This window comes from Pseudophryne corroboree, chromosome 7, assembly GCF_028390025.1.
Source record: "Pseudophryne corroboree isolate aPseCor3 chromosome 7, aPseCor3.hap2, whole genome shotgun sequence".
NCBI classification, from domain to species: domain Eukaryota; kingdom Metazoa; phylum Chordata; class Amphibia; order Anura; family Myobatrachidae; genus Pseudophryne; species Pseudophryne corroboree.
In genome coordinates, this window is record NC_086450.1 from 235,271,214 (window position 1) to 235,415,392 (window position 144,179).

Consider the following 144,179-nt stretch of genomic DNA (forward strand, 5'->3'; position numbering starts at 1 on the left):
TCAAGGTAGTTTCCTGCTTGCGGTCAGCAGGATCCCTGAGGGTAGCGGTATCTTGAGACGGTAGCGCCACCTTCTTGGAAAGGCGGGTCAACGCTTTATTCACCCTTGGGGAGGATTCCCACCGTATTCTGTCCTTGATTGGGAAAGGATACGCCATAAGAATCCTCTTGGGAATCTGCAGTTTCTTATCTGGAGTTTCCCAAGCACTTTCAAATAATTAATTTAATTCAAAGGAGGGTGGAAAAGTAACCTCAGGTTTCTTTTCTTTAAACATGTGGATTTTAGGATTAGGCACCGCGGGGTCATCAATAATATGCAGTACATCCTTTATAGCAATAATCATATAATGGATACTTTTTTCCAATTTTGGCTTTAACCTCGCATCATCATAATCGACACTAGAGTCAGAATCTGTGTCGGTATCTGTGTCAACCACCTGAGAAAGCGGGCGCTTTTGAGACCCAGAAGGCCCCTGTGCCACAGGGAAAGGCAGGGACTGACTCCCTGAACTGTCCCTGGACTCTGCCTTGTCCAAACGTTTGTGTAATAAATTCACATTTGCATTTAGAATATTCCACATATCCATCATGTGTCGGCGTTGCCGACGGCGACACCACACTCATGCGCTCCACCTCATCCCTAGGAGAGCCTTCCGCTTCAGACATGCCGACACGCACGTACTGACACACCACACACTCAGGGAAAGCTCTATCTGGTGACAGTTTCCCCGCAAGGCCCTTTGGAGAGACAGAGAGAGAGTATGCCAGCACACACCCAGCGCCAATACCCTGGAGAATTTTTTTCCCCAGATATAGCGCTTGTAATATGTATTCACTGCGCCAAATTATGTGCCCCCCCCCTTCTTTAAAACCCTCTGTCACCGGTGATCAGCAGGGGAGAGTCCGGGGAGCCAGTTTCTCAGCAGTGCTGTGGAGAAAATGGCGCCGGTGAGTGCTGAGGAAGAAGCCCCGCCCACTCAGTGGCGGACTTCGGTCCCGCTCTTTTTTTAAAACCTGGTGGGGGATACTCATAAGTAAATACAATACAGTGTAAATACCCATATAGCCAGCCCCCCCCCCCCCCCGCGCCCTGCACCCAACAGTGTGCGCTGTGTGTGTCTCTGTGTGGGAGCAATGGCGCGCAGCGTTAACGCTGCGCATTACCTCACTGAATATCTGAAGTCTTCTGCCACCTCTGAAGTCTTCTGCCTTCCTATACTCACCCGGCTTCTATCTTCCGGCTCTGCGAGGAGGACGGCGGCGCGGCTCCGGGACGAACCGCTAGGGGAGACCTGCGTTCTGACTCCCTCTGGAGCTAATGGTGTCCAGTAGCCTAAGAAGCAGAGCCTTGAAACTCACAGAAGTAGGACTGCTTCTCTCTCCTCAGTCCCATGATGCAGGGAGCCTGTTGCCAGCAGGTCTCCCTGAAAATAAAAAAACCTAACAAAATACTTTATTCAGGAAGCTCAGGAGAGCTCCCTGTAGTGCACCCAGTCTCCTCTGGGCACAGTATTAAACTGAGGTCTGGAGGAGGGGCATAGAGGGAGGAGCCAGTGCACACCCATACCTAAAGTTCTTTTTAGTGCCCATGTCACCTGTGGAGCCCGTCTATTCCCCATGGTCCTTACGAAGTCCCCAGCATCCTCTAGGACGTAATAGAAAAATACTTACCAAGCCCCGCTCCCGCGTCCGACCGCTGTGATCCTCCTGGTGTCCTCTCCCCGGCACTATAAGAGAGACGTCATGACATCTCTTCCATAGTGCGCACTGACAGAGCCGGAAGCCGGAGCTCAGTAGTGAGCTCCTGCCGCCTGCTTCCGCTGTAAAGAGAGGGCCGGGCGCCTGCTGATTTTTATTCAGACTAATGCATGACTCTTGCACGATATAATGTCTCTTCTATAAAACAATCTCATAGAACTCTCTTTTTCTCAAACAATCCTTTTTCTTTTCTTTTCTCCTATTTTCTTCTCTCATTTTTCACCCTCTTTATTCTTCTATTCTGGTCACTCCAAACACAGTATTTTCATTACACTACTCGGTTTTATTCTCGTTTTCTACTCTTTTCTCTTTCTTTCAGGGACTTGGCTCTGTTTCTTTTTTCTTTTCCCACTATGTTTGAGCTGCGCTGTCTCACTCGACTATTATCTTTCCTCATAGGGTTGAGATACACTCTGATACAGTTGCACCAATTTTTCATTTTCTTCTCTCTATTTTTTCTATACACACATCCTTATAGGTGAAGCACAGTATATACCCTTCATATGAACATTCCAAATAATAGCAGTGCTACAAAGGGCCAAATTCAGACCTGATCACTGTTGTGCGAATTTGCAAGGCGGGCGATTATCGATCGACTGTGCATGCGTACTGATCATAGTGCAATTTTTTTTTCCAGTCTGTGCCTACTCCTACAGTGTGATAGAATCAGGCTGATCGGTGCCAGAGCTGACGTCACACACCCTCCCTGAGCACGCCTGCGTTTTTCCTGACACTCCCAGAAAATGGCCAGTTACCACCCCAAACCCTGACTTCCTGTCAATGAACTTGCATATGCCTAGCAATGAAAAAAGACGCTGGATTTTTTTCGCAGCTTGGCTATCGCACTGTAGGAGTAGGTCCTGGCCTGTGCACAGACTGGAAAAATCATTCGATGGTGAGTTGCGAATGGATTTGCTGCTGATCAGCGTTCGCAGAGATTTTTGCAAGACTTGCACGGGGCGGGCATTTACTCTCCCTGGATGGCGACAATCTGATCGTATACCTCTGCAAATTCGCAGAGGAGCGATCAGGTCTGAATTAGCCCAATATTTCTACTCAGTATGAGCACTCTTTGAGATACTGTCTGCACTATGGGCCTAATTCAGACCTGATCGCAGCAGCAAACTTTTTCTCTAATGGGCAAAACCATGTACACTGCAGGGGGAGGGGGTTGGGCTAGATATAACATATGCAGAGAAATTTAGATTTGGGTGGGTTATATTGTTTCTGTGCACGGTAAATACTGATTGCTTTATTTTTACATTTCAGTTTGAACACACCCCACCCAAATTTAAATCTCTCTGCACACGTTATATCTGCCCCACCTGCAGTGCACACGGTTCTGCCCATAAAAGTTTGCTGCTGCTATCAGGTCTGAATTAGGCCTTATATTTACAGGGTATCACAAGAAATTCTTATATCACATTGGAATATTATTAACATTAACAAGAAATCATTGTAATGAGCAATTCATTATGCAATTTTTACTGTAGATGGTAATTGCTGCTTGAGGATAATCTGTGTTTTAAATACTATGCACATGTTTTGTTTTTGATCTTTTTAATGCATTTTAAATGTTTTAATAGTAAAATAACCTTTTATATATTAAATATGGTTCAAGTTGATTGTTTCTGTAGTAAAACGGTCACCTCACGTAATTGTTTTTTGGGACACTAGCCATTCCCTATCTTTGAGGCAATTGTAATATATACGGGTCAGGATTACGTGATTTTCAATACTTTTGCTTAATTAAGTATGTATTGGCATCTAACTTCCATTGAGAATGAAATAAACAGGAATCAGCCTTTTGATAAATCTAATATATAATGCTGTTAATAACTTAATACAGTATAATGTGTAAATTGAACGTTCATCAGGTGAAGACACAGGGAAATTGAACGCTTGAGGGCATTGACATGTGTAGTTATAGCAAGTGAGTGATAATATAGGCGGCAACTAGAATATGAACCAGCAAATTCTCTTGATGTGGTGCAACCAGGGTGGACCTGCTGTAGCTTCTCAGCTATTTCAGCAGCCCCTGGGGCTTCATTTTCAGCTGGTTATTTTTGGAAAAGTCAAATAGTGGTTGACGCCCATTACCTGGGCTCAGTCTGCAAACTGCATTCAGTCTGCTCTGGTCCAGGTCGAGGTGCCTGTGTGTTTATTTCTTGTACTGAGAGCAAGTTTTCCGAGTCCTCCACCCTCCTGCAGTAATCCTTTAATAAGAGACAGCAATTTGAACCTTCACAGGTAACTTGCTCCAGAGATGTTTTTTTTCCTCATTTTGAACACATTCCTTAAACCTACAAATAAACATTAAACAAGAGAAGCGGGTTAAAACACGACAAGCTTCTGCACAAGAGTAAGACCTTAAAATGCCGCCTTCCAGCAGTGTTGCAGGCAACTAAAGGAATGAGAAACTGCTTTGAATACACATAATACGTAGAGGTAAATTAAAACTAAGGGCTCAGTCCAATGAAATCACCCTCGCATGCAAGGGGGGTGAGTTGACATTGCATTGTCATGTCAATGCTGGCAATAGCATCAGAACTCACCCCCCTTGTGGCCCTATCTCACCCCAGATTTGTGGATTTTTGTGTGCAGCCATATGGAGGTACAAACTAAATATCCGTCAATCCAGTGGTAACACAAGTGTGGCATTGAGCCCACTTAATTGCACATGTGAATAAATTGCAGTTAATTGGATTGACCCGTTAGGGATTTGCTGGATTTGTGGATTTCTCTTCACAGCCCTATAGTGCTGTGCATAAATATCCACAAATCTGGGGCGAGATAGGGCTGCGGAGGGAGTGAGTTCTGATGCCTTTACCGGTGTTTACATGCAATGACAACTTGCCCCCCTCACTTATGGGAGCTAGTTGATTGGATTGGGCCCTAAATGTCAACTCAGTTTTATATCTCTACCACTGACCATTTGGGTCCTTTTAAATTGCCGTTTGTATAGTGCTACCGAATATGTTTCCACACATATCAATAATAATGATGGCATTCTATACCTTGGTGCTTATAGACCATTAAATCATAAACAGGAGAATTAGTATTTTGTAAAACAGTTTGAATATTTCTCCTGTAAAACACACATCTCAATCCACCTACATTTCTACAATTCTTTTTCATCATTTTTGCCCTCTCTGAAACCCAGAGTTCAAAGGTTGGACACCATGGGTCTGGGGCACAGTTAAATGAACACCTTTTTACGGAGCATATGAATCTTGCATGTTTTTGCACTGGGCATGCTCCAGGATCAAGCTGTGAACAGGGTGTAACTGGGCTTTAATGGAGAGTTCTGTCAGAGTGTGTTGACACAACTGCAGGCTATGCAGAGTTGGACGGAAGCGTAAATAGATCTGTTTTCAGATGGATCTGTGCACCAAGTATAGGCTGGAGATCATGATGACTAACAAACCATATATACAGATAGACTGCAGTGCACTGTAAAGAAAGGTACTCTGCATGCAGCAAATATACTCAATTAGTTCTGCGCATACAATGTGGACACCTTTATGGACGATTTGCATGAGGCCTTGTATTTATACAATAGATTGTTTTTTATGTGGCTTAAATACTTTCAGATTTGATATTTGATCACTGCTGTGCTAGGATTTATGCATGTGTAATAGTCACAGGTGGACTGAGAACAAACTGGGAGCTGTGGGCCTAATTCAGACTGATCGCACCTCTGCAAATTTGCAGAGGGCTGCGATCAGATAGTCGCCGCCCATGGAGAGTGAAAACCCGCTCTGTGCAAGTGTGCGAATGCATGTGTATGCCGTGCGAAAACTTTGCCTGACAGCGGTCAGCTGCAAATCCATTCGCAACTCACTCACCATCGAATAATTTTACAGTCTGTGCGTACCCTAGGACTTACTCCTACAGTGTGATAGAATCGGGCTGTTCGGGTCCGGAGCTGACATCACACACGCTCCCAGAAAACGCTTGGGAACGCCTGCGTTTTTCTTGACACTCCCAGAAAATGGGCAGTTATCACCCACAAACATCCTCTTCCTGTCAATCGACTTGCATACGCCTAGTGATCAAAATTTTCACACCATTCTATTGATGTTTGGACTTGTGCCCGTGCATTGTGGTGCATACGCACGCACAGTCATTCGATAATCGTCCACTGTGCGATTTCGCACAACAGCGATCAGGGCTGAATTAGGCCCACTGTTTCAGGAAAATGCTATAAATTACACTATGGGGGTTCTTCAGAGTTGTTAGCAAACCAAAAAAGTTAGCAATTGAGTAAAACCATGTTGGACTGCAGAAGGGGCAGGTGTACAGTGTGCAGATAGATTAAAGCTGAGTACACACTGGCCGATATATCGGCCGTTCTATTAAACGGCCGATATTGATCAATTGATCTGCAGATATATTTTTAGGTGTGTACCCAGCATTAGATTTGGGTGGTTTATATTGTTTCTGTGCATGGTAAATAATGGCTACTTTAATTTTATACTGCAATTTAGATTTCAGTCTGAACACACCCCGTACAAATCTAACTCTAAGTGCACATATTGCATCTGCCCCACCAGCAGTGCAACATGGTTTTGCCCAATTGCTAACTTTTTTGGTTTGCTAACAACTCTGAATAACCCCCTATAATAGTAGCTTGTAAGGGGTTGTAGCTGATCGTCACTGTAAAGTCCTGAAACGTATGCTTCTGATATATAAATTAGAGATGTGCGCCAGACCATTTTTGGTGGTTTTGGTTCTACTTTGTTGTATGGTTTTGGTTTTGTCAAAACTGCCCACACTGGTTTTGGTTCTGTATTTATGTAAAAAAAAAAATTGACACAAAAACTAAAATCACATAATTTGGGCCTTTTTTTCTTTGTTCCTACAGTATTATTAACCTCTATAACATACATTTCTAGTCAATTTTGACCACCTCACATTTCATAATATTGTTCACCAACACCGGCCAAAGGCTGGCTGGCTAAACTAAGAGACAGAGTAGCGGCAGAAACACATGGAAGTTATTTCTGTTTAACAACGTTTTGCTAGTTAGTAATGTATTAGCAATAACTTATCAAACCAACTTGCAAGTACATTCAATAGAAAACAATACAACACAGAAATTTACTAAGAATCATGTGTGAAATATCATTGCTCTAAACTCTAAAGTAGTAGTAGTAGTTAACAAAACCATGTGTAAAATAGCAACAGCAGACATGGATGCTCCTACACAAATGCACATGACTATTCTCAGTGCCCAATTTGTACCTATCTCCTAGGGGCTCTGGGCCACTGATGACTGGCAGTTCCGTAACTGCAGAATACAGTGAAGGTCAGATACAGTGCAAGTTACAGTGCAGATTAGATACAGTGCGCATCAAATACAATGCGGGTCAGATGCAGTGCAGGTTGAATGCAGTGCACAATACAGTGTGAGTTGGATACAGTGCAGGTAGGATACAGAGCAGGTTACAATGTAGGTCGGATGCAGTGTACATAGGGTACAGTGTGCGTCGAATACAATGCAGGATGGATACAGTGCGCGTCAGATACAGTGTCAGTTACAGTGCGCTTCAGTTACAGTGCGTATCAGATACAGTGTGGGTTACTGTGTGCTTTGGATACAGTGCGCTTCGGATACAGTGCAGGTTACAGTGTGCCTTGGATACAGTGCACGTTGGATACAGTTTGGCTCAGATACAATGTGGGTCAGATGCAGTGTGGGTCGGATGCAGTGCACGTAGGATACAGTGCACGTTGGATACAGTGCAGGATGGATACAGTGCGCATCAGATACAGAGTGAGTTACAGTGTGCCTTGGATACAGTGCACGTTGGATACAGTGCGGCATACAGTGCAGGTCTGATACAGTGTGGGTCAGATACAGTGCAGGTCGGATACACCAACAGTGCAGGTCGGACACACCAATAGTGCACTTACTGTGACAGGAGGTGCAGGCAATATCCCCAGTGCAGGGGTGCCAGCGGTGTCCTCTGTGAATGGGTGCTGTCAGTGATGGCAGTGCAGGGGTGCTGGCGGTGTCCTCAGTGCTGCAGTGCCAGTGGTGTCCTCAGTGCGGGGATGCTGGTGGTTTCGGCAGTGCAGGGTGCTGGCAGTTTCGGTAGTGCAGTGGGTGGCAGTGTAGGGTGCCGGCAGTGTCATCAGTTCGAAGGGGGGTGAGTGCCCCCTATCCTTGCTCCTGTGCTGCCCATTGAAGTCTATGGGCAATAGCTTATTGGCTGAGAGATGCGATAGCCCATTGAATTGAATAGGACTTTGAAATTTGGCACTCGAGCAAAACCCATGACATCCAACAGCGGGATCACAAGGTTTTGCCTTGGTTAGAGATCCGGGGCAGGCAGGGAGATGCGAGCTGAGGCTCAGATCGCCTCATAACCTGGAAGTGGGATAAGTTCCCTGATAGTTCGGGTGGGTTGGTTTCCTTGGAAACTGAACTGCTCATCTCTAATATAAATAAATACAGCATTGCCGCAGTTTTCTCGCACATCTACGACCAGGTCTGAATTAGGCCCATAGTTTTCTTATAATGACAAATACAAGTAAAGCACCCACCAGCCTGGCCAGGAACCACAATATGTAGTAGAAAGGGTAATATGATGTCTCTCACAGACTCATGGACTTTACTCCAATACTCTGCAAATCAAGATACTTGAATTGTGAACTGGTGCCCACATCGAAAAAAAAATTAGCCATACTACTACTGATTGCTGGACTTGTACAGGGCTACTATTAGCAGGTTATAGATGATACACCTGTGTGGGGCCCAGCCAGCCAGGGATGTCTGGTGGCCCCAAAGATGTTGAACACAAATTGCTTCTGTGAAGCAGTAGCTGGTATTATTGCTACCTGCAGCAAAGCCATATTATGATGTAGGAACCTACATTGTGCACCCTGTCTCATAGGTAGATCCCCTTACAGGCCTCCCTACCAGTTCAGCTACCATTTCTTGGCCTCCACTGTAGACCCTCCCCCAGCTCCTGTCCTCTATTCTCCTCCTTTCTCCCCACTTCCATTAGCACCGCACAGAAGTAGGTTGGATATGTAACTAAAGTGCACATCACAGAGGTTCTACTGGGAAACCTTGAGCCATGGCATTAATGTGGATATTAATTTGACATGTACCACCAACCTAAACATTGTTGCAGACCAAGTACACCCCTTCTTGGCAATGGTATTCCTGGATGTCAGTGCAGTGGCGTAAGTATGTCCCAGATGCCCGGAGGCAAGATAAATATTGGTGCCCCCCCCCCTCGCTATATATAGATACATATATGTATGTAAATATATACTATATATATATATATATATATATATATATATTTATTTATTGTAACACTGTAAGGGAACAAGGTGCCGTTTCCTGGGGTAAATGGCAGCAAGCAGCAGCTGAGGAATCGCACAAGTCCAGTTTGTGGTAAACAGAAAATCAAACAAACACCAAAAGAAAATACCTTGCCTGTCCGGCACTAACTAAACACAAGACGTTCCTAACTATCACTAAACAAAAACACAGAGTTCTCCAGTAAACACTGTATAGCTCACTTGTATAAAGAAGCGTGTTTCTCTCTTCAGAGAGTCTCCAGTCTCCTCAGGCAGTCTGCCCACACTAATCAGGCAAGCAGCCCTAAAAGGCTCTTGCACAGATGAAAGCCCTGATTAGCCCTCTGTGAGGCCAAAGACCCGAACTGGGCCCAATGTCTGGAACTTGCCCTATCTCTCTATCAGGGCCCTTATCCAGCTTTTCCAATAAACTGAAAAGGTTCTGACAAAACAAAACATTTTCCTAGAAGTTTTCATTTTTCTAATACATGTAAGACAAGAACCTGGGACAAACATACCTGCCCTCAAACACTATTCCAGTGTTCTTGTCACATATCCCCCTCTCCTGTTTCGACCTAGGGGCCGGAACACTTGTAGCCCCCAAACAGAAGATGCGGGACAATGCATCTGCATTGGCCAATTGTGTACCCGGTCTATGTTCAACAGTAAACTTAAAATCCTGCAATGCTAGAAACCATCTAGTTACCTGACCATTCTGACCTCTATTTACATACATCCATTTTAAAGGGGCATGATCTGTCACTAGTCTGAATTGTCTACCCAAGAGGTAATATCTCAAGGCATCTAGTGCCCACTTAATGGCCAAAGCCTCCTTTTCCACAATGGCATACATTTTTTCATGCTCATTGAGTTTCCTACTCAAATAAATGATAGGGTGTTCGCCCCCATCTCTGGTTTGGGACAACACAGCCCCTATCCCTACCTCTGAGGCATCTGTCTGTACAACAAATTCTTTTGAAAAATCTGGTGTTATCAATACCGGTTGTGAACACAAAGCCACTTTTAATGTTTGGAACGCTTTTTCTGCAGCAGGGTTCCATTTCACCATATTTGACTGCTTCCCTTTGGTAAGGTCTGACAACGGCACTGCTGTGGTCGCAAAATTGGGAATAAACCGTCTATAGTACCCAGTTATTCCCAAAAAAGCCCTTACCTGTTTTTTATTCACTGGACAAGGCCAGTTTTGAATAGCATCAATCTTATTCAATTGAGGCCTAATCAGACCTCTGCCTATGGTGAAGCCCAAGTATTTGACCTCCTCCATTGCGAGGTAGCACTTCTTTGGGTTTGCAGTTAACCCTGCCTCTCTGTTCGAGTCCAGTACTGCTTGTACTTTAACCAAATGGGACCCCCAGTCTGTACTGTGAATTACCACATCATCCAAATAGGCAGCTGCATATTTTCTATGGGGCCTCAAAATTATATACATCGCCCGTTGAAAGGTTGCTGGAGCCCCATGCAACCCAAAAGGGTAACATCTTATACTGGTATAGCCCCTTCGGAACTGAAAAGGCTGTTTTTTCTTTTGCGCTATCAGTTAAAGGTATTTGCCAGTAACCTTTGGTCAGGTCCAACGTGGTGAGAAACCTGGCTGTTCCCAGCCTTTCTATAAGCTCATCCACACGGGGCATGGGGTATGCGTCAAATTTGGACACCTCATTTTACTTACGAAAGTCATTACAGAAGCGTATGCTACTGTCTGGCTTCGGGATGAGAACTATGGGACTGGACCACTCATTGTTAGATTCCTCTATGACTCCAAGTTCTAACATGGTTTTAACTTCTTTAGAAACAGCTTCTTGCTGAGCTTCAGGAATCCTATATGGCTTTAAATGGACCCTGACCCCTGGTTCTGTGACAATGTCTTGTTTTATTATGGTCGTTCGGCCAGGCAGCTCTGAAAATATCTCCCTATTTTGGATAAGAAATTCTTTAACCTGATTGTTCTGATCAGTTGATAATGTCTCTGACACCTTTACTGCGGGAAGCAACCGAGGTGAAGACACCGAAGGGCAAGGCTCCGTGGACAGAGACAACCTATCTTTCCAGGGTTTGATTAAGTTAACATGGTAGATTTGTTCAGGTTTTCTCTTTCCCGGCTGGTATACTTTGTAATTAACCTCATTCACTTTTTCCCTAATCTCAAATGGACCCTGCCATTTAGCTAGGAATTTGCTTTCCACAGTGGGTACCAAAACAGGAACTCTATCTCCAGGAGCAAATTCCCGTATCTTGGCACTCCGGTTATATACCCTCTGTTGAGCACTTTGGGCCTGTTCCATGTGCTCTCTGACAGTAGGTACCACGGTTGCAATCCTATCCTGCATTTGTGTTACATGTTCAATAACACTTCTATAGGGAGTGGGCTGTCCTTCCCACGTCTCTTTGGCAATGTCCAACAGCCCTCTGGGGTGTCTACCATACAACAAATCAAATGGAGAAAACCCCGTAGTGGACTGAGGAACTTCTCTGATGGCCATTAACAAGTAGGGCAACAAACAATCCCAGTTTTTCCCATCTCTATCAACAACCTTTTTTAACATACTTTTTAATGTTTTATTAACCCTTTCCACCAACTCGTCAGTTTGGGGATGGTAGATGGACGTCCTGAGGTGAGTGACCTTAAATAATTTGCACAATTCTTTCATGATCCTTGACATAAATGGAGTACCTTGGTCAGTCAAAATTTCTTTTGGTATTCCCACTCTACTAAAAACCTGCACCAGCTCCCTAGCTATCGCCTTGGTTGTGATAGTGCGTAAAGGGACAGCCTCAGGATATCGAGTGGCATAGTCCATAATTACCAGGATATACTGATGGCCCAGAGCGGACTTTAACAAGGGCCCCACGAGATCCGTGGCTATTCTGTCAAACGGGACCTCTATAATAGGCATGGGAACTAGTGGGCTCCTGAAATGGGGTCTAGGGGCATGATACTGGCATTCAGGACAGGAAGAACAATATTCAGACACTTCTTAATAAACCCCTGGCCAAAAGAACCTTTGTAAAACTCTTTCAGTGGTTTTTTCTGCCCCTAAATGTCCTGCTGTAACGTGACTATGAGCTAAATCTAGTACCATTCTCCGATAAGGCTGGGGAACTACCAGCTGTTCCACCACATCCTCACCCTTTTTGACAATGTGGTACAAGAGCTCATTACAGATGGCCATGTGGGGATACGTAACCCTGTCACCTGGTACCACAGGTTCCCCATTAACAACCTTAACATTCTCTCTAGCCTTTATTAAGGTAGGATCTGTCACGATCCAGGTAATTCCTTATCAGTATTTACCTTCCAAATGCCTCCTTAGACTGTCCCAGCGTTCCAAGCCTGGATTCCATCTGCACTGTCTGTGTGCAGCACGCTGCATCTCATTGTTTCTAATCTCTTTACTGTGATTCTGGCAGCATCAGGGTTAAGTTTCACATGCAAGTTACAAACAGTCTTTCCCTCCAAGTTCAAACATGGGCGCAGCCATGTTTGTTTTCATCACATGTTACTTTTCAGCCTATCAGCTGTACTCTGCTCTCGGCCTGATTACCCAGCAGCTGCACTCTGGACTCTGCTTAATCAGCCAGCCAATCCCTGTTTCCCAGCTGGTATAAATATCTTGTTCCTGGGCTGGAAAGAGTGGTCAGTGCTTCAATTGTCTTCAGTGATTCCAGTGTGCAGTTCTTCCATGGACTTTCTCTGCTGTACAGCCTGACTCTGCAGTGTCTACATTGCTCCCTGTGACTGGCAGTTACCTGAGACCGGCTTCCAGCTTCTAGCTTCCAGCGGTGCTCTGCCCTGCCAGTAACCATCGGTGCTCCGCCATCGATCCCGAGTCTCCATCGGTGTTCCGCCATCGATCCCAAGTCACCATCGGTGTTCCGCCATCGATCCCAAGTCTCCATCGGTGTTCCGCCATCGATCCCAAGTCTCCATCGGTGTTCCGCCATCGATCCCAAGTCTCCATCGGTGTTCCGCCATCGATCTCCAGTCCTCATCGGTGTTCTGCCATCGATCTCCAGTAACCATCGGTGTTCCGCCATCGATCCCAAAGTAACCATCGGTGTTCCGTCATAGATTCCAAGTCACCATCGGTGTTCCGTCATCGATCCCAAGTATTTCTCTGAACTGTGATTCCTGTTACCTGTACCAAGTCATCCGTATTCCTCTGAACTGTGTTTAATAAACCTTTGAACTTTCCTTCGTTGTCTTGGTCACGCCTTCGGGCATTTGTTCTAAAGGTTCCCTGCTTGTCTAAGAACCCTGTACTGCCTCCCAGGTACACATATACCTCAGCCCCTACAACTGAGGCTCCCCCTGGTCAGCACCAGCCCTCAGTTTGTGACAGGATCCTTTAACTGTTCAGACGCAAACAGATCCTTCTTTACCTCCAGATCAGGCACGCTTTCAGTTCTAACTACTATGTCTCTGTTCCCAGCAAGAGGGTCCTCACTGGACTCCCCATCTGTCACTTCCCCAGCCAAACTAGCAAAAGGCAAAGGGTCAGAAAGTTCTGAAGACACACGTACATCCACAAAATCACCTGTATTATCAACTGGCTCTTTACTTCTCACATCTGTTGATAAGGGTGGTATTCATGTGACCGACGGTCGGGAGACCGACTGTCACATGACCTCCTCCAGCATCCCGACCCCCACTATCCCTATGGTCGGCATGCCGACCAACAGGGACTATTTCCACTCGTGGGTGTCCACGACACCCATAGAGTGGGAATAGAAACCGTGGTGACCGTAGGTCGTCACCGAGCCCGCAGCGTGGCGAGCGTAGCGAGCCCGCAAGGGGCTTGCTGCACTCGCCTCTCCCTGCCGGGATCCCGGCGTCGGTATGCTGCCGGGATCCCGGCGCCGGTAAGCTGACCGGCGGTCAGCCATACTACACCCGTTGATAAACGTGATTCCCACAGTTTCCAAAAATGAGGAAAATCCCTCCCTATTATGGCCTCATGCACCAAGGTGGGGACCAGTCCTACTTTAACAATTGCTGATCCACAACAAGTTTCTATATTCACTTCAGCAGTGACATAATGTTGAGTATCCCCATGTATGCAAGTTACCCCAATAGGTATTTACTGGACCTTTAAGGGGTTCACTAACCCAGCTTTCACAAGGGTAAGTAAACTTCCTGAATCTAGCAAGGCATCTACCCGGTTACCCTCTAAGAACACATCACACATTTGTTTTTCCAGCTCAGGTGAAGGTACCACAGTACAGGCTAACCTAGCAAAGAAAGACATTCTACGACATTCAAAGGCAGCATCACATTGCATGGGTTCTGCGTGACTGGGCAATTGGCAATAACATGACCTGGCATACCACACCTAAAACATTTAACCACATGATTATCATCCCGTTTGGGCAGCATAGACCGTTCTAGTCCCATTGGCCTGTCTCCAGGGCCAGTGTTTACAGTCTCTCCAGCCTTGCGTTCTCTTAACCGCCCAGCAACATTTTCCCACGGAACAGTCTTACCAGTCTTTACTGAAGGGCGCTGTCGAGAATCTATGGGTTGCTGGGTGGTCATCAGTAGTTCCTCTGCCGCCAAATACCTCTCTACCATGTCCACTAATTGGTCAGCATTATCCGGGTTTCCATGGCTCACCCACTTGCGCAGGACCACGGGCAAAGGTCTTAAATAGCAGTCCATGACGACTCTTTCAGCCATCTGGGGACCAGTTAATGTCTCTAGCTGTAACCATTTTTTTGTTAGCTGAATAAGGTCATGCATCTGGGAGTGAGGAGGCTTCTCCATGGCGTACACCCAACGGTGCACCCGTTGTGCTCGTACTGACAGCGTGACTCCCAGGCGGGTCAGGATCTCAGTCTTTAATTTATCATAGTCCCGAGGCTCAGCAGGGCTTAAATTAAAGTACGCTTTTTGGGGCTCACCTGACAGAAAAGGTGCCAGCAGACTGGCCCACTGTGCTTTCGGCCAGTTCTCACGCTCTGTAGTCCTTTCAAACGTGGTCAGGTATGCCTCCACATCATCAGACTGTCATTTTCTGCAGGAAGTGACTGGCCCATATAGAACTAGAGCTGGTCGGAGCACTGATGGCCACATCTCCAATCCGGGCTGCAAGGCTCTGCGCCACTTCTGTTAAGGCCTCTCTATCCTGACGCTGTTGCCTGTAAAGTTTGTCAATAGCCACCTGCTGCTGTCTCCTATTTTCCTCCATTGCCACCTGCTGCTGTCTCCTATTTTCCTCCATTGCCACCTGCTGCTGTCTGTTGGCCTCCTGCTGAGCCGCTGTAGCTTGCAGCAAGGCTTTGAGCAGTTCCTCCATGTCGACAGATTTGTCAGGCGGCTTTGTAGCTGCTTTCACCCAGGACATATAGCAAATCCTCAGGGCGAGTCTCAGCAACTTCACACTGGGCTGTATCTGCATAAACCACCATTTTCTGCAGGCCTCATAAAGCTGCTGCTTTCACTTTTATGTGCAGAACGGCATGCTCGCATTCTCCACCAACTTGTAACACTGTAAGGGAACAAGGTTCAGCAGCAGCTGAGGAATCACACAAGTCCAGTTTGTGGTGCAACTGGCCACAGCCAGTTTTATTAAACAGAAAATAAAACAAACACCAAAAGAAAATACCTTGCCTGTCCGGCACTAACTAAACACAAGACGTTCCTAACTATCACTAAACAAAAACACAGAGTTCTCCAGTAAACACTGTATAGCTCACTTGTATAAAGAAGCGTGTTTCTCTCTTCAGAGAGTCTCCAGTCTCCTCAGGCAGTCTGCCCACACTAATCAGGCTAGCAGCCCTAAAGGGCTCTTGCACAGCTAAAAGCCCTGATTAGCCCTCTGTGAGGCCAAAGACCCCGAACTGGGCCCAATGTCTGGAACTTGCCCTATCTCTCTTTCAGGGCCCTTATCCAGCTTTTCCAATAAACTGAAAAGGTTCTGACAAAACAAAACCTTTTCCTAGAAGTTTTAATTTTTCTAATACATGTAAGACAAGAACCTGGGATAAGCATACCTGCCCTCAAACACTATTCCAGTGTTCTTGTCACTATATATAAGTATGCGGGTACGCTCGGGTACGGAGTACCCTTAAGAATTTGCCAGTGGGTACTCAGTACCACTAGAGATGAGCGGGTTCGGTTTCTCTGAATCCGAACCCGCCAGAACTTCATGTTTTTTTTCACGGGTCCGAGCGACTCGGAACTTCCCGCCTTGCTCGGTTAACCCGAGCGCGCCCGAACGTCATCATGACGCTGTCGGATTCTCGCGAGGCTCGGATTCTATCGCGAGACTCGGATTCTATATAAGGAGCCGCGCGTCGCCGCCATTTTCACACGTGCATTGAGATTGATAGGGAGAGGACGTGGCTGGCGTCCTCTCCATTTAGATTATAAGAGACTGAGAGAGATTTACTGGAGCTGACTAGGAGGAGTACTGTTACTGTAGAAGTGTAGAGACTGAGTGGAGAGAGTTTACTAGTGAGGACAGTGCAGTTTACTTTATAATCCGTTCTCTGCCTGAAAAAAGCGATACACAGCACACAGTGACTCAGTCACATACCATATCTGTGTGCACTGCTCAGGCTCAGGCCAGTGTGCTGCATCATCTATTATCTATATATAATATTATATATATCTGTCTGACTGCTCAGCTCACACAGCTTATAATTGTGGGGGAGACTGGGGAGCACTACTGCAGTGCCAGTTATAGGTTATAGCAGGAGCCAGGAGTACATAATATATTATATAGTGAGTGACCACCAGACACACAGTGCAGTTTATTTAATATATCCGTTCTCTGCCTGAAAAAAGCGATACACACAGTGACTCAGTCAGTCACATACCATATCTGTGTGCACTGCTCAGGCTCAGGCCAGTGTGCTGCATCATCTATATATTAGAGATGAGCGGGTTCGGTTTCTTTGAATCCGAACCCGCACGAACTTCACTTTTTTTTTCACGGGTCCGAGCGACTCGGATCTTCCCGCCTTGCTCGGTTAACCCGAGCGCGCCCGAACGTCATCATGACGCTGTCGGATTCTCGCGAGACTCGGATTCTATATAAGGAGCCGCGCGTCGCCGCCATTTTCACACGTGCATTGAGATTGATAGGGAGAGGACGTGGCTGGCGTCCTCTCCATTAGAATAGATTAGAAGAGAGAGAGAGAGATTGTGCAGACAGAGTTTACCACAGTGACCAGTGCAGTTGTTGTTAAGTTAACTTTTATTTAATATATCCGTTCTCTGCTATATCCGTTCTCTGCCTGAAAAAAACGATACACAGCAGTCACACAGTGTGACTCAGTCTGTGTGCACTCAGCTCAGCCCAGTGTGCTGCACATCAATGTATAAAAGCTTATAATAATTGTGGGGGAGACTGGGGAGCACTGCAGGTTGTTATAGCAGGAGCCAGGAGTACATAATATTATATTAATTTAAAATTAAACAGTGCACACTTTTGCTGCAGGAGTGCCACTGCCAGTGTGACTAGTGGTGACCAGTGCCTGACCACCAGTATAGTAGTATATTGTTGTATACTATCTCTTTATCAACCAGTCTATATTAGCAGCAGACACAGTACAGTGCGGTAGTTCACGGCTGTGGCTACCTCTGTGTCGGCAGTCGGCACTCGGCAGGCAGTCCGTCCATCCATAATTGTATAATTATATACCACCTAACCGTGGTATTTTTTTTTCTTTCTTTATACCGTCGTCATAGTCATACTAGTTGTTACGAGTATACTACTATCTCTTTATCAACCAGTGTACAGTGCGGTAGTTCACGGCTGTGGCTACCTCTGTGTCGGCAGTCGGCAGGCAGTCCGTCCATCCATAATTGTATTATTATAATATATACCACCTAACCGTGGTTTTTTTTTCATTCTTTATACCGTCATAGTGTCATACTAGTTGTTACGAGTATACTACTATCTCTTTATCAACCAGTGTACAGTGCGGTAGTTCACGGCTGTGGCTACCTCTGTGTCGGCAGTCGGCAGGCAGTCCGTCCATCCATAATTGTATTATAATATATACCACCTAACCGTGGTTTTTTTTTCATTCTTTATACCGTCATAGTGTCATACTAGTTGTTACGAGTATACTACTATCTCTTTATCAACCAGTGTACAGTGCGGTAGTTCACGGCTGTGGCTACCTCTGTGTCGGCAGTCGGCAGGCAGTCCGTCCATCCATAATTGTATTATAATATATACCACCTAACCGTGGTTTTTTTTTCATTCTTTATACCGTCACAGTCAGTCATACTAGTTGTTACGAGTATACTACTATCTCTTTATCAACCAGTGTACAGTGCGGTAGTTCACGGCTGTGGCTACCTCTGTGTCGGCACTCGGCAGGCAGTCCGTCCATCCATAATTGTATTATAATATATACCACCTAACCGTGGTTTTTTTTTCATTCTTTATACCGTCATAGTGTCATACTAGTTGTTACGAGTATACTACTATCTCTTTATCAACCAGTGTACAGTGCGGTAGTTCACGGCTGTGGCTACCTCTGTGTCGGCAGTCGGCAGGCAGTCCGTCCATCCATAATTGTATTATAATATATACCACCTAACCGTGGTTTTTTTTTCATTCTTTATACCGTCATAGTCAGTCATACTAGTTGTTACGAGTATACTACTATCTCTTTATCAACCAGTGTACAGTGCGGTAGTTCACGGCTGTGGCTACCTCTGTGTCGGAACTCGGCAGGCAGTCCGTCCATCCATAATTGTATTACAATATATACCACCTAACCGTGGTTTTTTTTTCATTCTTTATACCGTCATAGTCAGTCATACTAGTTGTTACGAGTATACTACTATCTCTTTATCAACCAGTGTACAGTGCGGTAGTTCACGGCTGTGGCTACCTCTGTGTCGGAACTCGGCAGGCAGTCCGTCCATCCATAATTGTATTACAATATATACCACCTAACCGTGGTTTTTTTTTCATTCTTTATACCGTCATAGTCAGTCATACTAGTTGTTACGAGTATACTACTATCTCTTTATCAACCAGTGTACAGTGCGGTAGTTCACGGCTGTGGCTACCTCTGTGTCGGAACTCGGCAGGCAGTCCGTCCATCCATAATTGTATTATTATAATATATACCACCTAACCGTGGTTTTTTTTTCATTCTTTATACCGTCATAGTGTCATACTAGTTGTTACGAGTATACTACTATCTCTTTATCAACCAGTGTACAGTGCGGTAGTTCACGGCTGTGGCTACCTCTGTGTCGGCACTCGGCAGGCAGTCCGTCCATCCATAATTGTATTACAATATATACCACCTAACCGTGGTTTTTTTATACCACCTAACCGTGGCAGTCCGTCCATAATTGTATACTAGTATCCAATCCATCCATCTCCATTGTTTACCTGAGGTGCCTTTTAGTTCTGCCTATAAAATATGGAGAACAAAAAAGTTGAGGTTCCAAAATTAGGGAAAGATCAAGATCCACTTCCACCTCGTGCTGAAGCTGCTGCCACTAGTCATGGCCGAGACGATGAAATGCCAGCAACGTCGTCTGCCAAGGCCGATGCCCAATGTCATAGTACAGAGCATGTCAAATCCAAAACACCAAATATCAGAAAAAAAAGGACTCCAAAACCTAAAATAAAATTGTCGGAGGAGAAGCGTAAACTTGCCAATATGCCATTTACCACACGGAGTGGCAAGGAACGGCTGAGGCCCTGGCCTATGTTCATGGCTAGTGGTTCAGCTTCACATGAGGATGGAAGCACTCAGCCTCTCGCTAGAAAACTGAAAAGACTCAAGCTGGCAAAAGCACCGCAAAGAACTGTGCGTTCTTTGAAATCCCAAATCCACAAGGAGAGTCCAATTGTGTCGTTTGCGATGCCTGACCTTCCCAACACTGGACGTGAAGAGCATGCGCCTTCCACTATTTGCATGCCCCCTGCAAGTGCTGGAAGGAGCACCCGCAGTCCAGTTCCTGATAGTCAGATTGAAGATGTCAGTGTTGAAGTACACCAGGATGAGGAGGATATGGGTGTTGCTGGCGCTGGGGAGGAAATTGACCAGAAGGATTCTGATGGTGAGGTGGTTTGTTTAAGTCAGGCACCCGGGGAGACACCTGTTGTCCGTGGGAGGAATATGGCCGTTGACATGCCAGGTGAAAATACCAAAAAAATCAGCTCTTCGGTGTGGAGGTATTTCACCAGAAATGCGGACAACAGGTGTCAAGCCGTGTGTTCCCTTTGTCAAGCTGTAATAAGTAGGGGTAAGGACGTTAACCACCTCGGAACATCCTCCCTTATACGTCACCTGCAGCGCATTCATAATAAGTCAGTGACAAGTTCAAAAACTTTGGGTGACAGCGGAAGCAGTCCACTGACCAGTAAATCCCTTCCTCTTGTAACCAAGCTCACGCAAACCACCCCACCAACTCCCTCAGTGTCAATTTCCTCCTTCCCCAGGAATGCCAATAGTCCTGCAGGCCATGTCACTGGCAAGTCTGACGAGTCCTCTCCTGCCTGGGATTCCTCCGATGCATCCTTGCGTGTAACGCCTACTGCTGCTGGCGCTGCTGTTGTTGCCGCTGGGAGTCGATGGTCATCCCAGAGGGGAAGTCGTAAGCCCACTTGTACTACTTCCAGTAAGCAATTGACTGTTCAACAGTCCTTTGCGAGGAAGATGAAATATCACAGCAGTCATCCTACTGCAAAGCGGATAACTGAGTCCTTGACAACTATGTTGGTGTTAGACGTGCGTCCGGTATCCGCCGTTAGTTCACAGGGAACTAGACAATTTATTGAGGCAGTGTGCCCCCGTTACCAAATACCATCTAGGTTCCACTTCTCTAGGCAGGCGATACCGAGAATGTACACGGACGTCAGAAAAAGACTCACCAGTGTCCTAAAAAATGCAGTTGTACCCAATGTCCACTTAACCACGGACATGTGGACAAGTGGAGCAGGGCAGGGTCAGGACTATATGACTGTGACAGCCCACTGGGTAGATGTATGGACTCCCGCCGCAAGAACAGCAGCGGCGGCACCAGTAGCAGCATCTCGCAAACGCCAACTCTTTCCTAGGCAGGCTACGCTTTGTATCACCGCTTTCCAGAATACGCACACAGCTGAAAACCTCTTACGGCAACTGAGGAAGATCATCGCGGAATGGCTTACCCCAATTGGACTCTCCTGTGGATTTGTGGCATCGGACAACGCCAGCAATATTGTGTGTGCATTAAATATGGGCAAATTCCAGCACGTCCCATGTTTTGCACATACCTTGAATTTGGTGGTGCAGAATTTTTTAAAAAACGACAGGGGTGTGCAAGAGATGCTGTCGGTGGCCAGAAGAATTGCGGGACACTTTCGGCGTACAGGCACCACGTACAGAAGACTGGAGCACCACCAAAAACTACTGAACCTGCCCTGCCATCATCTGAAGCAAGAAGTGGTAACGAGGTGGAATTCAACCCTCTATATGCTTCAGAGGTTGGAGGAGCAGCAAAAGGCCATTCAAGCCTATACAATTGAGCACGATATAGGAGATGGAATGCACCTGTCTCAAGTGCAGTGGAGAATGATTTCAACGTTGTGCAAGGTTCTGATGCCCTTTGAACTTGCCACACGTGAAGTCAGTTCAGACACTGCCAGCCTGAGTCAGGTCATTCCCCTCATCAGGCTTTTGCAGAAGAAGCTGGAGGCATTGAAGAAGGAGCTAACACGGAGCGATTCCGCTAGGCATGTGGGACTTGTGGATGCAGCCCTTAATTCGCTTAACAAGGATTCACGGGTGGTCAATCTGTTGAAATCAGAGCACTACATTTTGGCCACCGTGCTCGATCCTAGATTTAAAGCCTACCTTGGATCTCTCTTTCCGGCAGACACAGGTCTGCTGGGGTTGAAAGACCTGCTGGTGACAAAATTGTCAAGTCAAGCGGAACGCGACCTGTCAACATCTCCTCCTTCACATTCTCCCGCAACTGGGGGTGCGAGGAAAAGGCTCAGAATTCCGAGCCCACCCGCTGGCGGTGATGCAGGGCAGTCTGGAGCGACTGCTGATGCTGACATCTGGTCCGGACTGAAGGACCTGACAACGATTACGGACATGTCGTCTACTGTCACTGCATATGATTCTCTCAACATTGATAGAATGGTGGAGGATTTTATGAGTGACCGCATCCAAGTAGGCACGTCACACAGTCCGTACTTATACTGGCAGGAAAAAGAGGCAATTTGGAGGCCCTTGCACAAACTGGCTTTATTCTACCTAAGTTGCCCTCCCACAAGTGTGTACTCCGAAAGAGTGTTTAGTGCCGCCGCTCACCTTGTCAGCAATCGGCGTACGAGGTTACATCCAGAAAATGTGGAGAAGATGATGTTCATTAAAATGAATTATAATCAATTCCTCCGCGGAGACATTGACCAGCAGCAATTGCCTCCACAAAGTACACAGGGAGCTGAGATGGTGGATTCCAGTGGGGACGAATTGATAATCTGTGAGGAGGGGGATGTACACGGTGATATATCGGAGGGTGAAGATGAGGTGGACATCTTGCCTCTGTAGAGCCAGTTTGTGCAAGGAGAGATTAATTGCTTCTTTTTTGGGGGGGGTCCAAACCAACCCGTCATATCAGTCACAGTCGTGTGGCAGACCCTGTCACTGAAATGATGGGTTGGTTAAAGTGTGCATGTCCTGTTTTGTTTATACAACATAAGGGTGGGTGGGAGGGCCCAAGGATAATTCCATCTTGCACCTCTTTTTTCTTTTCTTTTTCTTTGCATCATGTGCTGATTGGGGAGGGTTTTTTGGAAGGGACATCCTGCGTGACACTGCAGTGCCACTCCTAGATGGGCCCGGTGTTTGTGTCGGCCACTAGGGTCGCTAATCTTACTCACACAGCTACCTCATTGCGCCTCTTTTTTTCTTTGCGTCATGTGCTGTTTGGGGAGGGTTTTTTGGAAGGGACATCCTGCGTGACACTGCAGTGCCACTCCTAGATGTGCCCGGTGTTTGTGTCGGCCACTAGGGTCGCTAATCTTACTCACACAGCTACCTCATTGCGCCTCTTTTTTTCTTTGCGTCATGTGCTGTTTGGGGAGGGTTTTTTGGAAGGGACATCCTGCGTGACACTGCAGTGCCACTCCTAGATGGGCCCGGTGTTTGTGTCGGCCACTAGGGTCGCTTATCTTACTCACACAGCGACCTCGGTGCAAATTTTAGGACTAAAAATAATATTGTGAGGTGTGAGGTATTCAGAATAGACTGAAAATGAGTGTAAATTATGGTTTTTGAGGTTAATAATACTTTGGGATCAAAATGACCCCCAAATTCTATGATTTAAGCTGTTTTTTAGTGTTTTTGGAAAAAAACACCCGAATCCAAAACACACCCGAATCCGACAAAAATAATTCGGTGAGGTTTTGCCAAAACGCGTTCGAACCCAAAACACGGCCGCGGAACCGAACCCAAAACCAAAACACAAAACCCGAAAAATTTCAGGCGCTCATCTCTACTATATATATTATATATCTGTCTGACTGCTCAGCTCACACAGCTTATAATTGTGGGGGAGACTGGGGAGCACTACTGCAGTGCCAGTTATAGGTTATAGCAGGAGCCAGGAGTACATAATATTATATTAAAATTAAACAGTGCACACTTTTGCTGCAGGAGTGCCACTGCCAGTGTGACTAGTGACCAATGACCTGACCACCAGTATATATAATATTAGTAGTATACTATCTCTTTATCAACCAGTCTATATTAGCAGCAGACACAGTACAGTGCGGTAGTTCACGGCTGTGGCTACCTCTGTGTCGGCACTCGGCAGCCCGTCCATAATTGTATATACCACCTAACCGTGGTTTTTTTTTCTTTCTTTATACATACATACTAGTTACGAGTATACTATCTCTTTATCAACCAGTCTATATTAGCAGCAGACACAGTACAGTGCGGTAGTTCACGGCTGTGGCTACCTCTGTGTCGGCACTCGGCAGCCCGTCCATAATTGTATATACCACCTAACCGTGGTTTTTTTTTCTTTCTTTATACATACATACTAGTTACGAGTATACTATCTCTTTATCAACCAGTCTATATATTAGCAGCAGACACAGTACAGTGCGGTAGTTCACGGCTGTGGCTACCTCTGTGTCGGCACTCGGCAGCCCGTCCATAATTGTATATACCACCTAACCGTGGTTTTTTTTTCTTTCTTTATACATACATACTAGTTACGAGTATACTATCTCTTTATCAACCAGTCTATATTAGCAGCAGACACAGTACAGTGCGGTAGTTCACGGCTGTGGCTACCTCTGTGTCGGCACTCGGCAGCCCGTCCATAATTGTATATACCACCTAACCGTGGTTTTTTTTTCTTTCTTTATACATACATACTAGTTACGAGTATACTATCTCTTTATCAACCAGTCTATATATTAGCAGCAGACACAGTACAGTGCGGTAGTTCACGGCTGTGGCTACCTCTGTGTCGGCACTCGGCAGCCCGTCCATAATTGTATATACCACCTAACCGTGGTTTTTTTTTCTTTCTTTATACATACATACTAGTTACGAGTATACTATCTCTTTATCAACCAGTCTATATTAGCAGCAGACACAGTACAGTGCGGTAGTTCACGGCTGTGGCTACCTCTGTGTCGGCACTCGGCAGCCCGTCCATAATTGTATATACCACCTAACCGTGGTTTTTTTTTCTTTCTTTATACATACATACTAGTTACGAGTATACTATCTCTTTATCAACCAGTCTATATATTAGCAGCAGACACAGTACAGTGCGGTAGTTCACGGCTGTGGCTACCTCTGTGTCGGCACTCGGCAGCCCGTCCATAATTGTATATACCACCTAACCGTGGTTTTTTTTTCTTTCTTTATACATACATACTAGTTACGAGTATACTATCTCTTTATCAACCAGTCTATATATTAGCAGCAGACACAGTACAGTGCGGTAGTTCACGGCTGTGGCTACCTCTGTGTCGGCACTCGGCAGCCCGTCCATAATTGTATATACCACCTAACCGTGGTTTTTTTTTCTTTCTTTATACATACATACTAGTTACGAGTATACTATCTCTTTATCAACCAGTCTATATATTAGCAGCAGACACAGTACAGTGCGGTAGTTCACGGCTGTGGCTACCTCTGTGTCGGCACTCGGCAGCCCGTCCATAATTGTATATACCACCTAACCGTGGTTTTTTTTTCTTTCTTTATACATACATACTAGTTACGAGTATACTATCTCTTTATCAACCAGTCTATATATTAGCAGCAGACACAGTACAGTGCGGTAGTTCACGGCTGTGGCTACCTCTGTGTCGGCACTCGGCAGCCCGTCCATAATTGTATACTAGTATCCAATCCATCCATCTCCATTGTTTACCTGAGGTGCCTTTTAGTTGTGCCTATTAAAATATGGAGAACAAAAATGTTGAGGTTCCAAAATTAGGGAAAGATCAAGATCCACTTCCACCTCGTGCTGAAGCTGCTGCCACTAGTCATGGCCGAGATGATGAAATGCCAGCAACGTCGTCTGCCAAGGCCGATGCCCAATGTCATAGTACAGAGCATGTCAAATCCAAAACACCAAATATCAGTAAAAAAAGGACTCCAAAACCTAAAATAAAATTGTCGGAGGAGAAGCGTAAACTTGCCAATATGCCATTTACCACACGGAGTGGCAAGGAACGGCTGAGGCCCTGGCCTATGTTCATGGCTAGTGGTTCAGCTTCACATGAGGATGGAAGCACTCAGCCTCTCGCTAGAAAAATGAAAAGACTCAAGCTGGCAAAAGCAGCACAGCAAAGAACTGTGCATTCTTCGAAATCCCAAATCCACAAGGAGAGTCCAATTGTGTCGGTTGCGATGCCTGACCTTCCCAACACTGGATGTGAAGAGCATGCGCCTTCCACTATTTGCATGCCCCCTGCAAGTGCTGGAAGGAGCACCCGCAGTCCAGTTCCTGATAGTCAGATTGAAGATGTCAGTGTTGAAGTACACCAGGATGAGGAGGATATGGGTGTTGCTGGCGCTGGGGAGGAAATTGACCAGAAGGATTCTGATGGTGAGGTGGTTTGTTTAAGTCAGGCACCCGGGGAGACACCTGTTGTCCGTGGGAGGAATATGGCCGTTGACATGCCAGGTGAAAATACCAAAAAAATCAGCTCTTCGGTGTGGAGGTATTTCACCAGAAATGCGGACAACAGGTGTCAAGCCGTGTGTTCCCTTTGTCAAGCTGTAATAAGTAGGGGTAAGGACGTTAACCACCTCGGAACATCCTCCCTTATACGTCACCTGCAGCGCATTCATAATAAGTCAGTGACAAGTTCAAAAACTTTGGGTGACAGCGGAAGCAGTCCACTGACCAGTAAATCCCTTCCTCTTGTAACCAAGCTCACGCAAACCACCCCACCAACTCCCTCAGTGTCAATTTCCTCCTTCCCCAGGAATGCCAATAGTCCTGCAGGCCATGTCACTGGCAAGTCTGACGAGTCCTCTCCTGCCTGGGATTCCTCCGATGCATCCTTGCGTGTAACGCCTACTGCTGCTGGCGCTGCTGTTGTTGCCGCTGGGAGTCGATGGTCATCCCAGAGGGGAAGTCGTAAGCCCACTTGTACTACTTCCAGTAAGCAATTGACTGTTCAACAGTCCTTTGCGAGGAAGATGAAATATCACAGCAGTCATCCTACTGCAAAGCGGATAACTGAGTCCTTGACAACTATGTTGGTGTTAGACGTGCGTCCGGTATCCGCCGTTAGTTCACAGGGAACTAGACAATTTATTGAGGCAGTGTGCCCCCGTTACCAAATACCATCTAGGTTCCACTTCTCTAGGCAGGCGATACCGAGAATGTACACGGACGTCAGAAAAAGACTCACCAGTGTCCTAAAAAATGCAGTTGTACCCAATGTCCACTTAACCACGGACATGTGGACAAGTGGAGCAGGGCAGGGTCAGGACTATATGACTGTGACAGCCCACTGGGTAGATGTATGGACTCCCGCCGCAAGAACAGCAGCGGCGGCACCAGTAGCAGCATCTCGCAAACGCCAACTCTTTCCTAGGCAGGCTACGCTTTGTATCACCGCTTTCCAGAATACGCACACAGCTGAAAACCTCTTACGGCAACTGAGGAAGATCATCGCGGAATGGCTTACCCCAATTGGACTCTCCTGTGGATTTGTGGCATCGGACAACGCCAGCAATATTGTGTGTGCATTAAATATGGGCAAATTCCAGCACGTCCCATGTTTTGCACATACCTTGAATTTGGTGGTGCAGAATTTTTTAAAAAACGACAGGGGCGTGCAAGAGATGCTGTCGGTGGCCAGAAAAATTGCGGGACACTTTCGGCGTACAGGCACCACGTACAGAAGACTGGAGCACCACCAAAAACTACTGAACCTGCCCTGCCATCATCTGAAGCAAGAAGTGGTAACGAGGTGGAATTCAACCCTCTATATGCTTCAGAGGTTGGAGGAGCAGCAAAAGGCCATTCAAGCCTATACAATTGAGCACGATATAGGAGGTGGAATGCACCTGTCTCAAGTGCAGTGGAGAATGATTTCAACGTTGTGCAAGGTTCTGATGCCCTTTGAACTTGCCACACGTGAAGTCAGTTCAGACACTGCCAGCCTGAGTCAGGTCATTCCCCTCATCAGGCTTTTGCAGAAGAAGCTGGAGGCATTGAAGAAGGAGCTAAAAGGGAGCGATTCCGCTAGGCATGTGGGACTTGTGGATGCAGCCCTTAATTCGCTTAACAAGGATTCACGGGTGGTCAATCTGTTGAAATCAGAGCACTACATTTTGGCCACCGTGCTCGATCCTAGATTTAAAGCCTACCTTGGATCTCTCTTTCCGGCAGACACAGGTCTGCTGGGGTTGAAAGACCTGCTGGTGACAAAATTGTCAAGTCAAGCGGAACGCGACCTGTCAACATCTCCTCCTTCACATTCTCCCGCAACTGGGGGTGCGAGGAAAAGGCTCAGAATTCCGAGCCCACCCGCTGGCGGTGATGCAGGGCAGTCTGGAGCGACTGCTGATGCTGACATCTGGTCCGGACTGAAGGACCTGACAACGATTACGGACATGTCGTCTACTGTCACTGCATATGATTCTCTCAACATTGATAGAATGGTGGAGGATTATATGAGTGACCGCATCCAAGTAGGCACGTCACACAGTCCGTACTTATACTGGCAGGAAAAAGAGGCAATTTGGAGGCCCTTGCACAAACTGGCTTTATTCTACCTAAGTTGCCCTCCCACAAGTGTGTACTCCGAAAGAGTGTTTAGTGCCGCCGCTCACCTTGTCAGCAATCGGCGTACGAGGTTACATCCAGAAAATGTGGAGAAGATGATGTTCATTAAAATGAATTATAATCAATTCCTCCGCGGAGACATTGACCAGCAGCAATTGCCTCCACAAAGTACACAGGGAGCTGAGATGGTGGATTCCAGTGGGGACGAATTGATAATCTGTGAGGAGGGGGATGTACACGGTGATATATCGGAGGGTGAAGATGAGGTGGACATCTTGCCTCTGTAGAGCCAGTTTGTGCAAGGAGAGATTAATTGCTTCTTTTTTGGGGGGGGTCCAAACCAACCCGTCATATCAGTCACAGTCGTGTGGCAGACCCTGTCACTGAAATGATGGGTTGGTTAAAGTGTGCATGTCCTGTTTTGTTTATACAACATAAGGGTGGGTGGGAGGGCCCAAGGACAATTCCATCTTGCACCTCTTTTTTCTTTTCTTTTTCTTTGCATCATGTGCTGATTGGGGAGGGTTTTTTGGAAGGGACATCCTGCGTGACACTGCAGTGCCACTCCTAGATGGGCCCGGTGTTTGTGTCGGCCACTAGGGTCGCTAATCTTACTCACACAGCTACCTCATTGCGCCTCTTTTTTTCTTTGCGTCATGTGCTGTTTGGGGAGGGTTTTTTGGAAGGGACATCCTGCGTGACACTGCAGTGCCACTCCTAGATGGGCCCGGTGTTTGTGTCGGCCACTAGGGTCGCTAATCTTACTCACACAGCTACCTCATTGCGCCTCTTTTTTTCTTTGCGTCATGTGCTGTTTGGGGAGGGTTTTTTGGAAGGGCCATCCTGCGTGACACTGCAGTGCCACTCCTAGATGGGCCCGGTGTTTGTGTCGGCCACTAGGGTCGCTAATCTTACTCACACAGCTACCTCATTGCGCCTCTTTTTTTCTTTGCGTCATGTGCTGTTTGGGGAGGGTTTTTTGGAAGGGACATCCTGCGTGACACTGCAGTGCCACTCCTAGATGGGCCCGGTGTTTGTGTCGGCCACTAGGGTCGCTTATCTTACTCACACAGCGACCTCGGTGCAAATTTTAGGACTAAAAATAATATTGTGAGGTGTGAGGTATTCAGAATAGACTGAAAATGAGTGTAAATTATGGTTTTTGAGGTTAATAATACTTTGGGATCAAAATGACCCCCAAATTCTATGATTTAAGCTGTTTTTTAGTGTTTTTTGAAAAAAACACCCGAATCCAAAACACACCCGAATCCGACAAAAAAAATTCGGTGAGGTTTTGCCAAAACGCGTTCGAACCCAAAACACGGCCGCGGAACCGAAACCAAAACACAAAACCCGAAAAATTTCAGGCGCTCATCTCTAAGTACCACCTGCCACACACTTTGCCATTACCACAATTATAATGTGCCACAAAGCAACAAGACCATGGAGCTTGGCAGCATGACGGCTCCTCCTACATTATCAGGCTTACTGGGAGTGCGACAGTGGCTGTATTTTCCTGTTATAATGAAGGCATTACTATATATTGTTATTAAATTGGGGGCATTACTTCTATTATACTGGAGGTATCACTATATATTTCTATTATACCAAACGCATTACTATATATTTTTAGCCTTGTCTCCAGATTCCCCCCAAAAAAGGGGCTGTCGTGTTGCCACGCCACTAGTGTTATGTAGCCACTCCCACTAGCAGCATGTGACCACACACCCTCCCAGCACACGGCCACGACCATTTTTTCGGCACTCAGTACCACTAAGAAAATATTTCTACTTGCACCACTGAGTCATACCCAGGATTAGAACCCACAACCTGTTACACTGAAGGAAGACACCTTACTGATAGAGCTATTTATTTACTCCTATTTAGCAAGCCTGCAGATTCTAACTATGGCCCTCATTCCGAGTTGTTCGCTCGCAAGGCGAATGTAGCAGAGTTACACACGCTAAGCCGCCGCCTACTGGGAGTGAATCTTAGCTTCTTAAAATTGCGACCGACGTACGCGCAATATTGCGATTACAAACGAGTTAGCAGTTTCAGAGTAGCTCCAGACTTACTCTGCCTGTGCGATCATTTCAGTGCTTGTCGTTCCTGGTTGACGTCACAAACACACCCAGCGTTCGCCCAGGCACTCCCACCGTTTCCCCGGCCACTCCTGCGTTTTTTCCGGAAACGGTAGCGTTTTCAGCCACACGCCCCTGAAACGCCGTGTATCCGCCCAGTAACACCCATTTCCTGTCAATCACATTACGATCGCCGGAGCGAAGAAAAAGCCGTGAGTAAAAATACTTTCTTCATAGTAAAGTTACTTGGCGCAGTCGCAGTGCGAACATTGCGCATGCGTACTAAGCGGATTTTCACTGCGATGCGATGAAAAATACCGAGCGAACAACTCGGAATGAGGGCCAATATGAAGCTAGAATTGTCAGTTCAATACCATTGCAACTAGGCAGATCTATGTAGTGTGCAGCCACACACTACATAGATCTGCTCAGTCACTCACAATGCTGATTATTTATCCGACAATTATTTTTCAAGCGTTATAAACAGGATTAGATCCCAAGTCCTATTACACTGGAAGCGGACACCATACTGATGGAGATATTTACTCCTGCTTAGCAAGCCTGCAGATTCTAACTATGTGAAGTTACTTGTAATTGTCATAGAAATAACTTCATATAGTTAGAATTCTCATGCTTCCTATGATGGAGCAAATAGTTCATCAGTAAGGTGTCTGCTTCCAGTGTAATGGGTTGTGGGTTTTCATCCTGAGTATGATACTTGTAAAATGTGCATTTATAATAAAGAGGAAGGAAGAAAGAGATAGCAGCGGCTATCAATTAACTTGAATGGTGTTGCTGAACACACGGAATGGGAGGAGAGGTGTCCCCCCACAGAGCAGGAGCCCGGCGGCAGCTGACTCCGTTGCCTCCCAGAGTTACGCCTCTGTGTCAGTGGCCTTTTTAAGCATAATAATGTGCCCTGTAACACAGCAAAAAATGTTCAGGAATGATTTGAGGAAAATGACAAAAAGTTCAAGGTGTTGACTTGGCCTCCAAATTCCCCAGATCTCAGTTCAATTGAGCATCTGTGGGATGTGCAGGAAACATAAGTCCAAGCCATGGAGGCCCCAACTCGCAGCTTACAAGACTTAAAGGATCTGCTGCTAACATCTTGGTGCCAGTTATCACAGGACAACTTCAGAAGTCTTGTGGAGTCCATGCCTCGCTGGTCAGAGCTGTTTTGACAGGACGAGTGTGTGTCTTTTTTTAACAACTCCCAGAGTGTCGCCATCATTCTTAACATTGGACCTAATTCAGTAAGGATTGCAAATTCTGCTAAGTAGCATGCTGACCACCGCCCCCCCCTCGACAAAGCATAAATTGCGATCGCACCACAATTACTGCTTGATTGCTAAAATGAAGGAGGCCCACCACCATCTTTTCTCTAACGTCCTTGAGGATGCTGGGACTCCGTAAGGACCATGGGGAATAGACGGGCTCCGCAGGAGATAGGGCACTTTAAGAAAGCTTTGGATTCTGGGTGTGCACTGGCTCCTCCCTCTATGCCCCTCCTCCAGACCTCAGTTTTACACTGTGCCCAGAGCAAGATGGGTGCACTGCAGAGAGCTCTCCAGAGTTCTCTGCCTGAAAGCATTTTTGTTTGGATTTTTCTTTCTACTTTTTACTACTTTTTCACAGGGAGCACTGCTGGCTCCCTGCATCGAGGGACTGAGGAGAGAGGAGCAGACCTTCTTGTCAAAGATAGGCTCTTCTTCCTCGGCTACTGGACACCATTAGCTCCAGAGGGGGTGAACGCAGGTTCTTACTGGGCGTCCACCCCCGGAGCCGCGCCGCCGTTCTCCTCACAGAGCCAGAAGTACAGAAGTCAGAAGACGTCCCAGGCGGCAGAAGCCATCAGCTTCACTGAGGTAACGCACAGCACTGCAGCTGTGCGTCATTGCTCCCATACACCTCACACACTCCGGTCACTGTAAGGGTGCAGGGCGCAAGGGGGGTGGGGGGGCGCCCTGGGCAGCAATATAAACCTCTGCATGGCAGAAAGACTATATACATGTACAGGTGGGCTCTGTACATGTATATAAAAGAACCCCCACCATATTTTACTAAGTTTGGGCGGGACAGAAGCCCGCCGCCGAGGGGGCGGGGCTTCTCCCTCAGCACTCACCAGCGCCATTTTCTCTCCACAGCACTGCTGAGCGGAAGCTCCCTGGACTCTCCCCTGCTTACACACGGTGAAAGGGTGCTTAAAAGAGAGGGGGGGGGCACATAATTGGCGGTTTACATATTACACAGCGCTGCTGGGGAAAAACATTTTGTGTTGGTCTCCAGGGTTATTGCGCTGGGGTGTTTGCTGGCATACTCTCTCTCTGTCTCTCCAAAGGGCCTTGACAGGGATACTGTCTTCAGAAAAGGGGTTCCCTGTGTGTGTGAAGTGTGTCGGTACGCGTGTGTCGACATGTTTGACGAGGAAGGCTCGCTTACTGTGGAGGGGGAGTGTTTGAATGTCAGGTCGCCGTCGGCAATGCCGACACCGGAATGGGTGGATATGCTGAATGTCTTGAATGCAAATGTCAATCTATTGCATAAAAGGTTAGACAAGGCAGAAGCTAGGGATCAGTCAGGTACCCAGTCCATGCCTGTCCCTGTGGCGCCAGGCCCGTCAGGGTCTCAGAAGCGCACCATATCCCAGATCGATGACACAGATACCGACACAGATTCTGACTCTAGTGTCGACTATGAAGATGCAAAATTACAGCCAAAGGTGGCAAAAGGTATTCGGTACATGATTATGGCCATTAAAGAGGTTTTGCATATTACTGAGGAACCCCCTGTTCATGACACGAGGGTACACATGTATAAAGAGAAAAAGCCTGAAGTCACTTTTCCATCATCATTTGAATTAAGTGAATTGTGTGAAAAGGCTTGGGACTCTCCAGATAGGAGACCACAAGTTCCCAAAAGGATTCTTATGGCGTATCCTTTTCCACAAACTGATAGGATACGCTGGGAATCTTCACCAAAAGTGGACAAGGCGCTGACACGCTTGTCCAAAAAGGTGGCACTGCCTTCTCAGGATACGGCTTCCCTCAAGGAACCGGCTGATCGCAGGCAGGAAATTACCTTGAAGCAGAGTTGGCCCTAACCAATATGATGCCCTAGGCAAGATTTTGGCAGGTGCCCCCTAGCATTGCCACTAGTTCTGCAAGAGATGCCTGGCATGAGTCAGCTGGCAGCTCTGCTAACGTCGGGTGCCTTTTGTTTATGAAAATGCATCTTATTTGCATTACTATGTGGCTAGGATGCACAAGCAGCTTCTGCTGATTAAAATGATATACAGCATGCCTATATTCTGTGTGCGACTGCGGCTGTATCTGCATACGAAATGCTACATTACAGTGATTTCCAGGAATACACACAGAATATAGGCATGCCACATATCATTTTAATCCGCAGAAGCTGCTGGTGCCCCTTAGCATACCAAATGCCCTAGGCATTTGCCTAGTTTGCCTATGCCTAAGGCCGGCTCTGCCTTGAAGCACATTTACACTCACTCCGGTACTATTGCTAGACCGGCTATGGCGTCGGCCTGGGTTTGTAGTGCAGTTGTGGCATGGGCAGATTCCTTATCTGCGGAGATTGACACCTTAGATAGGGATGCCATTCAAATGACCATAGAGCATATCAGAGATGCTGCCTTGTATATGAGAGATGCTCAGAGAGACATTTGTTTATTAAGCTCCAGAATAAATGCTGTGTCTATTTCTGCTAGGCGACTCCTGTGGACCCGGCAGTGGACAGGAGATACCGATTCTAAGCGGCACATGGAGTTCTTGCCGTACAAGGGGGAGGAGTTGTTTGGAGACGGCCTCTCGGACCTTGTCTCTACGGCTACGGCTGGTAAGTCGAATTTCTTACCTTATGTCCCCCCGCAGCATACTAAGAAGGCACCTCATTATCAAATGCAGTCCTTTCGTTCCAATAAAAACAAGAAGGTGCGGGGATCGTCCTTTGTTACCAGAGGAAAAGGCAGGGGAAAGAAGCTGCACACAGCTAGTTCCCAAGAGCAGAAGTCCTCCCCTGCGTCTGCAAAGTCCACCGCATGACGCTGGGGCTTCCCGGGGGGAGGCAGATCTGGTGGGGGCTCGTCTTCGGTTTTTCAGCCACGTCTGGGTTCAATCGCAGGTGGATCCCTGGGCAGTAGAGATTGTTGCTCAGGGATACAGGCTAGAATTTGAAGACTTGCCTCCTCGCCGGTTTTTCAAATCGGCTCTGCCGACTTCCCCATCAGAGAGGGAGTCAGTATTGACAGCAATCCAAAAATTGTATGTTCAACAGGTGATTGTCACAGTTCCTCATCTCCAGCAGGGAGAGGGATATTATTCAACCCTGTTTGTGGTCCCGAAACCGGACGGTTCGGTCAGGCCCATTTTAAACCTGAAATCTCTGAACTTGTACTTGAAAAGGTTCAAGTTCAAAATGGAATCACTCCGGGCGGTCATCGCCAGCCTGGAGGGGGGGATTGGATGGTGTCCCTGGACATAAAGGATGCATACCTTCATGTTCCAATATTCCTCCCCCCCCATCAGGCGTTCCTGAGATTTGCAGTGCAGGACTGTCACTACCAATTTCAGACGTTGCCGTTTGGGCTTTCCACGGCCCGAGGGTTTTCACCAAGGTAATGGCGGAAATGATGGTGCTCCTGCGCAGGCAGGGGGGTCACAATTATCCCATACTTGGACGATCTCCTAATAAAGGCGAGATCTCGGGAGAAGTTGCTGGACAACGTGTCTCTGTCCATGAAGACGTTGCAGCTACACGGCTGGATTCTCAATATACCGAAGTCCCAGCTAGTTCCTACAATGCGTCTGACCTTTCTGGGCCTGATCCTAGACACAGACCAGAAAAAGGTTTTTCTTCCGATCGAAAAGGTTCAGGAACTCATCAGGGCCGTCTTAACAGCAGTGTAGGCCCCTGGGCACAGCAATGCACTGGGGCCCCCTACCCATCCTCCAGCGGTAGGGGTGGGGGGTGCTATCAGCAGCAGCTTTGCTGTCCAGCGGGCAGTAGGGGTGTTCTGTCTTCCACTCTGTATGTAGGACCTGGAGCAGTAATTTCTGCTAATTACTCCTCTGCTGCACAGACAGTGGGAGATGGGGTGGGAGGGATTCACTAAACTGTAGAAGAGGCATCGGGCTGAATGAAGGGGCCCTAGTACATAACTTCCAGAGTGATAGGGGGGGTGTAATACGCAGGGGAGGGGTGGATAGTGGAGTGGGCTTAATATTCATAATTTTCTGGTGGGAGGGCAGCTTGCTTGACTGCAGATATCTCCAGTTCCTGGAAATAGATTTCTTAGCTTTGAATGCGATAAAAAACTAGAGAGTCCCACCTTTCAGGAGGTACTGGGGACTTGGGGATCAGAGTTCAGGAGCCAGGGCAATCTACCGGCAAATTTATAAAACTGCAAACCAGATGTGTGGAGCTGGAGCAGGGACCAGCTGCTTGAAGGCTTATATCTCTGGTTCTGGGCATAGTAGAGACAAGCTGCCAGTGTCCACTAAAAGAGGAGAGTCTCATAATTTGTAGAATACCCTCAGGAAAACTCTAAGTCAGACAGAACCCGAGATATCTGGCTGGGAAGAACAATTAACATTCTTGGATGGGGACCACTGCTTCGAAGTCAGATATCTCCGGTTCCCCAGGGCCGATTTTCAAAAATCTTGTACCACTGGAAAGAGGGGACTCTCAGCTATCAGCCTAGGGCCCTTAGACTCCTGGGGCCCTTGGGCAAGAGCCCATTGAGCCCATACGAAAAGACGGCCCTGGAACTCATGACCATGGTCAGGAACCTATTGAAACCAAAGAAGTTTTCAGTGCATCAGTGCACGCGGGTCCTGGGGAAGATGGTGGCTTCATACGAGGCCATCCCTTTCGGCAGATTCCATGCGAGGACTTTTCAATGGGACCTCTTGGACAAGTGGTCCGGTTCCCATTTACAAATGCATCAAAGGATTACCCTGTCTCCCAGGACCAAGGTATCTCTCCTGTGGTGGCTGAACAGTGCTCACCTTCTAGAGGGTCGCAGGTTCGGCATTCAGGACTAGGTCCTGGTGACTATGGACGCAAGCCTCCGAGGCTGGGGAGCAGTGGCACTGGGAAGAAATTTCCAAGGTCTCTGGTCAAGCCTGGAGACTTGTCTCCACATCAACGTCCTGGAGTTGAGGGCCATATACAACGCCCTGCGTCAAGCGGAGGACTTACTTCGGAGAAGACCGGTTCTGATTCAGTCAGACAATGTCACGGCAGTGGCTCATATAAACCACCAAGGCGGAACAAGGAGCAGAGTGGCCATGGCAGAAGCGACCAGGATTCTACGCTGGGCGGAAGGCCATGTAAGCGCGCTGTCAGCGGTGTTCATCCCGGGGGTGGACAACTGGGAGGCGGACTTCCTCAGCAGGCACGACCTGCATCCGGGGTAATGGGGACTTCATCAAGAAGTCTTTGCACAGATCGCGGATCGGTGGGGCCTGCCTCAAATAGACATGATGGCGTCCCGTCTCAACAAAAAGCTAAAGCGGTATTGCGCCAGGTCAAGGGACCCTCAGGCGGTAGCGGTAGATGCTCTGGTGACACCTTGGGTGTTCAGATCGGTCTATGTGTTTCCTCCTCTTCCTCTCATACCCAAGGTGTTGAGACTTGTAAGAATTATCAGGGTCAGAACAATCCTCATTGTTCCAGATTGGCCACGGAGGACTTGGTATCCGGAACTGCAAGAGTTGCTCACAGAAGATCCGTGGCCTCTTCCTCTAAGGCAGGACCTGCTACAGCAGGGGCCCTGTCTGTTCCAAGACTTACCGCGGCTGCGTTTGATGGCATGGCGGTTGAACGCCGGATCCTAGCGGAAAAAGGAATTCCGGAGGAAGTCATTCCTACCCTGATCAAAGCTAGGAAAGACGTGACGTTGAAACATTATCACCGTATATGGCGGAAATATGTTTCTTGGTGTGAGGCCAGAGCTGCTCCTACGGAGGAGTTCCATTTGGGCCGTCTACTTCACTTCCTTCAAACAGGAGTGACCTTGGGCCTAAAATTAGGGTCCATAAAGGTCCAGATTTTGGCCTTATCCATTTTCTTTCAAAGAGAATTAGCCTCTCTTCCTGAGGTACAGACTTTTGTGAAGGGGGTGCTGCATATTCAGCCTCCCTTTGTGCCTCCGGTGGCGCATTGGGATCTTAACGTGGTGTTACGTTTCCTCAAGTCACCTTGGTTTGAACCACTTAAAACTGTGGAGTTGATATACCTCACGTGGAAAGTGGTCATGTTGTTGGCGTTAGCTTCGGCGAGACGTGTTTCAGAATTGGCAGCTTTATCGCATAAAAGCCCATACTTGGTTTTTCACGTGGATAGGGCAGAGTTGAGGACTCCTCCTCACTTTCTGCCAAAAGTGGTCTCATCTTTTTATGTGAACCAACCTATTGTCGTGCCTGTGGCTACAAGGGACTTGGAGGATTCCGAGTCCCTGGATGTAGTCAGGGTTTTGAAGATTTATGTGACCAGAACGGCTCGGATCAGGAAGACTGAAGCTTTGTTTGTTCTGTCTGCGGCCAACAAGGTTGGCGCCCCTGCTTCAAAGCAGACTATTGCTCGCTGGATCTGTAACATGATTCAGCAGGCGCATTCTACGGCAGGATTGCCGTTACCAAAATCGGTTAAGGCCCACTCCACTAGGAAAGTGGGCTCTTCTTGGGCGGCTGCCCGAGGGGTCTCGGCATTACAGTTGTGCCGAGCAGCTACTTGGTCGGGGGCAAACACCTTTGCAAAGTTCTATAGGTTTGATACCCTGGCTGAGGAGGACCTCCTGTTTGCTCAATCGGTGCTGCAGAGTCATCCGCACTCTCCCGCCCGTTTGGGAGCTTTGGTATAATCCCCATGGTCCTTACGGAGTCCCAGCATCCTCAAGGACGTTAGAGAAAATAAGATTTTACTTACCGGTAAATCTATTTCTCGTAGTCCATAGAGGATTCTGGGCGCCCGTCCCAAGTGCGGACTTCTTCTGCATGACTTGTATATAGTTATTGCTTACATAAGGGTTATGTTATAGTTTTCGGTGATACCGTGGCTATGTTGTTGTTCATACTGTTAACTGGGTAAGTTTATCTTAAGTTATACGGTGTGATTGGTGTGGCTGGTATGAATCTCGCCCTTAGATCTACAAAAATCCTTCCTCGTACTGTCCATCTCCTCTGGGCACAGTTTCCCTAACTGAGGTCTGGAGGAGGGGCATAGAGGGAGGAGCCAGAGCACACCCAGAATCCAAAGCTTTCTTAAAGTGCCCTTTCTCCTGCGGAACCCGTCTATTCCCCATGGTCCTTACGGAGTCCCAGCATCCTCTACGGACTACGAGAAATAGATTTACGGGTAAGTAAAATCTTATTTTTGATTGCAGCGACTGCGTGCGACATTCACACCGGCACGACCCCGTTTCTTCTTAGCCATGTCCCTGCAATGTTCAATCTCCACCTAGGAAACGGAGCATTGACGCCTCCCTTCCCCACAAACACCTCTGCTTGATTGACAGGCAGAGGTGTTCGCATTTTCTGCGGGCGTCCTCAAATAATAAAGGCGCATGCGCAGGATGGGCCCTGTGCATGCGCCTGCATCCTTTTAGTAATTTTTACGGTATTGTAATCCAACCTAAATCGGGTCCATTGTATCAATTAACTTGAATATTACAGTAAAGGCGCATACACATGGTGAGATTTGGGCTATTTTCGATTTTGACTATGCGACATGGACTATGCAATATTGATTGTGTGCTTGCGATATTGGCTATGTGCGTCTTTGACTAAGTGCCAATATTGACTATACTTTGCACTAGATAGTCAAAACTGACTTGCCTGCACAGTCTATCTAACCTTGCGATACTGACCCCACGGGACCGCGCATGGGATCGCATTGGTATTCTCAAGGTGGCTAACACCTTGCGATTTGCACTAACTTTCCTTGCGATTTTGACTATATAGTCAAAATTGCAAGGATTAAACTCACCGTGTGTACACACCTTTACACTAATAAGAGATCTCTAAAATGAATACTTAACCATGTGAATCCAATAACTAGTGAGCATCATTCTCCGCAAAGCAGGCTGTACTATTCTCCACGTATGGCTCTAATCAATGCAAGAGCAGACAGATGCCAGTATACCCCCATACTCCTATAGGTAGCAGGCAGTTATTCAGTGTTAAAATTGTGAACATTGCAAAGAGAGGTGTGTGTGTGTGTGTGTGTGTGTGTGTGTGTGTGTGTGTGTGTGTGTGTGTGTGTGTGTGTGTGTGTGTGAAAATACATACGTATGTTCTTCATAGATTTGTGGACAACAATCTTCCAAACACATTCCTGCCTGCTTTCCAGCTAGGAATGTAATTGAATCTGTGCTTCTTAGAGAAATGTTTTCAATCACATCATTGAAAAAACCCTTCGAGGGCAGCCTTCGGGGTTAGAAAAGAAGAAAGAAAAAAAAAGTGCCATGAGACCCCTAATCCTTCTCAGAGAGCACGGCCTATTGATTGGCTCACGAGGCTTTGCCTGGTTTCAGGACTTGGTCAGCGGTTTCCTGTACGTACAACCTGCAGCCTGTGTTTTTGTTTGCTGGGCTGCGTATTAGGTGCTAATGTGAGAAAGGGCGACTTTTCACATACCTTGTGAGGCCAGCATCGATCCTACCCATTCAGCAAGTGGGGATATACACTCCCATACATTAAATCCCAGCGCAGCGGGGGTGAATACAAGTGGGGACATTTCTTTGCTTGATGGGTTAAATGTATTTATATCTAATTAGGAGCACCCACTGTGAGACAGCTGAGTGTTTTATTTCGAACCTATTCAGGGACAAGCAGGCAGGCTTTATGTGCGGTTGGGAAGGGATTGAAAAGGACCTATGAAGTGGAACTTATGTTAGTGCAGCGGTACGGATGGAATAATGGGCGTCTTGTTCGCTGTGTGTATTCCTGTCCCACTCTTGTTTCACTCACATGGATAACGCATACTTTTTTTGTGATTAAAATAAACTGCTGAGTTTGACAATGACATAAATACAAGGCCTTGAAAAAAAGAAGGATTTGGATGCAATTATTTCTGGAAGATTCAGATGAATTAGTTACATAATACATATACTTTGTATTTATCTGGAGGTTTTTTTTCCTATTTAATTTATATAACACGTGTTCCAATGTACAGCAATAAAGCCATGTCCTTTTTTAACAATGCATCCCATTGCTATAATTACCATTGATTCTTTGTTCAATACAACTGCTATAAATAAGCGGATTAATTAGGAAATCCTATATTCTGGATGCTATTACAGTAACATGTCAACATTGTTTTGCATTTTCTTGCCAAGGGGCCTTCAGTATAACTAGCCTGGTGGGGTCATTGTCCGAAAGTACTCACAGTTGTGATCTAGTCTAAATGAATTTACAAGAGAAGGATTTTTACATAAGGGTAGTGGTAGGTGGGGAGGTTTTACCTCCATTTTTTTTGACAATGTGTGCAAAATAAATACAGGAAGCCTTTATAGAATGAATAAAACACCACATCCTCCTTCAAAGTAAAATCAATGTGACAGATTCTGTCGGTTCATTCCCAGAACTAAGTTTCTACTGCAATAAGTTCCCTGTTGATAACGAAGGATGATCTAGGTATACATATTAATCTCACATATTTCCTCTATATAGGGCATAACTACCTATAGGTACTGGAGTGCATTCTCTATGGGGGCCCACAAATGAGGTAGGTCCATTTTCCCTGTTAAAGTTTCATGTGTAATATATATTTTTTCACCATTGGGTGGCACAGAAAGGACCTTATAAATAGTTGCTATGGGCAGTGGTTAAAGTGGGCCGGAACGGGGCGGAACTGCGTTCCGTCACCTCTAATTGCAGGCGGAACCAGTTCCGCCTCCGCCCGGCCACAGCATCAGGTCCCTGCTGCTTTGTGAAGTTGGGTGCAGCCGCCAGCCAATCCCGGCTCGCGGACCGGCTGCAGCACCAATCTAAAGAAGAGGCAGCTTTTTCAAAGTCTGGTGTGAGCCAATCACGGCTCGCGGACCGCCAGCCAATGAGAAGCTGCCAAGTGGCAGCTTCTCATTAGCTGGTGGTCCGGGTGCCGTGAATGGCGCACAATCGGCGCCAGATTCAAAGTGCGGCGGCTTCTCGCTTCTGGTCACTGTATCAGCTCTTCCCTGGGTGAGGCATGCTAGGGAGATCAGAGCAGCTCACCCAGGGCCGGCCCGACCATTATGCGGCGTACGCAGCGGCGTAGAGGACTGCACTGTGCAGAGCGCCTCCGCTGCCATTTGTTAGGCATGGATGTCCGGATCCTTTACAGGAGGAGCAGTGGCGTTAAGTCCGTCGCGTCCCTGCTCTCCTGGCTGGGGGCAGCAGCAGCCTCTTTACACGGCAGCAGTTACAAGCGGCTGGGACACCCCTTTACCAGCCCACAGCCAGGAAAACACCACACGCAGCCCACCCAGCGACAGCTCCCCGCACACACAGCCCAGCAAAGTCACCACCCCCATGTGCCAGCATGTTGAACCTGGGGACCGAGGAGCAGTGCGCCAGCTGCATGAGCCTGGTCTCAAGAAAAGGATCATCCTGGCAACGGCTAAGGTAAGAGTGGCAGTGCCCACACAGCACCCCTCTTCACTCTGACTGGCACACTCCCTTCTCTCTCAGCCTGCCATTCTGTTTCCTATATTCTAGCCTCTTCTTTTTCCTCCACAATTCCAATGTGTGTCTGTGTGTATATTGTATGTGTTCTTCTCTCCCTCCTTTTTCACAGCACACCTCCACTTTTCTCTTCTTTATTGCGTCACATGAACTGGATAGTGAAGCAGGCTTGCAGATTTTGAATGAATTCAAGTAAATGCTAGTAGCTCCAAAAGCAATATTCATAGGGAGGGCAGTATACTGGAGCTAGTTAGCTGCCTGTGGAACATCTGTTGCAGCCACTGTGCAGGGTCATAGTAGTAGAGTTAGGCTTGCTTGCTTGTATAATCCTACTGTGTGGTGTAATATTAATTACAAGCAATGTACTCAGGGCCGTTCCGACCATTACGCCAGGTGCACAGCCATGTAGAGCACCACACTGTGAAGGTAACCGCTACTGTCTTCTCCATCCTCAGGCTAGCTGACCATAGTGCCCAGCCCCCAGAAGATTGTGCTACTGTAAGACAGTATTTTGAATTGGGGGTACTTTTGTGTGGCCACGCCCCTTCCTTATGAGACCACACACCCTTTTGGGGGGCGCGCCTTCGGCGCGCGCTAAGCGGGAGGGGTCATGCGGGAGATGAGTTCCCCCACCTCTCCAGGACCACTTTAAGCCCTGGCTATGGGGACCACACATATCTAGTTACACCACTGCATGTTACCAAAATCCCACATATTTTAATATTTCACTGTCATTATATTTAGTAGTTTCACCACCTTACTCCATTACAGTAAAAAGCCTCTTTAGGGCATTCTATTTATGGGATACAGGACATTTCTGCAGAGTAAGTCTGCAAGCCTGTCACTAATACCCCTGTGATAGGACGGTCCCGTACGAAAGCACTCACCGCTTTCGCATCCCGTCTCCTGTGCACAGAAATTAAAGGTCACACGGGACCTGACCACAGAGGGGATTCCCGCTTACCGTCAGTAACCGCCTGTTACTGACTCCACCCACTGTGCTGTGGGCGAGTTTATGCTGCCACCACCAAACTCCTAACCTGCCGTGGCGTTTGGAACCACGGTTCTGCTCTGTATGTGCCGACGCACTGCCTTACCACACCTGTGTGGTGTTGACGAATCCCCACTAGCCACTTGCTAGGCCTCTACCGGTAGCTGGCGGAAGGCGGAACTTGGAGACGTTAGGTGCTTCCCTGGACAGCCGGAGGACGGGGCTATGTTTGGCATAACCCTGTAGGTCACAAGATGAAGCAATCTTCTTGAGGCAGATGTTTATTTGCTCAATAATAGCCTTAAAAAAGACTCATCCCTATTGATAGGGGCAACAGCATACAGCAAGATTTTCCAGCAGAATGAAGATGGTACAATGCAATACAATGGGGCAGCAGCCCTCCTTTTATCCTACTCCAATACACATTACCACAGGGGGTAAGCCCGCCCTGTGGTGTACAACCAATTAATGTTTACCCATGGGCTGTGCATGCCTTGGTCACATGCACAGCTAACATTGTTCCCTATGGACAGTGGGGAGTGGTCGTTCTCCTTTGCCTGTCCCATCCTGGAGGATCAGGATACGCCCCGGTGCCGTTCAGTCTAGGCTGGGGGAAGTTTTCCCGCTTAAACTGACTTCAAGAAACCTGCCCGGGACCTAGCCCACTGCCTGCAGCCTGGATTTGGGCTCCAGAGCTGGGCAGCCTAGCTCCCCGGTCCAGGTTTCCTGGCGACTACGGGTGATCTCCATGGAGCTCCAGAAAACCACTCAGCTTGTTTCAAAGCTGAGCTTCTCCTCTCTCTCCCAATGCCCCTTTCAAGAGTGAGGCTGGAAGGGAAAGTATTCAGTTTTTGGGGAAAAGGTCTGGGAGAATCCATCAGCCTGCACAGCCATGGATTCCCCCCTCCTGGGACACACAACCAAGTAAGTGCATTTTACCTTTAAATACATCACATTTAAAATACACTGTACATCCCCCTTTAAAAATACACTGAGCCTGTGCCCTGCACAGGCTTCACATTCCCAGGCACTGCAGTGCCTCATAACACAATATATTTATATATATATATATATATATATATATATATATATATAAAAAAATGAATTATAAAAAGCGCCTAATAGTGTTGGTGAATCACTCTTCGTGAAAAATTGTGATAATAAAACAGACAAAGTATAAAAACTTAGCTGCGGATATTTCTGGTAGATGACTCTTAGAAACCGGACATGTAAAGGAGAGATAAAATTGACATAGTGTGTACTGTTTTTAAATTTCCACAGGTGTTTAAAAAGCAGTTTATAGGAACTGTGCAGGTTCCAAATTTATAGTATAAAACTATGTTAGCTCCCGCTGCAGCCATCAGGTGTGCGCCAAGCGCCCATTGTCCTTATAATGGCGCCGGGCACTAGGGGTTAACCCCTTCAGTGCCACGGCGGCCATTGTCCACGTGGGCTGGGGGTCTCTCCGGCCACACTCCTCCCCCCCCATTCAAGCGGGAAACCAGGGTGTCATGTCCCAACGATATGGCTCCTGGTCCCGCAGTCCCTTCAAGTCCTCACACTAGGACTTCTTCAAGTCCTCACACTAGGACGAAACGCGTTGGGACAGGGACTGGATGCTCATCCCTTTGACTTCCCATTCGTGGACAGATAAGCCATGTTTTTACCTTTTATCTTGTACGTTTGATACTTGCATTTACGGATGAAATTTAATCCAAAAACTATATATGTGGACAGATAAGCCTGCTATACTTCTGAATATTGTACGATTAATACCTGCATTTTAGAATTGAAATCAGCTGCTATATATGTCCTTAAAACTTTTGTGCTGTTTTATCTATGTTTGTTAACCTGCATGTATGGCAGGAGTGTGTTTATTAAACTATTGTTTTTAACTAACATAGTTTTATACTATAAATTTGGAACCTGCACAGTTCCTATAAACTGCTTTTTAAACACCTGTGGAAATTTAAAAACAGTACACACTATGTCAATTTTATCTCTCCTTTACATGTCCGGTTTCTAAGAGTCATCTACCAGAAATATCCGCAGCTAAGTTTTTATACTTTGTCTGTTTTATTATCACAATTTTTCACGAAGAGTGATTCACCAACACTATTAGGCGCTTTTTATACTTCATTTTTTTATATTTATCTTTATATTGTTTAAAAGCTGCCACTTACGTACCTGTGAGGAGTGTTAGGTCTGACTATATAGTCATTATATTCCTCTGCTTTAGGGGGTCTTACTGAATTTACCTAGGCGCTATCCTCTATTGTTCTACATATATATATATATATATATATATATATATATAATTATATATATATATATATATATATATTACATTTAAAAAACATTGTTTTTGTGTTAATGTGCCCAGCGCTCAGCGCTTGGCTCCCCTAGCCCTGCAGCTTGGCTGCCAGGGCTCTCCCAGTGCTGGAGGTATGGGGCTGGCTTCCCCCATCGTCCAGCCTGCCTGCCTGCCACTGGGGTCCAGGGAGCTGGCTCTACCTGTCCCCCCAGTGTGGCACTAAGTCGGTGGCCTTGCCGCACAGTGCGGCGCATCCCCCTGATCTAAAGCCCGGCGGCCCGGGACACTTGTCCCGGCCGCCGTGGCTCTGTGTCTGCTGCAGCGTTGAGGTGCCGGGAGCGTAGCTGCCGGACCCAAGCACTCACCAGCCTAATCATCCCCCCGCCGCCAGGGAGCCGGCTAGCCCGGTGCCCTGTGTGCGGCGGCCCCACAGCAGAGGCAACCACAGAGCGCGCTGCAGTGGGAGCTGAGCTCCCACCCGCAGCGGCTCACCCTTCTCCCCCGGCGCACACACAGCTCAGTGCGCCGGAGGCTGTGCTCACCGCTGCCGGGAGCGGAGCTCCCGGACTCTGGCGGCGCACACCTGATGGCTGCAGCGGGAGCTGATCTCCCGGCTGCAGCGGTTCCCCTCTCCCCCGGCGCGCACACTCTGCTCAGCGCGCCGGGGGCTGCCCTCACTGCCGCGGTCGCCGGAGAGGTCCGGGACCGTGGCACACCTTTAAAAATACATTTTTAAATCACTCTCTACACACGGCGCCTAGCGCCCACAATATTTTAAACCTGGCGCCAAGCGCCCATTGTCCTTATAATGGCGCCGGGCACTAGGGGTTAACCCCTTCAGTGCCACGGCGGCCATTGTCCACGTGGGCTGGGGGTCTCTCCGGCCACACTCCTCCCCCCCCCATTCAAGCGGGAAACCAGGGTGTCATGTCCCAACGATATGGCTCCTGGTCCCGCAGTCCCTTGTGTTGAAGGGGACGCTACCTAGGGGGTGTAGGCTCCGGCCTAGACAGTTCATCCATAGTGTAGTGGGCCTCTCTTCGTGGGTGCACAATGTTCAAATAGTCCACCTGAATTCCAAGTTCAAGGCTCCACCACAAAAGTCTGTCCAATTTCCCCAAGGTAGGTTGCAGCCACCTAATAGGTGGGTGGTAAGTCACCACGGTGGGGGGCCGGTTACAAGCAAGTGCCACCCAAGGTGTCCCAATTGTGGCATACCCCACCTCCCACCATAGCAGTTTTCTGCTCAAACAGGCCACAGGGTGCTCTTGCCCATATGGCTCTTTGTGGCTCGGTACTGCTCCCAGTCCGTGCAGTGGCGCAGTAGTTCGTAACACACAGTCCTGGTCAAGAATGTGCACCATCAGCACTGGAGCGGGTACCAGAGCCTCCTTCAATGACTGGAATGCCAACTCGTAAGCGGGTGCAAAGTCCACTGACTTGGGTATGCCCTTCCTAGCCATCTCGGTAAGGGGGTTACCTATCTGGCAACTGTCTGCCCTAACTGTCAGACCTGCCCTCCAATCCTCCTCCGTCGACCTATGACTCGGGAAACCTACCCTGTCACCTAGGCCTACTACTTCCTCCTCGTCCGCTACCTGTGCCACAGTGATGGCGGCCAGACCACCAGCCTCTGGATCCTGTGTGGCATCCACTACAGGGAGGCTGCGTGTCTTCCCCGATCTACTGCACACAGGCAGGGGACATGCTATGTCCACAGCAACTTGCTGCAAGGGTTCCCCTATTGGCAGAGGCCCAGAGACAACACAACTGCTGGAGTGCCCAAGCTGCCAACGCATGGCACCAGCCTTACAGTTAGTCTGGGTGTCATCCGACATTCCAGACCAGGGTAAGCTCTGTGTCAGGCACTTCAGGGTACGGTCTGTCTCCGGGTTACTGTCCAAAGGGGTTTCGCTGGCAACCGACACCGGTTGCGCAGGAACATTCCCTGGGGGGACCAGTTGGACACATTCCCTATCTGGTCTATCCCCTCCCACTTTCCTGGCTACCCTATATCTTAACTCTTCCCGCCAGTTCAAACTTCCTGCCCCAACCCTGTCAAGGCCGCTGCCAGAGTGGCGCCTCATGCCTTTCGGGGATGGGTCAGAGAGTTGAGCCTCCCTAAACTCCTGCCTGTGGCCCTCAATCTCTCCTAAATTGGGACACTCTACAGGGGGATCTAGGTGGGGACTACTAGGGTCAGTCTGGTAGGGGTCAGTCATGGAAAAGTCAGTGTGGTTTCTCATACTCACCGCCGGAGTTGGCAAACCACTGGGGTCAGGAGCATCATTGGGCACCCCCACAGGATCAAACTAGCTGGAACCAACATCCTCTGCATTGCTAGGGGACGTAGGCATACCAGAGGCAAAAGGCATGCGGGGTTGATGTGCCGATCTAGCCGCTGTAATCTCTTGCATTGGGCTGGTTGATGCTGTGGCTGGCTGTGCTGGCAGTTGTCTAGCAGCTGTAGTCTTTTCCTCTGGGCTGGGCTGTGCTGGAGTAGCTGATGTCAACGGTGGTTGTGGAACTTGACTCCGGGGAATGGCGCCAGCAAACGTGGTGACGATCCCACCACCCAGGTCATTTCCTAGGACCACATCAGTTGGGAGACCATCAATGATGGCAACTTCTCGCCACTCTGGTCCAGCTCCCCAGTCCAGGTAGACTCTTGCCATGGGAACCTCTTTCTCCGTTCCATCTGCCAGGGTGACCTTGGCAGTGCGACCCTGCAATACTGCAGCAGGATCTATAAGGTGGGGGCTCACCACAGTGATTGAGGCCCCAGAGTCTCTTAGGCCTTCCCCCTGCAGGGGTCCCACGTGGACCAGCTGCAGGTGCCTCCACATGTTGTGTAGGGGCTGTTTGGCCATGCAGGTGACTCTCTCCGCAGAGTGCACCGGTCTCTCGCCACACTCCATCGGACTGACTGGAGGGGGAACAGTCTCGGTAGGCTCATCTCCTCTCGTCAAACAAGCGAGCCAGGCTCCAGCACTCGGATTTGGGGCACGAGTCTGGGGTGCTTGGGATGCAGGACAGTTCATCCTCAGATGTCCGATTTTCCCACAGCCGTAGCACTTCTTCTCCAGTCGTGGCACCGATGATCTCTGATCAGTTGCAGGGACGCTGCGGTGCGGTTGCTGGCCAAGAGCACCCGGGTTGGAGGACGCTTGTCTTTGGGGGTGATGAGCTGAAGAGGGGTGTCCCCCTGGTGGTACAGTCTTTTGTAGCTGGCTGCTTCTGCCCCCGTGGCCGAATTGCCACATATTTGTCGGCTAATTGGGCAGCCATTTTTAAGCTGGGTGGCTCCCGATCTAGCACCCACTCCTTCACTTCTGGGGCGCACCTGCGGTAGAACTGCTCCCTGCAGATCAGGTCGATCAGTGCGTCCCATGTAGTGGCTTCAGAATCCTTCACCCACTTCACCACGTACTGCCGCAGCTGGTTGGCGAACTGCTCATGGGTGCTGCTAGGATTCTTGGGCAAGTCTCTGAACTTCTTCCTGTAAGACTCTGGAGTGATGAAGAATCGCTGGAGGAGGGCCCGTGAGACTTCGTCGTAGTCCCCACAGTCCTCCGTGGCCACTCCTCGATAGGCCTCCAATGCCTCTCCATGCAGAGTGGGCACAAGGTGTCTCACCCACTCTGACTTGGGTAGATCGTGTAGTTTACAAGTCCTTTCAAAAACTTGCAAATGTCCATCAATGTCCCCATCACTGTCTGCAAACTGAACGCGTCCCGATCTGTGTACAACAGCTGACAACGGCTCCCGGGGTACCACGACCTGTGGTGCCCGCTCATCACGCCACATCTGGATGATGATCAAGCGCTCTTGCTCCGTTGCCCTTTCCCCCAATTCCGCTAGCCGATCTGCTAGGGTATCCGGGCCGCCCCCCCCTGGGACGTTGGGATCCTGGCCCTGCTAGGGATTGTTGGGAAACATTGCTGCTGTGAGAGAGGGCGGGGCTTGTGGGTTTCACCGGTTCCTTACGAAGGTCCACTGTTGGGCCGTCCTCTGCGATGCTGACGCCGTCAGTGCTTTCCACCTCCGTCCGATGGGACTCCTCCACGCTCATGTGCGCCGCCTTCATGATGCTTCTGGACGCGTTGAAAGGGATATCCACACCCTTCTCCTGGCACACGATCTCCAGATCGCCCTTAGACGTTCCACTGAAGTCCGCCATCTTGTTCGTTCTCCTGCGCTGCAGTTACTCCTCTCCTGAGTAACTCGGCTTCTCCAATCGGGTGATGAAAAGCCGCCTGGGATTATCCCACCGCTATGCCACCAATTTCTGTGACAGGACGGTCCCGTACGAAAGCACTCACCGCTTTCGCATCCCGTCTCCTATGCACAGAAATTAAAGGTCACACGGGACCTGAACACAGAGGGGATTCCCGCTTACCGTCAGTAACCGCCTGTTACTGACTCCACCCACTGCGCTGTGGGCGGGTTTATGCTGCCACCACCAAACTCCTAACCTGCCGTGGCGTTTGGAACCACGGTTCTGCTCTGTATGTGCCGACGCACTGCCTTACCACACCTGTGTGGTGTTGACGAATCTCCACTAGCCACTTGCTAGGCCTCTACCGGTAGCTGGCGGAAGGCGGAACTTGGAGACGTTAGGTGCTTCCCTGGACAGCCAGAGGACGGGGCTATGTTTGGCATAACCCTGTAGGTCACAAGATGAAGCAATCTTCTTGAGGCAGATGTTTATTTGCTCAATAATAGCCTTAAAAAAGACTCATCCCTATTGCTAGGGGCAACAGCATACAGCAAGATGTTCCAGCAGAATGAAGATGGTACAATACAATACAATGGGGCAGCAGCCCTCCTTTTATCCTACTCCAATACACATTACCACAGGGGGTAAGCCCGCCCTGTGGTGTACAACCAATCAATGTTTACCCATGGGCTGTGCATGCCTTGGTCACATGCACAGCTAACATTGTTCCCTATGGACAGTGGGGAGTGGTCGTTCTCCTTTGCCTGTCCCAACCTGGATGATCAGGATACGCCCCGGTGCCGTTCAGTCTAGGCTGGGGGTAGTTTTCCCGCCTAAACTGACTTCCAGAAACCTGCCCGGGACCTAGCCCACTGCCTGCAGCCTGGATTTGGGCTCCAGAGCTGGGCAGCCTAGCTCCCCGATCCAGGTTTCCTGGCGACTACGGGTGATCTCCATGGAGCTCCAGAAAACCACTCAGCTTGTTTCAAAGCTGAGCTTCTTCTCTCTCTCCCAATGCCCCTTTCAAGAGTGAGGCTGCAAGGGAAAGTATTCCGTTTTTGGGGAAAAGGTCTGGGAGAATCCATCAGCCTGCACAGCCATGGATTCCCCCCTCCTGGGACACACAACCAAGTAAGTGCATTTTACCTTTAAATACATCACATTTAAAATACACTGTACATCCCCCTTTAAATATACACTGAGCCTGTGCCCTGCACAGGCTCCACATTCCCAGGCACTGCAGTGCCTCATAACACAATATATATATATATATATATATATATATATATAACATTTAAAAACCATTGTTTTTGTGTTAATGTGCCCAGCGCTCAGCACTGGGCTCCCCTAGCCCTGCAGCCTGGCAGCCAGGGCTCTCCCAGTGCTGGAAGTATGGGGCTGGCTTCCCCCATCCTCCAGCCTGCCTGCCTGCCACTGGGGTCCAGGGAGCTGGCTCTCCCTATCCCCCCAGTGTGGCACTAAGTCGGTGGCCTCGCCGCACAGTGCGGCACATCCCCCTGATCTAAAGCCCGGCGGCCCGGGACACTTGTCCCGGCCGCCGTGGCTCTGTGTCTGCTGCAGCGCTGAGGTGCCGGGAGCGTAGCTGCCGGACCCCAGCACTCACCAGCCTAATCATCCCACCGCCACCAGGCAGCCGGCTAGCCCGGTCCCCTGTGTGCGGCGCACTCTGGTGGCCTTGCCGCGCAGGGAGCCGGCTAGCCCGGTCCCTGTATGCGGCGCTGAATCCGGTGCCCTCACCGCAGCGTCCGGTGGGGAGCCAGGCTGCGGCGCACCCCCCTTGCCGCCCAGCAGCCCGGGACGTTCGTCCCGGCTACCGCGGCTGGCCACCTCCGATGGGCTGAGGCGCCAGGAGCAGAGCTCCCGGCCCCCCAGCAGAGGCAACCACAGAGCGTGCTGCAGCGAGAGCTGAGCTCCCACCCGCAGCGGCTCACCCTTCTCCCCCGGCGCACACACAGCTCAGTGCGCCGGGGGTTGTGCTCACCGCTGCCGGGAGCGGAGCTCCCGGACTCCGGCGGTGCACACCTGATAGCTGCAGCGGGAGCTGATCTCCCGGCTGCAGCGGTTCCCCTCTCCCCCGGCGCGCACACTATGCTCAGCGCGCCGGGGGCTGCCCTCACTGCCGCGGTCGCCGGAGAGGTCCGGGACCGTGGCACACCTTTAAAAATACATTTTTAAATCACTCTCTACACACGGCGCCTAGCGCCCACAATATCTTAAACCTGGCGCCAAGCGCCCATTGTCCTTATAATGGCGCCGGGCACTAGGGGTTAACCCATTCAGTGCCGCGGCGGCCATTGTCCATGTGGGCTGGGGGGTCTCTCCGGCCACAACCCCTTTTCCACTGACCTGAAAATCCCAGGTTATTGCCCAGCAACCCAGGATTTAGGGTCCACCCGGGTTCAGTCACCCAAAAAGCCTTCCCAGGTACCTAGCAGTATATATTCCCTGCGAAAAGGAGATGACGTCCCATGTGCAGTGTGAATGGCGCTGAACAGGAATAACCCGGATCTGTGCCATGGTGGAAATAGGGCTGTCCTAGGTCTGACCTTGTTTGGAACTGTGTTCAAAATCTTGGGTCAGACCCTAGACTTCAGTGGAAATAAGGTATAACACTCTGCTCAGGATAATGTTAAGCTGGGTACACACTTTTGGCGATTTGCACCCGATATATCATCTGATCTGACAGATCGGACAATATATCGTTCACATCGTCCAGTGAGTATCCAGTATATCGTTAACGATGCGCGTTCCGACTGGTCTTTAAGGATGTACAATATCTTTAGTTTTCAACTTGAAATTTAAAGATATTGTAAAAGACGGCATGCACCTGGAAGTGGGTGGATGCCGTCACTGACGAGAAGCAAAATATATAGTTAATTGTTTATGAAAGATATCGTTTGCGGGGGGGGGGAGACTTGCACTATGTCACATCTGATGTGACATCGGCAAGTGTGTACCCAGCCTAAGACTAAAATCCACCTTCCTCTTAACATCCTGCTACAAAGTTGAGTTTCTTAATTTAAAGTCTTGTATATTATAAGATAGAGGATTTACTAGTCCCATGAAAGACTCCACAACTAAAATACATACCGACTTACATTTAAAATTTAAGTAACAGTAGCAAATAGATATGGAAGTATTAAACAATTGTAACCCGCTTTAACCTATAAAGGGACTCTAGGTTACCAATTACCTTGTTGTCTAAAAGGTACCCACCCTTAACCTCCCATTCAGGGGGTATTTTTTTTACCTATCAGTGCCTCCACCCAAGCATCGATTAACTTTAGGCCTACTTGGGAAAGCCTACAAACTAAATGAGTAATTTTACCAATTTAGATTAGTGATGAGCGGGTTCGGTTCCTCGGAATCCGAACCCCCCCGAACTTCACCCATTTTACACGGTTCCGAGGCAGACTCGGATCCTCCCGCCTTGCTCAATTAACCCGAGCGCGCCCGAACATCATCATCCCGCTGTCGTATTCTATATAAGGAGCCGCGCGTCGCCGCCATTTTCACTCGTGATAGGGAGAGGACGTGCAGCGTTCTCTCAGTTGTGTTCAGTGTGCTGCAAATATCTGTGCTCAGTGTGCTGCAAATATCTGTGCTCAGTGTGCTTGCAAATATCTGTGCTCAGTGTGCTGAAAATATCTACATTCTCTGCCTGAAAAATGCTCCATATCTGTGCTCAGTGTGCTGCAAATATCTGTGCTCAGTGTGCTTTATTGTGGGGACTGGGGACCACCAGTATTATATAGTAGGAGGACAGTGCAGAGTTTTGCTGACCAGTGACCATCAGTATTATACGTTCTCTGCCTGAAAAACGCTCCATATCTGTGCTGCATTGTAGTATATAGTAGGAGGACAGTGCAGAGTTTTGCTGTGACCACCAGTATATATATAGCAGTACGGTACAGTAGTCCACTGCTCTACCTCTGTGTCATCAAGTATACTATGCATCCATACCTGTGGTGCATTTAAGTTGTGCGCAGTATATATAGTAGGAGGACAGTGCATAATTTTGCTGACCACCAGTATATAATATATAGCAGTACGGTACAGTAGGCCACTGCTCTACCTACCTCTGTGTCGTCAAGTATACTATCCATCCATACCTGTGGTGCATTTAAGTTGTGCGCAGTATATATAGTAGGAGGACAGTGCATAATTGTGCTGACCACCAGTATATAATATATAGCAGTACGGTACAGTAGTCCAATGCTCTACCTACCTCTGTGTCATCAAGTATACTATCCATCCATACCTGTGGTGCATTTTAGTTGTGCGCAGTATATATAGTAGGAGGACAGTTCATAATTTTGCTGACCACCAGTATATAATATATAGCTGTACAGTACAGTAGTCCACTGCTCTACCTACCTCTGTGTCGTCTAGTATACTATCCATCCATACCTGTGGTGCATTTTAGTTGTGCGCAGTATATATAGTAGGAGGACAGTGCATAATTTTGCTGACCACCAATATATAATATATAGCAGTACGGTATATTATGCCATTGCTATTGATATAATACTGGCATATAATTTCTTTCATTTTTCTTTGCATCATGTGCTGTTTGGGGACTATTTTTTAAATCTGCCATCCTGTCTGACACTGCAGTGCCACTCCTAGATGGGCCAGTTGTTTGTGTCGGCCACTTGGGTCGCTTAGCTTAGACATCCAGCGACCTTGGTGCACCTCTTTTTTTCTTTGCATCATGTGCTGTTTGGGGACTATTTTTTGAAGTGCCATCCTGTCTGACACTGCAGTGCCACTCCTAGATGGGCCAGGTGTTTGTGTCGGCCACTTGGGTCGCTTAGCTTAGCCATCCAGCGACCTTGGTGCACCTCTTTTTTTCTTTGCATCATGTGCTGTTTGGGGACTATTTTTTGAAGTGCCATCCTGTCTGACACTGCAGTGCCACTCCTAGATGGGCCAGGTGTTTGTGTCGGCCACTTGGGTCACTTAGCGTAGCCATCCAGCGACCTGGGTGCACCTCTTTTTTTCTTTGCATCATGTGCTGTTTGGGGACTATTTTTTGAAGTGCCATCCTGTCTGACACTGCAGTGCCACTCCTAGATGGGCCAGGTGTTTGTATCGGTCGCTTAGCTTAGCCATCCAGCGACCTCGATGCACCTCTTTTTTTCTTTGCATCATGTGCTGTTTGCGGACTAAACAGGGGACTGTTTGGGGACTGCAGTGCCACTCCTAGATGGGCCAGGTGTTTGTGTCGGCCACTTGGGTCGCTTAGCTTAGTCATCCAACGACCTTGGTGCAAATTTTAGGACTAAAAATAATATTGTGAGGTGTGAGGTGTTCAGAATAGACTGGAAATGAGTGGAAATTATGGTTATTTAGGTTAATAATACTATGGGATCAAAATGACCCCCAAATTCTATGATTTAAGCTGTTTTTTAGGGGTTTTTGTAAAAAAACACCCGAATCCCAAACACACCTGAATCCAACAAAAAATTTTCAGGGAGGTTTTGCCAAAACGCGTCTGAATCCAAAACACGGCCACGGAACCGAATCCAAAACCAAATTACAAAACCCGAAAAATGTCCGGTGCACATCACTAATTTAGATATGTATTTAGTGTAGAGCAGGTATCCACACACTATACTCTTATGTACCTATCTTCTTAATCTTCCATTGTTCTGCCAAGAAATTCATACAGGAACAATTAGAAACAAGAAAAAGAGGGGGCGTGGCCTGGCTACTGACTGAAGTAGACACACGCTGTGTGAGCTCTTGCAACTGGGAGCTATAAATCACTCTAATATAGCCCCTCCGAGCCCCTGCTTCATATTGTGCAGATCCCCGGTCTCCCCTGACTCCCCTAGTGCGCCCCAGCTCGTGCTGCAGAATCGGGGAGCAACATTCGGAGCTCCTGCGGATTGCGGCCTGCGGACGCTCCCCAGACCGGGACCTCGATTTGCCTCCCGGACCGGTGGGCCTTCCGGGAACATTGGAACCGAGCCGCGGAGCCCCCCTCTGCCTCCCGGTGTCGGCGCTGCTGCTGGGCGCTGCCGGAAGCTGCCTCCTCTGACCCATCACTTGCCTTCTGTGCCCAGGTTCGCCGGGGCCCTCGGTGACCGGACGGAGCTGAGTGGCGCCCGGCAGCCATTTTGAGGAGAGGCCTTTCTACAGTCTTTAAGCCCCTGCCCGCTCCCGGTGCTCCAGAACACCCAGCTGGTGGGACTCCAGCAGCGGGGCGGAAGACCATTGCGGGGCAGTGCTTCTGGACGGGAGAGCTGGAATAAGCACCACACACCTACTGTGATCACCCCGGTAAGCCATCTCTTCCTTAGCCCCTGCTCGCCCCGAAGCCCCCATACAGCCACCAACCTCCGCAGCTACGCAGGACTTACTGGCTCCCCTGTGCAGAGCGAATCTATGGGGCTATAATATACACGCCAGCCCCTGGTGCTACACACCATCTTTCTGACTCCTGGGCCACTCACAAGTAGCCAGACGACCTGGAAAGCCGTGGTCTGACTGACTCGGAGTGTGGATCGGCCCCTAACCAGTAGGGATGTGCACTTGAAATTTTTCGGGTTTTGTGTTTTGGTTTTGGGTTCGGTTCCGCGGCCGTGTTTTGGGTTCGACCGCGTTTTGGCAAAACCTCACCGAATTTTTTTTGTCGGATTCGGGTGTGTTTTGGATTCGGTTGTTTTTTTCAAAAAACCCTAAAAAACAGCTTAAATCATAGAATTTGGGGGTCATTTTGATCCCAAAGTATTATTAACCTCAAAAACCATAATTTCCACTCATTTTCAGTCTATTCTGAATACCTCACACCTCACAATATTATTTTTAGTCCTAAAATTTGCACCGAGGTCGCTGGATGACTAAGCTAAGCGACCCTAGTGGCCGACACAAACACCTGGCCCATCTAGGAGTGGCACTGCAGTGTCACGCAGGATGGCCCTTCCAAAAAACACTCCCCAAACAGCACATGACGCAAAGAAGAAAAAAAGAGGCGCAATGAGGTAGCTGTGTGAGTAAGATAAGCGACCCTAGTGGCCGACACAAACACCTGGCCCATCTAGGAGTGGCACTGCAGTGTCACGCAGGATGGCCCTTCCAAAAAACACTCCCCAAACAGCACATGACGCAAAGAAGAAAAAAAGAGGCGCAATGAGGTAGCTGTGTGAGTAAGATAAGCGACCCTAGTGGCCGACACAAACACCTGGCCCATCTAGGAGTGGCACTGCAGTGTCACGCAGGATGGCCCTTCCAAAAAACACTCCCCAAACAGCACATGACGCAAAGAAAAATGAAAGAAAAAAGAGGTGCAAGATGGAATTGTCCTTGGGCCCTCCCACCCACCCTTATGTTGTATAAACAGGACATGCACACTTTAACCAACCCATCATTTCAGTGACAGGGTCTGCCACACGACTGTGACTGAAATGACGGGTTGGTTTGGACCCCTACCGAAAAAGAAGCAATTAATCTCTCCTTGCACAAACTGGCTCTACAGAGGCAAGATGTCCACCTCATCATCATCCTCCGATATATCACCGTGTACATCCCGCTCCTCACAGATTATCAATTCGTCCCCACTGGAATCCACCATCTCAGCTCCCTGTGTACTTTGTGGAGGCAATTGCTGCTGGTCAATGTCTCCACGGAGGAATTGATTATAATTCATTTTAATGAACATCATCTTCTCCACATTTTCTGGAAGTAACCTCGTACGCAGATTGCTGACAAGGTGAGCGGCGGCACTAAACACTCTTTCGGAGTACACACTTGTGGGAGGGCAACTTAGGTAGAATAAAGCCAGTTTGTGCAAGAGCCTCCAAATTGCCTCTTTTTCCTGCCAGTATAAGTACGGACTGTCTGACGTGCCTACTTGGATGCGGTCACTCATATAATCCTCCACCATTCTTTCAATGGTGAGAGAATCATATGCAGTGACAGTAGACGACATGTCCGTAATCGTTGTCAGGTCCTTCAGTCCGGACCAGATGTCAGCATCAGCAGTCGCTCCAGACTGCCCTGCATCACCGCCAGCGGGTGGGCTCGGAATTCTGAGCCTTTTCCTCGCACCCCCAGTTGCGGGAGAATGTGAAGGAGGAGATGTTGACAGATCGCGTTCCGCTTGACTTGACAATTTTCTCACCAGCAGGTCTTTCAACCCCAGCAGACTTGTGTCTGCCGGAAAGAGAGATCCAAGGTAGGTTTTAAATCTAGGATCGAGCACGGTGGCCAAAATGTAGTGCTCTGATTTCAACAGATTGACCACCCGTGAATCCTTGTTAAGCGAATTAAGGGCTCCATCCACAAGTCCCACATGCCTAGCGGAATCGCTCCCTTTTAGCTCCTCCTTCAATGCTTCCAGCTTCTTCTGCAAAAGCCTGATGAGGGGAATGACCTGACTCAGGCTGGCAGTGTCTGAACTGACTTCACGTGTGGCAAGTTCAAAAGGTTGCAGAACCTTGCACAACGTTGAAATCATTCTCCACTGCGCTTGAGACAGGTACATTCCACCTCCTATATCGTGCTCAATTGTATAGGCTTGAATGGCCTTTTGCTGCTCCTCCAACCTCTGAAGCATATAGAGGGTTGAATTCCACCTCGTTACCACTTCTTGCTTCAGATGATGGCAGGGCAGGTTCAGGCGTTTTTGGTGGTGCTCCAGTCTTCTGTACGTGGTGCCTGTACGCCGAAAGTGTCCCGCAATTCTTCTGGCCACCGACAGCATCTCTTGCACGCCCCTGTCGTTTTTTAAAAAATTCTGCACCACCAAATTCAAGGTATGTGCAAAACATGGGACGTGCTGGAATTTGCCCATATTTAATGCACACACAATATTGCTGGCGTTGTCCGATGCCACAAATCCACAGGAGAGTCCAATTGGGGTAAGCCATTCCGCGATGATCTTTCTCAGTTGCCGTAAGAGGTTTTCAGCTGTGTGCGTATTCTGGAAACCGGTGATACAAAGCGTAGCCTGCCTAGGAAAGAGTTGGCGTTTGCGAGATGCTGCTACTGGTGCCGCCGCTGCTGTTCTTGCGGCGGGAGTCCATACATCTACCCAGTGGGCTGTCACAGTCATATAGTCCTGACCCTGCCCTGCTCCACTTGTGGAACCTAGATGGTATTTGGTAACGGGGGCACACTACCTCAAGAAATTGTCTAGTTCCCTGTGAACTAACGGCGGATACCGGACGCACGTCTAACACCAACATAGTTGTCAAGGCCTCAGTTATCCGCTTTGCAACAGGATGACTGCTGTGATATTTCATCTTCCTCGCAAAGGACTGTTGGACAGTCAATTGCTTGGTGGAAGTAGTAAAAGTGGGCTTACGACTTCCCCTCTGGGATGACCATCGACTCCCAGCAGCAACAACAGCAGCGCCAGCAGCAGTAGGCGTTACACGCAAGGATGCATCGGAGGAATCCCAGGCAGGAGAGGACTCATCAGAATTGCCAGTGACATGGCCTGCAGGACTATTGGCATTCCTGGGGAAGGAGGAAATTGACACTGAGGGAGTTGGTGGGGTGGTTTGCGTGAGCTTGGTTACAAGAGGAAGGGATTTACTGGTCAGTGGACTGCTTCCGCTGTCGCCCAAAGTTTTTGAACTTGTCACTGACTTATTATGAATGCGCTGCAGGTGACGTATAAGGGAGGATGTTCCGAGGTGGTTAACGTCCTTACCCCTACTTATTACAGCTTGACAAAGGCAACACACGGCTTGACAAATGTTGTCCGCATTTCTGGTGAAATACTTCCACACCGAAGAGCTGATTTTTTTGGTATTTTCACCAGGCATGTCAACGGCCCTATTCCTCCCATGGACAACAGGTGTCTCCCCGGGTGCCTGACTTAAACAAACCACCTCACCATCAGAATCCTCCTTGTCAATTTCCTCCCCAGCGCCAGCAACACCCATATCCTCCTCATCCTGGTGTACTTCAACACTGACATCTTCAATCTGACTATCAGGAACTGGACTGCGGGTGCTCCTTCCAGCACTTGCAGGGGGCGTGCAAATGGTGGAAGGCGCATGCTCTTCACGTCCAGTGTTGGGAAGGTCAGGCATCGCAACCGACACAATTGGACTCTCCTTGTGGATTTGGGATTTCGAAGAACGCACAGTTCTTTGCGGTGCTTTTGCCAGCTTGAGTCTTTTCAGTTTTCTAGCGAGAGGCTGAGTGCTTCCATCCTCATGTGAAGCTGAACCACTATCCATGAACATAGGCCAGGGCCTCAGCCGTTCCTTGCCACTCCGTGTGGTAAATGGCATATTGGCAAGTTTACGCTTCTCCTCCGACAATTTTATTTTAGATTTTGGAGTCCTTTTTTTACTGATATTTGGTGTTTTGGATTTTACATGCTCTGTACTATGACATTGGGCATCGGCCTTGGCAGACGACGTTGCTGGCATTTCATCGTCTCGGCCATGACTAGTGGCAGCAGCTTCAGCACGAGGTGGAAGTGGATCTTGATCTTTCCCTAATTTTGGAACCTCAACATTTTTGTTCTCCATATTTTAATAGGCACAACTAAAAGACACAGAGGTAGCTGCAGCCGTGGACTACCGTACTGTGTCTGCTGCTAATATAGACTGGATGATAATGAGATGAAATCAATATATATATATATATATATATATATATAATATCACTAGTACTGCAGCCGGACAGGTAGATATATTTATTATGTAATGACTGATGACGGACCTGCTGGACACTGTCAGCTCAGCAGCACCGCAGACTGCTACAGTAAGCTACTATAGTAGTATGTATAAAGAAGAAAGAAAAAAAAAAACCACGGGTAGGTGGTATACAATTATGGATGGACGAGCGACTGCCGACACAGAGGTAGCTACAGCCGTGGACTACCGTACTGTGTCTGCTGCTAATATAGACTGGATGATAATGAGATGAAATAAATATATATATATATATATAATATCACTAGTACTGCAGCCGGACAGGTAGATATATTTATTATGTAATGACTGATGACAGACCTGCTGGACACTGTCAGCTCAGCAGCACCGCAGACTGCTACAGTATGCTACTATAGTAGTATGTATAAAGAAGAAAAAAAAAAAAAAACCACGGGTAGGTGGTATACAATTATGGATGGACGAGCGACTGCCGACACAGAGGTAGCTACAGCCGTGGACTACCGTACTGTGTCTGCTGCTAATATAGACTGGATGATAATGAGATGAAATCAATATATATATATATATATATAATATCACTAGTACTGCAGCCGGACAGGTATATATTATGTAATGACTGATGACGGACCTGCTGGACACTGTCAGCTCAGCAGCACCGCAGACTGCTACAGTATGCTACTATAGTAGTATGTATAAAGAAGAAAAAAAAAAAAAAACCACGGGTAGGTGGTATACAATTATGGATGGACGAGCGACTGCCGACACAGAGGTAGCTACAGCCGTGGACTACCGTACTGTGTCTGCTGCTAATATAGACTGGATGATAATGAGATGAAATCAATATATATATATATATATATAATATCACTAGTACTGCAGCCGGACAGGTATATATTATGTAATGACTGATGACGGACCTGCTGGACACTGTCAGCTCAGCAGCACCGCAGACTGCTACAGTAAGCTACTATAGTAGTATGTATAAAGAAGAAAGAAAAAAAAAACCACGGGTAGGTGGTATACAATTATGGATGGACGAGCGACTGCCGACACAGAGGTAGCTACAGCCGTGGACTACCGTACTGTGTCTGCTGCTAATATAGACTGGATGATAATGAGATGAAATCAATATATATTATATCACACTAGTACTGCAGCCGGACAGGTAGATATATTTATTATGTAATGACTGATGACGGACCTGCTGGACACTGTCAGCTCAGCAGCACCGCAGACTGCTACAGTAAGCTACTATAGTAGTATGTATAAAGAAGAAAGAAAAAAAAAAAAACCACGGGTAGGTGGTATACAATTATGGATGGACGAGCGACTGCCGACACAGAGGTAGCTACAGCCGTGGACTACCGTACTGTGTCTGCTGCTAATATAGACTGGATGATAATGAGATGAAATCAATATATATTATATCACACTAGTACTGCAGCCGGACAGGTAGATATATTTATTATGTAATGACTGATGACGGACCTGCTGGACACTGTCAGCTCAGCAGCACCGCAGACTGCTACAGTAAGCTACTATAGTAGTATGTATAAAGAAGAAAGAAAAAAAAAAACCACGGGTAGGTGGTATACAATTATGGATGGACGAGCGACTGCCGACACAGAGATAGCTACAGCCGTGGACTACCGTACTGTGTCTGCTGCTAATATAGACTGGATGATAATGAGATGAAATCAATATATATATATATATAATATCACTAGTACTGCAGCCGGACAGGTAGATATATTTATTATGTAATGACTGATGACGGACCTGCTGGACACTGTCAGCTCAGCAGCACCGCAGACTGCTACAGTAAGCTACTATAGTAGTATGTATAAAGAAGAAAGAAAAAAAAAACCACGGGTAGGTGGTATACAATAATGGGTGGACGAGCGACTGCCGACACAGAGGTAGCTACAGCCGTGGACTACCGTACTGTGTCTGCTGCTAATATAGACTGGATGATAATGAGATGAAATCAATATATATATATATATAATATCACTAGTACTGCAGCCGGACAGGTATATATATTTATTATGTAATGACTGATGACGGACCTGCTGGACACTGTCAGCTCAGCAGCACCGCAGACTGCTACAGTAAGCTACTATAGTAGTATGTATAAAGAGGAAAGAAAAAAAAAACCACGGGTAGCTGGTATACAATTATGGATGGACGAGCGACTGCCGACACAGAGGTAGCTACAGCCGTGGACTACCGTACTGTGTCTGCTGCTAATATAGACTGGATGATAATGAGATGAAATCAATATATATATATATATATATATAATATCACTAGTACTGCAGCCGGACAGGTATATATATTTATTATGTAATGACTGATGACATACCTGCTGGACACTGTCAGCTCAGCAGCACCGCAGACTGCTACAGTAAGCTACTATAGTAGTATGTATAAAGAAGAAAGAAAAAAAAAAAAAACCACGGGTAGGTGGTATACAATATTATATATATTATATACAATTATATATATATATATATATATATATATATATATTAAACTCACTGGTGGTGATTATTAAACTAGTGGACAGGTCACTGGTCACACTATCAGCAACTTGCAAGTAGTACTCCTAAGCAGACAATCACAATATATATTATACTGGTGGTCAGTGTGGTCACAATGGCAGTGTGGCACTCTGGCAGCAAAAGTGTGCACTGTATGTTATATGTACTCCTGAGTCCTGCTCTCAGACTCTAACTGCTCCCCACTGTCAGTGTCTCCCCCACAAGTCAGATAATATACAGTCACACTATCTATCACTTCAGCAAGTAACTACTAGTACTCCTCCTAATGCTCCCCAAAATTACTACTGTGTCTCTCTCTACTGTCTCACTCTCTTCTCTATAAACGGAGAGGACGCCAGCCACGTCCTCTCCCTATGAATCTCAATGCACGTGTGAAAATGGCGGCGACGCGCGGCTCCTTATATAGAATCCGAGCCTCGCGAGAATCCGACAGCGGGATGATGACGTTCGGGCGCGCTCGGGTTAACCGAGCAAGGCGGGAAGATCCTAGTCGCTCGGCCCCGTGTAAAAAAAACTGAAGTTCGGGCGGGTTCGGATTCCGAGGAACCGAACCCGCTCATCCCTACTAACCAGTCCTTGTTATCATTACTCCTCGCCACAGCAAGTCTACAGCTGCCTCCGGCTGGAAACGGCTATTCCCTTTGCATATACTGCACCTATTCTCTGAAGTTTGTTGCGGACACAGACCGCAGTTTCATATGTAACTATATGTAACCCCCAGTTGTCGCCTGGATAATGTTGCTGCTTGCCTGATGTTTCCTTAAAGCCACGAGGGGCGCTACTGCACGGTGACGATCCACGCATTTTCATATTGCCTAGGATGTGTGAAAGTGATACACTGCACCACCTTTCTTTATAGACCGATCTCATGGTGAGAGGCACGAAGAAAAAAAAGGCCAAGACCAAGCCAGACGAGACTCCAAAATCTGCGGCCCGTCATTCGTCAGATCTACGTCAGTTCTTAACTACACCTATAGTGGACCCGGCCACCACTTTAGCTATTCCTGACTCCCCTGTACTCAGGTGGACGACATGTCGGCTCCTAAGACTCCGCAACCTCCATTGTCCTCCTCTTTGACAGCAGAGATTAGCGAGATTCTCTCCCACGTCAAGTCACTTCCCACGAAGCAAGATTTCTCGGTATTAGAGACTCGCTTACTGTCTACCATCAAGCAATAGGTGACAGCGCTTCAACAAGACATGTCTCAAATTGCGACCCGTGTCGACATATTTGAACGGCACGAGACATCTAGCTTTGCCACTCTAACTAAATTTCAAGAGGTGATCTCTCATCAGAGGAGTGATATTTCCTTTCTTAAATCGCATATTGAAGATATGGATAACCGTGGGAGGCGGAACAATATCAGGGTCAGGGGCCTCCCTGAAAGTGTCCAACAGGCTGATCTGACGAATGCACTTACAACGATATTTGGAGAGCTTATTGATCTGGATCCAAACGGGTACATTATGTTCGATAGAGCTCACCGTGCCCTCCGCCCTCGAGGCATGTCATCAGACAGGCCAAGAGATGTGATCTATTATGCTCAAAAGGAGGAGATAATGAGAAAGGCCCGCCAGCTGGATGGTATTGATTTCCAAGGCGACAGGATTCAGTTATTCCCTGACCTGGCATGGTCAACCCTGCAACAACGCCGAGCCTTAAAGCCCCTTACTGACTCCCTTCGGAAACTTGAACTGAAATATAGATGGGGCTTCCCTTTCTCTCTTCAGGTTTCTCATAATGGTAAAGTAGCGGTGCTCTCCAAACCGTCCGATCTACCGGCCTTTCTCACAACTGTAGGCATACCGCCACTAATGTTGCCTGACTGGGACTCTTATCATCATCACCTGTCATACCTGCTGTGACCCCTCCAGATGACATGTGGCAACAAGTGCAATCCCCGCGTGTGCGGGGGACTCCTCCTACAAGCTCACAATCTTCTGAACCTTCATGATTGGGACTTTTTGCCTTGTATTGGTGTGTTAGTTCCTGTTTCTGCAGGCGCATATGTGGTTCTTCTTTTTTGCGCTGCTACATGCTTCTAATATATGTGATCTGTTTTGTTTTGGTTTCTTAAGATAGATGGTGTATTATTGTTAAGATGTGTTTGAAACGTATTTAAGCTGAATCTCGTCTGCTGATGATAATGTTTCTTCACGGTATTTAGATCTCTTTTTATATATTCCATAATGTACTCATTCTTATTCCTGGGTAATTTTTTCATATTGAGTTAATTTTTTGTACCATGGGTGGTCGCCGTCCTTGGCCCCCCGTAGGACCCCACTATGCTGCATCCCCTGTCTCCTTGGGTCAGGAGTCGGCAGGCTTCCGCTCCTATCCCCTTTGCAGCAGTTCTTTCTCTCATATTGCTGTTAGCGAGGTTTGCTATTGATTTATTTTGCAGTGTAACTTTCCACATTGCAACTTCTTTCTATGCTTTTTCTGATTTCCTTTCTAATACCCCTTTTCCACTAGCTTAAAAAACACGGGTAAATGCACGAGGGCGCGCATTTACCCGTGTTTTTTGCAAGTGGAAAAGGGTAAACCCGGATCAAGTGACCCGTGAATCCTACCCGGCTATTTACCTGGGTAGGACACGGGACTGATCCGGGTAGGGTTGTAGTGTAAACGGGAGCCGTGTCGATGCGACACGGCTCCCATTTACACTGTATGGAAGGGCGGCGCTGGGAGATCATGTGATCTCCCTGCGCCGCCCCTGCCGCGTCACTAGAAGCGTCACCAACCCGGCATATGCCGGGTTGTGACTGCTGATGGGAAAGGGGCCGAGCACGGGTCGCAGCAGGGGGCAGCTCCCGTGTCAGGCTCCCGGCTGCGACCCGTGCTCGTAAGTGGAAAAGGGGTATTAGCTATCATCCTTTCTTAGTGTCCTTTTTTCTCCCCTCTATATTCCGGTGGTAGGGATGTCTATTGCAAACTTGTTAGATCTTGAGTTATAATGGGTCTGGATGATTTACGTGTAACTACCCTTAATGTAAAAGGCTTGAATATTCCTGAGAAGAGATCTAAACTCCTCAAATGGCTTAGGGACGAGAAAGTTGATGTTGCCCTTATCCAGGAAACACATTTTAAGACTGGCAACGTGCCGTCGCTTAAGTGTCACTATTACCCCCATGTTTTCATGGCCAACAACCCTTCTGGAAAGACGTTGGGAGTAGCCCTCCTGTTAGCCCATCACCTACCTATCTTTAATGTTTCCTCCCACAGATTAATTGAATGTAGGGGGTTGCTGGTTAAATGTGATATTCATGGCCAATGTTTTTCCTTACTGAATGTTTATGCTCCCAACATTAAGCAGCCTTAATTTCTGTCTTCAGTTCTGGAAGCTGCTGAGCCTCTCCTTGAAGGAGCGGTGGTGATGGGAAGCGATTTAAACTGGACTCTCGATCCCCTTCACGACACTTCTAAAAAGGTTGCTTATAGACCGGAGAAGGAGTATAGGAGAGTGAGATGCGCCCTGCTTGACCACCAGCTGATCGACTCATGGAGACTGACACACTCTTCTGAGGTGGATTTTTCCTTTTATTCACATCCCCATCAGACATATTCCAGAATCGATTCCTTATTTCTAAGTCACCGGCATCTACATTTAATTTCTGATTCTTCAATAGGGCAAATTGTATGGTCTGACCATGCCCCTGTTAATCTTATAATACGTCTACCGTATGGTACACGACGTCAATGGTCATGGCGCTTTAACGACACTTTATTGCAAGACGCGACATCACTCTCAGCATGACTCTGCTATAGATTCCTATATCAGCACTAATGACATGGATGATGTTTCTAAAATCTCTGTGTGGGAGGCGCATAAAAGCTTCCTAAGAGGGGTGTGTATCCAGTTGGGCTCAGTTCGTAAAGAAACAGAGGGAAAAGCTTAGAGATGATTTACTGTCTAAGATAAAATCCCTAGAACTCTTACATAAAAAATCCCAAACTCCCCAACATTATTCTGATCTCGAGGCCACTCGGACCGATATGAATAAATTACTCTCTGACAGAGTTAAGTTTTCATATCGGAAGTGCCGAAGCAGATATTATCAATGGGGCAACAAACCCGGGAAATTGTTGGCCAAAGCTCTTCGCGAGCAACGCGCACTTACCTTTATTCATTCAAGTAAGGATAGTCAAGGCCAGCCCCAACATGAGACTCTTAAAATTGCTAGAGCCTTCCAGGATTATTACTCTACCTTATATAATCTTTCTGGGCCAACTGGGAGGGCAGATAAATTATCCCACCGAGCAGCTATATCGGACTATTTGAGATCCTGGACTTCCCGGCACTGTCCAAAGCAGATGCAGATGGCTTGGATGCCCCTTTCTCTACTGAGGTAGTTATGAAAGCCATTGACTCATCGCCTAATGGCAAAAGCCCAGGCCCTGACGGGTTTATTATTGCCTATTATAAAGCTTTCAAAGAGAAATTGACCCCTCTCCTTACAAGAGCCTTCAACACCATCTCTGAAACATCACATTTCTCTTCTCAATCCCTTGAAGCTCATGTCACAGTTTTACCTAAAGAAGGTAAAGATCCCAGTCTCTGCTCTAGTTACCGGCCGATTTCGCTGCTGAACATAGATATAAAACTCTTTGCCAAACTAGTTGCAAATTGCCTTAAGCTATTGTTGCCAGACTTGATTCATGGGGACCAGGCTTGTTTTCTCTTAGGTCGCGAGGCCAGAGATAACACTTTTAAGGTGCTTACTATGATTCACTATGTCAACCAATCTATGTCCCCCTCAATTATGCTATCGACTGATGCTGAAAAAGCATTCGACAGGGTGGACTGGGACTTCTTTGGTATTTTGAAACACCTAGGGCTGGGCAACGCCGGTCTCCATAGAATTTTATCTCTCTACGCTACCCCTTCCGCCAAAATTAAAATTAATGGCTCCCTATCAGATTCCTTTACTATCTCAAACGGCACGAGACAGGGATGCCCATTTATTTAGCACCCCCCTTAACACTGTTATTAATCCTTTAGGTCTTTTAATTACACCGTCACTAGTGTATCACTTTTTGTATACAGATTTTGCGTTCCCTTTAATTAACACATACTAACACTTTACCTTCTCACATGTGTGCTGCCCTGGGGTGGCTGGCCTGTGCCGGTTTGTGGGGTTCTGCACCCCAGGCCCAGATATAGTATTAGGTTTAGGACCACCAGCATCAGAGGAGCCTTGTCGAGGCCTGGTGGCTTTGCCATATTTCTGCAGATATATGTAACGAAGACCTCTGGATTTCTATTATATGTAGGTTTTCAAGTCATGTTACCCATATAGTTTGGTGTGCTGGGGGGCACCAGGGGTTAATCCCCATCCTGTCTCTTGCTTAGAATTACCCCTCCCTTTCAAGCACCTGAAGTATATTGTCAAATTGATATGAGCAACTTGCATTCTGTTTTGCTAGTATGAGAGGCATAGATGGGACCAGTGTTTGGAGGGCATGCTGGTTCCTACAGTGCCATATGGAGATCCCAGGGGTGGCTCCAGGTAAGTTAGCTCTCAATTTGGGTATATCTGTTAGGTGCCATTATCATGTGGCATTATATTTAGTATGACCCGGAAGGGCTATTATTATTATTGTTGATGGGTCTGGGGTGCAGTTCCCCCTGATTGGAGTGGCTGGGCTGCTGTGGGGTAGCACACTATAATATTTATTTAGCACCCCCCTTAACACTGTTATTAATCCTTTAGGTCTTTTAATTACACCGTCACTAGTGTATCACTTTTTGTATACAGATTTTGCGTTCCCTTTAATTAACACATACTAACACTTTACCTTCTCACATGTGTGCTGCCCTGGGGTGGCTGGCCTGTGCCGGTTTGTGGGGTTCTGCACCCCAGGCCCAGATATAGTATTAGGTTTAGGACCACCAGCATCAGAGGAGCCTTGTCGAGGCCTGGTGGCTTTGCCATATTTCTGCAGATATATGTAACGAAGACCTCTGGATTTCTATTATATGTAGGTTTTCAAGTCATGTTACCCATATAGTTTGGTGTGCTGGGGGGCACCAGGGGTTAATCCCCATCCTGTCTCTTGCTTAGAATTACCCCTCCCTTTCAAGCACCTGAAGTATATTGTCAAATTGATATGAGCAACTTGCATTCTGTTTTGCTAGTATGAGAGGCATAGATGGGACCAGTGTTTGGAGGGCATGCTGGTTCCTACAGTGCCATATGGAGATCCCAGGGGTGGCTCCAGGTAAGTTAGCTCTCAATTTGGGTATATCTGTTAGGTGCCATTATCATGTGGCATTATATTTAGTATGACCCGGAAGGGCTATTATTATTATTATTATTATTATTGTTGATGGGTCTGGGGTGCAGTTCCCCCTGATTGGAGTGGCTGGGCTGCTGTGGGGTAGCACACTATAATATTTATTTAGCACCCCCCTTAACACTGTTATTAATCCTTTAGGTCTTTTAATTACACCAACACTAGTGTATCACTTTTTGTATACAGATTTTGCGTTCCCTTTAATTAACACATACTAACACTTTACCTTCTCACATGTGTGCTGCCCTGGGGTGGCTGGCCTGTGCCGGTTTGTGGGGTTCTGCACCCCAGGCCCAGATATAGTATTAGGTTTAGGACCACCAGCATCAGAGGAGCCTTGTCGAGGCCTGGTGGCTTTGCCATATTTCTGCAGATATATGTAACGAAGACCTCTGGATTTCTATTATATGTAGGTTTTCAAGTCATGTTACCCATATAGTTTGGTGTGCTGGGGGGCACCAGGGGTTAATCCCCATCCTGTCTCATGCCCATTATCTACGCTACTTTTTATTTTGTGTATGGAAGCTTTAGCTAGAAGTACAGTATGAGGGCTACTCAAAATATCTCTGGTCTGCTAGTGAGAGGGAACAAATACAAATTGGCTCTATATGCCGACGATCTACTCGCTTTAATTTCAAACTCGGTCACTTCACTCCCTAACCTGATGTCGGAATTTGATAGGTTCGGAGCCCTTTCTAATTTTAAGATAAACTATTCCAAATCCATTGCACTGAACTTGACTACTTCTCCTAAAGTGGTTGCGGGTTTGAAGTGTTCCTTCCCTTTCACTTGGCACGACCACAAATTAAAATACTTGGGGGTTATGCTTTCCAACGATCTATCTAAATTATTTTCCTTGAACTTTAGCCCTTTATTGAAAATGCTTCGTATGGACTTCCAAAAGTGGAGGAGACTACGATTATCTTGGTTTGGTAGAATTAATGTAGTCAAAATGAATGCCCTCCCTAGGATATTGTTTTTTTCTTCAAACCCTCCCCATTCACATTCCTCCTCAGTGGTTTTGAGATATTCAGAATCTTATCCGAGCATTTGTTTGGGGCAGTAACACACCTAGATTTAAACACGATATCCTATTTCGGAGAAAACACCAGGGAAGACAGCAGCTCCCGCACATCCCCAGCTATTACCATGCTGTGCAGTTAAATAGAATTCTAGAATGGACACGAGCAAAGGACTGTAAACAATGGGTACTTTTAGAAGAAGGATGCTTGCCACACTATATAGAAATCGCACTGTGGCTTCCAAACCTCCCGAAGGTTTCCCACCCCACAGTCTCCCCCACGCTTAAATTGTGGATCACGCTTAGGCTGAGGGGCCACATATCCTCCAAATGGTCACCCTTAACTTCCTTTCTCTTTAATCCTGAATTTATTCCGGGTCTCCATGGAACGGCCTTCACCCTGTGGACGGGGGTTGGGTTTTTCAGAGTCGGTCAGCTGGTGAGTTCGGGTAGGGTGCGATCATTTTCGGATATCCAATCTCTCTGGAATATACCAAATCCCGATTTTTTTTTTAAACTTCTCCAAGTTCACCATTTCTTAACATCTTCCAAGAATCTCTCTGACATAACTAGAGATGTTACCGCTTTTGAAAAAATGTGCGTTTCCCCTCGATCTCCCACACACACCATCTCCCAAATCTATGTGCTTATCATTGAAGACCTTTTCCCACAACCCCCTACTTTTATGAGTTCTTGGGAGAAGGAAATGCTGAGATTAGCGATACAATCTAATTGGGACTCTATATTTCGTAATATCCAGGCGAGTTCTTTATGTTTATCCACGATGGAAACTCTTTATAAACTCATATATAGATGGTACAGGACTCTCCTTGTCCTTAACAAGATGTTTCCTACTCTTTTGAACCTTTGCTGGTGATGTAGGGGAGCTCCAGGGAGCTTTTTGCACATATGGTGGGAATGCCCTCTTATAATTCCCTTTTGGATGGAAGTTTTTAAATGTTCAGAACTAATAATGGGAGATGTAGTCCCTAGGGACCCAGAGTTTTGGCTTCTCAACCTCACCTCGGTAGGTACACACTCCTACAAGTGCTCACTACTGAGACATCTTAGCAACACATCTAAGGCCATTATACCGACTCTTTGGAGGTCTGCCTCACCTCCCTTGATCAAACAATGGTTTAACAGGATTGATTACTTTTTAGATATGGAGGACCTGATCTCCTCCTCATTGGGAAGATCCATTAACTTTACAGTCATCTGGTTTCCCTGGTACGACTTCAAGGAGTCACCTGTATATCGGTCTTATGTGTCTATCTAGATTTTTTACCACTACTTATCCCGATAATTTCTCAGCATATTTCAGACCATATTCCAGATATATCCTTCCTTTAATCTATTGTGAGGCCCATCCGCTCATCTAGGATAAGTTCACCTACCCCTAATGTTTGCATCTCTACCCTCTCTCCCCCCTCTATTCTTTCCTCTACTTTTTCTTTTTTCTCTTTTTTCTTAGCTTTTTCTCCGCTGTTTTATCTTAATGTTTATCTCTATATATTTGCTTAAGATTGAAAAATGGATGACGCTTTTTTATATTTTAAGAGACTACGTTATGATTCACTGCTATATTTGACCTGCAACGATTTTGTCTTCTATTATCAGAAATTTGTTGTTCAATATGTTTGTCTATTGCCGCAATAAAAACAGTTTACGTTAAAAAAAAATAAACAAGAAAAAGCATTTGTACTTTAATTACATTTTGGCAAGATAATAAAGATATTGGCATTAAACCATATAAACTACTAGTCTATACTCTATACTACACATTTAAGTACAGTATGTCATATACATTAATGGTTGCAGGCAATAAAACCTTATGAGTAATACCCAGGTATTAACTGTCCAAAGCTGTACTGCAGCATGATTGTTAGTGCACACGTTGAGGCATGTTGTCTTATTTAGTAGCTGAAAAGATTAACTGTATCTTGTAAATGAAATATTACCTTCTTTATTTGCTTGGATTCATAAGCATACAGTAAATGCCTCTACTGGGGAGTCCCCTGGTAAATAAAGATTCTGTCGAAATTTTGGTAGAAATTATAACCCTGTGGTTCTCACAGCAAAATGCTCCATCAGTTCGTGGCAACAAATGTGTTAAATTCTCCATAACAGGAATAATTTTACTGGTTATGCAGGTGAAATATTATATTGCAAATATTTCCATAAGTTTTATCTAGAGATGTGCACCAGAAATTTTTCTGGTTTTGGTTTTGGATTCGGTTCCGCTGCCGTGTTTTGGATTCGGATGCGTTTTGGCAAAACCTCCCTGAAAATTTTTTGTCGGATTCGGGTGTTTTTTAAAAAAAACAGCTTAAATCAGGGAATTTGGGGGTAATTTTGATCCTATAGTATTATTAACCTCAATAACCATAATTTCCACTCATTTCCAGTCTATTCTGAACACCTCACACCTCACAATGGCCCTCATTCCGAGTCGTTCGCTCGGTAAATTTCTTCGCATCGCAGTGATTTTCCGCTTAGTGCGCATGCGCAATATCCGCACTGCGACTGCGCCAAGTAATTTTGCTATGAAGATAGTATTTTTACTCACGGCTTTTTCTTCGCTCCGGCGATCGTAGTGTGATTGACAGGAAATGGGTGTTACTGGGCGGAAACAGGCCGTTTTAAGGGCGTGTGGGAAAAAACGCTACCGTTTCCGGAAAAAACGCGGGAGTGGCTGGAGAAACGGGGGAGTGTCTGGGCGAACGCTGGGTGTGTTTGTGACGTCAAACCAGGAACGACAAGCACTGAACTGATCGCAGATGCCGAGTAAGTCAGAAGCTACTCTGAAACTGCTAAGAAGTTTGTAATCGCAATATTGCGAATCATCGTTCGCAATTTTAAGAAGCTAAGATTCACTCCCAGTAGGCGGCGGCTTAGCGTGTGCAATACTGCTAAAATCGCCTTGCGAGCGAACAACTCTGAATGACCTCCAATATTATTTTTAGTCCTAAAATTTGCACCGAGGTCGCTGGATGACTAAGCTAAGCGACCCAAAGGGCGGCACAAACACCTGGCCCATCTAGGGGGGTCATTCCGAGTTGTTCGCTCTGTATTTTTTTCTCGCAACGGAGCGATTAGTCGCTAATGCGCATGCGCAATGTCCGCAGTGCGACTGCGCCAAGTAAATTTGCTATGCAGTTAGGAATTTTACTCACGGCATTACGAGGTTTTTTCTTCGTTCTGGTGATCGGAGTGTGATTGACAGGAAGTGGGTGTTTCTGGGCGGAAACAGGCCGTTTTATGGGAGTGTGTGAAAAAACGCTACAGTTTCTGAGAAAAACGCGGGAGTGGCTGGAGAAACGGAGGAGTGTCTGGGCGAACGCTGGGTGTGTTTGTGACGTCAAACCAGGAACGACAAGCACTGAACTGATCGCAGATGCCGAGTAAGTCTGGAGCTACTCAGAAACTGCTAAGAAGTGTCTATTCGCAATTCTGCTAATCTTTAATTCGCAATTTTGATATGCTAAGATTCACTCCCAGTAGGCGGCGGCTTAGCGTGTGCAAAGCTGCTAAAAGCAACTTGCGAGCGAACAACTCGGAATGACCCCCTAGGAGTGACACTGCAGTGGCAGACAGGATGGCACTTAAAAAAATAGTCCCCAAACAGCACATGATGCAAAGAAAAGAGAAAAAGAGGTGCACTGTGGTCGTTGGACGGCTAAGCTAAGCGACACAAATACCTCAATATCACAGGAATTATTCGTTCTAATCAATGGTATTATTGGTCCAAATCACTAGAAGAAAATGACAAAATCACAATTATTCGTTCTAATCAATGGTATTATTGGTCCAAATCACTGAAAGAAAATGACAAAATCACAGGAATTATTCGTTCTACTCAATGGCATTATTGGTCCAAATCACTGGAAGAAAATGACAAAATCACTGGAATCATTTGGCAAGATCACTGTAATTAATAATTAATTATAAATCAGTGATATTAATTGGTAAAATCTCGCTATCGCCTGCCTAGTGAAGTGGAATCTAGAAGGGATTTTGTACCAGGGACACAATAACTTAATCAATTGTCTAAATCCCAATGCACTAATGGCGGAAAACGGGTGCACGTCTAACAGCGCACTGATTATACTGAGAACTGATTATACTGATCAATCACTGATTATACTGAGCACTGATTTTACTGAGCACTGATGATACTATGGAGAACTGACACTGAGCAGCGAGAACAGCACTGGACTATTGTACTGTAGTATACTGGTCACCACAATGCTGCACTGTACTACTATATATATATACTGCTCACAACAATGCAGCACAGATATGGATACTTGAAGTGACACGGAGCTGCAAGATACAGCAATGGACTACTGTACTGTACAACTATATACTGTTGGTCACCAAAATGCTGCACTGTACTACTATATATACTGCTCACAACAATGCAGCACATATATGGATGGATACTTGCAGTGACACGGAGCTGCAAGATACAGCAATGGCCTACTGTGCTGTACAACTATATACTGTTGGTCACCAAAATGCTGCACTGTACTACTATATATACTGCTCACAACAATGCAGCACAGATATGGATGGATACTTGCAGTGACACGGAGCTGCAAGATACAGCAATGGACTACTGTACTGTACAACTATATACTGTTGGTCACCAAAATGCTGCACTGTACTACTATATATACTGCTCACAATGCAGCACATATATGGATGGATACTTGCAGTGATACGGAGCTGCAAGATACAGCAATGGACTACTATACTGGTAGTCACCCAAATGCAGCACACTGAGCACAGATATTTGCAGCACAATGAGCACAGATATGGAGCTTTTCAGGCAGAGAACGTAGATATTTGCAGCACACTGAGCACAGATATTTGCAGCACACTGAGCACAGATATTTGCAGCACACTGAGCACAGATATGGAGCTTTTCTGCTGCGGGGTACACTGGGCTCCACAAGGATAGACATTGGGGTGTAGAGTAGGATCTTGATTAGAGATGAGCGGATTCGGTTCCTCGGAATCCGAACCCGCCCGAACTTCAGTTTTTTTTACACGGGGCCGAGCGACTCGGATCTTCCCGCCTTGCTCGGTTAACCCGAGCGCGCCCGAACGTCATCATCCCGCTGTCGGATTCTCGCGAGGCTCGGATTCTATCGCGAGACTCGGATTCTATATAAGGAGCCGCGCGTCGCCGCCATTTTCACACGTGCATTGAGATTCATAGGGAGAGGACGTGGCTGGCGTCCTCTCCGTTTATAGAGAAGAGAGTGAGACTAGAGTAGAGAGAGACACAGTAGTAATTTTGGGGAGCATTAGGAGGAGTACTTTAGGAGGAGTACTACTACTTGCTGAAGTGATAGATAGATAGTGTGACTGTATAATGTATATCTGACTTGTGGGGGAGACACTGACAGTGGGGAGCAGTTAGAGTCTGAGAGCAGGACTTGCTGCCAGAGTGCCACACTGCCATTGTGACCACACTGACCACCAGTATAATATATATTGTGATTGTCTGCTTAGGAGTACTACTTGCAAGTTGCTGATAGTGTGACCAGTGACCTGACCACCAGTTTAATAATCACCACCAGTTTAATATATATAATATATATATATATATAATTGTATATAATATATATATAATATTGTATACCACCTACCCGTTTTTTTTTTTCTTTCTTCTTCTTTATACATACTACTATAGTAGCTTACTGTAGCAGTCTGCGGTGCTGCTGAGCTGACAGTGTCCAGCAGGTCCGTCATCAGTCATTACATAATAAATATATATTATATACCTGTCCGGCTGCAGTACTAGTGATATTATATATATATATATTGATTTCATCTCATTATCATCCAGTCTATATTAGCAGCAGACACAGTACGGTAGTCCACGGCTGTAGCTACCTCTGTGTCGGCAGTCGCTGGTCCATCCATAATTGTATACCACCTACCCGTGGTTTTTTTTTTTTCTTTCTTCTTTATACATACTACTGTAGTAGCTTACTGTAGCAGTCTGCGGTGCTGCTGAGCTGACAGTGTCCAGCAGGTCCGTCATCAGTCATTACATAATAAATATATATTATATACCTGTCCGGCTGCAGTACTAGTGATATTATATATATATATATTGATTTCATCTCATTATCATCCAGTCTATATTAGCAGCAGACACAGTACGGTAGTCCACGGCTGTAGCTACCTCTGTGTCGGCAGTCGCTGGTCCATCCATAATTGTATACCACCTACCCGTGGTTTTTTTTTTTTCTTTCTTCTTTATACATACTACTATAGTAGCTTACTGTAGCAGTCTGCGGTGCTGCTGAGCTGACAGTGTCCAGCAGGTCCGTCATCAGTCATTACATAATACATATATATTATATACCTGTCCGGCTGCAGTACTAGTGTGATATTATATATATATATATATATTGATTTCATCTCATTATCATCCAGTCTATATTAGCAGCAGACACAGTACGGTAGTCCACGGCTGTAGCTACCTCTGTGTCTGCAGTCGCTCGTCCATCCATAAGTATACTAGTATCCATCCATCTCCATTGTTTACCTGAGGTGCCTTTTAGTTGTGCCTATTAAAATATGGAGAACAAAAATGTTGAGGTTCCAAAATTAGGGAAAGATCAAGATCCACTTCCACCTCGTGCTGAAGCTGCTGCCACTAGTCATGGCCGAGATGATGAAATGCCAGCAACGTCGTCTGCCAAGGCCGATGCCCAATGTCATAGTACAGAGCATGTAAAATCCAAAACACCAAATATCAGTAAAAAAAGGACTCCAAAATCTAAAATAAAATTGTCGGAGGAGAAGCGTAAACTTGCCAATATGCCATTTACCACACGGAGTGGCAAGGAACGGCTGAGGCCCTGGCCTATGTTCATGGCTAGTGGTTCAGCTTCACATGAGGATGGAAGCACTCAGCCTCTCGCTAGAAAAATGAAAAGACTCAAGCTGGCAAAAGCACCGCAAAGAACTGTGCGTTCTTCGAAATCCCAAATCCACAAGGAGAGTCCAATTGTGTTGGTTGCGATGCCTGACCTTCCCAACACTGGACGTGAAGAGCATGCGCCTTCCACCATTTGCACGCCCCCTGCAAGTGCTGGAAGGAGCACCCGCAGTCCAGTTCCTGATAGTCAGATTGAAGATGTCAGTGTTGAAGTACACTAGGATGAGGAGGATATGGGTGTTGCTGGCGCTGGGGAGGAAATTGACAAGGAGGATTCTGATGGTGAGGTGGTTTGTTTAAGTCAGGCACCCGGGGAGACACCTGTTGTCCGTGGGAGGAATATGGCCGTTGACATGCCTGGTGAAAATACCAAAAAAATCAGCTCTTCGGTGTGGAAGTATTTCAACAGAAATGCGGACAACATTTGTCAAGCCGTGTGTTGCCTTTGTCAAGCTGTAATAAGTAGGGGTAAGGACGTTAACCACCTCGGAACATCCTCCCTTATACGTCACCTGCAGCGCATTCATAATAAGTCAGTGACAAGTTCAAAAACTTTGGGCGACAGCGGAAGCAGTCCACTGACCAGTAAATCCCTTCCTCTTGTAACCAAGCTCACGCAAACCACCCCACCAACTCCCTCAGTGTCAATTTCCTCCTTCCCCAGGAATGCCAATAGTCCTGCAGGCCATGTCACTGGCAATTCTGACGAGTCCTCTCCTGCCTGGGATTCCTCCGATGCATCCTTGCGTGTAACGCCTACTGCTGCTGGCGCTGCTGTTGCTGCTGCTGGGAGTCGATGGTCATCCTAGAGGGGAAGTCGTACTCGTAAGCCCACTTTTACTACTTCCACCAAGCAATTGACTGTCCAACAGTCCTTTGCGAGGAAGATGAAATATCACAGCAGTCATCCTGCTGCAAAGCGGATAACTGAGGCCTTGGCATCCTGGGTGGTGAGAAACGTGGTTCCGGTATCCATCATTACTGCAGAGCCAACTAGAGACTTGTTGGAGGTACTGTGTCCCCGGTACCAAATACCATCTAGGTTCCATTTCTCTAGGCAGGCGATACCGAAAATGTACACAGACCTCAGAAAAAGAGTCACCAGTGTCCTAAAAAATGCAGCTGTACCCAATGTCCACTTAACCACGGACATGTGGACAAGTGGAGCAGGGCAGGGTCAGGACTATATGACTGTGACAGCCCACTGGGTAGATGTATGGACTCCCGCCGCAAGAACAGCAGCGGCGGCACCAGTAGCAGCATCTCGCAAACGCCAACTCTTTCCTAGGCAGGCTACGCTTTGTATCACCGGTTTCCAGAATACGCACACAGCTGAAAACCTCTTACGGCAACTGAGGAAGATCATCGCGGAATGGCTTACCCCAATTGGACTCTCCTGTGGATTTGTGGCATCGGACAACGCCAGCAATATTGTGTTTGTGTGCGCATTAAATCAGGGCAAATTCCAGCACGTCCCATGTTTTGCACATACCTTGAATTTGGTGGTGCAGAATTTTTTTAAAAACGACAGGGGCGTGCAAGAGATGCTGTCGGTGGCCAGAAGAATTGCGGGACACTTTCGGCGTACAGGCACCACGTGCAGAAGACTGGAGCAACACCAAAAACGCCTGAACCTGCCCTGCCATCATCTGAAGCAAGAAGTGGTAACGAGGTGGAATTCAACCCTATATATGCTTCAGAGGTTGGAGGAGCAGCAAAAGGCCATTCAAGCCTATACAATTCAGCACGATATAGGAGGTGGAATGCACCTGTCTCAAGCGCAGTGGAGAATGATTTCAACGTTGTGCAAGGTTCTGCTGCCCTTTGAACTTGCCACACGTGAAGTCAGTTCAGACACTGCCAGCCTGAGTCAGGTCATTCCCCTCATCAGGCTTTTGCAGAAGAAGCTGGAGACATTGAAGGAGGAGCTAAAAGGGAGCGATTCCGCTAGGCATGTGGGACTTGTGGATGGAGCCCTTAATTCGCTTAACAAGGATTCACGGGTGGTCAATCTGTTGAAATCAGAGCACTACATTTTGGCCACCGTGCTCGATCCTAGATTTAAAACCTACCTTGGATCTCTCTTTCCGGCAGACACAAGTCTGCTGGGGTTCAAAGACCTGCTGGTGAGAAAATTGTCAAGTCAAGCGGAACGCGACCTGTCAACATCTCCTCCTTCACATTCTCCCGCAACTGGGGGTGCGAGGAAAAGGCTCAGAATTCCGAGCCCACCCGCTGGCGGTGATGCAGGGCAGTCTGGAGCGACTGCTGATGCTGACATCTGGTCCGGACTGAAGGACCTGTCAACGATTACGGACATGTCGTCTACTGTCACTGCATATGATTCTCTCCCCATTGAAAGAATGGTGGAGGATTATATGAGTGACCGCATCCAAGTAGGCACGTCACACAGTCCGTACTTATACTGGCAGGAAAAAGAGGCAATTTGGAGGCCCTTGCACAAACTGGCTTTATTCTACCTAAGTTGCCCTCCCACAAGTGTGTACTCCGAAAGAGTGTTTAGTGCCGCCGCTCACCTTGTCAGCAATCGGCGTACGAGGTTACTTCCAGAAAATGTGGAGAAGATGATGTTCATTAAAATGAATTATAATCAATTCCTCCGTGGAGACATTGACCAGCAGCAATTGCCTCCACAAAGTACACAGGGAGCTGAGATGGTGGATTCCAGTGGGGACGAATTGATAATCTGTGAGGAGGGGGATGTACACGGTGATATATCGGAGGATGATGATGAGGTGGACATCTTGCCTCTGTAGAGCCAGTTTGTGCAAGGAGAGATTAATTGCTTCTTTTTTGGTGGGGGTCCAAACCAACCCGTCATTTCAGTCACAGTCGTGTGGCAGACCCTGTCACTGAAATGATGGGTTGGTTAAAGTGTGCATGTCCTGTTTATACAACATAAGGGTGGGTGGGAGGGCCCAAGGACAATTCCATCTTGCACCTCTTTTTTCTTTAATTTTTCTTTGCGTCATGTGCTGTTTGGGGAGTGTTTTTTGGAAGGGCCATCCTGCGTGACACTGCAGTGCCACTCCTAGATGGTCCCGGTGTTTGTGTCGGCCACTAGGGTCGCTTATCTTACTCACACAGCTACCTCATTGCGCCTCTTTTTTTCTTTGCATCATGTGCTGTTTGGGGAGTGTTTTTTGGAAGGGCCATCCTGCATGACAATGCAGTGCCACTCCTAGATGGGCCCGGTGTTTGTGTCGGCCACTAGGGTCGCTTATCTTACTCACACAGCTACCTCATTGCGCCTCTTTTTTTCTTTGCGTCATGTGCTGTTTGGGGAGTGTTTTTTGGAAGGGCCATCCTGCGTGACACTGCAGTGCCACTCCTAGATGGGCCCGGTGTTTGTGTCGGCCACTAGGGTCGCTTATCTTACTCACACAGCTACCTCATTGCGCCTCTTTTTTTCTTTGCGTCATGTGCTGTTTGGGGAGTGTTTTTTGGAAGGGCCATCCTGCGTGACACTGCAGTGCCACTCCTAGATGGGCCCGGTGTTTGTGTCGGCCACTAGGGTCGCTTAACTTAGTCATCCAGCGACCTCGGTGCAAATTTTAGGACTAAAAATAATATTGTGAGGTGTGAGGTATTCAGAATAGACTGAAAATGAGTGGAAATAATGGTTATTGAGGTTAATAATACTTTGGGATCAAAATGACCCCCAAATTCTATGATTTAAGCTGTTTTTTAGGGTTTTTTTGAAAAAAACACCCGAATCCGACAAAAAAAATTCGGTGAGGTTTTGCCAAAACGCGGTCGAACCCAAAACACGGCCGCGGAACCGAACCCAAAACCAAAACACAAAACCCGAAAAATTTCAAGTGCACATCTCTAATCCTTGATCCGAAGCACCAACAGGCTCTAAAGCTTTGACCTTCTTCCCAAGATGCATAGCGCTGCCTCCTATATCACCCCGCCTCCATGCACAGGAGCTCAGTTTTGTAGTTGGTGCTTGCAGTGCAAGCATGTAACAGGAAGAGCTGCTCACAGCAGCTCTAGAAAAAGCTTTTTCTGAGGAAAAAAGAAGACTACAAGGGCTGCAGCAGAGGCACAGATTGTGTTAGATGTCAGTAGACATAACCTGCTGCAGCTCCATCTCTCCCCCAGCGGCGCTGTACACTCCTGCGCCCTGGTTGCCGGGTACCTACAGCAGGAGGCTCCGGTTTTCTTCCAAGTCAGTCACTCACGGCTGGGGCTCTCCGGGATCGCGTGGCCGCACTTCGGGAGGAGGTAAGTGGGTCCCGCACTTTATCGCGATCCGGCACGGCCGGTGGGAGGCGGGCCGCGCGCGCTGGCGGTGGACACTGTGGCAGTACAGGCAATCCCACTAGATCACCAGGGCATGAGTGCAGGTCAGGTTTTCTCTCTAAACCTTTTTACAAGTAGCCCGCAGTACCCGGTGGTTTTGCCAGCAAAGGGGATAAGGCTTAGACCTGGATCCCCTCCCCCAGCCCCAGGGTGCCATTTCCAGTAAATGTTCCCGCCCTGGAGCTGCATATCTGTCTCTCCCTCACTCCCTGTCAGTGTTTGGGCGCCATTTCCCCAGCTACACTGTTCCTGGGACTGCTTGGGCAAATCCTCCTGTGTAAAGCCGCCTGGTTGTCAGCGCTGTGACTTTACATGACACTTAAGTATTCTACATGTCAATTAGACAGTGTTAGTTAAGAAAGAGTGCATTTAGTCAGGGTTCTCTGGTACAATAACCTGTGATATGCATCCAGTTCTTACTGTGCAGTGTTATATCTATTGATTACAGAGCTATATATATATAAGCTGGTCCAGTGCAGTATTATTGTTAGTAATAACCTCTGCATTGTATAACTGTGACTATATGTGTGTGCATTAGCTTGCTGAGTGATTTCTATTGCGTGTCTCTCACTCACCTTGTTATCCCTATATTCTATAACCTGACGGGGCTTGGTGTGTCAGGTTTTAAAATTATATAGGATTTTCACAAGATATACTTTAATACGTATTTTTCTCTGTGATTTTAGTCACCATATCTCTCCTGTATCTCTGCTTGTGCTGACTACACTGCGCAGGGGTTTGGGCAAGAGGTATTGTGCTGCTGACAATTGTACTGTGTTACCTGATATTGCAATTTATATCATGTCTGCTTCTGAAGGTAACGGTTCTGGGGCTGAACACACTACCGGTGTTGCTGACGCCACAGATCCCTATGAGGAGACTATAGCAGCTGCGGGCTCTGGTTCTGGGGGCTCCTTGCCCACCGTGGGCTACTTTCTCCACGCTTCTAAATACGCTAGTTACTAAACTAACACCCCCTATGGGACCTCCTATGCCGGTTCAACCGTATGTGGTCCCCGCTGCTAACCCGCCGTGGGCAGATAACTTGTCTGCTCAATTGAAGAAATTGAACCAGTCCTTGACTACTTAAAAGTCCTCGCTCGCCTAAGACCATGGGGTCCTCTAAGCGAGCTCTTACCTCCTTACAATCAACTGCTGTCACTGACACCTCGTCTGATGAAGATGGCGCTTACACTGACTACTCCACAGATTCTGACACAGATACTGCTGATGGGGAGGGTAGTTCACATGTGGATGTTCCTGATCTTTTGGAGGCTATTAAGTTGATTCTACAGATTACGGATGATCCCGAGCCATGCGTCCCTCCTAAGAAACCAGATAGGTTCAAGCATCAGAAGGTGGTTAAACAAGTTTTACCTCACTCTGACCACCTAGTGGATATACGTCAGGAATCATGGGGAAACCCTGGAAAGAAGTTTGTGCCTCAAAAGAAGATGCTGGCTCGCTATCCCCTCGCGCCAGAGCTGTCTAAAAATTGGGAAACGCCTCTTCCAGTGACTCGCATGTGGCTAGGATGGTGGTTTCCTCAGCTATACCTGTCACTACCGTCACGTCTCTAAAAGAGCCTACGGATAAACGTGTGGAGGGTTGTCTGAAAGCGATTTACACCCTCACGGGTGCTGCACAAAGGCCCACTATTGCAGCAACATGGGCTGCAGAGGCTATTGAAGCATGGGCCCTAGAGTTGGAAGCTGAAATCTCTTCTGACCATGCTAGACAATGCTTGTCATATATTGCCATGGCTTATCACTATATTAAAGAGGTGGCTTCTGATGCCGGTATTCTAGCAGCCAAGGCCTCTACTACGTCAGTCCTGGTTCACCGGATATTGTGGCTGAGATCCTGGTCTGTGGATCTGGACTCTAGAAAAACCCTGGAGGTACTCCCTTTCAAGGGAGATATTCTGTTTGGGGAGGACTTAAATAAGATAGTGGCTGACTTGGCTACTGCCAAAACTGCCTGTCTGCCAAGTACCGCTCCTTCTGTGTCGAAGGCTAAAGGTACTTCCTTTCGCCCCTTTCGTCCTTCAGGTAAAGCAAAAGGTCAGGCGTACCACAAGCAGGCCCGCACTTCCAAACCTGGTAAGCCAAAGCCCAAAAGAGCCTGGGCTGCCCGTCAGCCAGCAGCCAAGACCGATAAGCCTGCCGCATGACGGGGCGGGCCTCCCCCTGGGGGATCCCAGGGTGGGGGGCCGGCTTCTAGGGTATACCCAGGAATGGTTGAAGACCACTTCAGATGCCTGGGTACGGGAAGTCGTCACTCGAGGTTACGCCATAGCCTTCAAAAACCGTCCCCCTCATCGATTTTGCCTGACAGACGTCCCTTTGGACCAGACAAAGGCAAAAACTCTACACTCGGTGGTACAGACCCTCCTGGATACAGGAGTGGTGGTACAGGTGCCTCTTGCTCAGAGGAGCCAGGGGTACTATTCTCCGCTGTTTCTAGTCCCGTAACCGAATGGGTCTTCTCGGCCCATTCTCAACCTCAAGGCATTGAACAGGTTTGTGAAAGTTTCCAAGTTCCATATGGAAACCTTTCGCTCTATAGTTCTGGCCTTGGAACCTGGGGATTATATGGTCTACCTGCATATTCCTATAGCAGTGTCATATCAGCAGTACCTGAAGTTTGCGATTGGAAACCTCCATTACCAGTTTCGGGCGTTACCTTTTGATTTAACTACGGCTCCGCGAGTCTTCACCAAAGTTATGGCGGTGATGACGGTGGTACTCCGCCATCAAGGGATCAGGATCCTGACGTATCTGGACGACTTGTTAATCCTGGCAAATTCCCCAGAACTTCTCCTACGTCATCTGAATATGACTGTCCGGTTTCTGCAAGCCCACGGGTGGCTCATCAACTGGAAGAAATTCTCCCTGGTTCCTGCTCAGAGCATGGTGCACTTGGGAGCGCTATTGGACACTCACAACCAGCGGTTGTTTTTGTCCCAGGAGAAAGTCCTGAAGCTTCAGGATAAGATTCGTTGCTTCCTTTCTCGTCCGCAAGTGTCGATACATTCGGCGATGCAGGTGCTGGGCCTCATGGTGTCAGCATTCGACGTGGTGGAGTATGCTCAATTCCATTCTCGCCCCCTCCAGAGGCTGATTCTAGCCAAGTGGGACGGCCTGCCTCACCGGATCAGGTCTCACATGATCTCATTGACTCCGGAGGTCCGTCTGTCGCTGCACTGGTGGCTCCAGTACCAACGATTGTGCAGGGGCCATCCCTTCTGGATATCTGACTGGGTCCTGTTGATGACAGATGCCAGTAAGAGGTTGGGGCACGGTGCTGGAGCAACACTTCCTTCAGGGCCGGTGGATCTCCTCTCGATCAACATTCTGGAATTGCGGACGGTCTTCAATTCGTTGAACCTGGCCCAGCATTTAATTCAGAACCGTCCTGTTCGAGTACAGTCGGACAATGCCACCACAGTGGCTTACATAAATCATCAGGGTGGCACTCAAAGCCATTTGGGCGGAACGCCATCTACCGGCCATATTGGCAATATTCATTCCGGGAGTCCTGAATTGGGAAGCGGACTTTCTCAGTCATCAGGACATACACGCCGGAGAGTGGGGCCTTCATCCAGCAGTGTTTCAACTCCTAGTGGAAAAGTGGGGCTTTCCAGACGTAGATCTGATGGCGTCTCGACACAATCACAAGGCTCCGGTCTTCGGAGCAAGGACAAGGGATCCTCAAGCAGCATTCGTGGATGCGCTGGCGGTGCCGTGGAGGTTTCGGCTGCCGTACGTGTTCCCTCCGGTGTCACTCCTGCCCAGGGTAATTCGGAAGTTCAAGCAAGAAAGAGGAATTCTGCTTCTCATAGCTCCAGCACTGGTTCTCAGACCTGCAGGGCCTATCGTCAGAGCGTCCAATTCTACTTCCACAATGCCCAGACCTCCTCGTTCAGGGCCCCTGTGTCTACCAGGAGCTAGCCCGGCTGTCTTTGACGGCGTGGCTCTTGAAGCATCCGTCTTGAGGGCTAAAGGGTTTTCTGAGGCGGTCATTCAAACTATGTTGTGGGCCTGGAAACCGGCTTCTGCTCTGATTTACCATAGGGTCTGGCATTCTTACTTTGTTTGGTGCGCATCTAACAATTATGGCGCTTCCAAGTTTAGTACAGCCAAGTTGTTGGCCTTTCTTCAGCAGGGCCTGGACGTAGGCCTGCGTGTGGCCCCCCTCAAGGTTCAAATATCTGCCTTGTCGTGTGGTTTCATAGAAAGATTGCGACCTTACCTGATGTGCATACCTTTACTCAGGGTGTGTTGCGTATCCAACCTCCCTATGTCCCTACTCTGGCTCCTTGGGACTTGTCGTTGGTTTTGGAGGCGTTACAAGAGTCTCCGTTTGAACCTCTTGGGTCAGCTGATCTTAAGTGGCTTTCCCTTAAGGTGGTGTTTCTGCTGGCTATTGCTTCAGCTAGAAGAGTGTCGGATTTGGGTGCATTGTCTTGTAGTTCCCCATATCTGATATTTCACCGTGACCGGCGGTTCTTAGGACTCGTCCCGTTTATTTGCCTAAGGTGGTTTCTTCGTTCCACCTTAATCAGGAGATTGTGGTACCGGCCTTTGTCTCTCCTGATCTGTCTCCCAAAGAGCGGTCTTTGGATGTGGTACGGGCTCTCCGTATCTATGTGAAGAGAACTGCTTCTGTTAGGAAATCTGATTCTCTCTTTATTCTGTTTGGGTTTCACAAACGGGGCTGGCCTGCTCACAAGCAGACTTTGGCCAGATGGATTAGAATGGTGATTGCACATGCTTATGTGAGGGCTGGTCTGTCAGCTCCTGTTCACATTACGGCCCATTCTACTCGGTCTGTTGGACCTTCTTGGGCGGCCCGCCGAGGTGCGACCCTTGAACAATTGTGCATGGCGGCTACGTGGTCCTCAGTGAACACGTTCATAAGGTTCTATGCCTTCGATACTGCCGCTTTCCAGGATGCTTCCTTTGGACGCCGGGTTCTTGTGCCCGCTTCAGTGCGTCCCCTCCCATAAGGAACTGCTTTAGGACATTCCCAATGTCTATCCTTGTGGAGCCCAGTGTACCCGGCAGCAGAAAACGAGTTTTATGGTAAGAACTTACCTTTGTTAAAACTCTTTCTGCGAGGTACACTGGGCTCCACAAGGCGCCCACCCTGACGCACTTAGCTTCTTTAGGTTGGTGTGGCTATAGCCGCTGTCACTTTCTCCTGTCGGGAGAGTGTGGTGTTTGTGGCAACTTGCAGTTGTCATCTCTTTTACTTGCTACTGCATTGGGCTGGTTAACAAAACTGAGCTCCTGTGCACGAAGGCGGGGTGATATAGGAGGCGGCGCTATGCATCTTGGGAAGATGGTCAAAGCTTTTGAGCCTGTTGGTGCTTCGGATCAAGATCCTACTCTACACCCCAATGTCTATCCTTGTGGAGCCTAGTGTACCTCGCAGAAAGAGTTTTAACAAAGGTAAGTTCTTACCATAAATCTCGTTTTCAGGCAGAGAACGTAGCCACGTCCTCTCTGTTCAATCTCCAATGCACGAGTGAAAATGGTGGTGATGCGCGGCTCTTTATATAGAATACGAATCTCGCGAGAATCCGACAGCGGGATGATGATGTTTGGCCTCGTTCGGGTTAACCGAGCAAGGCGGGAAGATCCGAGGCTGCCTCATACCCGTGTAAAATAGGTGAAGTATCTTGACGAACCGAACCCGCTCATCTCTAGTTTTATCGCATTTTCCCTTTAGTACATCCTGCCCAAAGGGTTCATATGGGCATTATGCACAGGTGAAGCAGTATATGTGCAAAAAAGATATTTCTAAAATATTATTTGTACTTTTTTTCATATACTTTATGTAGTCAAAACTCTGGTGTATACGTTAGTATGACATGAAAGACTCTGCCTGACCTGCCTCAACTCACTGCATGTCACTGCCACCACCACCTTCTACCCTATAGGTTTTTTAAAGTGGGTGTGGCAACACCTCTGTGAATAGGACAACCACCCCCCCCCCCCCCCCCCCCACCCCACCCCAATACCAGGGCCTGGGCAAGCTGTCCACTGCCCTACATTCACACTTCTCTAAAATATGACACTTCCTAACACTTGTGGCTAGCAAGGAGGTAGATTTATTATGGCTTCTAAAAATGAAAAGTGTGGTGTTGCTCATAGCAACCAATCAGATTATAACTATCATTTCATTATTGCATCCTAGAAAGTGATAGACAAAATCTGATTGGTTGCAACCAATGATGATAATAATAACTAGGTGATTCATCACGCCCTACAGGCGCTCTTCACACTGTCATGAGGGGCTATGCACCCTTAACCCTTGCACGCTCTTGTGGCGTGCAATAGTTGTATTATATGGAGTAGTACCTCCAATCATAATTGTGTGAGTGGTTAAATATTGCACGGACAAAGGGTGTGCTATGGCGGCTGCGGGGGAGACGCAGATAGGGGAAGGGGGCCGGGTTTGCCGTGGGTGGGGGAGGGGTGGTTGCAGCGTGAGTGCGGGGGGAGGGGCTGGTGCGCTGGGGGGAGGGGTGGGTGCCGCGGGCGGGGGTCCGGAGCCACCGCGGGTGGGGAGGGGTGGGTGCTGCGGGTGGGGGAGGGGGTATGGAGCTACCATGGGTGGTGAAGGAGGGGTGTGTGGGTGCCGCGGATGGGGCCCGGAGTTACTGTGAGTGGGGGAGGGGCGGGTAATGCTTTTCCTCCTGGAAGCAGCTAGGCTGCTGTCTTCCCTTTGGCAGTGGCTCTCCTGGCGACTCGCACAGCAGCCAATCACTATTGTTGGAGCCGGTGTCCCAATGCACCGCATTACAGGGAAGAAGATGCACTCAACAAACTACAGCTCCCAGCAGCCCTTAGCACCTGAATGCTTCGGCGCTAAGTGTTGCTGGGAGCTATAGTTTATTTAGTGCATATACTTCCCTGTAATGCAGCGCAATGGGACACCGGCGCTAACAATAGTGACTGGCTGGCAGAACTGACTGACTCACTGAATCAATGTAAAAGGTGAGAGTGCTGTGCAGTGTCAGTGTCAGCGTCCAGACATTACCCTCCGCGATATTACCCACTCTATCCGTTACATTAGCCATCTCGGGGCTTCCAGGCCGGCCGGCCAGGTGCTGTGTTGCGGAGTCAGGGCCTCTGGGGATCTGTGCGCGGCTGTGGCAGGGAGGCACTCCTGTGACATTACGCGCAGAGGAGGCTCCGGGGCTCAGAGAGTATGTGGCGCTGAGAGGGCTATGAAAGCCTTCCGCTGCGCCGCTTTCATACACATCTATGCCGGTGGCCGCAGAAGCTTTTGTTCCACATGCGCCACGGCTAGGGAGTGGGGATTGTTGATGCTGGAGAGGCAGGCGGACTGGCAGCAGGACATAGGGGGTCATTCCGACCTGATCGTAGCTGTGCTAAATTTAGCACAGCTACGATCACTTACACTGACATGCGGCGGGACGCCCAGCACAGGGTTAGTCCGTCCTGCATGTAAGGCCGGCCCCCCGCACAAGTACAAAAGCATCGCACAGCGGCTATGCTTTTGTACTTGAAGAGTAACTCCCAGCCAGCACAGCTCCTGCAGCTGGGCGGGAGTTACTCACCGCTGCCCGGGTTGCAGCGGCTGCGTGTGACGTCACACAGCCGCTGCGAGCTGCCCACCTCACGGTCCGGCCACGCCTGCGTTGGCTGGACTGCAGCCACAAAATGGTGGTCAAATGCCGCTGTGCCGCCCAGCGACCACCTCTGCCTGTCAGTCAGGCAGAGGTGATCGCTAGGCAACGACAGCCGTCGGCTGTCAGGCATGTGCCGGCGCACTGCGGCGCCGGCGCATGTGCAGTTCTGACCTGATCGCTGCACTGAGATGAACTGAAGCGAGCGATCCGGTCAGAATGACCCCCATGAGACGCTGCAGTTAAAGTTTTTTCCCCCTATCTACAGCACAGAGACTTGCAGTGGGTCTATTTTGGGGTGTGGAGCTGGTGCTGCAGCTCCATCAGCCCCACTGTTAATCCTGCTCTGGGAACACACAGCAGCCAAAGGACAGAGCCTCCCATTGGATGTAACCTGTGTGGGAGGGCGTTTCTCGCCCAATCAGCTATGGACTGGGTGTGATATACCTGCTGCTAACCCAAAGAGAGCTCCTAGCCACGGCCAGCGTTAGCCACAGAGTGACAGATCTGGGCAATTATATAGGAGATAATAATAATAATAATAATAATAATAATAATGATTATTTAAATAAGATTTTAAACCTACCGGTAAATCTATTTCTCCTAGTCCGTAGAGGATGCTGGGGACTCCGTAAGGACCATGGGGGGGGGGTATAGACGGGCTCCGCAGGAGATAGGGCACCTAAAAAGAACTTTGACTATGGGTGTGCACTTGCTCCTCCCTCTATGCCCCTCCTCCAGACCTCAGTTAGAGAACTGTGCCCAGAGGAGATGGACAATACAAGGCAGGATTTAGCAATCCAAGGGCAAGATTCATACCAGCCCACACCAATCATACCATGGGGGTCATTCCGAGTTGTTCGCTCGCAAGCTGTTTTTAGCAGCTTTACACACGCTAAGCCGCCGCCTACTGGGAGTGAATCTTAGCATCTTAAAATTGCGAACGAAAGATTCTCAAAATTGCGATTACACACCTCTTAGCAGTTTCTGAGTAGCTTCAAACTTACTCGGCATCTGCGATCAGTTCAGTGCTTGTCGTTCCTGGTTTGACGTCACAAACACACCCAGCGTTCGCCCAGACACTCCTCCGTTTCTCCAGCCACTCCCGCGTTTTTCCCAGAAACGGTAGCGTTTTTTTACACACACCCATAAAATGGCCAGTTTCCGCCCACAAACACCCACTTCCTGTCAATCACATTACGATCACCAGAACGAAGAAAAAAAACCGTGAGTAAAATTCCTAACTGCATAGCAAATTTACTTGGCGCAGTCGCAGTGCGAACAATGCGAATGCGCACTAAGCGGAAAATCGCTGCGATGCGAAGAAATTTACAGAGCGAACAACTCGGAATGACCCCCCATGTAACCTGGAATATACATAACCAGTTAACAGTATGAACAAACTACAGTAACGGTCCAAGACCGATGTCAACTGTAACATAACCCTTATGTAAGCAACAACTATTAGTGATGAGCGGGTTCGGATCCTCGGGATCCGACCCGCCCGAACTTCACCTTTTTTTTACACGGGTCAAAGCGACTCGGATCCTCCCGCCTTGCTCGGTTTACCCGAGCGCGCCCGAACGTCATCATCCCGCTGTCGGATTCTCGCGAGATTCGGATTCTATATAAGGAGCCGCGCGTCGCCGCCATTTTCACACGTGCATTGAGATTGATAGGGAGAGGACGTGGCTGGCGTCCTCTCCGTTATATTAGAAAAGAACAGAGTAAACTGAGTGACTTAGTTATGTGGGGAGGATTGGGGACGGGGAGCAGCTGTTAGGCAGTACAGTGCAGGGTTTACCACCAGTGAGTTAGTTTAATCCTTTTTTTCTCTGCCTTAAAAAAAACGCTCCACCATATCTGTGCTCAGTGTGCTGCACTGCTGCATGATATATCTGTGCTGAGTGCACTGCTCACACTGCCTAATTGTGGGGACTGGGGAGCAGTTATAGCAGGAGTACAGTGCACAGTTTTGCTGACAGTGACCACCAGTCCAGTATACGTTTGTCTGCCTGAAAAACACTCCTGTCGTGGCTTTTTTTTTTTCTTCATACTAGTTTAGCAGTCTGCTGACAGTGTCCACCAGGTCCGTTATATACAGTATATTATATATATAAGCAGTACGGTAGGCCACGGCTGTACCTACCTCTGTGTCGTCAGTGCACTCGTCCTCCATAAGTAATATAATACTATACTATCCATCCATCCATCTACATTATTGTATACCTACCTGTGGTGGTTTTTTTTTCCTTCATACTAGTTTAGCAGTCTGCTGACAGTGTCCACCAGGTCCGTTATATACAGTATATTATATATATAAGCAGTACGGTAGGCCACGGCTGTACCTACCTCTGTGTCGTCAGTGCACTCGTCGTCCATAAGTAATATAATACTATACTTACTATCCATCCATCTACATTGTATTGTATACCTACCTGTGGTGGTTTTTTTTTCTTCATACTAGTTTAGCAGTCTGCTGACAGTGTCCACCAGGTCCGTTATATACAGTATATTATATATATAAGCAGTACGGTAGGCCACGGCTGTACCTACCTCTGTGTCGTCAGTGCACTCGTCGTCCATAAGTAATATAATACTATACTTACTTTCCATCCATCTACATTGTATTGTATACCTACCTGTGGTGGGGTTTTTTTTCTTCATACTAGTTTAGCAGTCTGCTGACAGTGTCCACCAGGTCCGTTATATACAGTATATTATATATATTAGCAGTACGGTAGGCCACGGCTGTACCTACCTCTGTGTCGTCAGTGCACTCGTCCTCCATAAGTAATATAATACTATACTATCCATCCATCTTCATTGTATACCTGTGGTGGCTTTTAGTTGTGCGCATTAAAATATGGAGAACAAAAATGTGGAGGTTAAAAAAATAGGGAAAGATCAAGATCCACTTCCACCTCGTGCTGAAGCTGCTGCCACTAGTCATGGCCGAGACGATGAAATGCCATCAACGTCGTCTGCCAAGGCCGATGCCCAATGTCATAGTACAGAGCATGTAAAATCCAAAACACAAAAGATCAGTAAAAAAATGACCCAAAATTCAAAATTAAAAGCGTCTGAGGAGAAGCGTAAACTTGCCAATATGCCATTTACGACACGGAGTGGCAAGGAACGGCTGAGGCCCTGGCCTATGTTCATGGCTAGTGGTTCAGCTTCACATGAGGATGGAAGCACTCATCCTCTCGTTAGAAAAAAGAAAAGACTTGCGGCAAAAGCACAGCAAAGAACTGTGCGTTCTTCGAAATCCCAAATCCCAAAGGAGAGTCCAATTGTGTCGGTTGCGATGCCTGACCTTCCCAACACTGGACGGGAAGAGCTTGCACCTCTTTTTTTCTTTGCGTCATGTGCTGTTTGGGGAGTATTTTTTGGAAGGGCCATCCTGCGTGACACTGCAGTGCCACTCCTAGATGGGCCAGGTGTTTGTGTCGGCCACTTGGGTCGCTTAGCTTAGTCACACAACGACTTTGGTGCAGCTCTTTTTTTCTTTGCATCATGTGCTGTTTGGGGACTATTTTTTTAAGTGCCATCCTGTCTGACACTGCAGTGCCACTCCTAGATGGGCCAGGTGTTTGTGTCGGCCACTAGGGTCGCTTAGCTTAGTCGTCACACAGCTACCTCATTGCGCCTCTTTTTTTCTTTGCGTCATGTGCTGTTTGGGGAGTATTTTTTGGAAGGGCCATCCTGCGTGACACTGCAGTGCCACTCCTAGATGGGCCAGGTGTTTGTGTCGGCCACTTGGGTCGCTTAGCTTAGTCACACAACGACTTTGGTGCAGCTCTTTTTTTCTTTGCATCATGTGCTGTTTGGGGACTATTTTTTTAAGTGCCATCCTGCCTGACACTGCAGTGCCACTCCTAGATGGGCCAGGTGTTTGTGTCGGCCACTTGTGTCGCTTAGCTTAGCCATCCAGCGACCTCGGTGCAAATTTTAGGACTAAAAATAATATTGTGAGGTGTGAGGTGTTCAGAATAGACTGAAAATGAGTGGAAATTATGGTTATTGAGGTTAATAATACTATGGGATCAAAATGCCCCCCAAATTCTATGATTTAAGCTGTTTTTTAGGGTTTTTTGAAAAAAACACCCGAATCCAAAACACACCCGAATCCGACAAAAAAAATTCGGTGAGGTTTTGCCAAAACGCGTTGGAACCCAAAACACGGCCACGGAACCGAACCCAAAACCAAAACACAAAACCCGAAAAATTTCACAAAGTGCACATCACTAGCAACTATATACAAGTCTTGCAGAGTTTCCGCACTGGGACGGGTGCCCAGCATCCTCTACGGACTAAGAGAAATAGATTTACCGGTAGGTTTAAAATCTTCGTTTCTCTTACGTCCTAGAGGATGCTGGGGACTCCGTAAGGACCATGGGGTTTATACCAAAGCATCCAATCGGGCGGGAGAGTGCGTATGACTCTGCAGCACCGACTGATCAAACGTTAGGTCCTCATCAGCCAGGGTATCAAACTTGTAGAATTTAGCAAAAGTGTTTGACCCCGACCAAGTCGCCGCTCGGCAAAGTTGTAAAGCCGAGACGCCTCGGGCAGCCGCCCAAGAAGAGCCCACCTTCCTAGTGGAATGGGCCTTAACCGAATTTGGTACCGGCAATCCAGCCGTAGAGTGAGCCTGCTGAATCGTATTACAGATCCAGCGAGCAATAGTCTGCTTCGAAGCAGGAGCGCCAATCTTATTGGCCGCATACAGGATAAACAGAGCCTCTGTTTTCCTAATTCTAGCCGTCCTGGCTACATAAATTTTTAAGGCCCTGACTACATCTAGGGATCTGGAATCCTCCAGGTCACTTGTAGCCACAGGCACCACGATAGGTTGATTCATATGGAACGAAGAAACCCCTTTAGGCAAAAATTGCGGACGTGTCCTCAATTCAGCTCGATCCACATGAAAAATCAAGTAGGGGCTCTTGTGTGACAAAGCCGCCAATTCTGACACTCGCCTTGCTGATGCTAAGACCAACAACATTACCACCTTCCAGGTAAGAAATTTCAACTTAACCTTGTTAAGCAGTTCAAACCAGTGTGATTTTAGGAACTGCAACACCACGTTCAGGTCCCATGGTGCCACTGGAGGAACAAAAGGGGGCTGGATGTGCAGCACTCCCTTTACAAACGTCTGGACTTCTTGAAGAGAGGCCAATTCCTTCTGAAAGAAAATCAAGAGGGCCGAGATCTGTACCTTAAGAGAGCCTAATTTCAGGCCCATATCCACTCCTGTCTGTAGGAAGTGGAGAAGACGACCCAGATGAAAATCTTCCGTAGGTGCATTCTTGGTCTCACACCAAGACACATACTTTCGCCCGATACGGTGATAATGTTTTATCGTCACCTCCTTCCTAGCCTTTATTAACGTAGGGATGACCTCTTCCGGAATCCCCTTTTTCGCTAGGATTCGGCGTTCAACCGCCATGCCGTCAAACGTAACCGCGGTAAGTCTTGAAATACACAGGGCCCCTGCTGCAACAGGTCTTCCCTCAGAGGAAGAGGCCAGGGATCTCCTGTGAGCATCTCTTGTAGATCCGAGTACCAGGCCCTTCGAGGCCAGTCTGGGACAACGAGTATCGTTCGTACTCTTCTTCGTCTTATGATCCTCAACACTTTTGTGATGAGAGGAAGAGGAGGAAACACGTAGACCGATTTGAACACCCACGGTGTTACCAGAGCGTCCACTGCTATTGCCTGAGGGTCCCGAGACCTGGCGCAGTACTTCTGAAGTTTATTGTTGAGGCGTGACGCCATCATGTCTATTTGAGGAGTTCCCCAAAGACGTGTTACTTCTGCAAAGACTTCTTGATGAAGTCCCCACTCTCCTGGATGGAGATCGTGTCTGCTGAGGAAGTCCGCTTCCCAGTTGTCCACTCCCGGAATGAAGACAGCTGACAGAGCGCTTACATGATTTTCTGCCCAGCGAAGGATCCTTGTGGCTTCCGCCATCGCGACTCTGCTTTTTGTCCCGCCTTGGCGGTTCACATGAGCCACTGCTGTGACATTGTCTGATTGAATCAGAACCGGTAGATTTAGAAGAAAACTCTCCGCTTGTCGAAGGCCGTTGTAAATGGCCCTGAGTTCCAACACATTGATGTGTAGATAGGACTCCTGGTCTGACCAAAGACCCTGAAAATGTTTTCCCTGTGTGACCGCTCCCCATCCTCGGAGGCTCGCGTTCGTGGTAACCAGGATCCAATCCTGAATTCCGAACCTGCGACCCTCCAGGAGGTGAGCACTTTGCAACCACCACAGGAGGGACAATCTGGTCACTGGGGACAGAGTTATTTTCCGATGTAAGTGCAGATGGGACCCGGACCACTTGTCTAGAAGGTCCCATTGAAAAGTCCTTGCATGGGACCTGCCGAAGGGAATGGCCTCGTAGGCCGCCACCATTTTCCCCAGAACTCGAGTGCCTTGGTGAACTGACACCCTTTTCAGTTTTAGCAGGTCTCTGACCATTTTCTGTATGTCTTGGGCTTTCTCTATTGGGAGGAAGACCTTCATTTGTTCCGTATCCAGTATCATACCTAGGAACGGTAGTCAAGTTGTCGGAATCAACTGTGACTTCGGTAGATTTAGAATCCAACCGTGTTGCTGGAGTACTCTCAACGAGAGCGCCACACTGTTCAGCAATTTCTCCCTTGATCTCGCTTTTATCAGGAGATCGTCCAAGTATGGGATAATTGTGACTCCATGCTTGCGCAGGACCACCATCATTTCCGCCATTATCTTGGTGAAAATCCTCGGGGCCGTGGAGAGTCCAAACGGCAACGTCTGAAATTGGTAATGACAATCCTGTACAGCGAATCTCAGGTTCCTGATTTAGGGCATATATGGGGACATGAAGGTGTGAGAGGGCAGCGGGTTGGGGGGACGGGGGAAGTCACTGGCCCCCGTTTCCCCCGGTCAGCGGCGGCATTGCGGCGGGTCCTCAGCACGGAGGGGCTTGCATCCGGTGGGATTCAAGCCCCTCCAATCGCGGGCGAGGATGGCGCCGGGCGGGAGCCAATCAGGGCTCGCGCCCGGTCAGCCAATCGGAGCATGCCGCGACGAGCCAATCAAGGCTCGCCGCATCATAGCGCCGCCCCCTCCCAGCGTCTTATAACAGACGCGGCGGAGCGGGAGTGGCCAGTCGGCGCCGGGGACGGAGCAGAGAAGAGCTCCAGAAGAAACAGAAGAAGAAGAAGAAACAGAAGAAAGAAGGCGGCGGTCCAGGAGAAGAGGCGGCGGCGACGGCGACGGGAGCGGCCAGGAAGCAGAAGACAGAAGAGGTCCCAGCGCGGAGAGACTGTCGACGGCCGGGAAGAAGACGTCGGGACGACAGCGGAAGAGGAGCCCACCGGAAGTCCCGGAGGAGAGTGCCGCGGTGTGTGGGAGGCAAAAGAGCTAACGAAGCTCCCCACCGCGGCCTCTCCCTACGGCCCGGTAAGAGGCCTCGTGCCGAGTCTCACGCTTCCTCCTAGACCACCGGGTGATCGGGCGCTAGGCCCGTGGGCGTAGTCAGGCCCTCTCGGCCTGTGGGCAGATAGTCGGGCCCTTCCGGCCCGTGGGCAATTTGGTCGGTGCGTCTGGGCCTGGGAGGCCGCGCGTAGTCGGGGCTCCACCCGGCCCGCGGCCTGTAAGGCCAGACCCGACCATTCTCTTCCGCTGGGTTTTGGGCGTTAGGCCCGAACCCCTGCCAGTCACCCAGTCAGGCGGGTATTAGGCCCGGGGGCATAACGGGCCATAGGCCTGCAGGCCATAAGAGCACCTAACCAGAGGGGGGGTAGGGAATCATAAGGTGACCCAGGGCATTACGTTCGGGTCATCCAACGGTACCCACTAAGAGGAGGGGGGGACCATCGGGGTGTTCTCAAATCAAGCGGAGCCCTGCCCTTTGCACACCTCGGCGAGCGAGCTGTGCAGCCGCTCGGGCGGGGTACATTGTAGGCTGGGCACGGAGGGTCGGCTGACCCTCACGCCTTGGGTACACTCTCAGGGTGGGGAAGAGCCGTGGAGAGTTGGTCACCACTAGGGCGAGGTGGCAGAACCTGCGTCGGACCGGATGGTAAGGTACTCTCCATTTATATTGTACTCGCATTGATCTTGTGTTTGCTTGACCTGTTGTTAGCGATTAGGTGAAGTAGCCGTCCCAGTAAATTGTTGCAGTTCATAGTAGTTAGGCTCAGTTTGTTGTTAGCCGTTGTTTAGTTGTAGGGAGGCTGCTGTCATTCTTTTCCACAGGAGCGGAGTGGCGCATCAAGCAAGTTGACAAGAGTACCAGCGTGAGTATTATTTGTGAGTGTATGTCCTTGTCCGTGTTGAGCACCGGTCGCGGGATCCCGCTAGGCCTAGCGGGCTCGCTCCCACCTCGGTGCGCAAGTGCCAAATAGGTGACGATTGGGTAGCTGAGGCCCACGGGCCGATGATGACATTCACCTAATCGGTGAACGTCGCAGCCACCCCCGGTGTGCCACTTATTCCCCAGGTAAAGGGAGAAGTGGGCCCGCAGTGAGAGTATTTCTTGTCCCCTTTAGCCGGCAAGTTCCGGGCGGAGGCCCCGAAGAAGCGTCCTCTGAAATCAACGCTGAGCGGGCGGAGTGTGCGCGCAGACGGAGGTAAGCAGTGATTCGCTTACACGGCCGCCGGCTTCATACCACTTCGGCATCCTTACAAAGGTACGCATCCTTTATGTCCAGAGACACCATAAACTCCCCCTCCTCCATGTTGGCTATTATCGCTCTGAGAGATTCCATTTTGAATTTGAATCTTCTTATGTACAGGTTTAGGGATTTCAGATTCAAAATAGGTCTGACCGAACCGTCCGGTTCGGAACCACAAAAAGGGTTGAGGGGAACCTTGATTATCACTTTCTGTATACACAGCGTTTGAATTGCAGCTAACACTACATACCTTTCCGATGTGAAAAATCGGCGCGGGGCCACCTCCTCGAATTCCAATTTGTAACCCTGGGAAACTATTTCCAACACCCAGGGATTCAGGTCCGAACTGACCCAGGCCTGACTGAAAAGTCGAAGACGTGCCCCCACCGGTGCGGACTCCCTCAGGGGAGCCCCAGCGTCATGCTGTGGGTTTTGGAGCAGCCGGGGAGGACTTTGGTTCCTGGGCACCTGCCGAAGCAGGTGCTCTCTTGCCTCTGCCCTTACCTCTGGCGAGGAAAGAGGATCCCCGACCTCTTTTGGACTTGTGCGACGAAAGGACTGCATCTGATAGGGTGTTACTTTCTTTTGCTGTTGGGGTATATAAGGTAAAAAATTTGATTTACCTGCTGTGGCTGTGGAAACCAGGTCCGTCAGCCCATCCCCAAACAATACATCACCCTTGTAGGGTAGTACTTCCATATGTTTTTTGGAATCCGCATCACCCGTCCATTGGCGAGTCCATAAGGATCTTCTCGCTGAGACAGACATGGCATTGGCCCTAGAAGCTAGCAATCCAATGTCCCTTTGAGCATCCCTCATAAATAAGACTGCGTCTTTAATATGGGCTAGAGTTAGGAATATAGTATCCTTATCCATATTATCAAATTGATCTGTCAGCTCATCTGTCCAAGCTGCAATTGCGCTACACACCCATGCCGACGCAATTGTCGGTCTTAGCACAGCACCCGTATGAGAATAAATATACTTTAAGGTAGTTTCTTGCCTGCGATCTGCAGGGTCCTTAAGGGCTGCTGTGTCAGGAGACGGTAGCGCCACTTTCTTGGACAAGCGCGTCAGAGCTTTGTCCACAGTGGGGGGTGATTCCCAAATCTCCCTGTCCTGCTTAGGGAAAGGGTATGCCATATAAATTCTTTTGGGGATCTGCGGTCTCTTATCCGGAGTCTCCCAAGCTTTTCCAAAGAATTCATTTAATTCATGAGATGTGGGAAAGTTAATAATCTGTTTTTTTTCCTTAAACATGTGTACCCTTTTGTCGGGGACAGAGGGTTCATCCACAATATGCAACACATCCCTTATTGCCACAATCATACACTGAATGGTTTTAGTCACCCTAGGGTGCAATTTTACTTCATCATAGTCGACACTGGAATCAGAATCCATGTCGGTAGTAGTGTCTTGTGTTAAGGGACGCTTTTGAGACCCCGACGGGCCCTGTGAGTCGGTCCAATCTGAGGATTGACCCCCTGATGTCCGCCCTAAATCAAGCTTTTTATGTAAAGATGGCACACTTGCATTCAACATATGCCACATGTCCATCCAATGTGGAGTCGGCACAACCGACGGGGACACACCACTCATTTGCTCCACCTCCTCCTTGGAGAAGCCTTCCGCCTCAGACAAGTCGACACACACGTACCGACACCCCACACACACAGGGATTAACCTATAAGGGGACAAAACCCCACCCAGGCCCTTAGGAGAGACAGAGAGAGAGTATGCCAGTACACACCCAGCGCTTAATAACACTGGAAAAATATGACCAGATAGCGCTTTTATATATATATATATATATATGTATAAAATGACCAGATTCCCACTCACTGCGCTCAAAATGCCCCCCTCCTCTTTTTTACAGCCTGAATGTTCAGCAGGGGAGAGACCAGGGAGACAGCGTTTTCTTCATGCAGCTTCTGTGGAGAAAATGGCGCTGGTTAGTGCTGGGGATCAAGCTCCGCCCACCCGACGGTGGGCTTCGGTCTCGGGGTCGAAGATAGAAGCCGGGTGAGTATGAGAAGGCAGAAGACATCATAGGCAGAAGACATGTCTTCTGCCTTCGGGGGTCGTAGGATTACTGCCCAGCAGCCTAATCTACCTTGTCAGTGCCCAAATGTGAGGTTTATTGCTGCCCAGGGCGCCCCCCCCCCTGCGCCCTGCATCCTTCAGTGCTGTTCTGTGTGTGTGTGTGTGTGTGTGTGTGTGTGTGTGTGTGTGTGTGTGTGTGTGTGTGTGACTGGGAGCAATGGCGTGCAGCTTACCACTGCGCGCCTTACCTCATGAAGATCTGATGTCTTCTGCCGCCTATGATGTCTTCTGCCTTCTCATACTCACCCGGCTTCTATCTTCGGCATCTGTGAGGAGGACGGCGGCGCGGCTCCAGGACGAACCCCAAGTGAGACCTGTGTTCCAACTCCCTCTGGAGCTAATGGTGTCCAGTAGCCTTAGAAGCAGTGCCCAACTTGAAAAGCCAGCTCTGCTTCTCTTTCCTCGGTCCCACGATGCAGGGAGCCTGTTGCCAACAGGACTCCCTGAAAATAAAAAACCTAACAAAATTATTTTTCCACAGAAAACTCTGGAGAGCTCTCTGCAGTGCACCCATTCTCCTCTGGGCACAAGATCTAACTGAGGTCTGGAGGAGGGGCATAGAGGGAGGAGCCAGTGCACACCCATAGTCAAAGTTCTTTTTAGGTGCCCTATCTCCTGCGGAGCCCGTCTATACCCCCCCCATGGTCCTTACGGAGTCCCCAGCATCCTCTAGGACGTAAGAGAAAATAACATTGCCATCATGAAATAAAATACATTTTCCAGGACTACTTAGTTTGAACGTATGGGAGCTTTTTCCTACAAAATGTCTAATCATATTACCTCCATCATTACAGAGCTACAAAATATAAATTAAATTACCATTCTCTAAAAAATAACTATGTAGCAATAATTACATCTGTCTGATCTGTAATAAGTTATGTTTATTTGATTAAACCGTGGCTGTCTGTAGTGGACAAAGGTCAGATGTCGGCATGATAGAGTGACCATGCTGTGAGGCCAGTGCATTGAGACAGCCATGTGAGCAGAATGGACATAATAAAGTGTTATTGTAGGACCCAGGCGCCAGGGTCGGTAGATGACAGAGATATTATTAGTCTCACCTGTCACATGAACAACAGAGATTTTCTTTAATAAAGGCAGATGACAATTAAAGGAAAAAAGCCTAAAAATGTAAAAAAAATAATAAAAAAAAATTACCTGGTTTCTGCATTTCCCCTAATAAACCCTGACTAACCAGGGGCAGCTGCATTATCTAATGCTCTTGTCACCAGCTCAGGAAGGTGGATGGAAAACACATAGCAGTATTACCAGTCATTTCAACTCTAGAGAATGTATAATGTGCAGGATCAAATTCCTAGCGGTAAATCATCCAACCCGGTAGCGTCTAGTTTCTCTTTGTGGGGAAGCCCCTGGGTCCATGTCACAAACTATTTGTAATAGTAACCTGTGGCAAGCGAAGCGAGATACCGAGCCCGAAGCGTGGTAAGCGAAGCGAGCTCGCGAGGGTCCATTGGTACATAGAAAAAAAACGCAAACGAACGGAGAATGGAGAAATTGTTTAGGTGCTGTAAGGGCGGAAGTTATCTACTGACCTCTCATTATGTCACTTCCTGGTCCTGATCACGAAGTGAAAATATACACAACCATGTCCAAAGGAACACTTGCCTCCTGTGACGCAGGCAGGTTTTAAAGTGTGGGGGAATAAAGGGCAAATATACATGCCACATGGGGTGTCGTCACATCTTGCCTAAAGGTATGACTGCATTATAGTGGGTGTGTCCATGCCTTCCAGAGACATTTAATTTCTGCACTCGGTGGAGGCATCTTCTTTAGCCTGACCTGCTTCTTCCCTTAATCAGATACACCACACTCCCAGCAGGCTCTCACACATGCAGAGTCATACTGACAGCAGGCTCTCACATATGCACAGGATCACACTCACAGAGTTATCCAGATGGAAGATTGACAGGGAAAATGTCAAAAGTCAATAAGTCTACTGGGTCCAAAGGTCTACAGGTAATTTTTCGACAGGGATAAAAGGTCAAAAGATTTATAATGTTAACAATCAAATTGTTGACACAGCGGGCCTAATTCAGATCTGATTGCAGCAGCAAATTTGTTAGCTAATAGGCAAAACAATGGGGGTGATTCAGACCTGACCGCATGCAGGCCTTTTTTTTGCAGTGATGCGATCAGGTAGTTGCCGCCTACAGGGGGAGGGGGTAGTTAATGTGCAGGGGTGCGAACGCTTGTGCAAAGAGCTACACAAACAAAAGTTTGTGCAGTCTCTGCACAGCTCAGGACTTACTCATTCGCGACGATGATATGGCCTGGAGCTGACGCCAGGAACCCTCCGTTAAAACGGCTGGACATGCCTGCGTTCTCCAGGACACTCCTTAAAAACAGTCAGTTGACACCCAGAAACGGCCTCTCCCTGTCAATGTTATTGTGATCGCCGGTGTGATCGCTTTCTTCGTTAAATCCATCGCTGTCCAGTGATCCCTGTCGCCGGCGGCCGACGCGCCTGCGCATTGCAGAGCATACGCATGCGCAATTCAGACCCGTTCGCACCGCTGCAAAAAAAGCTAGCGTGCGATCGGGTCTGAATGACCCCCCATGTTCAATGCAGGTGTGGCAAATATAACATGTGCAGAGAGAGTAAAGGGGGGTACACATGGAGAGATTCGTGCTTAAAATCTAAGCAATCTGACTAGATTGCTTAGAATTTAAACAAGGATCTCTCGTGTGTATGCCCCCCAGCGATAGCGATGCGCGGCCCTGCGCATCGCTATCACCAGTGCTAGATTGAGCCTGCATGCAGGCTCAATCTAGTAGGTCGCTCACTTCAGCGCTGTGTGAAGTGAGCGGGGGAGAGATGTGTACTGAGCAGTCTGCCATAGATCGCTCAGCACTCATCTCTTTAGTGTGTACCCCGCTTTAGATTTGGGTGAACTGTTTTGTTTCTGTACAGGGTAAATACTGGCTGCTTTATTTTTACACTGCAAATTAGATTTCAGTATGAACACACCACACCCAAAACTAAGGGTGCCTACACACCAGAACGATGCAGCGCAGACCACGATCACTAGCTGATCGTGGTCCGATCCCCCTGCCAGCTCCCTGCTTCCCGATGCGCTGCTAATGCGCATGTGAAGCAGAGAGTGGGCCCCCCAATACCGATCAGATGCACGGTGACATGCATTCACCGTGCATCAGATCGGGTGATCTTAACTCCGATCCGGCTTGCGAGCGGCGGGTATGCGCATCGGATTGGAATCGTTAGCAGAAAAGGCACATTTCTGCAATGATTCCCATCCAATTGCTCGCACAATGCATTGAAATCGGGGCCATCGGGACCAAATCGTCCTGGTGTGTATCCATACTAACTCTCTCTGCACATGTTATATCTGCCTCCCCTGCAGTGCACATGGTATTGCCCATTAGCTAACAAATTTGCTGCTGCGATCAGATCTGAATGAGGCCCACTGTTGTTATGGTAAGGCACTAAGGGGCGGGGTAAGCTGCAGGAGGGATGGTTAGGGTTAGGCACTGGGGGGGGGGGGGTTAGGCTGTGAAAGGTACAGTACGGGTTAGGCGCTAGCGGGAAGGTTAGGGTCAGGCACTAGGGTAAAGATTTTGGCTGAAATAACTAAAAAATCATGTTTCACCATATGTAAGTCGACCTTATAAACCTGTTGACCTTTTTAACCCTGGCAACCTAAGTCACAGTCGACATATATATATATATATATATATATATATATACACACAAAACAAATACTCTCCCTCTGCACTTTTATATAACAAGATAAATGGGAATAAAGTTAGGCTGCCCAATTCCACTAAGTCCCTTGTTAGAAGGGACTGTAAATAAGGAATATACGACAATAGGGGACTAGGCACCCTTGGGTTATACTTTCTCCCAATAATTAAAAAGGATTCAACAGGAATCTCTAAACATATACACTTGCTCAATATTTTAGAGCATAAAAATCACATTGACATGTTCCATTTAAAATGTATTAAAACATAAAGACACAGTGGTACATAGAGTTAAGTATCCATCTTTGATAAATGACACCAAACAATTATACAGAGGATAAGTAGAATAACTTTTACAGGTTCCTCCTTCTCCTTATAACAAGTATGGAGATTGATGTTATAAAAAGAAAAACCCAACGCGTTTTGTCTTGCTCAAAGACTTCTTCAGGGGTATATCTCGAATGTTTGATAGATACTGATAGTGTGTCAATGAAATAGCAAAATAAGCGTTCAGGATACTTGAAAAACACCCACACACCGGTGGGATACACAGATGATAATTAGATTAGGCCTTGTGGTTCAAATGCTTGAATGACAAGTTCAAATACACAGGTCTAACAAAGGTTCATATAGGTGTGTGACCCTCCAGTAGATCAGTAGTGTTGACTCCAATGGTACTGAGTCAACACTGCTGATCTACTGGAGGGTCACACACCTATATGAACCTTTGTTAGACCTGTGTATTCAAACTTGTCATTCAAGCATTTGAACCACAAGTGTTTTAATACATTTTAAATGGAACATGTCAATGTGATTTTTATGCTCTAAAATATTGAGCAAGTGTATATGTTTAGAGATTCCTGTTGAATTCTTTTTAGTTATTAGGAAAAAGTATAACCCAAGGGCGCCTATTCACCTATTGTCGTATATATATATATATATATATATATATATATATATATATACATATATTTATATACGTCCATAAAGCATAGCTGTACCGGGATATACTTTATTTATGAAGGACAGAATGGGAAAATTCGGAGGGAGGGTAGAAATATATGTAAAAAAAAGCATAAATACTACCTTAATACAAAGTATTGAAGAAAAAACCGAGGCCCTTCGGGTGACGTTATAAACAGATATGGATTTGATTCCACACTGGTATATAGTCATACACAAAAGTTAATTAAGTTTACCAGTATCTGTCAGATATCTGGGCTCACCCTTTGGGTGACCATAGAAACAGGGGAAATTTCGATTATTCGTATAAGGCGTCTATTCAATTATTGTGCTTGACATTAACTATACACTTTAAGCTAGCTTATCAACTAAAAATAACGTCACGGACACAACTGCGTTGGATTAAATGGTCATTGAATTTATTAATTGGAATGACCTCACTCGTAGTGGGTGGCCAGGAAAACGCTACCACTAACCAGCTCTAGTCACGATCTTACAAAATGGCGGCGACTAAACGCCCCAACTGTCATGGATGCGACTGAAACGCCCCATCTATATATATCAGCATAACCTGTGCTGCGAAGGTCTCACCACCCCTTCCTATAGCAGAGTGAGGACGCTCCCCAAGGAAGCGCCCCTCGCCCCCCCACAAGGGCAGGACACACTCGCCGTCCTTCAAAAGGGGTAAGTGCCCCACAACACCACTTATGCTACAAGTGACCGCTGGCCAGTAGCGCCTTCCCGCCCACTAAGTCTGAAAGAAAGATAATAGTAAGCCAAATTGAAAAGGGCCAAATTAGTGAGCCAATAGGGCGGGTGGGTGGGCTTCCAGACGACAAGAGGAAGCACTCTGGAAGTTTCTACCTTACATGTACTAAACACCTCCCCTACACTCACCGATAGGCTGGCCCTACCCAATTATCACTCACTCAAAACTCTGATCTGCCTAGCAACAATTGATCTTCTTTAACCAATCACAAAATTACCAGCCTCTTATATAGATATCGTGCCCAGTCAGGCACTCTCCTTATCTTGGCGTGATATACAGGCCACCAGGACAGGAAGAAGAACTGGACAAGAACCTATTGCAGGACATAACTAAAATGGCATTAAAAGGAGAGGTAATAATTAGAGATGAGCGGATTCGGTTTTACTCGGTTTTACTCGGTTCTCAAAACCGACCCTTATTGGCTATCCAAAACACGTGACATCCGTGAGCCAATTAGATGCCGTTTTGAGAACCGAGTAAAACCGAGTAAAACCGAACCCGCTCATCTCTAGTAATAATCATGGGAGACTATAATCTTCCTAATGTAAACTGGGAGGTGTCTGTTGCCAGTTCCACTAGAACAGTGGTCCAGGACCTCACACGGTTCACAAGCAATGTAACAAAGCAATGAGGAAGGCTAGTCAGATGCTTGGCTGCATTGGGAGAGGAATCAGCAGCAGAAAGAAGTAATAATGCCACTGTATAGGTCATTGGTACGGGTGGTATTCAGTATACCGGTTGTTGGGATCCCGGTGCACTGTATACTGACGCCGGAATCCCGACAACCGACACACTGACACCTTTTCTCCCTCTTGGGAGTCCACGACCCCCCTGGAGGGAGAATAGATAGTGTGGCGCGCATAGCGCGAAGAGCACAGCGAGCCCACAAGGGGCTCATTTGCGCTCACCCCGCTGTCGGCAAGCCGGCAGTTAGGATCCCGGCACCGGTATGCTGGCTGCCAGGGACCCAGCCGCCGGCAACTCATAACACACCCGATTGGTACGGCATCATCTAGAATACTGTGTTCAATTCTGGAGGCCATATCTTCAAAAGGATACTATTAAATTAGAGACTATGCAAAGAAGGGCAACTAAAATGGTGCATGGCCTACATCACAAAACATACCCAGAAAGACTAAAAAATCTGATATGTATAGTTTGGAGCAGAGAAGGGAAAGGGGGGACATGATAGAAACTTTCAAATATATCAAGGGTTTTAACAAAGTCCAGGAGGGAAACCTTCTCCAAATGAAGAGAAGCAATAGAAATTACTTCACAGAAAGGGTAGTGGACAAGAGGAATAGCCCCCAATCAGAGGTGCTAGAGGCTCAGATAGTAGAGCAATTTAAACATGCATGGGATAGACATAAGGATATCCTTACAAAGAAATAAGGATCAAATAAGGTTTGAGATTAAAAAAAAATATGGTAAAAAAAAGGGGCAGACTAGATGGGCCAAGTGTTTCTTATCTGCCGTCAAATTCTATGTTTCTATGTAAAGCAGTGCCTGCCTAGGAACCTTCTCGCAAAGGATCCAATGAATATATACTAGTCAGTGGCACCCCTTGACACTAAGTGATTCCACAGAACACAGTGACGTGTGTGTGTGTGTGTGTGTGTGTGTGTGTGTATATATATATATATATATATATATATGTGTGTGTATATATATATATATATATATATATATATATATTAGAGATGAGCGGGTTAGGTTCGTCGAGATCCAAACCCCCTCGAACTTCACGTGGTTTACACGGGTCTGAGGCAGCCTCGGTTCTTCCCGCCTAAGACGCAAAACCCGAACGGGGGAAAACGTCATCATCCCGCTGTCGGATTCTCGCAAGATTCGGAATCCATATAAAGAGCCACGCATCACCACCATTTTCACTCGTGCATTGTTGATTGAGCGGAGAGGATGTGGCTACGTTCTCTGCCTGAAAAGCTCAATATCTGTGCTCAGTGTGCTGCATTGTGGTGACCACCAGTATATAGTAGTACAGTACAGTACAGTAGGCCATTGCTGTATCTTGCAGCTCCGTGTCAGACTCAGTTCTATTCTCCTGATCAGTGCTCAATATCTGCTGCATTGTTGTGACCAGTATAAAGTAGTACAGTGCTGCATTGTGGTGACCACCAGTATATAGTAGTACAGTACAGTAGGCCATTGCTGTATCTTGCTGCTCTGTGTCACTTCTATTCTGATCAGTGCTCAATATCTGTGCTGCATTGTGGTGACCACCAGTATATAGTAGTACAGTGCAGCATTGTGGTGACCACCAGTATATAGTAGTGCAGTACAGTAAGCCATTGCTGTATCTTGCAGCTCTGTGTCAGACTCAGTTCTATTCTCCTGATCAGTGTTCAATATCTGCTGCATTGTTGTGACCAGTATATAGTAGTACAGTGCTGCATTGTGGTGACCCCCCAGTATATAGTAGTACAGTACAGTAGGCCATTGCTGTATCTTGCTGCTCTGTGTCACTTCTATTCTGATCAGTGCTCAATATCTGTGCTGCATTGTGGTGACCACCAGTATATAGTAGTACAGTGCTGCATTGTGGTGACCACCAGTATATAGTAGTACAGTACAGTAGTCCATTGCTGTATCTTCCAGCTCCGTGTCAGACTCAGTTCTATTCTCCTGATCAGTGCTCAAGATCTGCTACATTGTTTTGACCAGTATATAGTAGTACAGTGCTGCATTGTTGTGACCACCAGTATATAGTAGTACAGTACAGTAGTCCATTGCTGTATCTTGTAGCTCCGTGTCAGACTCAGTTCTATTCTCCTGATCAGTGATGAATATCTGCTGCATTGTTGTGACCAGTATATAGTAGTACAGTGCTGCATTGTGGTGACCACCAGTATATAGTAGTACAGTACAGTAGGCCATTGCTGTATCTTGCAGCTCCGTGTCAGACTCAGTTCTAGTATCCTTATCAGTGCTCAATCTGTGCTGCATTGTTGTGACCAGTATATATAGTGGTTCAGTGCTGCATTGTGGTGACCACCAGTATATAGTAGTACAGTAGGTCATTACTGTATCTTGCTGCACCATGTCACTTCTGGTATCCTGATCAGTGCTTAATATCTGTGCTCAGTGTCAGTGCTGCATTGTGGTGACCAGTATACTACAGTACAATAGTCCAGTGCTGTTCTCGCTGCTCAGTGTCAGTTCTCCGTAGTATCATCAGTGCTCAGTAAAATCAGTGCTCAGTAAAATCAGTGATCCGTATAATCAGTGCTCAGTAAAATCAGTGCTCAGTATAATCAGTTCTCAGTATAATCAGTGCGCTGTTAGACGTGCGCCTGTTTTCCGCCATTAGTGTATTGGGATTTAGACAATTGATGAAGTTATTGTGTCCCCGGTACAAAATCCCATCTAGATTCCACTTCACTAGGCAGGCGATAGCGAGATTTTACCAATTAATATCAGTGATTTATAATTATTAATTACAGTGATCTTGCCAAATAATTCCAGTGATTTTGTCATTTTCTTCCATTGATTTGGACCAATAATACCATTGATTAGAACGAATAATTCCTGTGATTTTGTCATTTTTTTTCCAGTGATTTGGACCAATAATACCATTGATTAGAATGAATAATTCCTGTGATATTGAGGTGTTTGTGTCGCTTAGCTTAGCCATCCAGCGACCACAGTGCACCTCTTTTTCTCTTTTCTTTGCATCATGTGCTGTTTGGGGACTATTTTTTTAAGTGCCATCCTGTCTGACACTTCCGTATATATGTCTAGTGGTACTGCCATTTGATATAATTCCCGACATTACTGCCATTTAATTCCAGTGATTTTGTCATTTTCTTCCAGTGATTTGGACCAATAATACCATTGATTAGAAAGAATAATTCCAGTGATTTTATCATTTTCTTCCAATGATTTGGACCAATAATACCATTGATTAGAACGAATAATTCCTGTGATTTTGTCATTTTCTTCCAGTGATTTGGACCAATAATACCATTGTTTAGAACGAATAATTCCTGTGATATTGAGGTGTTTGTGTCGCTTAGCTTAGCCATCCAGCGACCACAGTGCACCTCTTTTTCTCTTTTCTTTGCATCATGTGCTGTTTGGGGACTATTTTTTTAAGTGCCATCCTGTCTGCCACTGCAGTGCCACTCCTAGATGGGCCAGGTGTTTGTGCCGCCCTCTTGGGTCGCTTAGCTTATTCATCCAGCGACCTCGGTGCAAATTTTAGGACTTAAAATAATATTGTAAGGTGTGAGGTGTTCAGAATAGACTGGAAATGAGTGGAAATTATGGTTATTGAGGGTAATGATACTATGGGTTTTAAAATTACCCCCAAATTCTATGATTTAAGTTGTTTTTGAGGGGTTTTTGAAAAAAACACCAGAATCCAAAACACACCCGAATCCGCCAAAGAATTTTAAGGGAGGTTTTGCCAAAACGCGTCCGAATCCAAAACACGGCCGCGGAAACTAATCCAAAACCAAAACACAAAACCAAAAAAATTTCCCGTGCACATCTCTAATATATATAGGGTGCCAGGTCAAAAACTGACAATATGATAGTATCCACAACCAGAGGCTCCAACAGGGGCTATGTTAGTAGATAGGACCAGCACTCCAAAGAAGAAAGGATTATTTAATGTCAACAACGAAACCGCATAGCAAGTTCAGCATCAAACATATTAGGTAAGAACAATCTCACATATGGTTTCCATGCTGTGACCTGTGTCCTGTGTCCTGACGACGGCAGGAGCCAAAACGGCCTGTGGGAGCTGCAGCTGTGTTGGACACAGGTCCCCGGCATGGAAACCATATGTGAGATTGTTCTTACCTAATATGCTTGATGCTGAACTTGCTCTGCGGTGTCGTTGTTGACATTAAATAATCCTTTCTACTTATGGAGTGCTGGTCATATCTACTAACATAGCCCCTGTTGGAGCCTCTGGTTGTGGATACTATTATATATATATATAATGTTCTTGAAAAAAGTCCATTAGACTGAAACATTGAACCACAGACGCTGTCCGTCTCATTATTTCTCCATTGGAAGTCTTGCGAGTGCCGCCTTCGTGGGTGTTATGTTGTAGTCTATTTGACTTAAGGAGGGCACCGGAGCATTTCTGTGGGACAGTAACGTGAGTGCCGACCCATTCCTGTGTATATATATAATAAGAATTTACTTACCGATAATTCTATTTCTCGGAGTCCGTAGTGGATGCTGGGGTTCCTGAAAGGACCATGGGGAATAGCGGCTCCGCAGGAGACAGGGCACAAAAAAGTAAAGCTTTACTAGGTCAGGTGGCGTGCACTGGCTCCTCCCCCCATGACCCTCCTCCAGACTCCAGTTAGGTACTGTGCCCGGACGAGCATACACAATAAGGGAGGCATTTTGAATCCCGGGTAAGACTCATACCAGCCACACCAATCACACCGTACAACTTGTGATCTAAACCCAGTTAACAGTATGACAACAGAAAGGGCCTCTTAAAGATGGCTCCTTAACAATAACCCGAATTAGTTAACAATAACTATGTACAAGTATTGCAGATAATCCGCACTTGGGATGGGCGCCCAGCATCCACTACGGACTCCGAGAAATAGAATTATCGGTAAGTAAATTCTTATTTTCTCTATCGTCCTAAGTGGATGCTGGGGTTCCTGAAAGGACCATGGGGATTATACCAAAGCTCCCAAACGGGCGGGAGAGTGCGGATGACTCTGCAGCACCGAATGAGAGAACTCCAGGTCCTCCTTTGCCAGGGTATCAAATTTGTAAAATTTTACAAACGTGTTCTCCCCCGACCACGTAGCTGCTCGGCAGAGTTGTAATGCCGAGACCCCTCGGGCAGCCGCCCAAGATGAGCCCACCTTCCTTGTGGAGTGGGCTTTTACAGTTTTAGGCTGTGGCAGGCCTGCCACAGAATGTGCAAGTTGAATTGTGTTACAAATCCAACGAGCAATCGACTGCTTAGAAGCAGGTGCGCCCAACTTGTTGGGTGCATACAATATAAACAGCGAGTCAGATTTTCTGACTCCAGCCGTCCTTGCAATGTATATTTTTAAGGCTCTGACAACGTCCAACAACTTGGAGTCCTCCAAGTCGCTAGTGGCCGCAGGCACCACAATAGGTTGGTTCAGATGAAATGCTGATACCACTTTAGGGAGAAAATGCGGACGAGTCCGCAGTTCTGCCCTATCCGAATGGAAGATTAGATAAGGACTTTTATAAGATAAAGCCGCCAATTCAGATACTCTCCTGGCAGAGGCCAGGGCTAGTAACATAGTCACTTTCAATGTGAGATATTTCAAATCCACCTTTTTCAATGGTTCAAACCAATGGGATTTGAGGAAATCTAAAACTACATTTAGATCCCACGGTGCCACCGGAGGCACCACAGGAGGCTGTATATGCAGTACTCCCTTGACAAAAGTCTGGACCTCAGGGACAGAGGCCAATTCTTTTTGGAAGAATATTGACAGGGCCGAAATTTGAACCTTAATGGATCCCAATTTGAGACCCATAGATAATCCTGATTGCAGGAAATGTAGGAAACGACCCAGTTGGAATTCCTCCGTCGGAACCCTCCGATCCTCGCACCACGCTACATATTTTCGCCAAATGCGGTGATAATGTTTCACGGTGACTTCCTTCCGTGCCTTAATCAAGGTAGGAATGACTTCTTCTGGAATGCCTTTCCCTTTTAGGATCTGGCGTTCAACCGCCATGCCGTCAAACGCAGCCGCGGTAAGTCTTGAAAAAGACAGGGACCCTGCTGTAGCAGGTCCCTTCTCAGAGGTAGAGGCCACGGTTCGTCCGTGAGCATCTCTTGAAGTTCCGGATACCAAGTCCTTCTCGGCCAATCCGGAACCACTAGTATTGTTCTTACTCTTCTTTGCCGTATGATCTTCAATACCTTTGGTATGAGCGGCAGAGGAGGAAACACATACACTGACTGGTACACCCAAGGAGTTACCAGTGCGTCCACAGCTATTGCCTGTGGATCTCTTGACCTGGCGCAATATTTGTCCAGTTTCTTGTTGAGGCGAGACGCCATCATGTCTACAATTGGTCTTTCCCAACGGTCTATTAACATGTTGAAGACTTCTGGATGTAGACCCCACTCTCCCGGATGAAGATCGTGTCTGCTGAGGAAGTCTGCTTCCCAGTTGTCCACGCCCGGGATGAACACTGCTGACAGTGCTATCACGTGATTCTCCGCCCAGCGAAGAATCTTGGCAGCTTCTGCCATTGCACTCCTGCTTCTTGTGCCGCCCTGCCTGTTTACATGGGCGACCGCCGTGATGTTGTCCGACTGAATCAACACCGGCTTTCCTTGCAGGAGAAGTTCCGCCTGGCTTAGAGCATTGTAGATTGCTCTTAGTTCCAGAATGTTTATGTGAAGAGACTTTTCCAGACTCGTCCATACTCCCTGGAAGTTTCTTCCTTGTGTGACTGCTCCCCAGCCTCTCAGGCTGGCGTCCGTGGTCACCAGGATCCAATCCTGAATGCCGAATCTGCGGCCTTCTAATAGGTGAGCCTTCTGCAACCACCACAGAAGTGACACCCTTGTCTTTGGTGACAGGGTTATTCGCAGGTGCATCTGCAGATGCGACCCTGACCATTTGTCCAACAGATCCCTTTGGAATATTCTTGCATGGAATCTGCCGAATGGAATTGCTTCGTAAGAAGCCACCATTTTTCCCAGGACTCTTGTGCATTGATGTACTGACACTTTTCCTGGTTTTAGGAGGTTCCTGACCAGATCGGATAACTCCTTGGCTTTTTCCTCTGGAAGGAAAACCTTTTTCTGAACCGTGTCCAGAATCATTCCTAGGAACAGCAGACGAGTTGTCGGGATTAAATGGGATTTTGGAATATTCAGAATCCACCCGTGTTGTCTTAGCACCTCTTGAGATAGTGCTAAAGCTGTCTCCAGCTGTTCTCTGGACCTTGCCCTTATTAGGAGATCGTCCAAGTATGGGATAACTAATACGCCTTTTCTTCGAAGAAGAATCATCATCTCGGCCATTACCTTGGTAAAGACCCGAGGCGCCGTGGACAATCCGAACGGCAGCGTCTGAAACTGATAGTGACAGTTTTGAACAATGAACCTGAGGTACCCCTGGTGTGCGGGGTAAATCGGAACGTGTAGATACGCATCCTTGATGTCCAAGGATACCATAAAGTCCCCTTCTTCCAGGTTCGCTATCACTGCTCTGAGTGACTCCATCTTGAACTTGAACTTTTTTATGTAGAGGTTCAAGGACTTCAGATTTAGAATAGGCCTTACCGAGCCATCCGGCTTCGGTACCACAAATAGAGTGGAATAATACCCCTTTCCTTGTTGTAATAGGGGTACTTTGACTATCACCTGCTGAGCGTACAGCTTGTGAATGGCTTCCAACACCCTCTCCCTTTCGGAAGAGACGGTTGGTAAGGCAGACTTCAGGAAACGATGAGGAGGATCCGTCTCTAATTCCAACCTGTACCCCTGAGATATTATCTGCAGGATCCAGGGGTCTACCTGCGAGTGAGCCCACTGCGCGCTGTAATTTTTGAGACGGCCCCCCACTGTCCCCGAGTCCGCTTGAGAGGCCCCAGCGTCATGCTGAGGTTTTTGCAGGAGCCGGGGAGGGCTTCTGTTCCTGGGAAGGAGCTGCCTGTTGGTGTCTCTTCCCTCTTCCTCTGCCTCGTGGCAGGTACGACAAGCCCTTTGCTCTCTTATTTTTGTAGGAGCGAAAAGGCTGCGGTTGAAAGGTCGGTGCCTTTCTCTGTTGGGGAGTGACTTGAGGTAAAAAAGTGGATTTCCCGGCAGTAGCCGTGGCCACCAAGTCTGATAGACCAACTCCAAATAACTCCTCCCCTTTATACGGCAAAACCTCCATGTGACGTTTTGAATCCGCATCGCCTGTCCACTGTCGTGTCCATAAGGCTCTTCTGGCTGAAATGGACATAGCACTCACCCGAGATGCCAGTGTGCAAATATCCCTCTGTGCATCACGCATATAGATAAATGCATCCTTTATTTGTTCTAACGACAGTAAAACATTGTCCCTATCTAGGGTATCAATATTTTCAATCAGGGATTCTGACCAAACTACTCCAGCACTGCACATCCAGGCAGTTGCTATAGCTGGTCGTAGTATAACACCTGCATGTGTGTATATATTCTTTTGAATAACTTCCATCTTTCTATCTGATGGATCCTTAAGTGCGGCCGTCTCAGGAGAGGGTAACGCCACTTGTTTGGATAAGCGTGTGAGCGCCTTGTCCACCTTAGGGGGTGTTTCCCAGCGCGCCCTAACCTCTGGCGGGAAAGGGTATAATGCCAATAACTTTTTTGAAATTATCAACTTTTTATCAGGAGCAACCCACGCTTCATCACACACGTCATTTAATTCTTCTGATTCAGGAAAAACTGTTTGTAGTTTTTTCACACCATACATAATACCCTGTTTTACGGTATCTGTAGTATCAGCTAAATGTAACGTCTCCTTCATTGCCAAAATCATATAACGTGTGGCCCTACTGGAAAATACGTTTGAATTTCTACCGTCGTCACTGGAATCAGTGCCCGTGTCTGGGTCTGTGTCGACCGACTGAGGCAAAGGGCGTTTTACAGCCCCTGACGGTGTTTGAGGCGCCTGGACAGGCATTAATTGATTGTCCGGCCGCCTCATGTCCTCAACTGACTGTTTAAGGGAAGATAAACCATCACGTAATTCCACAAATAAAGGCATCCATTCTGGTGTCGACCCCCTGGGGGGTGACATCTGCATATTTGGCAATTGCTCCGCCTCCACACCAATATCGTCCTCATACATGTCGACACCACGTACCGACACACACCGCAAACTCACAGGGAATGCTCTAATGAAGACAGGACCCACTAGCCCTTTTGGGGAGACAGAGGGAGAGTCTGCCAGCACACACCACAAAGCGCTATATATACAAGGGATATCCTTATATTAAGTGCTCCCTTATAGCTGCTTTAATATATATATATATATAGCCATTAATGTGCCCCCCCTCTCTGTTTTACCCTGTTTCTGTAGTGCAGTGCAGGGGAGAGACCTGGGAGCCGTTCTGACCAGCGGAGCTGTGACAGAAAATGGCGCCGTGTGCTGAGGAGATAGGCCCCGCCCCTTTTTCGGCGGGTTCTTCTCCCGCTATTTTTCCAGTCAGGCAGGGGTTAAATATCTCCATATAGCCCCTATGGGCTATATGTGAGGTATTTTTAGCCTTGTATAAGGTTTATATTTGCCTCTCAGAGCGCCCCCCCCCAGCGCTCTGCACCCTCAGTGACTGCCCAGTGAAGTGTGCTGAGAGGAAAATGGCGCACAGCTGCAGTGCTGTGCGCTACCTTATGAAGACTGAGGAGTCTTCAGCCGCCGGTTTCCGGACCTCTTCACGCTTCAGCATCTGCAAGGGGGTCGGCGGCGCGGCTCCGGGACCGGACTCCACGGCTGGGCCTGTGTTCGATCCCTCTGGAGCTAATGGTGTCCAGTAGCCAAGCAGCAAATCCACTCTGCATGCAGGTGAGTTTACTACTTTCCCCCTAAGTCCCACGTTGCAGTGATCCTGTTGCCAGCAGGACTCACTGTAAAGAAAAAAACCTAAACTAAACTTTCTCTAAGCAGCTCTTTAGGAGAGCCACCTAGATTGCACCCTTCTCGTTCGGGCACAAAATCTAACTGGAGTCTGGAGGAGGGTCATGGGGGGAGGAGCCAGTGCACGCCACCTGACCTAGTAAAGCTTTACTTTTTTGTGCCCTGTCTCCTGCGGAGCCGCTATTCCCCATGGTCCTTTCAGGAACCCCAGCATCCACTTAGGACGATAGAGAAATATATATATATATATATATATCCCAAATGCTCTCTGGCACTCCAGTCCTCCCCCGTGGGGTGTACCTTGCTCCGGTGCCCTCCCCAGGGATCCTCTCCCTGACATGTAGCAACAATTCGAAATCAGAGGCGGCACTCGGAGTCTTTTAAAGCAGTGAAAAAACTTGTATTGGTGAGGTCAACGTTTCGGGGACCACCTCCCCGTCTTCAGGACAAACACACAGTGAGAAAAGTGTACATTAAATACCTACTTACCCCCCTCCTCTTTCTGGTCTCCCCGCCAGCGTCCGCCGCGGACACGCCAGCCGCACTTCCGGTGCACTGTTCTGCTTGTTGCGTCAATGCCGGAAGTGACGTGTCGTTGTGGGCCGCGTGACCATGGCAACGCTGAAGGGGAAAGAGAAACAGTGAACACATGACACGTAATATAAACAAACACCACATCGCCAGTGCATGTTTGCAACCACACGCTCCCCATACTTAAATACATTAATCATGTTTCATTAAGAAGTGCAATTCATAAAACATCATGCAATTCATGTAGAAAATGTAACTACAACCTACTATTATAAATTTCCTTAAAAACCATCCATGTATTCCCATTAACCCTTTTCATACCTGCTATGTGACAATTAATCATGTCATAAGACCTGCACCTCTACCAAATACTTAGTATTTGTTTTGGTGTCAGGATATGTGCTTTACTATAATGTGATGCCAAACTTAAGCACATAAAAACTTCTCTTTAGTGCATATCTTAAAATCTACTTTGTTAGATGCTAAGCTGCTAGTTGGATCTGTTAAATGGCTAGAGCCTGTACTTCTTATCTCATCTCGTGCCTTTTTTCTCCCACCAGGTGACAAATTTGTGTGTAGCTCCCTATCATTTCTACTTTGGAGCTAATTGCTGACACTCTTCTATAGCTTTCTACTTATTCCTGACTTCACACAAAGTTGATCAGACCTAGACTGTCATTAAGACCTCTTGGTTTCAGAGTGTTTAGTCTATAGATCCATCTGGACTCCAATTGTAATAACTGTTGTCCTCGATTCCCACCCCTGGGCGGTACTGGCACATGATCAATGATCCTGTGTTTAAACGTCGCCATGCCATGTCTGTTTTCCAAAAAATGCCTGGCCACAGGCTGATCTCCACTGCCAGTGGCCAGCGCATTACGTATTGCCTGCCTGTGTTGCGCCATTCTTGTCTTGAACTGGCACTCAGTTTTGCCAATATAATAGCGCCCACGAATTTGGTGCTACATGTCAGCGGCCACCTAATGGGGAACTTTGCCATTATATGCCCGTGTGGGCGCTATTATATTGGCAAAACTGAGTGCCAGTTCAAGACAAGAATGGCGCAACACAGGCAGGCAATACGTAATGCGCTGGCCACTGGCAGTGGAGATCAGCCTGTGGCCAGGCATTTTTTGGAAAACAGACATGGCATGGCGACGTTTAAACACAGGATCATTGATCATGTGCCAGTACCGCCCAGGGGTGGGAATCGAGGACAACAGTTATTACAATTGGAGTCCAGATGGATCTATAGACTAAACACTCTGAAACCAAGAGGTCTTAATGACAGTCTAGGTCTGATCAACTTTGTGTGAAGTCAGGAATAAGTAGAAAGCTATAGAAGAGTGTCAGCAATTAGCTCCAAAGTAGAAATGATAGGGAGCTACACACAAGTTTGTCACCTGGTGGGAGAAAAAAGGCACGAGATGAGATAAGAAGTACAGGCTCTAGCCATTTAACAGATCCAACTAGCAGCTTAGCATCTAACAAAGTAGATTTTAAGATATGCACTAAAGAGAAGTTTTTATGTGCTTAAGTTTGGCATCACATTATAGTAAAGCACATATCCTGACACCAAAACAAATACTAAGTATTTGGTAGAGGTGCAGGTCTTATGACATGATTAATTGTCACATAGCAGGTATGAAAAGGGTTAATGGGAATACATGGATGGTTTTTAAGGAAATTTTTAATAGTAGGTTGTAGTTACATTTTCTACATGAATTGCATGATGTTTTATGAATTGCACTTCTTAATGAAACATGATTAATGTATTTAAGTATGGGGAGTGTGTGGTTGCAAACATGCACTGGCGATGTGGTGTTTGTTTATATTACGTGTCATGTGTTCACTGTTTCTCTTTCCCCTTCAGCGTTGCCATGGTCACGCGGCCCACAACGACACGTCACTTCCGGCATTGACGCAACAAGCAGAACAGTGCACCGGAAGTGCGGCTGGCGTGTCCGCGGCGGACGCTGGCGGGGAGACCAGAAAGAGGAGGGGGGTAAGTAGGTATTTAATGTACACTTTTCTCACTGTGTGTTTGTCCTGAAGACGGGGAGGTGGTCCCCGAAACGTTGACCTCACCAATACAAGTTTTTTCACTGCTTTAAAAGACTCCGAGTGCCGCCTCTGATTTCGAATTGTTGCTATATATATATATATATATATATATATATATATATACTGCAATTATCTCGGCACTCTCAAACGCTCATAGCAACTGCCTGCATGCCTTTGCCCATATAATACAGAGTCCTGTGTAAAACATCCCACCAGGGATGTAGGCACGGCACTGCAGAATTCTTCAATGAATGTAGAAACGTTTTTTGACGTTTCGGGGCTTCACATGCCCCGTCCTCAGAAAAGTAAAGCTTCGCGTCAATAAACTTTCCTATATTCATTGACGAATCCTGCAGTGCCATGCTTCTACATCCCTGGTGGGACGTTTTACACAGGAATATACATAGATAGATAGATAGATAGATAGATAGATAGATAGATAGATAGATAGATAGATAGATAGATAGATTGCATTTTGCTGTTAGCCAGGGTTGAGAGGCAGCTAATTGCAGGTACCTGTCCAGAGCCGGCCCTAGCCAATTTGACGCCCTAGGCAAAATTTTGTCTGGTGCCCCCTAGCACCGCCGCTGGTTCTGCATCTGACCCAGCCGCACTTAGGCAGTGGGGCCCACCGGGGGGGGGGGGGGTACACTGTGGGCCAGATCAACCCTGCATAATGGCACACAGTGATGCCCATAATACACATAATGCCACATAGCAATGCACCTTACACATATGCCCCACTTTAGTAATGCTAGTAGCTTTTTTTATATAACTGACTTTTGCTTGCTGGCGTGCTTGCAGTCAGTGTGTGCGCCCATGCAGCTCCCTGGATCCATGACTGCATTTTGTGAGATGGGGTTAGCAGAGTGGGTGCGTGCTTGCGCTCACACCCATTAAAGGGGCACCCATACAAGGGATGTGACCTCACAGGGTGTGCCATCCTGGCAGGGGAATTTACGGCATGGACTGACTAAGAAATAAAGTGTGGGGAGAACACTGTCCATGTTATGTCCCTGCAGACACCTGGGGTTTGCACAGGGATAAGGGACACAGGATAGCAGGGTCCCCCTCCCCCATGTGTACAAGCAGTATAGGTGATGTCAGGTTTATGTGAAGCAGTCTTCCAAATACACATGTGGTATCATAAGAAGCCATCCAGTAATAACCTTATATAGTCAGTGAAAATGTCACAGGTCCAGGAATTACAGTTACCAGGCTTCTGCTGTCTGTCTGAGGTCTCACAAGTCAGGGGCATTCAAGCATGTCAGAGGAAGTTTAAGGCACAGTGTGCATTTATTTTTATAAATGTAAACAGCAGTGTATACAAGTACTGATTGAATACATTTGGAAAGTCACAGTTAGTTTGCAGACTGTCCCTCCCAGCATGAGATACTGCAGGGACATGCTTGGATGCCCCTAGACATGCTTGGATGCCCTAGGCAAATGCCTAGCCTGCCTATAGCTAAGGCCGGCTCTGTACCTGTCAGTTTGTGCTAAAAGGGTTTCAGACACAAGAATCATTGCTGCTGATGGTGGACAAGCTACCCAGGTGATAGGATAGGGGGTGGCTACTGTTAGGGGACCTTAGGGCCCACTGAAGAACTTGCATTTTGAAGACATTGTGAACTCTGTTACGCTGTAACTGACCTGTGAATCCTGTGCCTGCTTGTGTAACTGCCTGTGGTTGAAAATACACGTATCTTGGATTTTACTATGAACTCTATGTGGGGGAAAGTGGTACAAGCTGGTCTGATCAGTCAGTGGAGGACTTTATATGCCCGCACACCTGGAGACTGTTCAAACCGCAGAGAGGGGAGAGGCAGTACTGGGAGCTTAACTGGAAACTGACCATCACGTGACCAAGCTTATTTAAGGAGGACTCACAGATACTGCTGGGAGCCTCCTGAGGTAACGGAGTGGTCAGAAGCAAGGGACGCACTCTGTGTAACCTTACCTCAAGTGGCTGGTGTGGATCCTAGGCGAAGTGTAGGGCTGAGAGAAGGATGCAGAGGCTGAGTAAAACAGGGACCTGGACTTCCTTTGCCTCCTCCAGTTCGACCCAAGACAGTAGGAGTCAGTGGAGCCAGCCCTGAGGCTATCCCTCCCATTTTGACTGACAGATAAGCCTGCAAGGGAGGAGATAGTGCTGTTGTAGATCCAGTGGTGCTAAGTGTTCAGGAACAGGTTTGTGAATTAACTGACTGCACCATATAGTACACTTAGCACATACATCATCAGCCTGCAATTAACCTTAGGAAGCAAATCCTAGTTACCGCACTTAAATATGGGACACCCTGAGTCCTAAATACTAGTCAGTGCAAGTTACCCGTTATTAACTGTTATCAGTTAGCCTCTTTTGAACGATCATATAGGAGCAAAAGGTAAGCATATTGTCATTTTTATATCCATTCTAGGAACTGAAGCAAGATAGTGAGAGGCTTGCAATTCTACTATCCAGTATTTTAAGTTATAGATACCTACCTTCCAACATACTTACAGTACCTATCTACCTACATACCTTAGAGAGAACTATCAATTCTGCACCCTACGTTTGTGTGGTTTAACTTCAATTAGATGCTAACTTCAATTTTAATAACTTCAATTTTAATGCTATTGCAGCTACCTTGCTAAAAATATAGTTTATTTGCACAATTGTCCATAATTGTAGCTGGAAAGGATACCAAGTGCAACAACATATTCCACTTAGACGTCAGAGCTTAGAACAACCAGGTCTGGGTTTGCAACTCACAAGGTCCACGGATTATCGTGCACAAGTCATTTAATACAGGAAACAGGTGTAAAATGATATTTACAGTGTAAGGGAAGACGTCCTCCTTTCATTAGTGCAGTAGAGGATCACATTTTCCATAGAGTGCTTCAATATAAACAGTGGACACAAGATCTTAGTCATACTTGCCTACTTTTGAAAACTAGTTTCGGGGAGATTCTAGTCCGTAGTAGTATGTGCCCTTGAGGGTGTGTGCCATGCCCCGCCTAAAGGGCATGTCTAGCTTTACCCATGGGCATATCTATTGGCACTCAGGGGTCTTTATAGCATATTTTGCAGGTTGCATCTGTGACTTTATGCTAATACCATTAAAATTCCCTTTCCTGGTGTACAAAGTGCATCTCAATGTGCCAGGGCTGGTGCGTCCACTTTTAGTGTCTTCAGTTGCAATCATCGGAACCAACACTGGGACTTGCACCAGCCCTGTGCTAGGTGCAGAATATCTGTCAGAGTATGACTCCAAAGAGCTCAGTAGTCGTCTGAGTCCAAAACCACGCCTGTTACACTCCAATAAACACACATCAGAAAATGTTTGTGCAGCTGATTAGTATGCCCTTAGTACAGGATGGATAGGTTAAATAACCCAACATACATACACAGCCCTCCTTCCTTAATACAAGGCTCCCTTTCCTCCTCCTGGGGTCACCCCCAGACAGGCAGGCAAGGAGCACAACTTTCTATGAACAGAGCATGCTGCAGGTGTCTTTGCCAGTCATTGGTTTGACAGCTCATATCCGACCCATTCAGAGAGCAGACAACTGTACATACTGTAGGCATTCCATACTACTATACCTGCCTTGCCTCTCCGGGATCTCACTGCAGCTCAGTGACGTGCACTGAGGTCAATGGCTGGGGAGGCACTGGCCAGTGTGGGTGGGGCATTGATGCAATGAGCGAAAGAGAGACAGAGAGAGAGAGGGGGTGGCTGGGGGATAGACTTAGAAACAGGACAATGAGAGTGCAGTCACACAGGGAGAGGAATAGGGGCAGAGAGAGGTGACTGTGTGAGGTAATAGAGGGTGTCAAAAAACAGTACAATGACAGAGCAGTCGCAAAGGGAGAGGGGCAGAGGCAGGGGCAGGTGGAGAGACTGAAGGGGCTGTGGCTGTGGAGTAATACAGAGAGTGTCAGAGACAGAAAAATAAGAGTGCAGTCACACAGTGAAAGGAACATGGGTAGAGAGAGGACTGGGGAGGGGGGTAATAGGGGGTGTCAGAGTCAGGGCAATGACAGAACAGTCACAAAAGAAGAGGGGCAAAAGAGAGGGGTAAGTAGAGAAACAAGAGGGAGCTGTTGGGTAATAGAGACACAGGGGGTCATTCCGAGTTGATTGCTCGCTAGCTACTTTTAGCAGCCATGCAAACGTATAGTCGCCGCCCACGAGGGAGTGTATTTTCGCTTTGCAAGTGTGCGATTGCCTTTGCAGCCGAGCGCAGCAAAAACATTTTGTGCAGTTTCAGAGTAGTTCTGGACTTACTCAGCCCTTGCACTTCAGTCTTTTTGGTGCCGAAATTGACGTCAGACACCCGCCCTGCAAATGCCTGGACATGCCTGCATTTTCCCAATCACCTTGCGTTCGGCTTTGCGAATGGAATCTTCGCTAAATCCATCGCCCAATACCAATCCTCTGTACCCGTACGATGCGCCTGAGCATTGCGGTGCATACAGGACAATGAGGGTGCAGACCTCAGGAGGGAGAGGGGCAGTTGGAGAGAGAGGGTATGCTGTGTGTGGTAGACAGAGCAGAATGACAGAGGGGAGGTGGGTATAGATACAGCAATAATAGAGCAGCAACAGACAGGTCTCATCTAACACTGCCACAAAAGGACTGCCTTAATGCCTCAAAAGTATGTAATTTATCTTATGCATATTATCTGTTTTTAAAAACCTATGAAAAGGCATCCCCAATCTGCTCACTACAGTTCTCTCTTATGCAAACTTATGTATGTTTCTTGATGTAATGATTTCTTGTAAATGTCATTGCATGTGTGGGGAAGTTGCTCGGTGAAACAGTTTATTATTGCATACTGACTGGTGTTTACCTCCTTTGAACATTTACCCATTGTGGTCAGGTGTACTATATCTTTATATTTAGTAAGGAGTAGTCATGGTGTAAAGGACAGAGTATGATTACTGATTAGTAAAAGAAAACAAATACTGAGCAACATCCCCAAACAGGTAATTTCAACTTTAAACTTGTCATTTATTTCTGGACATGGCTACTAATAACAAATGCACAGACAAAATTCTTAAAGCTATGTGTGCAAATGCTAGGAGCTTAGGAGACAAAATTCCAGAGCTAATTGCGATAATGACAAGGGATAACCTGCATTTTGTGGCAATTACAGAGTCTTGGTGCAATGAGAATCATGACTGGGACTTAGCTATACCAGGATACAATTTATTTAGGAAAGATAGAATAGGAAGAATAGGAGGAGGGGTAGCAATGTATGTGAAAAAAAGCATAAATGCTACTTTAATACAAAATATTGAAGCCAAAACTGAGGCCCTTTGGGTCACCATAGAAACTGGGAAGAAGGACATTATTCGCATTGGGGTGATCTATAGACCACCAGGCCAGGGGCAGGATTTGGACAGGAACCTATTGTTGGACATCTCTAAAATGGCTTTTAAGGGAGAAGTCATAATTATGGGAGACTTTAATTTACCTGATGTAAATTGGGAGGGGTCTTTTGCAAGTTCAGCTACAAGTGGCAAATTTCTACATTCCTTACAGGGAGCATCTCTCAAGCAATTGGTGAGGGAGCCCACTCGCAAAGACTCAATATTAGATCTAATTCTTACAAATGGTGATAGGATATCTGATATATATGTGTGTGAGCACCGGGGATCCAGTGATCATCAAGCAGTATGGTTTAGTATAAAGACAGGATCCAACTCCTGTCACACAAAAACAAAGGTGTTGGATTTTAAAAATGCTGACTTTGCAGAAATGGGGAGATGTTTAAGTGATTCATTGGCAGACTGGAGGAACTTGGAAGGAGTGCAGGAGAGGTGGAAAAAACTGAAAAGTGCAATACTAAGTGCAACAGACCTTTGTATCAAAATGGTTAGGAAAAGCACCAGGAAAAGGAAGCCAGTGTGGTTCACAAAAGAAGTATCAACTAGTGTGAAAGCAAAAAAGATGGATTTTAGGAAATACAAACAGACTCAAAATAATAACGACAAAGAGGTGTATCTGGACAGACGGAAGGATGCTAAGAAAGTGATCAGACGTGCAAAGGCAGAAGCTGAGGAGAAAATGGCCCAGTCAGTAGATAAAGGGGGCAAAACTTTTTTAAGTATATAAGTGAAAGGAGAAAATCAAATGGAGGAATAATAAGACTTAAGACAGAGAGTGGGCATTTGGTGGAGGGAGACAAGGCAATAGCAGATCACCTAAATAATTATTTTTGCTCAGTATTTACTACAGAAGAAGGGATGGGCCACAGTTAAGTTGCAAGGACATTCATAAAAATAAGGTAGATGAAAATACATTTACAGAGGAGAAGGTCCTAACAGAACTTTCAAAACTAAAAGTGGATAAATCAATGGGACCAGATGGGATACACCCAAGGATACTCAAAGAGCTAAAAGATGTGCTGGTTACACCTTTAACAGAATTATTTAACCAGTCACTAAATACAGGTGCTATTCCAGAGGACTGGAAAAGAGCAAATGTAGTTCCACTGCACAAAAGTGGAAGCAAGGAAGAAGCAAGTAACTACAGACCAGTAAGCCTTACATCAGTAGTAGGGAAAGTAATGGAAAAACTATTAAAAGAAAGAGTAGTGGAATATCTTAAATATCTAGACTTTAGTAAGGCATTTGACACTGTCCCACATCGCAGACTGCTAAATAAACTTGAAAGCCTGGGGGTGGATTATAAATCAGTTAAATGGATAAGAACCTGGTTGCAGGATATGAAACAGACATTCGTAGTTAATGGAGTGCAATCTATGGAGGGAAATGTTACCAGTGGAGTACCCCAGGGATCTGTACTTGGTCCAGTTCTCTTTAATATCTTTGTTGGTGACATTGCAGATGGTATTGAAGGGAAGATATGCCTTTTTACAGATGATACAAAGATATGCAACAGGGTAGACACACCGGGAGGGGTCAAAAAAATGATTAATGACCTAGGTAGGCTTGAGAAATGGTCAAGAACGTGGCAACTACAGTTTAATGCTAAAAAATGCAAAATCATGCACTTGGGTCTCAAAAACCCAAAGTCTAAGTATAGTATCAAGGGTACTATAATGGAAACTACTGAGGAGGAAAGAGATTTAGGAGTCACTATTTCAAGTGACTTGAAGGCAGGATAGCAATGCAACAAAGTAATGAGAAAGGCAAGTCAGATGCTTGGTTGCATAGGGAGAGGAATCAGTAGCAGGAAAAAAGAAGTGATAATGCCACTGTATAGGTCATTGGTACGGCCCCATCTGGAATACTGTGTCCAGTTCTGGAGACCCTATCTCCAGAAGGATATAAATACATTAGAGAGTGTACACAGAAGGGCAACTAAAATGGTGCATGGCCTACATCACAAAACTTACCCGGAAAGGCTAAAAGATCTTAACATGAATAGTTTGGAGGAGAGAAGGGAAAGGGGGGACATGATAGAAACTTTCAAATATATCAAGGGTCTTAACAAAGTTCAGGAGGGAAACATTCTTCAAAGGAAAGAAGTATTAGAACTCGAGGGCATACATTGAGACTGGAGGGGGGGAGGTTCAGGGGAAATTTAAGGAAAAATTACTTCACAGAAAGGGTAGTGGATAAGTGGAATAGCCTCCCATCAGAGGTGGTAGAGGCTAAGACTGTAGGGCAAGTTAAACATGCTTGGGACAGGCATATGAATATCCTTACAAAGAATTAAGGTTAAAAAAGGGTTGAGATTGCCTAAAGGATAAAATAAAAAAGGGGCAGACTAGATGGGCCAAGTGGTTCTTATCTGCCGTCAAATTCTATGTTTCTATGTAACCCAATTAGTGTTGTTAGAGCCAGCATCATGGTCCGAGAGGAGCTGCACCAGGGGGAAACATCAACTGAGTCCCACCTATGGAATTATGTATGGGACGGATGCACAGGGGATGGTGGGGCAGGGAACCGAGCAGTGAGTAATGAAAACCAGCGTAACCAGGCCTTTTTTTTCAGGCATCCAATCAGGGAGGTCACACAGCAGTGTGTAACGCTCCGTCTGGATCCATCTCGATGCATTTTTACATGAGTGAACTGGAGAACGTACAAAACTAACTTGAACATTCATTCAAATAACACATGTACTCTATTGTGGGATCGGTATGAGCTACCGATGGCCGGAATGCAGGCCGTCATTATACCGATGCCAGCATCCCGGTCACCAGCATGCCGGCAGAGTGGTGAGCACCTCCGTGGACACCCATAGAGGAAGAAAAGACTGTTTGGCACCAGCATTGACTGGCGACAGCATTGTACCGATGTGCAGGATCCTGGCGACAGCATTGTGATCACTGGGATCCCGTGCAGCGGTATGTTAACCGCATACCTATTATAGCACTACCCAAATTTACAGCATTTTGCAGATTCTCAAAATAATAATAGAAACTCTAAGTGTTACATAGCGGTGTGGGGAATGAATTCTTACACCTAGAATTGCTGATATGAGAAACTTTATCAATATCATGTTGTCCTCATGCCGATGCATACATATGTGAGTGCGCAGTGTACAGGTCAGGTACAGGTTGAGTATCCCATATCCAAATATTCCGAAATACGGACTTTTTTGAGTGAGAGTGAGATAGTGAAACCTTTGTTTTTTGATGGCTCAATGTACACAAACTTTGTTTAATACACAAAGTTATTAAAAATATTGTATTAAATTACCTTCAGGCTGTGTGTATAAGGTGTATATGAAACATAAATGAATTGTGTGAATGTACACGCTCTATTTAATGCACAAAGTTATAAAAAATATTGGCTAAAATTTAGAGATGAGCGCCGGAAATTTTTCGGGTTTTGTGTTTTGGTTTTGGGTTCGGTTCCGCGGCCGTGTTTTGGGTTCGACCGCGTTTTGGCAAAACCTAACCGAATTTTTTTTGTCGGATTCGGGTGTGTTTTGGATTCGGGTGTTTTTTTCCAAAAAACCTAAAAAACAGCTTAAATCATAGAATTTGGGGGTCATTTTGATCCCAAAGTATTATTAACCTCAAAAACCATCATTTCCACTCATTTTCAGTCTATTCTGAATACCTCACACCTCACAATATTATTTTTAGTCCTAAAATTTGCACCGAGGTCGCTGGATGACTAAGCTCAGCGACCCTAGTGGCCGACACAAACACCTGGCCCATCTAGGAGTGGCACTGCAGTGTCACGCAGGATGTCCCTTCCAAAAAACCCTCCCCAAACAGCACATGACGCAAAGAAAAAAAGAGGCGCAATGAGGTAGCTGTGTGAGTAAGATAAGCGACCCTAGTGGCCGACACAAACACCGGGCCCATCTAGGAGTGGCACTGCAGTGTCACGCAGGATGTCCCTTCCAAAAAACCCTCCCCAAACAGCACATGACGCAAAGAAAAAAAGAGGCGCAATGCGGTAGCTGTGTGAGTAAGATAAGCGACCCTAGTGGCCGACACAAACACCGGGCCCATCTAGGAGTGGCACTGCAGTGTCACGCAGGATGGCCCTTCCGAAAAACCCTCCCCAAACAGCACATGACGCAAAGAAAAAAAGAGGTGCAATGAGGTAGCTGTGTGAGTAAGATAAGCGACCCAAGTGGCCGACACAAAGACCGGGCCCATCTAGGAGTGGCACTGCAGTGTCACGCAGGATGGCCCTTCCAAAAAACCCTCCCCAAACAGCACATGACGCAAAGAAAAAAAGAGGCGCAATGAGGTAGCTGTGTGAGTAAGATAAGCGACCCTAGTGGCCGACACAAACACCGGGCCCATCTAGGAGTGTCACTGCAGTGTCACGCAGGATGTCCCTTCCAAAAAACCCTCCCCAAACAGCACATGACGCAAAGAAAAAAAGAGGCGCAATGAGGTAGCTGTGTGAGTAAGATAAGCGACCCTAGTGGCCGACACAAACACCGGGCCCATCTAGGAGTGTCACTGCAGTGTCACGCAGGATGTCCCTTCCAAAAAACCCTCCCCAAACAGCACATGACGCAAAGAAAAAAAGAGGCGCAATGAGGTAGCTGTGTGAGTAAGATAAGCGACCCTAGTGGCCGACACAAACACCGGGCCCATCTAGGAGTGGCACTGCAGTGTCACGCAGGATGGCCCTTCCAAAAAACCCTCCCCAAACAGCACATGACGCAAAGAAAAATTAAAGAAAAAAGAGGTGCAAGATGGAATTGTCCTTGGGCCCTCCCACCCACCCTTATGTTGTATAAACAGGACATGCACACTTTAACCAACCCATCATTTCAGTGACAGGGTCTGCCACACGACTGTGACTGATATGACGGGTTGGTTTGGACCCCCACCAAAAAAGAAGCAATTAATCTCTCCTTGCACAAACTGGCTCTACAGAGGCAAGATGTCCACCTCATCATCATCCTCCGATATATCACCGTGTACATCCCGCTCCTCACAGATTATCAATTCGTCCCCACTGGAATCCACCATCTCAGCTCCCTGTGTACTTTGTGGAGGCAATTGCTGCTGGTCAATGTCTCCGCGGAGGAATTGATTATAATTCATTTTAATGAACATCATCTTCTCCACATTTTCTGGATGTAACCTCGTACGCCGATTGCTGACAAGGTGAGCGGTGGCACTAAACACTCTTTCGGAGTACACACTTGTGGGAGGGCAACTTAGGTAGAATAAAGCCAGTTTGTGCAAGGGCCTCCAAATTGCCTCTTTTTCCAGCCAGTATAAGTACGGACTGTGTGACGTGCCTACTTGGATGCGGTCACTCATATAATCCTCCACCATTCTTTCAATGTTGAGAGAATCATATGCAGTGACAGTAGACGACATGTCCGTAATCGTTGTCAGGTCCTTCAGTCCGGACCAGATGTCAGCATCAGCAGTCGCTCCAGACTGCCCTGCATCACCGCCAGCGGGTGGGCTCGGAATTCTGAGCCTTTTCCTCGCACCCCCAGTTGCGGGAGAATGTGAAGGAGGAGATGTTGACAGGTCGCGTTCCGCTTGACTTGACAATTTTCTCACCAGCAGGTCTTTCAACCCCAGCAGACTTGTGTCTGCCGGAAAGAGAGATCCAAGGTAGGTTTTAAATCTAGGATCGAGCACGGTGGCCAAAATGTAGTGCTCTGATTTCAACAGATTGACCACCCGTGAATCCTTGTTAAGCGAATTAAGGGCTCCATCCACAAGTCCCACATGCCTAGCGGAATCGCTCCGTGTTAGCTCCTCCTTCAATGTCTCCAGCTTCTTCTGCAAAAGCCTGATGAGGGGAATGACCTGACTCAGGCTGGCAGTGTCTGAACTGACTTCACGTGTGGCAAGTTCAAAGGGCATCAGAACCTTGCACAACGTTGAAATCATTCTCCACTGCGCTTGAGACAGGTGCATTCCACCTCCTATATTGTGCTCAATTGTATAGGCTTGAATGGCCTTTTGCTGCTCCTCCAACCTCTGAAGCATATAGAGGGTTGAATTCCACCTCGTTACCACTTCTTGCTTCAGATGATGGCAGGGCAGGTTCAGTAGTTTTTGGTGGTGCTCCAGTCTTCTGTACGTGGTGCCTGTACGCCGAATGTGTCCCGCAATTCTTCTGGCCACCGACAGCATCTCTTGCTCGCCCCTCTCGTTTTTTAAATAATTCTGCACCACCAAATTCAAGGTATGTGCAAAACATGGGACGTGCTGGAATTTGCCCATATTTAATGCACACACAATATTGCTGGCGTTGTCCGATGCCACAAATCCACAGGAGAGTCCAATTGGGGTAAGCCATTCCGCGATGATCTTCCTCAGTTGCCGTAAGAGGTTTTTAGCTGTGTGCGTGTTCTGGAAAGCGGTGATACAAAGCGTAGCCTGCCTAGGAAAGAGTTGGCGTTTGCGAGATGCTGCTACTGGTGCCGCCGCTGCTGTTCTTGCGGCGGGAGTCCATACATCTACCCAGTGGGCTGTCACAGTCATATAGTCCTGACCCTGCCCTGCTCCACTTGTCCACATGTCCGTGGTTAAGTGGACATTGGGTACAGCTGCATTTTTTAGGACACTGGTGACTCTTTTTCTGAGGTCTGTGTACATTTTCGGTATCGCCTGCCTAGAGAAATGGAACCTAGATGGTATTTGGTACCGGGGACACAGTACCTCCAACAAGTCTCTAGTTGGCTCTGCAGTAATGATGGATACCGGAACCACGTTTCTCACCACCCAGGATGCCAAGGCCTCAGTTATCCGCTTTGCAGTAGGATGACTGCTGTGATATTTCATCTTCCTCGCAAAGGACTGTTGAACAGTCAATTGCTTACTGGAAGTAGTACAAGTGGGCTTACGACTTCCCCTCTGGGATGACCATCGACTCCCAGCAGCAACAACAGCAGCGCCAGCAGCAGTAGGCGTTACACGCAAGGATGCATCGGAGGAATCCCAGGCAGGAGAGGACTCGTCAGAATTGCCAGTGACATGGCCTGCAGGACTATTGGCATTCCTGGGGAAGGAGGAAATTGACACTGAGGGAGTTGGTGGGGTGGTTTGCGTGAGCTTGGTTACAAGAGGAAGGGATTTACTGGTCAGTGGACTGCTTCCGCTGTCGCCCAAAGTTTTTGAACTTGTCACTGACTTATTATGAATGCGCTGCAGGTGACGTATAAGGGAGGATGTTCCGAGGTGGTTAACGTCCTTACCCCTACTTATTACAGCTTGACAAAGGCAACACACGGCTTGACACCTGTTGTCCGCATTTCTGTTGAAATACTTCCACACCGAAGAGCTGATTTTTTTGGTATTTTCACCAGGCATGTCAGTGGCCATATTCCTCCCACGGACAACAGGTGTCTCCCCGGGTGCCTGACTTAAACAAACCACCTCACCATCAGAATCCTCCTGGTCAATTTCCTCCCCAGTGCCAGCAACACCCATATCCTCCTCATCCTGGTGTACTTCAACACTGACATCTTCAATCTGACTATCAGGAACTGGACTGCGGGTGCTCCTTCCAGCACTTGCAGGGGGCGTGCAAATGGTGGAAGGCGCATGCTCTTCACGTCCAGTGTTGGGAAGGTCAGGCATCGCAACCGACACAATTGGACTCTCCTTGTGGATTTGGGATTTCGAAGAACGCACAGTTCTTTGCGGTGCTTTTGCCAGCTTGAGTCTTTTCAGTTTTCTAGCGAGAGGCTGAGTGCTTCCATCCTCATGTGAAGCTGAACCACTAGCCATGAACATAGGCCAGGGCCTCAGCCGTTCCTTGCCACTCCGTGTGGTAAATGGCATATTGGCAAGTTTACGCTTCTCCTCCGACAATTTTATTTTAGGTTTTGGAGTCCTTTTTTTACTGATATTTGGTGTTTTGGATTTGACATGCTCTGTACTATGACATTGGGCATCGGCCTTGGCAGACGACGTTGCTGGCATTTCATCATCTCGGCCATGACTAGTGGCAGCAGCTTCAGCACGAGGTGGAAGTGGATCTTGATCTTTCCCTAATTTTGGAACCTCAACATTTTTGTTCTCCATATTTTAATAGGCACAACTAAAAGGCACCTCAGGTAAACAATGGAGATGGATGGATACTAGTATACAATTATGGATGGACTGCCGAGTGCCGACACAGAGGTAGCTACAGCCGTGAACTACCGTACTGTGTCTGCTGCTAATATAGACTGGTTGATAATGAGATGTAGTATGTATAAAGAAGAAAGAAAAAAAAAACCACGGGTAGGTGGTATACAATTATGGATGGACTGCCGAGTGCCGACACAGAGGTAGCTACAGCCGTGGACTACCGTACTGTACTGTGTCTGCTGCTAATATAGACTGGATGATAATGAGATGTAGTATGTATAAAGAAGAAAGAAAAAAAAACCACGGGTAGGTGGTATACAATTATGGATGGACTGCCGAGTGCCGACACAGAGGTAGCTACAGCCGTGAACTACTGTAGTGTGTCTGCTGCTAATATAGACTGGTTGATAATGAGATGTAGTATGTATAAAGAAGAAAGAAAAAAAAACCACGGGTAGGTGGTATACAATTATGGATGGACTGCCGAGTGCCGACACAGAGATAGCTACAGCCGTGGACTACCGTACTGTACTGTGTCTGCTGCTAATATAGACTGGATGATAATGAGATGTAGTATGTATAAAGAAGAAAGAAAGAAAAAAAACCACGGGTAGGTGGTATACAATTATGGATGGACTGCCGAGTGCCGACACAGAGGTAGCTACAGCCGTGGACTACCGTACTGTACTGTGTCTGCTGCTAATATAGACTGGATGATAATGAGATGTAGTATGTATAAAGAAGAAAGAAAAAAAAAACCACGGGTAGGTGGTATACAATTATGGATGGACTGCCGAGTGCCGACACAGAGGTAGCTACAGCCGTGGACTACCGTACTGTACTGTGTCTGCTGCTAATATAGACTGGATGATAATGAGATGTAGTATGTATAAAGAAGAAAGAAAAAAAAAACCACGGGTAGGTGGTATACAATTATGGATGGACTGCCGAGTGCCGACACAGAGGTAGCTACAGCCGTGAACTACTGTACTGTGTCTGCTGCTAGTATAGACTGGATGATAAATAATGATATAAAAAATATATATATATCACTACTGCAGCCGGACAGGTATATATTATATAATGAGGGACCTGCTGGACACTGTCTGTCAGCAGAATGAGTTTTTTAATTTTTATAGAATAAAAAAACACCACACAAGTCACACGACGAGTGTACTTTTTCAGGCAGACAATCACAATATACTATACTGGTGGTCAGTGTGGTCAGGTCACTGGTCACAGTGGTCAGTGGTCAGTCACACTGGCAGTGGCACTCTGGCAGCAAAAGTGTGCACTGTTTAATATGTACTCCTGGCTCCTGCTATAACCTATAACTGCTCCCCAGTCTCCCCCACAATTAAGCTGTGTGAGCACAGTCAGATATTATACATAGATGATGCAGCACACTGGGCTGAGCACAGATATGGTATGTGAGTGTGACTGAGTCACTGTGTATCGTTTTTTTCAGGCAGAGAACAAGAACAGAACGGATTATTAAATAATAATAAATTATAAAACTGCACTGGTGGGTCAGGTCACTGGTCATCAGTCACTAGTATAACTCCTCCTAAGCTCCAGTAAGTAAATGAAGTGTCTCACTCTCACTCTCCTATCTATTTTAATTTCTAAACGGAGAGGACGCCAGCCACGTCCTCTCCCTATCAATCTCAATGCACGTGTGAAAATGGCCGCGACGCGCGGCTCCTTATATAGAATCCGAGTCTCGCGATAGAATCCGAGCCTCGCGAGAATCCGACAGCGTGATGATGACGTTCGGGCGCGCTCGGGTTAACCGAGCAAGGCGGGAAGATCCGAGTCGCTCGGACCCGTGTAAAAAAACATGAAGTTCGGGCGGGTTCGGATTCAGAGAAACCGAACCCGCTCATCTCTACTAAAATTACCTTCAGGCTGTGTGTATAAGGTGTATATGTAACAGAAATGCATTCTGTGATTAGATTTAGGTCCCATCGCCATGATATCTCATTATAGTATGCAATTATTCCAAAATACGGAAAAATCCGATATCCAAAATACCTCTGGTCCCAAGCATTTTGGATAAGGGATACTCAACCTGTACTTGAATGGAGCATCATGGGAGCTCCGCGCTGTAGCTGCTGTGCTGCAGGTTTGAACATGGTTGCTGCCTCCACTAACACTCAGGGAAAGTCCCGGGGGAAGCTCCTGATTGCGCTGTCAGATAGCGATGGCCACCGAGTTCCCTGGTATCTGGAGGAGCCCAACTGCTGCTGCTCGCTAGCCCCAGCCTGAACACTGCCTCCGTCCCCAGTGCTGTTGCCTTGTTGCCGTGTGACTGTGACCTGCTCATCCGGCCGGGCACTGTCTCTGTCTGCAGCAGGGAGTAGCGAACATCACCGGAGAGAGGTGGTTGGGAGGGGAGCAGATCGGGAGATGAGAGGGGAGTCACAGCAAACAGTCGATAATAGAGAAGAAAGGGGCAGAGCTGAGAATATATATACATTTGCAATGCACATCTGCATTAGCCACGCACTATAAGGTATTTTGATGAGAGCATACTCACTTATTCAGCATAAGCTTCTATATAGTATATTATTCAGTTCCAGACAGTGATTTTAATCAGTTGGTATACAGTACTGCATCAGCTATCACATTTGCCTGAGAGGGGTGTGCCTTTATGTGGGCTCAAGGCACAGCCCTGTCATTGAGGCACATGTACAGGTGCCTCATCCCCTTGTTTTTTTCAATGGCCTTTTTCTGACCATGGCCATTGCCTTGCCCCCGCTTCATACAGGTTATAATTGTCAGTGAGAGGCAGCGCTTTCGCTGCAACCCATATAGGTATGGCTACGTTTTTAACTGCAAAAATTAGTAAAATAATACAAAGAAGTCATTTATAACACAGAATTTGTGTTATAAATATCTTCTTTGAAATATTCTAATCATCAGATCAGAATATGACAGGTGAGGCTCTGCCTCCCCTGACTGCACGTCCCTGCTGCTGCTTGTATTCTAGCACAGTACAGACCAAACTAGCAGCAGCAGGAGACACAATGACATCCCCTCCCCACCACTTCACACCCTAACTCCTGCAGACTCTGGTGACCAGGAAGTTACATAACATTAATATTAAAAAAGCGTCCACCATACATTTCCCGCACTCACTGTAGGAGGCGGCATATTCAATTTTGTATGTAAATGTTTTTTCTGCTGCGGGGTACACTGGGCTTTACAAGTCTGGACAATGGGTTGTAGAGTAGGATCTTGAACCGAGGCACCAACAGGCTCAAAGCTTTGACTGTTCCCAGAATGCACAGCGCCGCCTCCTCTATAACCCCGCCTCCCAGCACAGGAGCTCAGTTTGTCAGTTGGTGCTGCAGTAAGCAGGCACTTAACAGAGGGGTTGCTCCAGGCAGCCCTAAGAAAAGCTTTTTATGAGGTAAAAAGTGAAGACTTCAAGGGCAGCAGCGGTGGTAAATGTCTTCTGACATTCTCTGCTGCAGCTCCAGCTCTCCCCAGCGGCGCTGTACACTCCCGAGCCCTGGTTGCCGGGTACCTACAGCGGAGGCTCCGGTTTACTTCACGTTAGGCACACATGGCTGGGGCTCTCCAGGATCGCGTGGCCGCGCTTCGGGAGGTGGTAAGTGGGTCCCGCTCGCGGGACCCGATCTTTATCGCGATCCGGCGCGGTCAGTGGGAGGCGGGCCGCGCGCGCTGGCGGTGGACACTGTGGATACAGGCGATCCCACTAGATCACCAGGGCATGGGCGCAGGTCAGGTTTTCTCTTAAAACCGATTTTAATATCGCCCACAGTACCCGGTGGTTTTGCCAGCAAGGGGGATAAGGCTTAGACCTGAAGCCCCTCCCCCAGCCCCAGGGCACCATTTCCAGCAAGTGTTCCCGCCCTGGAGCTGCATCTCTGTCTTTCCTCACTCCCTGTCAGTATCTGCGGTGCCATTACTCCTCAGCTCACTGTTCCTGGGACTGCTTGGGCAAATCCTCCTATGTAAAGCCGCCTGGTTGTCAGCGCTGTGCCTTTACATGACACTTAAGTATTCTACCTGCCTTTTTAGACAGTGTTAGTAAGAAAGAGTGCATTTAGTCAGGGGTTTATAGTACAATTACCCTGTGATATACATCCAGTTTCTTACTGTTTAGTGTTATATCTATTGACTATATAGCTGTGTAAGCTAGTCCAGTGCAGTATTATTGTCTGTAATAACTTCTGCATTGTACAAACTGTGACTATTTGTGTGTGCATTGATAGCTGAGTGGTGTCCATCTCGTGTCTTTCACTCAACTTGCTATCCCTATATTCTATAACCTGAGGGGGCTTGGTGCGTCAGGTGTTATTTAATATAGGATTTTCACAAAGATATACTGTATTACGTATTTCTCTAACGTCCTAGTGGATGCTGGGGACTCCGTCAGGACCATGGGGATTAGCGGCTCCGCAGGAGACAGGGCACAAAAAGTAAGCTTTTAGGATCACATGGTGTGTACTGGCTCCTCCCCCCATGACCCTCCTCCAAGCCTCAGTTAGGTTTTTGTGCCCGTCCGAGCAGGGTGCAATCTAGGTGGCTCTCCTAAAGAGCTGCTTAGAAAAAGTTTTTAGGTTCTTTATTTTCAGTGAGTCCTGCTGGCAACAGGCTCACTGCATCGAGGGACTTAGGGGAGAGAAGTGAACTCACCTGCGTGCAGGATGGATTGGCTTCTTAGGCTACTGGACACCATTAGCTCCAGAGGGAGTCGGAACACAGGTCTCGCCCTGGGGTTCGTCCCGGAGCCGCGCCGCCGACCCCCCTTGCAGATGCTGAAGATTGAAGAGGTCCGGAACCAGGCGGCAGAAGACTTTCAGTCTTCATCAGGTAGCGCACAGCACTGCAGCTGTGCGCCATTGTTGTCAGCACACTTCACACAGCGGTCACGGAGGGTGCAGGGCGCGGGGGGGGGCGCCCTGGGCAGCAATGTATAATACCTGTATGGCGAAAAATACATCACATATAGCCCTTGAGGCTATATGGATGTATTTAACCCCTGCCAGATATCACAAACTCCGGAGAAGAAGCCCGTCGAAAAGGGGGCGGGGCCTATTCTCCTCAGCACACAGCGCCATTTTCCCTCACAGAAATGCTGGTGGGAAGGCTCCCATGCTCTCCCCTGCACTGCACTACAGAAACAGGGTTAAAACAGAGAGGGGGGGCACTGATTTGGCGATATGAATATATATTAAATGCTATAAGGGAGGAACACTTATATAAAGGTTGTCCCTATATAATTATAGCGTTTTGGTGTGTGCTGGCAAACTCTCCCTCTGTCTCCCCAAAGGGCTAGTGGGTCCTGTCCTCTATCAGAGCATTCCCTATGTGTGTGCTGTATGTCGGTACGTGTGTGTCGACATGTATGAGGAAAATGTTGGTGAGGAGGCGGAGCAAATTGCCTGTAATGGTGATGTCACTCTCTAGGGAGTCGACACCGGAATGGATGGCTTATTTATGGAATTACGTGATAATGTCAACACGCTGCAAGCCGGTTGACGACATGAGACGGCCAGCGAACAAATTAGTACCTGTCCAGGCGTCTCAAACACCGTCAGGGGCTGTAAAACGCCCATTTACCTCAGTCGGTCGACACAGACCCAGACACGGACACTGATTTCAGTGTCGACGGTGAAGAAACAAACGTATTTTCCTTTAGGGCCACACGTTAAGGGCAATGAAGGAGGTGTTACATATTTCTGATACTACAAGTACCACAAAAAAGGGTATTATGTGGGATGTGAAAAAACTACCTGTAGTTTTTCCTGAATCAGATAAATTAAATGTAGTGTGTGATGATGCGTGGGTTTCCCCCGATAGAAAATTATTGGCGGTATACCCTTTCCCGCCAGAAGTTAGGGCGCGTTGGGAAACACCCCTTAGGGTGGATAAGGCGCTCACATGCTTATCAGAACAAGTGGCGGTACCATCTACAGATAGGGCCGTACTTAAGGAGCCAGCTGATAGGAGGCTGGAAAATATCCTAAAAAGTATACACACACATGCTGGTGTTATACTGCGACCAGCGATCGCCTCAGCCTGGATGTGCAGAGCTGAGGTGGCTTGGTCGGATTCCCTGACTAAAAATATTGATACCCTTGACAGGGACAGTATTTTATTGACTATAGAGCATTTAAAGGATGCATTTCTATATATGCGAGATGCGCAGAGGGATATTTGCACTCTGGCATCAAGAGTAAATGCGATGTCCACATCTGCAAGAAGATGTTTATGGACACGACAGTGGTCAGGTGATGCAGATTCCAAACGGCACAAAGATGTATTGCCGTATAAAGGGGAGGAGTTATTTGGGGTCGGTCCATGGGACCTGGTGGTCACGGCAACTGCTGGAAAATCCACCGTTTTTTACCCTAAGTCACATCTCTGCAGAAAAAGACACCGTCTTTTCAGCCTCAGTCCTTTCGTCCCTATAAGAGTCATATCTGCCCAGGGATAGAGGAAAGGGAAGAAGACTGCAGCAGGCAGCCCATTCCCAGGAACAGAAGCCCTCCAACGCTTCTACCAAGTTCTCAGCATGACGCTGGGACCGTACAGGACCCCTGGATCCTACAAGTAGTATCCAAGGGGTACAGATTGGAATGTCGAGACGTTTCCCCCTCGCAGGTTCCTGTAGTCTGCTGTACCAATGTCTCCCTCCGACAGGGAGGCAGTATTGAAAACAATTCACAAGCTGTATTCCCAGCAGGTGATAATCAAAGTACCCCTCCTACAACAAGGAAAGGGGTATTATTCCACACTATATGGTGGTACTGAAGCCAGAAGGCTAGGTGAGACCTATTCTAAATCTGAAATATTTGAACACTTACAAAAGTTCAAATCCAGATGGAGTCACTCAGAGCAGTGATAGCGAACCGGGAAGAAGGGGACTATATGGTGTCCCGGGACATCAGGGATGCTTACCTCCATGTCCCAAAAATTTGCCTTTCTCACCGAGGGTACCTCAGGTTCGTGGTACAGAACTGTCACTATCAGTTTCAGACGATGCCGTTGGATTGTCCAAGGCACCCCGGGTCCTTACCAAGGTAATGACCGAAAGGAGGATTCGTCTTCAAAGAAAATGGACGACTTCCTGATAAGAACAAGGTCCAGAGAACAGTTGGAGGTCGGAGTAGCACTATCTCAAGTAGTTCTACGACAACACGGGTGGATTCTAAATATTCCAAAACCGCAGTTGTTCCGACGACACGTCTGCTGGTCCTAGGGATGATTCTGGACACAGTCCAGAAAAAGGTGTTTCTCCCAGAGGAGAAAGCCAGGGAGTTATCCGAGCTAATCGGGATCCTCCTAAAACCAGGAAAAGTGTCAGTGCATCATTGCACAAGAGTCCTGGTAAAAATGGTGGCTTATTACGAAGCGATTCCATTCGGCAGATTTCACGCAAGAACTCTTCAGTGGGATCTGCTGGACAAATGGTCCGGATCGCATCTTCAGATGCATCAGCGGATAACCCTATATCCAAGGACAAGGGTGTCTCTCCTGTGGTGATTACAGAGTGCTCATCTTCTAGAGGGCCGCAGATTCGGCATTCAGGATTGGGTGCTGGTGACCACGGAGGCCAGCCTGAGAGGCTGGAGAGCAGTCACACAGGGAAAAAATTTCCAGGGAGTGTGATCAAGTCTGGAGAATTCTCTCCACATAAATATACTGGAGCTAAGAGCAAATTTATAATGCTCTAAACTTAGCAAGACCTCTGCTTCAAGGTCAGCCGGTATTGATCCAGTGGGATAACATCACGGCAGTCGCCCACGTAAACAGAAAGGGCGGCACAAGAAGCAGGAGGGCAGTGGCAAAACTGCAAGGATTTTTCGCTAGGCGGAAAATCATGTGATAGCACTGTCAGCAGTGTTCATTCCGGGAGTGGACGACTGGGAAGCAGACTTCCTCAGCAGGCACGACCTCCACCCGGGAGAGTGGGAACTTCATCGGGAAGTTTTCTGCATGATTGTGAACCGTTGGGAAAGACCAAAGGTGGACATGATGGCATCCCGCCCGAACAAAAAACGGGACAGGTATTGCGCCAGGTCACGAGACCTTCAGGCGATAGCTGTGGATGTCCTGGTAACACCGTGGGTGTAACAGTCGGTGTATGTGTTCCCTCCTCTGCTTCTCATAACCAAGGTATTGAGAATTATAAGACGTAGAGGAGTAAGAACTATACTCGTGGCTCCGGATTGGCCAAGAGGGACTTGGTACCCGGAATTTCAAGAGATGCTCACAGAGGACTAATGGCCTCGGGAGCTAAGAAGGGACTTGCTTCAGCAAGTACCATGTCTGTTCCAAGACTTACCGCGGCTGCGTTTGACGGCATGGCGGTTGAACGCCGGATCCTAAGGGAAAAGGCATTCCGGAAGAGGTCATACCTACCCTGGTCAAAGCCAGGAAGGAGGTGACCGCACAACGTTATCACCACATGTGGTGAAAATATGTTGCGTGGGTGAGGCCAGGAAGGCCCCACGAAGAAATTTCAACTAGGTCGATTTCTGCACTTCCTGCAAACAGGAGTGTCTATGAGCCTCAAATTGGGGTCCATTAAGGTTCAAGTTTCGGCCCTGTAGATTTTCTTCCAGAAAGAATTGGCTTCAGTTCCTGAAGTCCAGACATTTGTCAAGGGAGTATTGCATATACAGCCCCTTTTGTGCCTCCAGTGGCACCGTGGGATCTCAACGTAGTGTTGGGATTCCTCAAATCATATTGGTTTGAACCGCTCAAATCTGTGGATTTGAAATATCTCACATGGAAAGTGACCATGCTGTTGGCCCTGGCCTCGGCCAGGCGAGTGTTAGAATTGGCGGCTTTGTCTTACAAAAGCCCATATTTGATTTTCCATTCGGACAGGGCAGAACTGCGGACTCGTCCCCAGTTTCTTCCTAAGGTGGTGTCAGCGTTTCACCTGAAACAACCTATTGTGGTGCCTGCGGCTACTAGGGACTTGGAGGACTCCAAGTTGCTAGACGTTGTCAGGGCCCTGAAAATATATATATATATATATATATAATTCCAGGACGGCTGGAGTCAGAAAGTCTGACTTGCTGTTTATATTGTATGCACCCAAAAAGCTGGGTGCTCCTGCTTCTAAGCAGACTATTGCTCGTTGGATTTGTAGTACAATTCAGCTTGCACATTCTGTGGCAGGCCTGCCACAGCCAAAATCTGTAAATGCCCATTCCACAAGGAAGGTGGGCTCATCTTGGGCGGCTGCCCGAGGGGTCTCGGCTTTACAACTTTGCCGAGCAGCTACGTGGTCAGGGGGGAACACGTTTGTAAAATTCTACAAATTTGATACCCTGGCTGAGGAGGACCTGGAGTTCTCTCATTCGGTGCTGCAGAGTCATCCGCACTCTCCCGCCCGTTTGGGAGCTTTGGTATAATCCCCATGGTCCTGACGGAGTCCCCAGCATCCACTAGGACGTTAGAGAAAATAAGATTTTACTTACCGATAAATCTATTTCTCATAGTCCGTAGTGGATGCTGGGCGCCCATCCCAAGTGCGGATTGTCTGCATTACTTGTACATAATTATTGTTACAAAAATCGGGTTATTATTGTTGTGGGCCATCTTTTCAGAGGCTCCTTCGTTGTTATCATACTGTTAACTGGGTTCAAATCACAAGTTGTACGGTGTGATTGGTGTGGCTGGTATGAGTCTTACCCGGGATTCAAGATCCTTCCTTATTGTGTACGCTCGTCCGGGCACAGTACCTAACTGAGGCTTGGAGGAGGGTCATGGGGGGAGGAGCCAGTACACACCATGTGATCCTAAAAGCTTACTTTTTGTGCCCTGTCTCCTGCGGAGCCGCTAATCCCCATGGTCCTGACGGAGTCCCCAGCATCCACTACGGACTATGAGAAATAGATTTATCGGTAAGTAAAATCTTATTTTTTCTCTGTGATTTAGTCACCATGGCCCTCATTCCGAGTTGATCGGTCGGTATTTTTCATCGCATCGCAATGAAAATCCGCTTAGTACGCATGCGCAATATTCGCACTGCGACTGCGCCAAGTAATTTAACAATGAAGATAGTATTTTTACTCACGGCTTTTTCATCGCTCCGGCGATCGTAATGTGATTGACAGGAAATGGGTGTTACAGGGCGAAAACACGGCGTTTTATGGGCGTGTGGATGAAAACGCTACCGTTTCCGGAAAAAACGCAGGAGTGGCTGGAGAAACGGGGGAGTGTCTGAGCGAACGCTGGGTGTGTTTGTGACGTCAAACCAGGAACGACAAGCACTGAACTGATCGCACAGGCAGAGTAAGGTTGAAGTTACTCAGAAACTGCAAAGTAGTTTGTAATCGCAATATTGCGAATACATCGGTCGCAATTTTAAGAAGCTAAGATACACTCCCAGTAGGCGTAGGCTTAGCGTGTGTAACTCTGCTAAATTCGCCTTGCGACCGATCAACTCGGAATGAGGGCCCATATCTCTCCTTTATCTCTGCTGGTGCTGACTACACTGCACAGGGGTTTGGGTTTAGGGATATAGTGCTGCTAATAATTGTACTGTGTTACCTCATACTGCAAGCTATATCATGTCTGCTTCTGAGGGTAACGGTTCTGGGGCGGAACACACTGCTGGTGTTGCTGAAGCCACAGGCATATATGGGGAGAATATAGCAGCTGTGGGCTCTGGTTCTGGGGGCTCCTTGCCCCCCAGTGGGACTGTGGCAACGGAAGCACATACTGACCCTCCGTGGGCCGCTTTTTCCACGCTTCTGCATACGCTAGTTCATAAACTAACACCCCCTATGGGACCCCCAATGCCGGTACAACCGTATGTGGTCCCTGCAGCTAACCCGCCGTGGGCGGACGATTTATCTGCTCAATTAAAGAAGTTGAAACAGTCCCTGACTACTAAAAAGTCTGACCAATGCTCACCTAAGTCCAAGAGGTCCTCTAAGCGAGCGCTCGTCTCCTCACAATCCACTGCTGTCACTGACACCTCGTCTGATGAAGACAGCACATACACTGACCCCACAGGTTCTGACTCAGATACGGCTGATGGGGAGGGTAGTTCACATGTGGATGTTCCTGATCTTTTGGAGGCTATTAAGTTAATTCTGCAGATTACGGATGATCCCGAGCCATCCGTTCCTCCTAAGAAACCAGATAGGTTCAAGTGTCAGAAGGTGATTAAACAAGTTTTACCTCACTCTGACCACCTAGTGGATATACGTCAGGAACCCTGGCAAAGCCCGGGTACGAAGTTTGTGCCTCAAAAGAAGATGCTGGCTCGCTATCCCCTCGCACCAAAGCTGTCTAAGAATTGGGAAACGCCTCCTCCAGTAGACTCACATGTGGCTAGGATGATGGTTTCCTCAGCTCTACCTGTCACTACCGTCACGTCTCTAAAAGAGCCTATGGATAAACGTGTCGAGGTTTGTCTAAAAGCGACTTATACCCTCACGGGTGCTGCACAATGGCCCACTATTGCAGCTACATGGGCGGCAGAGGCTATTGAAGCATGGGCCTTGGAGTTAGAGGCTGAAATCTCCTCTGACCATGCTAGACAATGCTTGTCATATATTGTCACAGCTTCTCGCTATATTAAAGAGGCGGCTTCTGATGCCGGTATCCTAGTAGCCAAGGCCTCTACTACGTCAGTCCTGGCTCGCAGGATATTGTGGCTGAGATCCTGGTCTGTGGATCTGGACTCTAGAAAAACCCTGGAGGTACTCCCTTTCAAAGGGGATATTCTGTTTGGGGAGGACTTTAATAAGATAGTGGCTGACTTGGCTACTGCCAAAACTGCCTGTCTGCCTAATACATCTTCTTCTGTGTCGAAGGTCAAAGGCACGTCCTTTCGCCCCTTTCGTCCTTCAGGTAAAGCAAAAGGTCAGGTGTACCATAAGCAGGCCCGCACTTCCAAACCTGGTAAGCCGAAGCCCAAAAGAGCCTGTGCTGCCCGTCAGCCAGCAGCCAAGACCGATAAGCCTGCCGCATGACGGGGCGGGCCTCCCCCTGGGGGATCCCAGGGTGGGGGGCCGGCTTCTAGGGTATACCCAGGAAAGTTGAAGACCACTTCAGATGCCTGGGTACGGGAAGTCGTCACTCGAGGTTACGCCATAGCCTTCAAAAACCGACCCCCTC

The 144,179-nt window shown here is 47.5% G+C and overlaps 1 long non-coding RNA gene across 1 annotated transcript; it reads right to left on the reverse strand.

Annotated features, from left to right (window-relative positions):
- Positions 1-3,300: 3,300 nt before the first annotated feature.
- On the reverse strand, positions 3,301-120,702 carry LOC134943557 (uncharacterized). Its single transcript, XR_010181608.1, has 2 exons — positions 120,535-120,702; positions 3,301-4,060 (listed from the first exon to the last, which is right to left on the reverse strand). It is a non-coding gene; the product is annotated as an uncharacterized LOC134943557 (long non-coding RNA).
- Between the last annotated feature and the right edge of the window lie 23,477 nt (positions 120,703-144,179).